Below are 144,179 nucleotides of genomic sequence, written 5' to 3' on the forward strand. Positions count from 1 at the left end.
GAGGCTACCCAGACAAAAATTAAGACGTTGCTCCTCTACCCTGAGGTTGGCCTCACCATGGACTGACATGTTGGAACAGGAATGGGAATCAGATTTAATATGTTTAGTATAGTATACTATATAAACAATGGGATCTTGTTAACTGAACCGTGCATGTATTTGAAAGCATTTTATATTCTACAGCTAGATCAAGTATCTTGGGAGAGAGGAAGAGCAAATAACACAGGGCTAGAAAGTATGAGTCTGAAAACAAGCATGCCAAGTTCATGATGAGAAGGAAATCTCACCACACAGATGTGAAAGGATTTACAATTATTCCCATGATAGATACTTATTGCTACTAATGATTGTGTAATTTGTACCATGATGTATGTAAGTTTAGCTTATTTGCAACTGCATTTTGAAGACAGAGTTGTTGTGTGTGGTTATCGAAGATGGTTTAATTTAAAGTTCTCAAGAACTGTCTTGAAGCTTTGTTGAGTAAGACAGTTCCATTTTTCAATAAGCACAACTGAACATGCATGAATATCGTGAGCCTAATTTTTAATGGGAGAGACACACTTCAGCATCTTTCCAACCCAGAGAGCCACAACAAACACTCCTACACCGGCGTCATGACAATGGTTTTCCCAAATGATTTTGCTGTTTTAATGAATCATTCTTGTCGACCTTGGCTTGCTTTACATATCCAATGGTATTCCGCATCGTGTTGGAAGATGGCGCAGTCACTAATGTAAGTGTTGTAAGAGTAGCTGGTCCCAGCTGTTAGGTAGTTGTTTGTAAGGTCATTAAGACTAATTATTGCTCTTCATTCCAGAGAAACAAACTGATAATCTCACCAATGACTTTAACAATGACTAAATGAAATCAGCAACAGGAGTACTTTATTCCATCAGGTTATCCACTATACACAGTCAAAAATCATTGAAGGAAAATCTAAATAATATTTATAGAATGAATGAATCAGAGTTAGAGTCAAGTTTATTATCATTGACATGTCATGAAATTTGATGTTTTGTGACAACAGTACAATAAATTACAATAATAAATAAATAAATAGTGCACATGAGAAATATGAAGGTAGTGTTCATGGTTCATTCAGAAATCTGATAGCAGTGGGTAAAAAGCTTTTACTAAAATGTCGAGTGTGGGTCCTGAGGCTCCTACATCTCCTCCCTGATGGTAGAAATGAGAAGAGGGCATATCCCAGTTGGTAAGAGTCCTAAATGACAGATGGCAACTTTTTGAAGCCTTGCCTTTTGAAGATGCCCACAGTGGTGGGGAAGGTTGTGCCTATTGTAGAGCTGGCCAAGTCTATAACTGTCTGCAGCACCTTTCAGCTGTGTGCATTGGAACTTCCATGCCAGATGGTGAGGCAACCAATTACAATACTCTTCATGGTATATCTGTAGAAATTTGTTAGAGTCTTTGGTGACATTCCAAATCTCCACAAATTCTTAATGAAGTATAGCCATTGTTACGCCTTCTTTGTGATTACATCATGTGTTGGGCCCCAGACAGTTCCTCTGAGATATTGATACCCAGGAACTTGAAGCTACTTATCCTTTCCAGTACTAACCTTGCCGTGAGGACTGGTGTGTGTTCTCCCAACTTCCCCTTCCTGAAGTCCACAATTAATTCCTTGGTCTTGTTGACGCCACTCAACCTCTATCTCGCTCCTGTATGCCTCCTCATCACTCTTTAGATTCTTCCATCAGCAATGGTCTTCAGAAAATTTAGAGATAGTATTTGAGCTGTACATAACTACACAGTCATGATTGTAGAGAGAGTAGAGCAGTGGGATAAGCACACATCCTTGAGATGTGCCTGTGATGACTGGAGATGTTATTATTAATGTGGCATTGGAATTAGTTTATTATTATTACATATATCAAGACACCATTGATTATAGAGAACTAGCTCTCAATGCAGTCGTTTGGGGTATTTGGATTCCCAGCAAAGGTGTTTAATGGTTGATCTGTTCTTGGAGTAGAGTCATGTTTCTGTTGTTAATATGTAATTATATGGAGCTATATGTCTACACACAGAATGGTGAAGTAAGCTGTAATTGTGACTATTCAAGCCTCATTTACTCACTTGTTATAAGACCACAAGACCATAAGATATAGGAGCAGAATTAGGCCATTTGGCCCATAGAGCTGCTCTACTATTTCATCGTGGCTGATCCAATTTTTCTCTCAGCCCCTATCTCCTGCCTTCCCCCCATATCACTTCATGCCCTGACCAATCAAGAATCTATCAAACTCTGCTTTAAGTATACTTAAAGACTTGGCCTCCACAGCTGCCTGTGACAAAGAATTCTTTAAACCTCTCTGGCTAAAGAAATTCCTCCTCAACTCCGTTCTAAAAGGATGCTCCTTTATTCTGAGGCTCTATCCTCTGGTCTTAGGCTCTCCCTCCATAGAAAAATTTCTCTCCACATCTGCTCTCTCAAGGTCTTTGACCATTTGATAGGTTTTAATGAGGTCACCCCTCAATCTTCAGAATTCTAGTGAATTCAGACCCAAAGCCATCAAAGCTCTTCATTTGACAATCCATTCAATCTTGGAATCATTTTCATGAACCTCCTATGAACCCTCTCCAGTTTCTAAGATAAGGGGCAGAAATCTTTGTCCCTGAAGAGTATAAAACCCCAGTATAATCTTGAGTTCAGGAAGTTTCTCCAAAGGGTGTTTCCAAGAGAAATACCCGCTTGTCATTCTGGATAAAGACCTTTTACATCCACAACTTCATTCTGCATTCCACAGTCTCAACAGGTACAATCCCACGTACTTGTGAAAGCTAATGACCCAGTTTTAAATAACTCTTCAGATATGGATGACTATGAATTCACCTTTGCCAATTTCACCTACATCAGAAAAAAGAAAAGTAGAATCTTCAGAAAAAGGTTAGACTTGATTGAAAGGATGGCAAAATCCCAACCTCTGATGCATCTGTGCAGAGTTTGCATCAGTGAGCTGCAAGGTTTTCCCTCAGGTGTTGCATTTCATGAATGCATTTAAGGTGCGAGAGGGTAAGTTCTAAGGAGATGTGAGTGGCGTTTTTTTTTAACACAGGGACTGGTGGGTGTCTGGAATGCACTGCTTGGGGTAGTTGTGGACATAGATAAATTAGGGACTCTTAAGAGTTGTTTAGAAAGGCCCAGGAATGTGAGGGAACTGGAAGGATAGGGACATTGCATAATCAGAAGAGATTTGTTTCATTGGCCATTTGATTGTGTTGGATTTGACTGCATAATTATTACTTTCCTTGTATTTTAACAATTCAGGCCTGCTTATCTTTTATATGCCTACCTGTATACATGTAATTGTTTGGTATATCCCCTAGTGCAGGTGTTCCCAACCTTTTTATGCCATGGACCAATACCATTAAGTCCATGGACTCCAGGTTGAGAAATCCTGCTCTAGAGGTTGCAGTGCTTTGTATCAATCTGGAAATATTTCTTGCATTGCATTTTTTGAATAGGGCCTATATAATTGGTTATCTCTTATCTACAGATTTGAAAGGTATGTCTCATATCTGTGGTATAAGAAGGGCCAAGCACATATACTTGCATCTTTCTTTGACTCTTTGCTTCCTCTTTCCCTTTTCCTGCTAGACTCCTGTTACTGTCCATTGTGAAGCTTTATGCCTCTTTCTTGTCTTCTGAAAGAACCTTGGATCAAAAAAATTACAACCCAGTAATTACTAATTTAATTGCTTCGGCACAATATCGTGGACTGAAAGGCCTGTTCCAGTGCTGTATGATTCCATTTTCTATGTTGCTCTTGCATCCCAGAGCCATAATGGTAGTTAAATGGTAGCTGTAAATGACCCCTCTGCGTGGGTAAATGGCAGCAATAATCCATGGAGTTGTTGATTACGTGTGAGAGAGTATAAGGTGCATGGACAGAGGGAAAAGGCAGGGAAATTGGATGAATGGGATTGATTCCCAAAGCTAAAATGGGAAACCATCAACTTCTGGTTTAAATATACCCACGGATTTGGCCTCCACTGTAGTCTGTGGCAGAGAATTCCTCAGATTCACTACTCTCTGGCTAAAAAAATTCCTCCTTTCCCTCTGTTCTAAAAGGATGTCCCTCAATTTTGAGGTTCTGTCCTCTAGTTCTGGATGCTCCACCAGAGGAAACATCCTCTCCACATCCACCTTATCTAGTCCTTTCAACATTTGGTAGGTTTCAATGAGATTCTCCCTCACATTCTTCTAAATTTCATTGAATACAGGCCCAAAGCTGCCAAACGCTCCTCATATGTTAATTCCTTCATTCCTGGAATCATCCTCGCGAACTTCCTCTGGGCCGTCTCCAATGACAACACATCCTTTTTGAGATGTGGGGCCCAAAACTGTTGACAATACTCCAAGTGCGGCCTGACCAGTGTCTTATAAAGGCTCAACATCATCTCCTTGTTATTAATATTGCATAAATCATTGCATTTGCCTTCTTTACCACAGACTCAACCTGTAAATTAACCTTCTGGGAGTCTTGCACAAGGATTCCTAAGTCCCTCTGTGCTTTTAATGTTTGAATTTTCTCCCCATTTTGATAATAGTCTGCATTATTGTTCGTTTTACCAAAATGCATTCCCAACAACGTATTCCACCTGCCACTATTTTGCCCATTCTTCAAATTTGTCTAAATCCTGCTGCAATTGCATTGCTTCCTCAGCACTACCAACCCCCTCCACCTATCTTCATATTATCTACAAACTTTGCCACAAAGCCACCAATTCAATTATCTAAATCATTCATAAACAATGTGAAAAGTAGTGGTCCCAATACTGAGCCCTGAGGAACATCACTTGTCACTGGCAGCCAACTAGTAAAGGCCCCCTTCATTCCCACTCACTACCTCCTGCCTGTCAGCCATTCCTCTATCCATGGCAGTATCTTTTCTGTAACACCATAGGATTTTATCTTGTTAAGCAGCCTCATGTGTGGCACCTTATCAAATGCCTTCTGAAAATCCAAGTAGATGACATCCACTGCCTTTCCTTTGACCACCCTGTATGCTACTTCTTCAAAAAACTCTAACAAGAAGGCTGCAAGTGAACTGCTGATTTTTCAGAGAGAATGCAGTTTTTTTACTGCTCAGGGTAAAGAGGGGCAAGACTGCGCAGGCGCAGCCAGTAGAGTGCAAAAGGTTTAAAAAGAAGGCAGTCATATCCAGCGGGTACCGTCGGAGTGGGCAGCGGAGAGAGGGGCAGCAGAGAGCTAGGGCTTTGGCTCTACAGACGTAGGCGGTAACGGGATGAGACGTGGTAGGAAGTATGTGTGTGAGGCCAGTTTTCTGCGCTCAGTGTCAGATGTGCGGTGTCCTGGAGTCTCCCAGCCTCCCAGACGGCCATACCTCCAGGTGTGTTGAGCTGCAGCTCCTGAGGAACCTAGTTAGGGAATTAGAGATGCAGGTCGATGACCTTCACCTAGTCAGGGAGAGCAAGGAGGTGATAGAGAGGAGTTACAGGCAGGTGGTCACACCAGGGCCACAGGAGACAGACAAGTGTGTCACAGTCAGGAGGGGGAAAGGGAAGAGTCAGGTACTAGAGAGTAACCCTTGACAATAAGTACTTCTGATTGAGTACTGTTGGGGGATTTTATATAGCAATATAAAACCACAAATAATTAAATAATAATGTTAATCATGCCAAGTGGAAATAAGTCCAGGACCAGCCTATTGGCTCAGGGTGTCTGACACTCCGAGGGAGGAAATGTAAAGTTTGATGGCCACAGGCAGAAATGACTTCCTATGACGCTCAGTGTTGCATCTCAGTGGAATGAGTCTCTGGCTGAATGTACTCCTGTGCCTAAACAGTACATTATGGAGTGGATGGGAGACATTGTCCAAGGTGGCATGCAACTTGGACAGCATCCTCTTTTCAGACACCACTGTCAGAGAGTCCAGTTCCACCCCCACAACATCACTGGCCTTACGAATGAGTTTGTTGATTCTGTTGGTGTCTGCTACCCCAGCACACAACAGCAAACATGATAGCACTGGCCACCACAGACTCGTAGAACATCCTCAGCATCGTCTGGCAGATGTTAAAGAACCTCAGTCTCCTCAGGAAGTAGAGACGGCTCTGACCCTTCTTGTAGACAGCCTCAGTGTTCTTTGACCAGTCCAGTTTATTGTCAATTCGTATCCCCAGGTATTTGTAATCCTCCACCATATCCGCACTGACCCCTTGGATGGAAACAGGGGTCACCGGTGCCTTAGCCCTTCTCAGCTCCTTAGTCTTTTTCACATTAAGCTGCAGATGATTCTGCTCGCACCATGTGACAAAGTTTCCCTCTGTAGCCCTGTACTCAGCCTCATCTCCCTTGCTGATGTATCCAACTATGGCAGAGTCATCAGAAAACTTCTGAAGATGGTAAGACTCTGTGCAGTAGTTGAAGTCCGAGGTGTAGATGGTGAAGAGAAAGGGAGACAGGACAGTCTCCTGTGGAGCCCCAGTGCTGCTGACCACTCTGTCTGACACACAATGTTGCAAGCGCACGTACTGTGGTCTGCCAGTCAGGTAATCAATAATCCATGACACCAGGGAAGCATCCACCTGCATCACTGTCAGCTTCTCACCCAGCAGAGCAGGGCGGATGGTGTTCAACGCACTGGAGAAGTCAAAAAACATGACCCTCACAGTGCTTGTCAGTTTGTCCAGGTGGGTGTAGACACGGTTCAGCAGGTAGACGATGGCATCCTCAACTCCTAGTTGGGGCTGGTAGGCGAACTAGAGGGGGTCTAAGTGTGGCCTAACCATAGGCCGGAGCTGCTCTAGAACAAATATCTCTAGGGTCTTCATGATGTGGAAAGGACAGGGAGGGAGGCAAAAGAGGTGGGGGTGTGGCACTGTTGATCAGAGATAGTGTCACACTGCAGAAAAGGTGGACACCATGGAGGGATTGTCTATGGAGTCTCTGCAGGTGGAAGTTAGGAACAGGAAGGGGTCAATAACTTTACTGGGTGTTTTTTTATAGGCCGACTAATAGTAACAGGGATATCGAGGAACAGATAGGGAAACAGATCCTGGAATGGTGTAATAATAACAGAGTTGTCATGATGGGAGATTTTAACTTCCCAAATATCGATTGGCATTTCCCTGGAGCGAGGGGCTTAGATGGGGTGGAATCTGTTAGGTGTGTTCAAGAAGGAGTCTTGACACAATATGTAAATAAGCCTACAAGAGGAGAGACAGTACTTGATTTGGTATTGGGAAATGAACCTGGTCAGGTGTCAGATCTCTCAGTGGGAGAGCATTTTGGAGATAGTGATCATAATTCTATCTCCTTTACAATAGCATTGAAGAGAGATTGGACCAGACAAGTTAGAAAAGCATTTAATTGGAGTAAGGGGAATTATGAGGCTATCAGGCAGGAAATTGGAGGCTTAAATTGGAAATAGATGTTCTCAGGGAAAAGTATGGAAGAGATGTAGCAAATATTCAGGGGATATTTGTGTAGAGTTCAGTATAGGTACGTTCCAATGAGACAGGGAAGTTAGGTAGGGTGCAGGAACTGTGATGTACAAAGGCTGTAATAAATCTAGTCAAGAAGAAAAGAAAAGTTTACAAAAAGGTTTAGAGAGCTAGGTAATGTTAGAGATCTAGAAGATTATAAGGCTACTAGGAAGGAGCTTAAGAAGAAAATTAGGAGAGCCAGAAGGGACCATAAGAAGGCCTTCACAGGCAGAATTAAGGAAAACCCCAAGGCATTCTGCAAGTATGTGAAGAACAAGAGGATAAGACGTGAAAGAATAGAACCTATCAAGTGTGACAGTGGGAAAGTGTGTCTGGAACCGGAGGAAATAGCAGAGAAACTTAATGAATACTTTACTTCAGTATTCACTATGGAAAAGGATCTTGGTGATTGTAGTGATGACTTGCAGTGGATTGAAAAGCTTGAGCATGTAGATATTAAGAAAGAGGATGTGCTGGAGCTTTTGGAAAGTATCAAGTTGGATAAGTTGCCGGTACCAGATGAGATGCACCCCAGGCTACTGTGGGAGGCGAAGAAGAATTTTAGGCCTGTTAGCCTGACTTCAGTCATTGGAAAGTTGTTGGAGTCTATTATTAAGGACAAAGTATTCGGGTACTTGGATGCACATGATAAAGTAGGCCAAAATCAACATGGTTTCCTTAAAGGGAAATCTTGCCTGATAAATTTGTTGAAATTCTTTGAAGAAATAACAGGGAGGAGAGACAAGGGTAAGTCAGTGGATGCTGTTTTTCTTGGATTTTCAGAAGGCCTTTAACGAGCTATCACACATGAGGCTGCTTAGCAAGATAAGCTGATATGGTATTACATGAAAGAAAGATACTAGCATGGATAGAAGATTGGCTTACTGGCAGGAGGTAAAGTGTGTGACTAAAGAGGCCATTATTGGTTGGCTGCCAGTAACTAGTGGGGTTTCACAGGTTTTAGTGTGGGGTCCGCTTCTTTTCATGTTATATGTGAATGTTACTGATGACAGAATTGATGGCGTTATGACCAGGTTTGCCGATAATAAGAATATAAGTGAAGGGGCAAGTAGCGTTGAGGAAGCTGGGTGTCTGCAAGACTTAGACAGATTGGGAGAATGAGCAAAGAAGTGGCGGGTGGAATAGATTGCAGGAAAGCCTGTTGTCTTGCACCTTGGTAGAAGGAGTAAAAGCAGAGTCTATTTTCTAAGAGGGGAGAACATTCAAAAATCAGTGGTGCAAAATGACTTGGGAATCCTTGTGCAGGATTCCATAAAGGTTAAGTTTAGGTTGAATTGGTGGTAAGGAACACAAATGTATGCTAGCATTCATTTTGAGAGGATTGGAATATAAGAGCAAGAATGTATTGTTGTGCTTTATAAGGCATTGGCCTGACCATATATGGAGAACTGTGAACCATTATGGCCCCACTTATCTAAGAAGATGTGCTGACATTGAAGTGACTCCAAGGGAGTACATGAGAAAGATTCTGGGAACGGTAGAGTTAATATATGAGAAGCTTCTGATAGCTTTGGGCCTATCCTGAATTTTAGAAGACTAAGTGGGGGTGGGGGGGGAGAATCTCAATGAAATCTACCAAATACCAAAAGGCCTGGATGGGGTGGATGTAGGAGGATGTTTCCTATAGTGGCTGAGTCTGGGACCAGAGGACACACCTTAGAATAGAAGGAAATCCATTTAGAACAGATATGAGGAGGAATTTCTTTAGCTAGAGGGTGGTATATCTGTAGAATTTATTGCCACAAGTGGCTGTGGAGGCCAAGTCATTGAATATATTTAAAGCAGAGGTTGATAGGCTCTTGATTAATGAGTACATCAAAAGTTACAGAAAGAAGACGGGAAAATGAGGTTGAGAGGGATAATAATTCAACTGTGATGGACTGGTGAATCGGACAAAATCAGCTGAATGGCCTAATTTTGGTCTTATAAAAAAACCCTGCAAAGGTTGGTAAATAACGAAATAGAAAAAAGTAACACTTCTGCATTTGACTCTTTAAAACATTTGCTCACCATTGTCTATTTCCTCTTTCAACATCACCTTTAGCATTTATGTCAAGTATTTTCTGAACATCAAGTTTCCAACGTATGCTATGCCTTTTATTGCTCTGGCATCTCTAAGGACTTTGAGGAATGTTCTCTATGGCATCCGATGTTAAAGAAAAACAACATTTCTTTATACAACTGCTCGAAGTGCTGATAGATTGACAAACCAAGGTGAAGTTGTGCAGTAGAAAATGAGCTGATATGATTGGTCGGAGGATCCTATCAACCTTCTCTGCTTTTGATTTGTTCATAACTCATTAGCCAAGTGGTTTCTAAAGCTCCGATTTCTTTCTGTCATCGCAATAAATTAAACTAACTGCAGAACTTCAGTGAGTCCTCCAAGCTTTATATTATGTCTCTTCTGATACTATTTGTTCTTTGAACAGCCCTTTATCATAAACACAAGACATTATGGAGAGGCTGGAGCAACACACACAAAATGCTGGAGGGTCAGCAGTTCAGGCAGAAATGAACAGTCAACTTTCTGAAGATGAGTCCTGATGAAGGACCTTGGTCCAAAGTGTTGCTGCTTATTACCGTCCAGGGATGCTGCCTCCAGCATTTTCTATTGCTTAAACCCTTTATCACATCCTTCATTCATCAGACTCCATCACTAGTTGGCGTTGTGTTCCTGCTTTACACTCTCAGAAGGAATCCTCAACCTTCACCCTCCCCTCCTCCCACCTCACTCCAACATTATTACATTATTCTCTTTGTCTGCCTCCAGCTATCATTCACCTGCCACTGTCGCCCCTCCTCCCCTCCCCTACTTGGCAAAACCTGCCAGTAATCATTCAGCCCTCCCCAGCCTCAGATTCCTCTCTCACTATTCCTTTCTCCTCATTGTACTAGTTATCTCGCCTCTCCATTCAGTGCTGATACAGGGTTTTGACCTGAAACATCAGCAATTCCTTTGTCCTCCACAGATGCCTCCCAACCCGCAGAGCTCTTCAGCAAATTGTTTGTTGTACAATGTATACACTGTCTGCACATCTGTGGATTGAGTACTTATGAGGACAGCCGTGCATTCCTGGGAATGTTGGGAAGCCCCTTCCTGTGTCTCTGGTGACTCCTCTTTAACATGAAATGGATTGCATTTCATGTCTTGAAATATCACTAGCTGGTGTCTGTGTGGGGGCTGTGAACATCAGGAGCCAGTAAGATGGGTAGGTTTCCATTTGGAGCTCGGGTCAAGAATGTGTGTTGGATGTATGGCTAAAGGTGGGGTCAGAATTTGAGTTCAAGTTCAAATTTTACTATTGTCCTAGGCCTTGTCTTGCATACTGTACATACAAGTTGAATTGTTACATGGTGCATTAAGCTAGAATAAGGTAAAACAATAAGAATGCAGAACAAAGTATAAAAACTACCAAAAGAGTGCAGTGCTAAAGTGCAAGCTCATAACAAGGTAGATTGTGAGGCCAAGAAAACTATTCAAGTCTGATAATAGTGAGATAGAAGCTACCCTGGAGATTGATGGTACGTACTTTCATGTTTTTGTATCTTCTCCCCAAGGAGAAAGGGAGAGGAGAGAAGGTCTAGGGTGTGTGGGGTCTTTGATTATACTGACTGCTTTACTGAGGCAGTGAGAAGTATAGACAGAATCCATTGAAGAGAGACTGGTTCTTGTGATATGCTGAGCTGTGTCCACTCTTTGCTTTGGCTATCTATAGGAAGCCCTTATCTCTATTCCTCAGAAGTTAAGAGGAATTAATGGACTACATATGGAATGTAAGGTCTCAACAATGTTCACCTGTGTTATGCTTTTGTGTGAATCCAGGCCCAGCAGTATTGTTAACTTCTATGCTCCTCTCAGTTCAGGGAGAACTATCCCGTGAGCAACCTATATTTTAAAAAAACAAAAATTTGAACTTTTGACCCACATTGTGGAAGTCACCCTACATTGCGGTTAAGAAATGAAGCTCATTGTGAAACCTGGAACAGCAGTGTGTTTCACTTCCACACTTGTGTATATTCTTAATTTGCTATCAACAGTTTTGAGATGATCAGGGACAGATGATGATTGGTGTCAAAACCATTAATGTCACTACACCCCAAGAAAATAGAGCATATGGGAGTTATGGTCCTCAGATGAGGGATGTGCTTTGGCACAGAGACTGGTGGGTGTCTGGAATACCTTTCAGAGGTGGTTCTAGAGACAAGTACAAGAGAGGCATTTAAGAGGCTCTTAGATAAGCATATAAATGTACACTGAATGGAGGGATGTGGAAAGGATTAGTTAAGTGTTTTATAACTAGTTTAATTAGCTTGGAGCAACTTCATGGGCCAAAGACCCTGTTCTTGTGCTGTACTGTTCTATATGCAAATAAGAAAACAAAATGAATCTCATTAAAACCATGAAACTCAACACTCAGTGGCCACTTCATCTTGTACATCTGTGCACCTGCTCATTAATGCAAATATCTAATCAGCCAATCATGGCATCAACTCAATGCATAAAAGCATGCAGACATTGTCAAGAAGTTCATTTGTCATTCGGATCAAACATCAGAATGGGTTAGAAATGTGATCAAAGTGACTTTGGCCGTAGAATAATTGTCAGCGCCAAACTACCAAATATTGTTAAGAGTATCACAGAAACTGCTGATTGCCTGAGGTTTTCACACATAATGTTTACCAAGAAATGTATGCAGAAAGTCTGAAGTTAACAACTCAACAGGGGCAATTGATAGGTTTGTGGCCTAAGGTAGAAGATGAGTTACTAACTTCAAACTTTCTGCATAATCACTCAAAGAGTTGTAACAAGCTGTAAAACTCATCTTCTACCTTAGGCCATGAACTTATCAACCCTAGTGTGGACACTTTATGGAGGTGCAAGATCCAGATGCTCCACGATTGCTGGACCAGGTGTGTAAATGTAGGAGGGGACTATGTTGAAAAATAAATGTGCTAGGTGTTCTAAAATTGACCTCTTCTACCTTTGGCCACAAACGTGTCAATCATCCCTTGCACATCAGGTTTTTAGAGAAATTAGGTTTGTAGAAGGTGTTTTCAGTAGGTGGCTTGCAGTTCCAGCCGAAGGCTACAAGGTTTGGAAGACTAAGGTAAGATAAACAGCTTGGTCCAAAGAATACTTTGTATGGATATCACACATCCACAGAGGACATCACTTAGGGTAATCATTAGGTGTTTGTTTTATACTGCTTAAGAGGCAGCAATTTGTTTTGTTTGAATAAAAGCAATTGTTCACTTGTAAATGTCAACATTGGAGCACTACAGGAGAGAAAACAATTTAATTTTAAATTGCAGGCTCCCACAGCCACTCTGAGCTCTGTCACTGACCCTCCGGTGTTCCAAGAGCCCACGTTAGGTTTGAAGAGCAACACCTCATCTTCCATCCAGTCACGTTGCAGCCTTTAAGACTCACTATTGAATTAATTTCACGTTTTCTAGTTGATTTAGCCCTGGAGGATTGTGTTGTAAGGCTACTAAAATGTAATAATAACTCAAGTTTTGCATTTTCCACTACTATTGTCTGATCTGCTGGTCATTAAAATTCTCCTATTGGTTTCACAGGATTATTTGTTCTTGTCTGCTTTCTCTTTGACTGTCCTCTTTATTACCTAGATAACTCTGTAAACTGGAAACCCTAGCCTTAATCCTACTGGAGATACTGCCTTTGTCCCACCGTAACGTTCCAAGTTGTACTTCCTCTTGCAAAAAGAAATTGCTGGAGGAGCTCAGGTCAGGCAGTCTCTGAGTAGGTAAAGGAATGGTTGGTGTATTCGGTAGAAACCATTTTCTACATTTATTTGCAATATCCAGCATCTGCATTTTTAATGGAGCTTTGAATTTGAAATGGGTACCTAAGATCAATGGAGACGACAGAATTCACAATGCCAACTCCCATTTCAATGTCTGTCTGGCAATATATTGTCCATTGGAGTATACATCAGGTGCACATCTTTTCAGTTGACCTGATCAACAAACCAATTTTGCTTTGTGATCTAATGGCAAAGTGTTTAGCTTGAGGCAGGCATTTGCAGAAAAAAAATCACAAGTAGTGTTGTCAATTAGTTGATGCCATCTTGACATTTAGGTCCATCTTCAAGCACACAACATGGAATGGAGATTCTGAGAGGTAGAATGCAATACATTTTCTCTTAATCGCATTTGCTCTTGCAGGATTCATCTTGCCCAAGAATAATCAACTCAAATCCACCACTAAAATTGGCAGGATATCTTATTTAACTGGTTGCTGAAATATCGCTAAGTACAGTATTCGATTCTCACTGTTCTTGAGATCCATGTGCTGAATAAATGGTTCTTGGCTCTGAAATCAGTGACCTTGAAATATATTATGACAAAAATAATGGGAAAATATACACATCTTTCAGAGTACTGTAGTCTAGTTTTCTTCATTGCGCATCTTCTCAATTATTGAGTAATCCAAACTTATTTAAAACTGCAGCTTCTAATAAAAATAACTGAAATTTATATTGAACTCAATTACTACATTTGTGCCAGTCCAGATTTGTTCAGAATTAATTGCAGCCATTAATAGATATCTCCATTATCACAAACCTGGAGACTAGGTTTCTGGCTAAGAATGCCTTAGTACATCCGTCATATAAGGATAAAACATCTGAACAAGATGACCAGCCCAAAAAGTAGAACCAAATTAAGAATATCCACGTTCACAATAAAAAAGCCACCTTTTTCAGTTTGGTGTATTTCAGCACAGTTGTACATTTGTACCAAGTAAAATACCTAACTCACTTATGTTTGCAAAAATCAAAGAAATAATTTCTAAAATAATTTATGCTAAAGTGTGGGAAGGTCTCCATAGATACTTGGCTCTAGTAAGACCAAGAAAGAGGTTGTAAAACCAAGAGATCAAGTTGAACTTTCAGAAACTTTCCTCTGAAGTTCAGCTTTCCAAGGGCTCTGTCTTGAGATAACAAGAGCAACATTAGAGTTTCAAAATTGTTTATTGACATTCCTCAGTACACAAGTGTAAAGGGGTGCTCGGGAAGCTCAACATGTATGAAGCAAGACCAACTACAATGGAGTTGTAGTTCCTCAGATGTTGGACATAAAAGCCCAACTTTTCTTTGTTTAGAATCAGATGAAATGATGTGGAAGATGAACCACTGAGGACATCACCATGATGTGATAGCCCCATTCCACTAATGTGAGGACAACGTGTGTCTTGAAATCACAGAGAGTTCAAAGTACTATTACGACTCCAGAACGTGAGCTTCAACTAAGAGGTGTAGTATTGAAACTACAACAATGAAGATCTTCTGCAGAATAATTACACTGATGCTCCAAAGACACCTCTACAAGTGGAAAGAACTCAAGAAACATTTATCTGTAAATGTCACCTTGGTTAGAATGGGGTCTGGTAAAGCAATTATTGAGCACAAAAGAGAGGGTGATTTATGCTGTAGATAGGTATCATGGCTCCTTAAGGTTGTTACAGCTGGAAGAGTGGAGATGAGCTTCAGTTACCTATTAAATGCTCCCAATGGCATGCCTCTCATGTCCAAGTCCAGCCCCTGGCCTTTACATATAGTTTAGCTACTAAGCCTGGCAGAGCCACTTCGACTGAAAGAAGGGGCAAAGAAGAGTTACCAGCGCCTTAAAATAAGCCGCTTCAAGCAGCTTGGGTCTCACCGGCCGTGGTTGACAGCTAAAATAGAAGGAAAACTTAAAATACTTGTGGCTATACCCACTTATGGGGAAGGCTTTGGAGTAACCTGGAATAAGTGGGGTGCTCCTATGACAATGCTGTTGAAAACCAGAAAACCTCCTATGACAATGCTGTTGCCAAACTGTACTGATCTCTGTTCCTTTGGATTCATCAGTTGCATGGGCAACAGCTTGCTTTCAGTATCATATTGCGTTGGCTTCCATCATCACATACACAGCTTGGAAACATCCACGGTGACACTGACCAGCAGAGACCTCAATGGATGTCAGAGGCAGTGCCATCTCTATCACTCACTGATTGCTCCATCTGCTGAGGAAGTTCAATTGAGGTAAATCTAGAAAAAATTAACCACTCATTTGTTTCCTCTGGGAACGGAGCATCAAGAAACCAGATAACCTCAAGAGTAAGAGGGCTCCAACTTTGAAAAACGCCACTGAATGTTGTTAATGTACAAGGAAAGTGCATTGAGTATGAAGTGCCCACACAAAATATAGGCCATAACAATTTCTTCTTTTGCATCAATATATTCAGCCAAAAACAAGAAATAGAGAATGCAGGAGTTATCTAAAGGAACCCAATTTGTTAAATTGCCGGCATATAGCAAGACTTAAGACAATCCAGTCATGAGAAGGTTGGTGTACTTGTTGTATGTAATTGGAGTCATCACAGAGAAGAAATGCAGATAGAGAAGTTCTTCATTCTGAAAGATGGTTTGAAATGCTTCTCATGTCTCTTAGAAATATTCTAATGTACACTTCTTGTTGGCTTCACATCTTCAGTGTCAGCCACAGCTGAGCTACCCAGTAAATACTGGGCAAATTAGAAGGCATGTCAGGAATTAACTAGATGACAGAGGACTGTATAACTGTAGGAAAGGCCAAATGGAATCTATGCCTTGGAGCAATGCAATACGTTTGGCCTAAATGTACATTACATTGTAACATGCTCAGAATTTCATTTTGTTGAATGTGATTTTTAGGATCTGCAGTAGTGGTTTATTATCATCACGTGCACTGAGATAGTGAAATGCATTTGCTTATGTGTTATTTAAATAAATCAAGCCATGAACAGCACATCTTTGGTCCAAATTCTTGCAGTTACACAGAACACAGCAATTTTATGGCAAATAAATCTTTATTGAAATCATCAGCTTCTGCTCTGCCTGCATCTCGTCCCATGGCCTTAGATCACAGACTGTAGTAGCATCACACTGAATGTGTCAAATATTTGAGCGGACAACCAGCAGTGCAGTGTTTGAGCATCTTAAAAGAAACAAAGAATCTGTTTCATCTGCTCCAAGTGACCAATTAAATTACTTGATAAAAAACAAAACAGGTGATGCTTTGGGCACTGCTTAAACTTCAATAAGACTAGAAGACCCATTTATTTATTAGTTGTGTGGGTGATCTTCCAAGATACCTACCTTAAAATCATAACTACATAAGTCATTCTATTCTTTGGTTTTCTTGTAGCTCAGCATCGTTCTCAAGAGCAGGAAAATTCTTTTGTATCAGTCTGTTGGGACTCCTGGAACTGCAGCCTACAATGCAGGGATCCACAAAGTATACCAAATACTTAAAACAAGACAGGTTGACTGTTGCCAAATCCCATGGCATACAGACAATGTACATTTGCAAGCATCTTTTCTGGAGTCATATTTAACATACTTCATTACAAATACATTCAAAAGAACGAGACAAATTTCAATAGTTTAAAATCTTTATACAAAAGTATATAATTCAAAGTAGTTTGTAACAATGGTCTTTCAGCCTACCATTCACATTTAAGCACACTATATCAACATCCTTAACTTACTAAGATATAAAAAGTAAGTTATTAAAAGTAGAAAACACCACAGTGTAACTATGCTACTTAATTGGTATCAATTCATCAAGTTATTAGTCTGTACAGCAGCAATAAAGAGATGAGCACATGCATCTCCATGAATAGGATGCATGCATAGTTTTCAACAGATGAAAGGGAGCCAAGTTTACTGCAAGAATAATGCTTGTCAATATACATTTGCTACTATTGATAAGTAGCTGATTGTGATTCCTGCAAGTAAAAAAGATGGTCTTAACATGACAAAATATTGAAATTGATATTTCTGTATCATTGGTTATTGAATTATATTCTACCAAAGACCAACACAGGCAGTACTGTTTATGCATTAAAGCACAACACACTTGTATGTTCAGAAGACAAAAGGTGGGGAGGGAGGTTAAAAAGGAGTTTACAAATGTTTCTGTACTATTGAACCTTAAATACAAATTTGTATTCCAGGCTGGTGAGCCAAACTACAAGAAACATGATACACACAAATGGTTTTCAATGCCCTGTTTGTACTACCCAGAAATTTAAAATCACATCTTTTACACTGTAAATTAGCCCAGTGATGCTGGGAAATATTGTTCAGGGACTATAATCTCCCTGAACATTTTCAGCCCAAAGAAACAGATGAAATGCATATTTGCTCAGGATTCTGGCTGCATGATCCTAGAGAAGAGAATTCACACCAAACACCAGAGACAAGGGGCACACATCAAGGGCTGTTTCTGCACTTTGTGCTTTTGAAAACAAGGAGAATCTAATGTACATGTAATTCTACTCATATAATTTGGTTCAGGAATTTGAACTTGAAACATGTATACCATATCATCCACATTTGACATTACATCTTATTTGCCCAGACTCACACCAACAGCTTTAGTTGTAACTAAAATCAAAGCACACATTACTTTGCCAGGAAGGAATGAATGGCTGTAGAGGTATCATTTTCTGCAGGTAAACTCAAAAGACTTGTTGTAGATCTCTTACAAAATGCAAAATTGCTATTCCTTTACAAGTTGTTTGTTTCAATTTCTATAGTGGTCACCCCAAATATTAAAAGACAATTCTTAATTTTACTTTTAAAAGAAGTCAGTCATCAACTCTCAGCCATCCTTTCTCATAATCCTGCAAGAGTTCAAGGTAGTACTGCCAATCAGGTTCAGTGTCATACTTGACTTCATACACAGTCTTTAGAGGATTCTGGTGCTTTTCATGCACTCGAAGTACTACACCTTTATACCAAGACTCAGTTTTATCATTTTCCTCATACAGATGTCTGATACGTTTGCCCACTAAATTGGGGTACTCTTTCTCCTGACGTTCTTTGAAGTGTAGAGGTTTCAAACTTTTCTTCTGATTCAACCGTTGAGAATTCCGAGTCACTAAAGGCTTTCTAGTGGTAAATGGTTTCAATACTATGTTTCTGGGTGGAGGGGCTTTCACAGATTTCTGAAATTTTAGCCGCACAATAGAGCCACGAAGGTGGAGCACTTTAGATGTGCTTCTAGTTGGCCTCAGTGCAGTGTTGTTTTTCTTTACTGGTGGTTGTAATTCTTTGATCTTTACAGAGCGGGGAATGTCTGGTCCCTTGTCATCATTTTTAATAACTACTCTATTCAACTTAACTACCAAAGTGCTGCCTTTTTTGTCAAAGTTACTTTTCACAATAGCCTTTTCGTCCAAAAGCTCTCTGGTAGTTTTGCGTAACTTTCGAGGAGCTGGCTGGGACTCCTTTGATAACTTTGCCGCAGAAGCATCTTGATCAGGTTCTGTGGAGCAAGGTTCTTCTGACTGGTCAACTGATGATGGGCTTACTTTGTGTCCAGACGATGTACCAATGCTAGAGTTAGTACATACAGGACTGGAATTTGTGCATGAAGAAATATTATCATTTCTTTGCCTTTTTCTTAGTTTTACACCAAGTTTGGCTACAGTAACGCCATCATTGGGCTTTTCTTTAATGGGAGGAGGGTTTTCTCCTGGTGTTTTGCTTACTACTTTTTTCTTTTTAGCAGAACCAGGATCTGACTTATTTTTTCTACCACCCATTTCAGCCGGACTTGGGGTGATGGCAGTCTTCTTCAGGGTGTTCTCATTTTCTCCACCTGTGAAAGGCAAGAATCACATCCAATCAGTATTTCAGAAAAGCGAATTAAATCATTATTGATTAAAGAAAGTAAACAAAAAGAAAACGCTACAGGATTCAAAACACTGGTTAAAATATACCTGCACTGGAGCATCTAGATCAACATGTGTAGGTAGATCTGCAAAATAAAAATTTATTTACATCGATCTTTAACTATTAATGCAAGATTTAAGCCTCATATACATTTTAAGATTGGTACAAAAATCAGTTTCTATTATGTTGCTGAGAATTTCAAGAGCTTCATATTGCAGATTACATCTACTATTTTTTGCACAGAAACTATTTAAAGTGCATCTCGTAGTGATAAGATTTGCCTCTTCTTCACCCACATTATCCCTGTTTGTAAATGTGCAGTGAACTACCCTCCTAGCTCTGCAAAGGGCTAAGTGATTTCCTCCATGGCAAAGGCAGTGGAGACCTAGGGTGCAATTTAGAACATCAGGGAGAGATTTATCTGAAAAGCAGAGTTTTAGTGACAACACACAACTTATCAAAACTTCCAAACTAAATTTGATTTCAAGCATGTTTAACAAGATAAAAGACAAAGTATGCAGGTCCTTTAAACCAAACATTGAATAAATATATGCATATTATTTTCCAAATCTTATATTTTGTATTCAGCATGAAGTTTGCTTCCTCTATCTCCAATCATGCATGCTTTATTTTTCTGCACGTTTTTAACATTACAAATCTTGTTATTGGCCTTACTTGAAGTCATCTTGCTCTCTGACTGTATTTTAATTCACAGTCTGCAAGTTTAATATTAAGAGTTGAGAATATAGTTTACAATGGATAGAAAGGCTGGCTGATGAAGAGCCACTTGTCATTTTTCAAATTAGACCAGGCGCTGAATGGAGAAAGAAAGCTGGGCAGATCAGGAAGAGAGTTTCTATAAGTTAGACTCAGCAATGAAAGTAGATGTAATACTAATGAGCAATTTACTTCATTTGACCATTTGCAGATGCTGCAAGGTCATGCATTCTAAGCTTGGCATTAAGAAAACTTTCAATATACCTCATGAAATGCAAGTGATACTTTTCATTAGAGTAAACCCAGGGGAAATCAGAAGCCAGGATTAATTCAGTATTCCACACAAGAGGTACAATTCAAGGACTAAACAAGAAATTCCTTCCCTGCAATCTGTTGCATATTTTTCCATGATGCTGTATTATGTGGTAGACTCACTACAGGAGAATAGAATACCAGGGAACACTTTCCCTAATGCAGAGTTTCCCAAGCTGGTGTCCGTAACCCCTTTCAGTTCATACGAAGGCTCCATGGCATTAAAAAAGGTTGGGAACCTCTGCCTAAAGGGTAAAATAAATTTTCATTGTACCTCAATGACTAAATAATTGAACAATACAAACCAGAAAGACTCCAGCTTCAATGGTAATAAATCTGGTTATGTCCAATGTACACAAAAGACATTAAGAAACAATGAATGCTAGAAATCAAACTTAGAAAGATGAAGGAACATGTTGAGCAATGATTAGCAAATGGAAATGTAATCACTAATCACATTGGGATGAGAAAAAGAGGAAGCAGAGGGTAATGCAAGAAATCAAAATGGTGAAATGTGCAATTTTAGCTCAAATTTGTTTCAGAGTACTTATGGTGAAATGGACTTCAGAATAAGGATGGTATTATTAAGCCAAATGACTCCCACCTGGAAGATGGAATAGGCTATTGTTGATGCCTTTGTTTGCCATCTTTAATACTTTTTGTAAATGAAATTGGGGAGTTTCAGCAATGCTTATAGATATCCAACAGAAAATAGCATCAAAATGGCAGAGCGAAGCCAAACAGATAACTAGTGTCAGGTGTGTTGATAGAAATGTTCATTCAAGTTTAGGGTTACAAGCAGCTTGGCAAGAAGTTTAAATTAAAAGCCACCTTTCCCAGAATACCCAACCATGACCACCAATTCATTTAAATCCTACACCTTCTTGCTTTAAGTTTGTCCTTTTTAACCCCCAAACATTAAAGTATTTATTATGCTATGTTCTTCTGAAGCCTGTATTCTTGGCTATCGTGCTTATTTCCAGGTATTTTTGAACATAAATCAGGAATGTTTTTCTTTGAATGTTGACTCTAGTTGTAGCAGATTCCTGAGAATTGAAGATGAACATAAGAACAACAAATATCAGCTTATAACATGGAGTTATTCCCGTTTGGAGTTGACACTCAGCCACTTTAAACATACCACAACTTGGTTAACACAAGGGAGGTCCAGCTAAGAGTGAATCCATTAAACAGCAGTGAGCTGGTTCAATCTGGACCTCCTCTGCTGTGTGGAGTTTGTAATGTTCTCCCTACAATTGTGAAACTTTCCCCGGCTGCTCTGCTTTATTCCAACATCCCAAGCATGTGTAGATTTGAAGAATTACAGGCACTGTATATTGTTTCTAGTGCGTGGGAGAGTGGTCAAATCAAGGGGACAGGAGAAAGTGGAAAATAAAATGGGTTAGGATAGGATACGGTCAAATAGGTGCTTGATGGTCAGACTGGCGCTGATGTGGGGTCTTGGCCTGAAACGTGGACTGTTTATTCCTCTCCAGAGATGCTGCCTGCCCTGCTGAATTCTTCCAGTATTGTGTATGTGTGTGTTGCACTGTGATACATTGTCCTTATTGAATAAACTGATCAACTCAAATTTCTTTCTTGGAGAATATTCACCTAATAGTTAAATGGTATTTTAATTTTTTTTTACACCGACTAGGGATGGTGACAAAATTAGGAGTTGGTAGAGGCTAGGGGAGGGCGAGCAACAGCAAGGGTGGAATTTCACCTCTTCAAGACTACATGCATTCTTTGGTGATTATTAACCCCTCCTGGTTGTATGTGGACAGGAAACAGTAAGGTAAACCAAACCACTGGAGAATGGCAATCACTGATTTTAAAAAAAGTCTAGAAAAGCTAACGGAGTCAACAAATTCAAACACTCAATTTTGTACTTTCTTAATTATTACTCATTGAAATAGAATTTCAGTTTGGTAACATCAACAGATCTGGCATACATTTTCTTATTATACCCCTTCCCATTGCCCAAGTAAAAGCTGTTAATCACTTAAGTCATACCACAACCAATTCTGTTGTCTTCAGTCTTATGGGATTGTCCAAAGTCAACTGTAAAAACCAGGGTTAACTTAATACTGTCTTTTCAGAAATAACCTGTATAAAAAGCATGAATCAAGCTTTCAAGCTACAAGGTGGGATATTTGTGGAAAACTTCTATAATGGGATGTTTTCAGAAAGGATGAACAGTTCCAGATTCCATACAGTCAACTGTTTGACAACTGTTACAGAACTATGCATCAAAACTAAAAAGTTGAGTTTATTTCATTTAGAGATTTTGGGGTTCAATATACTTATTCTACAAGACTGAACCATTAGTATTTAATACAAAGAACAGAAGGCATGTATATTTTGAAAGTAGCAATTATTTAGCAAGTAGGTCAAATTGTTAATTCATTTCAATCATAGCAGTTAAGGCTAACTGGGAGATGAAAATGTGAGAAAAGGGAGGGAAAAAAGTGAAGCTTTCCAAGTGACACATTGACTAATAATAGCTCATTTATGAAATTACAGTAGGACCCTGTGATTTGGACTTCTCCGGCTAACAAGTTTTAAATGGTTTGAAGCTAAAAAGCTTGACAATATTAAGTTGTTGTTGGACTTGCCAGAGAAACAGCTCTCACCTAAGGTATGTAAGTTACTTACCGAGGCGGACTTTTGCACAAGAATGCCACAGAACATTCAACAAATCTGGATAGATTTCGGGCAGCTGCTTCAGGGAGAGCAGCTTGATTAATCTGGAGGAACATCTCTGAAGATGCAACTCACTCTGCAGTATCTTCTCCTCCGAGAGAGTTGTTGGCCGCAGTTCTATTTTGTGCTCCTGAAAAACTTGATCAATCATTGCACCTTTGACGCTGGAAAACAGTTTCTCCTTCACTAAATATATTGGAATGAAAATTGTGCCAGCTCTTATTACATGGGGGAACGGGCACCTTCTGGTAAAATGGTAGGCTCTCAGATGGGAGAGCAGCTTTTGCATAGTTGGTTGAATTTGTCCATAATTGAGCCAAATGTCCTGTGACTTTGACATCTTTAATACCTCAACGTTTCTAGTAGTATTCTTCGATTTTAGTGAAGGTCTCATCTTTGGATTTTCCTTGCCATGGTTCTGTATCTCAATGTCCTGCAAGCATCCACGCAAAACTTCTTCAGACGTTTCGGCCACAGACCGCACAATCATGTTACACAGGGACTGATGAAGATGCAGAAAGGAGAAGTAAGTGTTACTCTCACTCTGCACTAATTCGTTATTACTGGGAATGCCAACTTCAGTTTCACAGGGGGACATTTTGGATTGTGTAACAGGACTCACTGGCAATTTTAGCTCATCAGGAATGACTAACTTCAGTGGTCTCAGAACTAATCGCAATGGATTAACTGATCCAAGCAAACTTAACTTTTTGGCATCAGAGTCTCCAGCTGCCTGAATAGGATTGGATCCATCCACTCGAGCCGGGGCTGGTCTCAGTATTTTATATTTACTCAGTTCCATTGTGAGGGCAGTATTGTTTACCACATTGCTGGTCTCAGAGGTTTTCAATGCTCCTTTCCCATTACTCTCAGATGGTGCTCCGGGGCTTTGTCTTCTCTTATTACTCTGAGATTCTGCTGTAGTATTCTCCTCCTTTTCACTTGGTACTTCTTTGTCGTTCAATTCTTCCCTGAAATCACAGGGAACTGAAGATGGAGCCCGCTGAGTGGCATCTGCTGTACTTTCTCGTCCCTCTGCATTGCTTGTGGACACCACTCTCTCTTCTTTCTCTTTTATGGTTCCTCCAGGACTTTCTCGATCTTCCCCCAATCCAGAAGCAGATGAGATCTTGGGCCGAGTGACAGCCACAGGCTGATTCTTGTTCTTAATACTGAGGTCTAACACTGACTCAGAGTGCATTTTAGTCACCTCGGTTTTTCTAGCGTTATGATCAGGCTCGTCACCCGCTGCAGAGTTGCTACTTGGCTGATGTGGAACATTGTGAATCCTGAGGTTAGGAGACAAATTAATGTCTTGATGCTGAGTATCAGGATTCTTCTCACTTTCTGCTTTCTTCAGTTCCGTTCCTGACGAGCCCTCTTTCTGACTGGCTCCCGTGCAGAGAGGAGAGCTGCTTTGCATCAACTCAGCATCCTTGTATTGTAATTCAGTGATGCCCTTTGAAAGCTTCGCAGGGCTTTGCTTGTGCAGATCTGGATCGATGACTCCAGCATTGCGATTATGTTTAGTTTTACTTTCTGAAGAACATGAACAGTTCACAGATTTATTGCAATCTGACTGACATTTCTGACATCTGGAGAAAAACAGACCCGTGGCTTCCAGGTAAGATCTATAAGGAGCCAAACTGAATACGTTATTAATAACCGGCATAGGTGGGGAAGGAGCAGAGAGTCTCCTGCCTTCCCGAGAGGAAGAGGCAGATAGGAAATTAATCTCTGATGCTTTCCTATTTGGACTATTATTATAACACTTTGATGGGCTACCCAGGCCAGAGTCGACCAGTTTGGCTTTGATGCCTTCGTTCTCCTTACTGAATGTTGATATACCGTGATTGCTATTGGACAAAATATCTATGCTTGGTATATGTTCGTGTACATAAATATCATTTGGTCTTTGATCTGCAGGGGAGATGGTTGGTCTGTCATATGTCCCCTTCAAGTGCTTCCCAGAGATAACTGGCTGGAAGGCACTATGTTTACTTATCAACTGCTGATGACTGGAAAGCGAGTTCAATGAGTTGTAACATCGCTTCTCTGTTTGTGTGTCAACAGTAGCCTGTGACCTGAGGTGCAAGGTCTCAGATGGAGGCAGCTTTCCACTTGCTGGGTCTTGGCGAGATATGGATGAGCTTTTCCTGGAGGGACTCTGCAATTCCAGCTGCCCTCCGGATTCTACCCCGGGATGAATCAAAGGACCTGGTATGGGGATACCTTTCTGCAATGGAGGGTGAGGAACAGGATATCCGAGAGATTCGGAGTAGTGGGGGTAAGGAGTCCCTGGGCTTAGCTGCCCTACGAACGTGGAACTGGAATCAGGCAACCGGCCTCCTGTGCCCTGAACTGGGTACGGACACCTGCTCACCTGTGCTCGGAGGCCACGAGAGTGCAACAGCGAGTAGGGACCTGCAGTCTGCTGATTTAAGATAGTGTTTTGTGAGTGTACAGCTTTTGGCTGAATGGGAATGGGGAACTTTGGGGGTGACGACTTGTCACAATAAAAAGGCGGCTGTACCTGTGGTCCTTCACTCGCCGAATACAGCTGCAAAGGATGCTTCTGGAGGTTTTGGAGGCCGTGCATGGATGCATGATTTGGCACATTTCCGTTGGAGTTTTCGTATGGCAGCATGGAATACCTGAGGTCTTGCAGAACATTACTATTGTAAGAACCATACCCTTGGCACAGGGGTGATGGCACTCCAGGCAGTCTTCTAGTTTCCTTGGGCATTCTGGGCATGGAGCTAATCGGTGTATGACTAGATCCATGGTGCAGTGATTTATTTTTCAAAAGAGGATTACAATACTGCTGAGTTCTCATCAAGTGATCGCTGTTTGCAATTGGACAAGCTGAAGTAACCGGAGCTGCCATTCTCCATTCAGTGTCCTGTCCCCTTCTATGAAGATGATCCGCTGAATTCTCCAAGGAGCAGCCAGCCCCGGAACAACAAATGCTACTTCTATACACAGGTTGTGGAAATGCTACATTTCCGCAGTTGTGGACTGCAGGTGGAAGCAAGTTAAGTTTCCCAGCTGCAGAAGAAATATTCTGACCGTTTCTCAGGCTCTTCTGTCGTTCCACAAAAGTGACCCACTTTGACCGAACGTTTATCAGATCTTTGACCAAATCAAGCTTATCTTTCTCATTTACAGTTCGTTGAAGTGTTGAAGAAGGAGTTTCACTTTCTGTCTGATACAAATGGCTGCTGAGGCGACCGTCTTCAATAGGTTGTGACTGGACAGATGGACTACTTGTGGTTTGCATATAGGGATGTGACTGGTTCCAGAATCCTGAGGGGTCAGTTCCGTCTCGATTTCTAAGATGATATGCTAAATAAGATCCGGTGTATTTAAGGGAATTTGCTTGCATGTAACTCGGCTGGGTGCTGGATTTACAAATCGCTGTTGATAACTCATTGTGTTCATTCTCCAGTCGAGGCATCTTGCTACAAGTCAGGGAATCTATGCAATCAAGATTTCTTTTACTGGCCATCATGATGCTTCAGGTCTTTTATTTGCTCCAGAAAGAGGAAAAGGGCCTTAACCAGAGGGGGAAAAAAAGAGAAAAGAACATTTTTTTTAAAAATCAAGCAATATTGTATCATGGTTAACAATGCAGAATACATGCAAATGTGCACAGATAAAATTAAATCAATGTTTAATTTACAACAATGTCAATATGAACACATTTCAACAAATGCATACATCTTATTGTAATGTACACAATTGATGAAGTTCACATTTGCTATTGTGCAAGAATCAATTAAAGAATCAATTACAAGAATGCCTGCTTAATGAAATTATAGGCATATTATTCTCTTTATTATTGTGACTTTCCTGTCATTAAGAATCAACAGAAAACAGATAAAATAGAACTCTGTCCAGACGATAGGACAATTCTTCACCTATTACCACTGAATATGACAGGCATCTACAAAAGTATAGAATTTGGTCATTTTTCAACATGGTAAATTATGAATCAAATATTAGGTTTGCCTCTGATCTCCTTAAGTATTTTCAAACCTCCTTCCAAATGATGTGATATACCCATTTTCTATATTTAAATGACTATATTTAAATTAGATTATAATGACTATATTTAAATTAGATTATCACAATTAAAGACAGGCGTTTTTACTGGGGAAAGTTGTCAGTTTATATTGAGAATTACATACCAAGGTCAGTCTTTGATAAAATGCTTTAAACTGTTTGCAGATTCTGAACAAAGATCCTAATAATTAACACCGGAGCATACCAACAGGTGCAAGGGTAGAGCAATCGCCCTCTCAAGATGCTCCATCATTCACAAAGATTGTGGCTGATCCAATCTAAGCTTCAACACCATGTTTGTTTTCCTTTCCCACATCCTTCAAGGTTTATATCCGTCGATCTCTGCCTTCAATACACCCAATGACTCCTCCTCCTTTGCTCTCCAGTGCAGAGAGCTCCAAAGATTCACAGTTCAGAAAACATTCCCTGGAAAGCCTCATTCTGGAACTGCATCCCATAATGCCAGATGCCTACACTAGGAACAATATCTGCTCTGAACCTCGTATGTTTCTATAAGACCACCTCTGCTTTTTCAACACATATAACCTTTTTTCTGTCCAACTCTTCTTTCCAGAAATTAACCTAATTAACAGTTTTGTACAAGAGGCTGTTAGTAGATCATCCCTTAAGTATGGAGACTCTAACAATATGCAGAACTCCAGGTGCAGGCTCTCCTGTACCCTATAAAGCAGCTATCAAAACTTTCCTATGCTTGTAATCCATATGCTTTCCATACTCAGAAATGTCACCATTCATTAAAGACCTGGGTACAAAGGTTTTCACAACCTGAAGGCTTTGTCAGCCCACAGCTCAAACAATTCTCTCTGTAACACTTGCCCAGAGATTACAATTCCTCTGGGCTTCCCCTCCCTTCCTATTACATGAACCTTTCAACGCAAAAGCTGTTGAGAAATATCTGCCTAATGGCAACTCCAGTTCTTCTCTTGTTTTTTCCCTTCCAAAGCAAACTTCAGCTTGCTACAAGCTGTTAAATACTATTAGCTTCCTAATTACTTGCTAGGCCCCTGTACCATCTTTTCACCCATTATCATGCTCTCATAAATCACCTTGTATGACATTTTGTGTAGTCTCACTGAGGAAAATAAATCACTTTTTCACTCCTTCCTCTGAAGTGGGCAACTCCACATATTCCCCACATTACTTTTCATCCGCCACTCACATATCCTTTAGAGGCTCTTTGACCTCTTCGCATTACCTGTAGCCCACCTGTTATGTGTGTAATCAGCAAATTTGTTCTCAGTAAGCACTGTTCCTCTGTATACACAAGGCCTTCAGACCAACTGCTCCCTGCTGATCAACATGCCCACCCAATTCAATAGTTTTGTTATAAACCTCAGTACTAATTCAGATTATACTCTATTTGTTATTGATGGCCAATTTGAATTCAGAGTTATCGCAACTATTTCCTGTTAGTTAGCCATTGACCTCTCTTCACCAATGTTAGCCTATACCCGATGTAACAATCTTTCCTTGCACCTCACTGAATGCCTTCTGGAAATACAAATGCACATCTACTGGTTTTCCTTAATCAATTTGGTATTGTCATGTCTACCAAGATAAATTCTGTCAACGGTCTCAAATTCAATTTCCCTTACAGATAACCATATTGGCTGAGTATATGATCAAATGCCCTCCTAATTCCTCTTCAATAATAAATTATTAAACATCCACTCCAAAAGTGAAAATATTTTCTCACTTTTGAGTTTCTTTTCATCTTCAGAAAAGTTACTTACAGAGTGAGTTCTAGTTGGGCTTCATCTGATCAAGTGGGATGGAATTAAGGCTGCTCACATTAAGGATAGAGCTGGGGTGGAAATTAAGTATTTCTTCCTGTAGCTAATTGATAGGCCCCTGGATTCTGGATCAAAGATGACCTTGAAATGCTGAAGAACATCATGGCTGATGTTGTTGAGCGTTTTGCACTCTTTCCATCTACTGTCCATTCTTTTAAGGACTGGGTTTTCTGTCTTCGTCCCTTTCAGAACAGCCTGACTTCTAATTCTAGAACATCTCAGATTTGTAGGTCTCCTAGTCATTCTAGTAAAACTAGTTTTACTCCGAGTCATTCTAGTAAACCTACTGCTGAAACTTCTTGGTAGAGAAACCAAATGTCTCTTTGCAGGTGTCAATTATGATGAACTGCAGACCATGATCATCTTCAACACAAGAGACAAATCCAAAGGTAATAAGAGGGGTATTCTGACTAACTGTAAAGGACAACTGCAAGTTTTCCTTTACCATCTCCTCTCAGTGGACAAAGAACAACCTCTTGGATTCCAGCATGACTTCTGTCTATCCTAGGTACAACAGACATGATCTTCACCATGTGCTATCTCCAGAAGGACCAAGGAGTACACTCAAATTTGGATGCAATTACTTCATGACAGCATCCCAAGATGTGATTCTTATCTAGGTCTCCACAAGAGCGAATCTCAGTGAAGACCATCAAGAAAGAAGGTTGCGTCATTGGCAACACCTTAGCTAAAACTCTCTTGCTGGAATGCTCTACATCATTCCCAAACAAACTTCTCACAGGAGCGAAGCCGGTGGGGGGGGGGGGGGGGGCGGAATGCAACTTCCCCACTGATGCTTAGGAATCCCTACATCATTACTGCCACGGAGAAGGAACGTTTGCGATGGCTTTGGAGCCTTTGAGTCAGTGTACTATGAGCACCAGACAACCTGAAATAAGTGACAGAAGGAACATGATGGCTCAGAGTTGGGCGCATGTCCCTTCTGCATTAAGAGTTTGTGGTTCTCACCTTTATCCACTTTGTTTTGTTAGATCAATTCAGTTGACGAAGGGTCCAGTAACTGCCGGCCCTTTAATATCACACTGTGTTTATGTCAGGACCAAAGAACTGAAAACACGTATACAGAATTGCTGGAAATATTTCATGGAGCAAGGCCATTGCAAGTGCCCCTTCTTCACTTGGCAGTAACAATCTAGGGATTCCCAAGTCTTGAGGAGAGGAAGAAACAAATATTGCTCCAAGCTGAAGGCCTTTCTTCACAACTGCCAGAAGTTAGTAATAAAGCAAAGAACAGAGGAAATACCAGATGCATGAGACGGGTGGTGGTGCCAGCTGAAAAGATAAAGGGGAGCAAATAGCAGAGAGCACTATCTTTGTAGGAAACTTAAACGGTGAGGTGATTGAAAAGTGAAATCAGAACAATAAATAACACTGAAAACATGCCGATCTCTGAAATTAATGAGTTCAATGCTCTGAAAGACCAGATAATTACAGTCAGTGTAGAGATCAAACCAAACTGCAACTTTGCCAATTTCACTTATCCATTTAGGGAAAGTCAGAAGCTCGACTTTATACTTGCACCATCAAAATTCCCATGATTAGGGGTGCCTATATTTGCTTAAATGAAGATTTGATATAAACTCTAGTATCTTGTAATACAGGAACCAGGAACATGAAAGCAACAGGTACACTCAGAGGCCACTTCATTAGGTACCTCCTGCTCGTGGTCTTCTGCTGTTGTAGCTCATCCACTTCCAGGTTTGACATGCCGTGCATTAAAAGACGCTCTTCTGCACACTACTGTTATAATGTGTGGTTATTCCAGTTACTATCGCCTTCTTTTCAGCTTGAACCAGTCTGGCAATTCTCCTCGGTCCTCTCTCAGTCACAAGGCATTTTCACACATAGAACTGCCACTCACTGTATTTTTTTTTGCACCTGTTTCTGTAAACTCTAAACACTGTTGTGCATGAAAATTCCAGGAAATCAGTGGTTTCTGAAAAACTCAAGCCACCCCGTCTGGCACCAACAATCATTCCACTGTGTGAGTCACTTACATCACATTTCCTCCACATTCTGATGTTTGGCTGAACAACGACTGAACTTCTTGACTATGTCTGCATACTTTTATGCATTGAGCTGCTGCCGCCTCATGATTAGGTGATGAGATATTTACATTAAGGAGCAGGTGTACCTAATAAAGAGGTCATTGAGTGCATGTTTCAACCTGAATACACACCAGTGAACAAAACCTGCTCAGATGATATCTCAGGAATGTGTTATTATGAGTCACACTTAACTGCCTCTGAACCTGGATTATTAGCACTATACAGACAATTGACATTAATGACATTCAAGTTTAATTAAAGCCAAAAGGAATGGAATTATCAGTATGTTTCAGGCATGTCAAAAACTTTTTATGGAGGCAATATCCAAACTTCCCGTCATTAATTTAAATCAGAAATATACTACTGATGCAGAGAAACAAGGACTCCCAAAAAAGAATTACTTAAGCTGAAAATTGAAAACCATATTGTAAAAATCTTGTACTAGTTAGGCTATTTGCAAATCAAAAATTGTACAGAAACCAGAACTTTAACAAGTTACAGGAACTATTATTTTTGTCAGTCATTTTTATTCTATTTGATATGTGTACCTTTGGGTTACAGAGCCCCATTAAGGAAGGGGTTTTACTAAGGTTCACTCAATCTCCGCTTGCAGTCTGATATTGAAATTCTGGTTCACTACCTTGAATAAATTATTTGCCTTTTGCATACTTACATCTACATGACAAATATAATTGATAAAAAAGTAATGGCAGAAAGATAGTTAATGGCATAAAAAAAGCTAGTCAACAGATGTACCACTGTTGACTGTAGTGATCTTTTTGCTACTTAATTGTACGCTTAAGCGTGCTTAAGGCTGTTGTAAACTCAAGCATTCTCGATGATTATGCTGTAATGTATATAGAATGTTTTTAACTATCACTAGGTGGCAGATTTGTACCCCAGGATATTTGCTAATCACAATATAACGCCCTCTCACAATAGAAGCAATTCACCAAGTGACTTGTCAGCTTAGTACAATCGGTGGTTTTAAGTTGCACTATCAATAGAAAATGTGGAATTTATCTATTAAGCATACTTATCCACAAGTATATACAAAATTTACAATATTTATTACAACCAGCAGCATTGGCATTGATTTGCAGCTACAGAAGCACTACATCACAACAGGTATATTTATGTTCATATATTCATATATCATGGCATAAATCATGTGCAAAAGTTTCTCCTCTCTTGCAATGGATTCAGAACAAATAACAAACCCATTTAAGGCAAAAATACAAATAAAAAGATTGAAGCTATACTGAAAAAATGCTAAGCCACTTAAGATTTGGAAATATTTAAGAATTGCTTATGTTTAGACACATTTTGCATTCTTTGATCTTCCTTGTTTACAACAATCTTTGATAAATATGTTGCAATGAGAATTACAAAATGACTAACTACTAGTACAAATCCTTAAAATATACTACCACGTACCATTATAGTTCTTGACTGACACGGTCCATCATTAATTCCCCAAATGAAAGTTACACACAAGACATCAGTTCATTAGAAACTTTACGGGACTTGACCTACATCCTGTGTACACTGCAGCTGAAGCAATAACGAACGGAAAGTCTCGGGTGCTGTGTGTTGCTGTTTGACAAAGGAAACAGGCTTGTGACAATCACTGCGGCGACAGCCAATAACCAGCTGCCAGGTACACGCTTTGAAGAACAGCAATCAGAGATTGCAAATAGTTTTTATCTACATATCCCTATTAATCTAACTACAGTGTTTCAATCATGTACCAACAAGCATTTATGGATTTATGATAATACAATCTAGATATATAATGGCTGATGAAATCAGCTTTGACTTTAAGCTGTCACAAAGCAGAGAATATTATTCTGATCACTTCGAGCTAACTTTCACTTTTAGCTGATAGATGTTATCCTGCAGCGCTGAAAAAAACATGCTTAATTTTCTATGCTTGCCAGGTGTACAACTCAAAACTTGATTGCTCTCTCTTGTACACACCAAATTCCGCAAATACCTCAAATCCACATAAAGAATGTAGTCCACTCACTGGGTTTTAAAAAGTAGTCATTGTTGAAATGATTTCAAAGTTATTTTCGTTTGTAAGACGTCTAAATTCAACAATCATTGATGCCAATACTCATAAGGACTGTTTTCACAGAAATGGATAAACAGTTGACTTAACACAAATATTAACTTGGATAAAAACTCCCAAGGGTAAATGTCAAGATTCCCTAATTCACCACACTAATTATTGGGATTATATCAACTCCGCAATGTAGAAACTAATAAAGCCAGAACAATGACAAAAGCAAAAGACAAAAGCAAAAAACAAAAGAGTTTAGAAACATAATTCCCTATGCATCTTCAGTCCAACTTACTCAAATTATTAAAGCGTTAAGCCGCCAATCTGTGCAGGGGAGGTGACAGGCTCATAGAAAGAAATGAATTAATTACCACTAATTAAAGTATTTTCACAATTTCTTAAAGCATTTTTAAACTTCATGAGTTTTGTTTTTCCCAAGTCATATTAAAGGACACAAAACGCTGGAGGAACTCATCAGGAAAAGAGTAAACAGTCGACATTTTGGACTGAGAGTACTGATGAAGGGTCTCGGCCCGACACTCGACAAAACTCTTTCCATAGATGCTACCTGGCCTGCCGAGTTCTTCCAGCATTTTGTAGGTGTTACTTTGATTTCCAGCATTTGCAGATTTTCTCTTGCTCACATTAAAGGACACCCCTTTCAAAAAGAGATGAGGAATCTCTTTGCCCTGAGTATGGTGAATGTGTGGAATTCATTGCCACATATGTCTGTGGAGGCCATGTTATCCGGCATATTTAAAGCAGGGTGCGATAGGTTCTTGATTAGTCAGGGCATCAAAGGTTGCAGGGAGAAGACAGGACAATGGGGTTTTGAGGAATAATGAATGCAATGATGCAACAGCAGAGCACATTAAATGGGCTGAATGGCCAGATTACACTGTGTCTCATGTTCCAAATGTTATTATCCACCTCCCCCCAAGAGTTCCAGGTCCAAACCATCAACTGTTTATTCCTCTACAGATGCTGCCTAGCCTACCGGGTCCTCCAGTGTTTTGCATATGTTTCTATCTAACCAAGTTCCCAATCTCTGAAACACCCTCCCTGAACCCTCCTATCTACATCAAGAGAGTCCAAAAGCTTTCATCTACCTCACAATGCACTTGTTTCAACCTCTAATAATATTGTCTCAAGTACATGGGGGTCTTTTGCTATCTGAAAAGACAGCTCTACCAATAGTTCCTGTTGTACCTTTCAAAGTAGTACATACAAGTCAGTTCAACTAAATGCTAAAACTAATTTATGGTTATGTATAGAAACATAGAAAATAGGTGCAGGAGTAGGCTATTCAGCCCTTCGAGCCTGCACCGCCATTCAGTATGATCATGGTTGTGCATGATAGATAAGTGTATGGTGTATGGGTAGGCGTGTGGGTATGAAAATTGGCACGGCAGGGAAATGGGTTTACAATTAGGAACTTGGGGGCCTGTTATGTTGTTGGGCAGATTGACCCTTGATACTAGATAAGGGGAGAACAATATGTGACTCTGGTCTACAGGATAACATGCCTGAGAGCAAGCTAAAAGTGAGGATTTGTGTAAAAGTAATCAATTACCTTGTCTCTAAAAATGTTTTTTTTTACATTGTTTGGTTGTAAGCTTAATAGGATTTAATGTTCCTGGGGAGGCAGAGGCCAATTGTTGAAGGTCACATCGACCTTGGTACTTGCAGGTATGGAGAATGTATGTTGACTTAATACATGACCAGGACTTGGATTGGCTAAGTTGGGGTCGTATAAATGTTGGATTGAATGCCTACTCTCTTCCAGCTGGACTGGGAGGTGGCAATAGTGCTATAAAGGTGGGCAAGTCCCTTCTTGGACAGACCACTCGCCTGACTCCCACCTTCGGGCCGAGCAGCTGAACCGGTGCCAAGGATCTCCACCCTAGCCAGTTCACGGTCGATCGCCTGCTTCAGGGACCACGCAGACGTAGACAACTAGGGGTTGCCCTACCTATTAGTGGTGAAGGTAGTGTACAATATAAAGCATTTCCCACAACTCTCTATTTTCTTCTCTGTATTAACAATAAAGTGGGTTTAGAAGGAATTACTGAGTTTGGGTCCATTTGTTCAAGCGAAACCAAACAGTTGTAGCAACCACCCGTTATGATTATTCTACTCGGATCTTAGATTTGCAGAACAGGTTAATAATTCCCAAGTACTTGAACTGCAATTTTAAGTCAACAATTGCAACAAATCTTGAAGCCTTGTAGAAGAAAGGCAAGATATCAAAATACCAATGGAAATCCTTTTGATGTGTACCCTTGAATAAAAGTATAATCCACAGGATAATCTGTGAACCATTTTACCACCTACTCCACACAATTCTGAATTAATTTTGGTAACCTCAAAATTGTTAACAAAGTTTAAAAAAGAATTGATTTTGCCTCAGTTTATATAATCAGAACTCAGCCAATGCACAACTACTAGCACATGTTCCCATCAGAATTCATCTCTGATTGTACTTAAAGTCAACCAGATAACTTCCGTATTCATCTTACAACAGAGACACTGTTTTTTCCCTTATCAGGGAGAGAGAGAGAGCCTGTGGTATGTCGAATTACCGGGTGAACGAGTAGTCTTTGTGGTACTGCAGGTCTGTGGCTTTATTGATGCTTTGTTGCATGCTTGAGTGCTTGGTGGAGGGTGCAGATTTTTATTTTGCGTTGGGGGGCATTACTGCTTTGCTGCTACTTATGTACGGCTGTGCGGTTCTGACATTTAACTGTCATTCATTCGTTGGGGCACTCCTCTGTTTTTGTGGATGTTTATGAAGAAAATGAATTTCAGGGAGTATATTGTATACATTTCTCTGACATTAAACATACCTGTTGAACCCATTAATCTTTTGTGTGGCCAGAGGCAAGATCACAGTACGGTTCAATGCTTTCTCACAGTATTTTGTACATATTTGGAGGAATATAAAATTCCAAAGTGGATGTTCAGTTATCTCTTAACCAATGTGAAAACACATGTTCACTTTCAGCCACATTTGACATATTTCCCCTTAACGACCCTCCTGTACAGTGAAGATGCTGCTCCGGTTAATATCTAACTATAACATTCCTTCCATTCGCCCAATCCTGACATATTTTAATTGTATTTAAAGACACAGCACTGTAACAGGTCCCTCTGACCCAATGGGTCCACAGCCCAATTACACTCCATGTGGCCAATCAGAAGAATCCAAACACACCTGTGGAATATGGGAGGGAAACTGGACCACTCAGGAAAAAAAAGCCACGTAATCACGGGGAGAACACACAGACAGCAGTGGAATTGAAGCGATGTCGCTGACATTGTAATACCACCAAGCAAACGCAAAGATGACCCTGTCGTGTGCGCTTGTGTCCTTCAGACAGTCAGACAGAATCCTGAGAAAGTGAATACTTCAGGTCAATGACCTTGGTTCCTTTCTCATTCTATGGCCATCATTTAATCCACGAGCAATTCCACCAATATAAACATTTTAAATCCGGAAATCCAACATAAATTTACTTTTATTTTCATAACCTCACTTACCATATTTTTCCCTAAATATTTGCCTTCGCTCCAGAATGGTTTCCCTTATTTGTACATTATTTCTGTTGGACCAACATCAATCTTCTCTCCAGTGTAATCTGTGGTGCCTTCTAATTATAGTGCACTTATTGACATCGTTCTGGTTGTTCTTGATGTTGACCACTTGAATTTTTCACTCAAAAAAGAAATCTTTTCCTATATCACTTATGTGTTTCTTAGTAGACAGCAAACCATTCATCCCACTGAATCTATGCCAGCATGCTTACTCTCAACCAAATGCACGTCAATTCTTCTGTTCCCAGTTCTCCTCTAACTGCTACAGTTAGGGCAACTTATGCCCTGTAACGCGCACACAAAATGCTGGAGCTCAGCAGTTCAGGCATCATCTATGGAAGTGAATAAATGACATTCTGGATAGCTGCATTATGTACAGTATTAACTAAAATGAACCAGTCGTCAGGAAATAAAACCTGTACAACTGATTTTGTGGCTAGTGAAATGCATCACTGACTTTTAAGACATTGTCTTCCTCTAAGTAGGGCCAGAATCACAATGGATTCTGGCCCTAATTCGAGAATGAATGCTATGCAACACACACAAAATGCTAGAGGAATTTAGCAGACCAGACAGCATCTATGAAAAAGAGATGTTTTGAGCTGAGACCTTTCAGCAGGACTGTCAAAATGTGGACTTTAAATGCCGCCTGGCCTGCTGAGTTCCTACAGCATTTTGTGTGTCGCCGGGAATTCCGGCATTTGCAGATTTTCCCTTGTTCGGGATGAATGCTACAGGTATTTGAACATTATTAAAGGTGTTTTCCCTGCCAGTTAATGCACAGTTCAGGACAGATCTGTTTTGTCACTGAACCTTCTGGCTAGTTGTATATTCATGACGGCCTCCTTCAACATGAACAAAAGGGGCTTAACTTGAATATTCAAAGAGGTTCTATTAGTCATGATGTATGTATGTAGGCCTCCAGTTAGTCTTGTTAGTCTCGACAGACCATGCATTTGCATCTTGGAAAGTTTCCAGGGCGCAAGCCTGGGCAAGGTTTTTTTTAAATATGGAAGACCGGCAGTTGCCCAAGCTGCAAGTCTCCCTTCTCCACGCCACCAATGTTGTCCAAGGGAAGGGCATTAGAATCATGATGTGCCACCATTGCAAATATGTACAGTCGGCCCTCCTTATCCGTGAGGGATTGGTTCCGGGACCCCTCGCGGATGCTCAAGTCTCTTATCCAGCCAGTCTCAATGTGGTGGACCTTAGGACCTGGCGCCGGAGCTCTGAATCCGCAGTGTTTCTGTTCACACAAATAATCACGATTGAAAATAAATAAAGCGATCGGAAACAGGTAAAATGCTATCGGTCATTGGAAAAGCTTTAGGCTATGGTCAACGATCAGAACAATTTTAAAGGATAAAGTGAAAATGGCTCTGACCTGATGAAAGCTACAATTATTACCAAGCAACACAGTGGTTTAATTATTGGGTTTTGGGTTTTTGATCCTCCGCATCAACCCAGCACGGTGGAGAGCACACTCGATAGCTGTCTGTCACTGGATCGAACCCGGCGCTGAAACATACGTTCCTAAGTGTTTTGTATGCATAGAAAGGTAAAATATATAACGTTTGACTGACGCTAAATAATACCGGATGTACCTATTCCAACTTACTTAGTGAAAGAACTTCTGATTTTTTTCGATCCCGATCCACGATAACCCACGCACATCCTCCCGTATACTTTAAATCATCTCTAGATTACTTATAGTACCTAATACAATGTAACTGCTATGTAAAATAGTTGTTATACTACACTGTTTAGGGAACAATGACAAGAAAGAAAGTCTGTACATGCTCGAACAACGAGTGCTAGAAGAGCATTTCCAGGTTTTCGTGATTTGCGGTTGGTTGAATTCGCGCATGCGGAATTCGCGGATAAGGAGGGCCGACTGTAATTCTCTACATTTATCTGACTTTAAAGTAGATGATTATACTGTTGTTCTTTGCTTATTGTCACCTTTGTGTTGAAGTATAATACTGTACCAGAAGAGTGAGATTCCCTTGGATTCTCCTGCAGGCTCACTGCACGAATAAAGACCAATATATTTCCCAGTCATAACAAAGTCTAAGGTAACAGGTAACACACACAAATGTTGGATAAACTCAGCAGGTCAGGCAGTATACAGGGGTACACAACCTTCTTAATGCCATGAAGCAAAGGGTGTGTGCATCCCAGGTTGAGACACCCTGATCTATGGAGAGGAATAAAGAGTCAACTTTTTGAGCCAAGCACCTTCACCTGGACCCTCTTTATTCCTCTCCGTAGATACTGCCAGACCTGCTGAGTTCATCCCTCATTCTGTGTGTTACTCTGAATTTCCAGCATTTGCAGAATCTCTTGTGCTTAGATCATAAATTGATCAAACAAATTAGTCAACACTGGACTAATATGAAATCACGGGCATTAATTATTCAAAAAGTTTATTTTTTTTTAAAAAAAGATTTACCCTTAATTTCAGGAGTTGGGAGGGGGCTGCTGGGAGGCAAAGAAAGAAAGATGGATCAGACACCATTCATGACATCTGGTGCCTAAGCCCCCTTTTTCACAATAGCCCCCACTGCAAAATCTACTAAGAACAGAAAATGCTTTTATTTACACTAAATCGTTCAGTTAAAGATTTAAAGAAAGTAAGGACAACAGAAAGTGGCTGGTGGAGAATAAGTGACTGAATAAACAGAGAACAAAAGGCGTTAGGGAACAAATGGAGAAAGGACAGACAAACCACAATGGCTTGAGTGAAAAATTGACAAGGCAGCAAATCATTAATCAGCTCAGAAACTCTGTGTTCCAAGTGAAGATTTCCACCCCACAGCTCCCTTTTCACTTTGCGGCCGGTAAGTGCTAGCACCCATCTCATGTTGCCAGCTGCTTGACAGACAGAAAACTGGAGCTATACTTCCACTGAATCCATGGCACAAATGGAAACCCCCCCCCCCCACCGTTTGTCAAAATTGTCACCAACCTGTCCTCCATGTACAATGCAATTTCCAGTGAAGTTTTGTCTTTGTGTAGGACACACATTCATGCTTGCAAGTGGAATTTCTACCCATTGCTGCCATCCTGAGAGAAGTGTACTTCCAATGGTCATGTGGTGGTTAGCAGACTGCTTTATAGTACCAGCAACCCAAATTAAATTCCCACTGTGGTCTATAAGCAGTTTGTTCTCCCTGTGAATGCATTGATTTCCTCCTGGAGCTCCAGTTTTCTTCCACAGTCCAAAGTTTGGGATTAATTCATCATTGTGAATTGTCCTGTGATTAGGCTGGGGATAAAACCGCAGGACAATGGAGCAGAATCCTCCTGCCTTCTCCCCATTCACACCCTGACTTAATCAAGAATCAATCAACTTCCATGATAAATGCTCAATGACCAGGCCACCATAGCCACCTGTGGCAATTAGTTTCACAGATTCACTACCCTCAGGCTAAAGAAATTCCTCCTCATCTCCATTCTAGATAGACGTCCCTCTACTCTGAGGTGGTGCACTGGTCCTAGATTCCCCTACTATAGGGAATCCATATCCACTCTGTGGAGGCCTTTCAACATCCCCCCCTTTTAATCTTCTATATTGAAGTACAGGCCCAGGGCCATCAAACACTCCTCATATGATAAGCCTTTCAATCCAGGAATCATTTCCCTGAAACTCCTTTGAACACAATGTCAGAACAACCTTTCTCAGATAAAGGGCCCAAAGCTGTTCACAATACTCTAAGTGGAGCCTCACCAGTGCCTTATAAAGACTCAGCATCACTTCCATGATTTTTATACTCTAGTCCTCTCGATATGAATGCTAACTTTGCATTTGCCTTCCTCATCTACTCAACCTGCAAGTTAACCTTTAGGAAACCCTGCACAAGGACTCCAGAGTCCCTTTGTACCTCAGGTTTTTGAATTTTCTCCCCATTTAGAAAATAGACTATGCATTTATTCCTTCTACCAGTTTATGACCATACACTTCCCTACACTGTATTCCATCCACCACTTCTTTGCCCATTCTCCTAATCTAAATCCTTCTGCAGCCTCTCTGCTTCCTTAACACTATCTATTTTCGTATTGTCCACAAATGATGTCATCAAAATCATCGGCATACAGTCAATTTATTTGACATTGCTGGGAGGTGCGGCTCAAAGGGCCTATTCTGCGTTAAACTGCAATAACTAAATAAGTAGGACATGATTATTAATAAAATATTTGCCCCTTTCATTATCTCAGGGTACTCTAAAGCAAATAGGTAAATAATTTACTTATTATTATTTAATTTATGGTTTTTATATTGCTATATTTCTACACCATTCTTGGTTGGTGCGACTGTAACGAAACCCAGTTTCCCTCGGGATCAATAAAGCATGTCTGTGTTCATGATATTTTAAATGTAGTACTTCACAAAACGTAGGAATTGAGGCAGTCAACTTATGCAAAGCAAGCTCCCACAAACTGCAACACAAGGAAGGCACATGAAAGGGATTACCGGTGTCTAAACTAAATTAGACAAGCTGCCTGTTCTAGTTACAGGCTTCTGAAGAACATCGAGCACTGTATTTTCTTTTAAGTTTTATTTCAAAAATAACACTGAAACCTATTCTTTAAAATAATTAACTACCTTATCTGCTGTTAAACAGTTATTTTTAAATCACTTGTTGGTCAATCTTGAAAATGCAGATTAAAATAAATCCCTTCTCAATCAAAGTTCTTTTCCTTAAATCATCAAGACAATGATGCAATTCTGAGGACAATCAGGACTTGAAACATTTTCAAAGCGGCAAAGATCCCAATTGTTCTCTCGATTTTGCAGTTAATTATCTCCTGAAAAGCACCCAATAATTGTTTTTCAGTGTACTGCCAGCTCTCCATTCAGTGAAAGCATGAACAGCTCATCACAACATCCTGCTCCATTGTCCTGCTGGATGAGGTTGCCTTTACCCATTTCCACTCATGTGCCAACTGCAGGTAAGAACCTCATTGTGACTGCTTTCCATTCCGGCCTAACATTAGCTCCAAAATTTGTCAAAGGTTAACCCTTGACTGACTTCCATTTCTCACCAAGGCGATGTTCCTTGCAGATCACATATACTTTGGACACTTATTCCCTACGTCACCGCCACCTCACTCATCGTCGTTGGATTTTCTTGACACGAATCCCAGAAGGTCCAGGTGAACATTGGGAAGAGTGAATACACAAGCCATAACTCTCATCTGATCACAGTTTTGGATTGAACTAGACTGTCTGAAACTTTATTATGAAACAGACCCAAGTTTCCAATCTCATTTCCATGTATCACCTAACATCTCTAACTCTACCCTCCGGCTGCCCGTCCACACTCAAGACTTCTAGAAATTAACTGGAATCAACTCAGTTTAAGACTGAGGAATGATAACCACACTGTAACAAATGACTGATGTGATGTGGCAAAAAAGTTAGGGTGAAGATCCCATCCCCACAAGAGAAACAGAAGGAAGTCCACACAACCTTACTAGTCTACAAATCTTTCCACCTTATGTCCAATTTTCCACAACGTCCTCCCTGCTATTCTCTAAATCAGGGGGTTCCCAACCTTTTTTATGCCATAGACCCTTACAATTAACTCAGGGGTTTATGGACACCAAGGTTGTGAACCCCTGTCTAAATGTTTATACCATCTCTAAATGTCCTTAGTCTTGGTGTCCTTTTATCTTTACCATTTGTTGTTTAATTACACCTGTCTTCCCCATTGCTGCACCATTTCTCCTTTTTTTTAGGGCCTAATCACTCTGTTGTTACTTGAAACTAAACACATCCATCTTAAGTCATTGATCAGCAATGTAGACACAAATGTAGATTGCAAATTCTATAAATGGGGATCAACACATGCAAAATGCTGTAGGAAGTGGGTCAGGCAGCATCTATGGAGGAACTTCCACCATCTTATCTCTTTTCACCTCTCACTGGCTGCCCTCCTCTTTCCTTTTCTCGTATGGCCCAGTATTCTCTTCTATTAGATTCTCCTCCAGTCCTCTATCTTTCTTACTCACCTGGCTTCACCCATCGTCATCTAGCTATCCTCCTTCCCCTCCCCCACCTTTTTATTCCACGAAAAGACAACTGTTTATTCATTTCCATGGAAGTCGCCTGACCTGCTGAGTTCCTCCCGCACTTTGTGTGCTGCTTTAGATTTAAAGCAGCTGCAGAACTTCTTGTTTATGATTTGTTCTTCTAAGGTTGCTGCCTGCCCTGCTGAGCTCCTCCAGCGTTTCAGTGTTTTAATCTGAGATGCTAACTATTTCTCTCTCCACAGACATGCCTGACCTATGAAGCACTTCTGACATTCCAAGCACTTGCAATGTTCTACTTTGGAGCCCCATTAAAGTTCGGGTTTTACTCTATAACCAGAGAATGATGGTAAAAGACCTGATACTATACTCCAAAGGGGAATTTAAGAGATAGTGAAAGAGAAATATTTATGAAATTACTGAGAGGTAGCCCTGAGGAACTGTACAACCTGTTCAAAGTTCTGCCACAGACAATGGGCTGAAAGACGTAATTTCTGCTGAGCTTTTCTATTAGAGTGTATAAATTATTGTTCAAGTGGAAATTGTGTATACGGTTCTTGCATACAAATACGCCACTGCAATTTCAGGTGTTGGGCACCTGAAATTATAAATTCCATAAACACAACAGCAGGGAGGTAAGATGTTTGTGCAGTGTTCTGGGCTTGGTAGGTGTGTCTGTGGGTGAGGGTGTCTCTGACTCCAATGCTGGTTAAATGGTTAACTTGTTGGGCTGGGCGTCAACAAACACCATATGTAGTATCATGGGACCATGACATCAGATGGTTGCTGCTTGACTGCATTCAATCATTGCAGAGATCTTGTGATCTCTCTGAAAAAATATTAGTGCTAAATACACAGTCTGTGCACTGCATCCTGCCCGTACAAAGGATAAAGTTAAAAATACTTACCTGTTACGTTAATTTTGTAGGCAGAAGATGGAATATCTAAAATTTCTTTAGAAATTACTTCTTCCAAACTTCCAAGTGCAATTCGACTGTTAATGTCCCTCCATAGATGCTGCCTGCTGAATTTTTCCACCATAAGACATAGGAGTAGAATGGGACCAATTGGCCCATTGAGTCTTCTACATCATTCGATCATGCCTGACTCATTAATCAAGAACCTATCACCTTCCGCTTAAATATACCCAATGATTTGACCTCCACAATCATCTGTGCCAATCAATCCACTCGCTGGCTAAAGAAATTCCTTCTCCTCACATTACCATTACAGCTTATCATGTTGGTGCCCATTTGGAAGACAATTCGTCAAAGACAAGATTTAACAACATTCCTGAGAAAAACACTTGTGTTGACGAGGTGACATCTACCCCCCAGACTCAGAAAGCATTACTGCCACTTGCTCGGTGGGCCAACGAGTCTTCAGGTCATTTTGGGGTACAAGGTACCATGGGGTGGTCTCGGTACAGTGGATTGCTCCTTCCCATTGAGGGCTAGTACAGCAGTAGGGAAATGTTTACCAATTAAGGTCCGACAGCTTCCTAAACTTCCAAGTCCCATGTTACCCTCAGGCCAGAATGAATGAATGGCCTAATAAAACAGGAACTTCACTTACTTACACCTGTCTGCACCTTATCTGGGTGATGATCTTCTCTTGCTCATGCTTTGTATAATGCAGACACTCCCTTTTTATTAAGGACAGAACAATCTATTCCTTTTGTTCCTGATAGCATGAATGAACGCACTGATAAAGATTCAGTCGTGCAAAGGGGGAAAAGTATGTCTACCCCTCCAGTGGAGGGTGAGATTTTAGCTGAAGGACAAGGAACTACATACTGGGTAATGGTACACCCATCGTGTGTGTGTGTGTGTGTGTGTGTGTGTGTGTGTGTGAAAATGTGTGTGTAGGGATAAGGATAAACTAAGAGAAAATGAACACGCTTCTAACTATCTCTTCCCTTTCATTTTTTTTTAAAAAGGTTTCTACAGCAACGATGCTTTGTCCTGTTTTAATATTGGTCTTGTGTTTTGTTGGACTTCTGTTGAGGCCTGTCAAGCCACTGATAATCTTGTGATCTGTGGAAACATTATTGTTCCAGGAAAAGATGCACATAATGTGATAGGCTAATTAGGAGTATGGTGGGCCACACCTAGGGTGACTTGCACCATATGACTTCTGTTTGTGTGATCAGTTGATTGTAATTTGATTCTTGCATTCCCAACCACAAAGTAGTGCTTCGTTTGTAAATCTTACTTGCCCAATTTGAATTGGCGATGAGCTGTTGTTCCCACAAGCATGAGGACATACATTTTAATGTGAATGTTGAGGTTAATCACTGGATCTGTATTAATTTCACATTATTTTAATATTAAATTTTAATCATTCAAAGGACATTGATATCTATTCTTTGACAGCATATTAAATGCTTTAGGCAGAAGAGAAAGTTCTATGTGTCTCTAACCTGACCAGATATTGAGGGGTGCAATGTAGCACGTTTGCCTTGTAGAATTAAAGTTGGATTCTTTTGGAATTTAGGACTATTGCCTATCTGTGAACATTAATGTACTGTGAAACCCCAAGGAATGTTATGTGTCATGGGCACCGAGATTAAGGAATGAGGTCACAAGGAGTGACTGTTAAAAAGTCTAACTGATTTATGAGACTGTATTGATGGAAACAATGTGTTTATTTGAACGAAAGACACCAGACTGCTAATGACAGAGAACAAAGGATTTGTCTGTGTTTTGATGACTCTGTGCTTGTTAAACTTCGATTTATGAGGATGCCTTCCTGGGTTTGCCAGGGTGGTTGGTGGTAGAAGCAGTTATACAGGAAAATTTAACAGACTCTTAGATAGACAGACGGAAGTTGGGAGAGAAAGGTTATATTGATCCTGGAGTAGGGTGAAATGTCAGCACAACATTGTGGGCAGAAGGGTCTGTACCATGTGATACTGTTCTATTTTCTTTATTTTTGCTGGATGCTATTCTGGAATTTCATGGATTCCAGTTGCCAGAACACATTTCCTATGAAGTGTAAGACTTGCATCTTCTCACACCACACCGATACTTTCTAACATTGCATTACCTTTTAATAGGCTAGGTTATCAGACCCAAAATACCCAGGAGAGTACAAGTGTACAAGCACAACAAAGTAATCTATCGTAAAATATAAAGCACAAATAAACCGTGGCGCGTGGCCAAGTGGTTAAGGCGTTGGACTAGTGATCTGAAAGTCGTGAGTTTGAGCCCCAGCCGAGGCACTGTGTTGTGTCCTTGAGCAAGTCACTCAACCACACACTGCTCCAGTCCACCCAGCTGAAAATGGGTACTGGCAAAATGCTGGGGGTTATCCTCGTGACAGACTGGTGTCCTATATGGGGGGGGGGGGGGGGGAGGGAGGGAGTCTCGTACTCTCAGTCACTTCATGCCACAGAAACCAGCATAAGCACCGGGCTGATGAGCCTATAAGGTTCGGGGCAGACTTTAACCGTAACTTTCACAAATAAACCACGTAGTAAGTTACAAAGATTTCCAGGCTCACAATTCTTTGACGTCATTTGATTGTAGCTGCGTCGCGGGATTCCGACTCCTAAAGCGACTCCAGGTCCTTGGCACCTATGTTGATTTCTTCGGTCTACGTGAAATCTCAAGGACCAAGGGAAGGATGCCCCAATAAATAGCTGTTCCCCAAGCATGGAAAGCAAAACACACAGAGCCAAACTTTGATCTTCTGTGCTCATGCCAGTAACCCAGCGTGCTGTGATAGGAGTTCCACAAGCCTTGAGAGACACGCAGAGACAGTCAAGCTCGTAGGTCTTCTGTGCTCATGCTGTTAACTCAGCATGGTTTCTCCCATTCAAATAACTTGTGTTCATTAACAGAAATCCTCATGCCGCTGGTGTCTGAGGCCAAGAAAGAATCCAGTCACAATCAGCAAACATTACACATAACAAACCTATAGCGTTTAACTTGTACAGACATCATACATGCTGCAAGCTCTCAAGAATTAAAGCATCACTTGGAACTGTTTAGACTTTCATCCTGTATTTTACAAAATTTAATACAACAATTATCTGAGTTATCAACAATTATTTCAGTGTTCAAAATTGCTATGCCTAACAGTATTACTGCTTTTTTTGAAAGGACCATTCTCTCATTGATGCTGTGATTAACTCATGTCCGATTACTGTAGCAACTAAAACATTCAGAGGGTCCCACGTATTTAAAGTTGTCAAAATAGCACAATTATCAACAGTTGCCTTCCTTACTGCATTGAAGCAGCCATAATTACTGATATCCATACATCTAAAGATAAACAATCAAGAAGCCCAATCAACAGTAAACTTTCACCACCATGATTGCTGCTGCAGTCTTTAAATATGCATTCAACCCATAGGCATGCACAGCCTTGTATTTTTTTAAAATCTGCTGTTGAAAAAAACTATCAACCCTTGTTGAATCAGAGGTTTAACACTTGACGTTTAAAGTAGCTCACAAGGTCACAACTACAGAACAACCTCTCTGGCTTTGAGAAGTTAATGGTCAGTGGATACCGGTCTCTGTAGGATAACCAATTTTGTATTTTATCTTTTTATTCATGTATTTGCTTTCTACATTGACCCAAAACACTACATGGCCTCCTCCTCCTATGCCATAACTACTTTGTGTAATAACACTTATTTTAAATGAGGGCTCATTTTGACTCCTGCTCAAAAATAAACTATCTCCACTTGCACATGTAATGGGCTGGGTTGATCAGACCAAACTATTCAAGTATTCAAGAGAAACAAGCACAAACAAAGTAAGTGAAGTTTAATTTGTCATTAAAAAGCACAAATAACCACAAGATACTACGTAGCAAGTCACAAAGATTTCTGGGAAGTCTCATTCATTCCGACTCATGAAGTCACTCCTGGGTCCCAAACACCGATTTTGATCTCGCTCTATGGTGAAATTCCAAAGAAAGCCCAAAAAGCTCATTATATACACAAATTTCAATGCACAGAGTAGCCACAAGACAAACTTTTTCATCTTGTAATAACATAACCAGGCTGATTTTTTTTTAGTCAAACACACATTGTGTCCTTTAACATTCAGCATTGCCTCAGATGAATTAGATATTTTAATGGCCATTCCTCAGTCATTCGTCCCTCAATGTCCAGACATACAACATTCTTTGAGCTTACAGAGTACATTACTGCTTAACATATAAGCAACAAGGCAGAGTTCTGAAAGGATTCACTAATCAAACCACTTAAGTTAGTCATAACACAGCTATGGTGTTTACAGACCTCACATGATACGAGATCAGAAAGACTTAAGTTTTCATTCGAACTGACAAGACAATCATTGTTTACAAATCACAAATATTACAGCACAACATTTTATACTGCTGCTTCCCAAAACCTTTAGTTACTGGAGTATATTTTAAAGAAGCTTCATCCATCACAAAAGGGGAGAAGCACAACTCTTTGCTTCATTTCCTCCGTGCTGACCATGTTGCCCAACTGTGCTGATCCCATGAGTTTGGCCCATATTCACCTCAATCTTTTCTATCCATTTGTGTTCCCAGGTCTTTAGTAATTGTACCACCTCTACCACTTTCCTTTCTGTTCATTCCCTTCACCAAAGACTGGAAAACCCTGCCCTCAGGTCCCCCCTTTTTACAACTTTCCCCCTTTACGTTATGACTTTTGACTTTAGACTCCACTCTCCTGGGATTATATGAGTTGTGGGGTGGTGATACATCTCTACCAAAGGATGTGTAGGTGCTCCTTCCCTCCAATAGACTGCAGGTCATCTTTTGGCAAGGTGAAGCACCTGCTCAGCCACTCCTCTACCCCTCAGTCTACAACCCCCACCAACTGGGGTCACGTGAAGTCCAGGGAGCAGGTGGTGGATGGTCATATGAGCAGCTGGTACATTTTGCAAGTACCAGTTATGCAACCACTGACGTCACGCAGACAATCTCTGAATGGTCTGGGTCACCCATCATGTAAAGACACTGCCCAGAAGACGGCAACGGCAAGTCGCTTCTGTAGAAAAATTTACCAAGAATAATCACGGTCAAGATCACGATCGCCCACATCATATGATGCAGCACATGATAATGATGATCCTACCATAAAGACTGGCTATTCAGCTCATCTATTCCCCTCATGATTTCATAAACCTCTAGGTCATCTCTCAGTATTCTGGAGGTAAACAGTCCCAGACTCGCCTTACAATGATGTCCCAGTAACATCATTGAGAATCACTTCTGCACGCATTCCAGATCAGTGACATTTATCCTGTAACAGGGTAACCAGAAATGCCCACAATATGCCAGGCATTGTCTCGCTCTCTTGAACAGTTGTAACGGCATCACAATTCTTGTAGTCAGTGCTCTGATCAATGAAAGTAACCCTGTCTACCCACTTCATATCACATAGCATTTGCCAGAGTTCCACATACACAGAAGTGCTACCCCATTTCCCCACATTACAGGATCCTGTAGCACTTTAACACAATCCGATTACTTACATAGGGATGATCAGGTGGTAAACATTATTCAGCAGAATCTTGCTTTAAAATACAAGCTCAATAGCATTAAACAATTAGGGCTACACAACAATATCTATGTAAATCGTCAGAAGACCACAATACTAGGCACCACTAGGAGAGTCTGAAAGATCCCAGCAATTGACATAAACCTCTAGGTCATCTCTCAGTATTCTGGAGGTAAACAGTCCCTGCCTCGCCTTACAGTGATGTCCCAGTAACATCATTGAGAATAATTTCTGCACCCATTCCAGCTCAGTGACATTTATCCCATAACTCAGATTTTTTCCAGCTTGAGCTGAGAAAAAATAAACAACAATCACATAAAGTAATGAAGTAGAAGGAAGAACACGAATCTTTGACAGTGAGTCCATAGGTTGTGTACAGTGATCAGTTCTGTGTTGAGGTGGGTGAAGTTAGCCTCTCTGATTCAGGGGCCTGATGGCTGAAGCATATCTGTTCCTGAATGTGGTAGTGTGGAACCCAAGGCTCCTGTTCATCCTCTCACCCACAGCTACTTCCTGACTTGCTCATTGTTTCGAAGTTTGTTTCCATTCGTCTCATTTGCAGGATAGCACTTTATTCACACTGTTCACGTCCTCTATTTGATATTACTACCCTGGGAAAAAAGACTCTGTTGTCTATGATATCTATGCCTTTCACAATTTGATGAACTCCCCTCAGTTTCTGACACTCTAGAGCATAGGTGTCCAACTTTTAGATAGATCTATTATTTTAATTATTAATGGCCCAGCGATATGAAGCCTACGATTGTAAGTTAATACCAATCATAAAAATAATGCTTGCTCAGCAGTCTTCTTCATAAGAAACGGAATTTGTTAAGTGAAACACTTTGTAGTTATAGCAGAGACTGAGATACATGAGAACAGGCTGAAAAAACGGAGGCAATGAAAGCTGTGTTCGCACGCGCCCGACTGATCCGGCCCGCATGAAGCTGCATTTTGCCTAATCCGGCCCGTGACCTAAAATGAGTTTGACACCCCTGCTCTAGAGATTAAATCACCCAAGTTTGCCCAACCATTCATTATAGCTCATTCCCTCGAACACAGACAGCAGTCTGTTAAAACTTTTTTGCACCCTTTCAATAGACTAGTGGTTCCCAAACTGAGCAATATTGCCCCACGCCTAGGGGTGGTGGGAGTTTCTAAGGGGATGATAAAGATAAAGGGGGTACTAAATAGCAAGAGGCAGCTGAGGGATTACAAGCTTAATTTAAGAAATGAAATAATATTACAAGCATTTGATCCTCAGTAGCTCATAATTGATTACAATGATCACATAATCACCTGATCCCTTGGTAACCCACTGTTCTCAGAATTTGCTCCAAGTACATTATAGTTGGTTGAAAAGCAATACAAGTCTTCTATATCTGGCATATCATGAGATAACTGGACTGAAAAAATTGTGTTATTTCTGGGTCAGGCTCACGTTATTTATTACTGTCCACTACTGTAGTACAGTGTTAGGACAATTCCCATTCTCTAATCATACAATGACGGAATTCCTGTGAATTAGGCAGTCAATGGAAGTAAAGTTCAGAATCTACCGATCAGAAAGTACTTGACCAAATTTCTCTAGCCCACGGCTTAACTGATATAATGCTACCCAATTTTATGTACCTTCAGTCAGAGCCAAGTTTTGCCTGAGCTATGCTGACATCAGAACTTTCCCCTTTATTGGTTGCAGCGCTTGAGGTTGGACTTAAACAATAGGCAATTGTGGTCATAAAAATGGCAGAAGGTGATCGAATGAAAAAATGTACAGGGTATAGTGTGGAGCATCTGAAATAAGGATTTATTCCAGCATTAAGCAACTAACAACAGCCAATGTGCCGGTTGTGAAAAAGTTTTTTTTAAATGAGGCAATAACACTGTCCGGACTACTTGAACATTTGAATACACTGATAAAAACAACAAGAACTTGGCTTATTTTCAGTCACTTTGTGAAAACTTCCAGCAATGAGAAAGTCTCCAAAACACGTTTACCAGTACTTCACAACAAGTGATGGTTTGCATGGTTCATAGAACATTTCATTGCTACCACACCATTAGAAAACTGATTCTGCCAGCAGTAAGGGAGGCTCTGAGTACCGTTTTGCACAAGTCAGCAGACTAAATAATTAACAAACAAGAAAAAAATCTGCAGATGCTGGATATCCCAGCAACACACACAAAGAGCTGGAGGAACTCAGCAGGCCAGGCAGCATCTATGGCAAAGGGTATAATCGACGTTTTGGGCCAAGACTCTTCGGCAGGACTGAAGAAAAAAAGATGAGGAGCAGATTTAAAAGGTGGGGAGGGGAGAGAGAAATACAAGGTGATAGGTGAAACGGGGAAGGGGGGGAATGAAGTTAACAGTTGGGAAATTGATTGGTGAAAGAAATACAGGGCTGGAGAAGGAGCAGTCCAATAGGCCCACAGAAGAGAGAAAAGGGGAGAGGAGCACCAGAGGGAGGTGACAGGCAGGCAAGGAGATAAGGTGAGAGAGGGAAAAGGAGATAGGAATGGTGAACAGTGGGGGGGGGGGGGAAGGGACAGCACATTACTGGAAGTTCAAGACCAAATAATTAAAGTGATTCTGATCAGTGAGAACTCTGCTCAAAGATGAATAGATGAAATGTCTAAGAACGTGCAACCTTCTTAGGACAACAGAATTTGCATTGCAGTTGGATGTGTCAACTTTGCCAAGCAATGAATCTTTGCTTCTTGGTTACGTACGCTTCATAAACAAGAAAGCATGGTTCAAGAGTTGGTATTTACAAAGGGACTAGAAACAGATACAAAGGGGTAAGTCAATATTTTGGGTTGTTGAGCAAGTTTTCAAAGAGAAAGACATTCCGCTCACCAAATTTCTTGCTTGTGCAAGAGATGAGTCACCATTAATGCAAAGATGCGACTGTGGGCTCATTACCTTCTTGAAAAAAGCTATATCTAACATACTTACCACTTACTGTGTAATTATGATAATATCTCGTCCTCATACGAGAGGTTGGTCGCACAAATTAAATACCGTAATTACACTGTTAAGTAAAATCAAGTTCACTGAAAGGGGAGAACAGTTGGACTACTAGTGCACGCCGTAAACTTGATGATGAAAAATAGTTTCCACTCCAAATAATTTTTACAATAATCTGTCACTGCTTTGAATCTGCAATTATTCTTATTTTCCTTCACTGTATATTGTAAATCAAGCTTCTTTATAATTTGTATGTAATGGCTGAAATGGCTGGGGATGTGGTCTGGGAGCCAAGGGGGGAAGAAACCAAAAACGTTTGGGAACTGCTGCTCTACATCCTTTCTGCAAAGCAGAACATTATACAATGGGTACTTTCCTTACATTTTGCCTATTAAGTCTTCCTTTACATGGATATATTCTCAAATGCCCTTGCCTCTCTTAGCTAATGCATCTGGTTTTACTTAAAACATATCCTAACAGTTTCTGGTTACGATGAAACAGTTGCTGACCTGACATCAACTCTTACCAACAGATGCTTCCTGACCTGCTCAATGTTATGATTCATCTCATTTGCAGGGTAGCAGGGTGTCCACACTGTTCATGCATAACATCAGCCAGACAATGACTTCACTTCAAAACTTCAAAAAAATACTTACAGATGTAACTGCTCAGGGCCATCCTGATAACACAATAAAACACCGTATGCAGGAAAATTCTTTTATCTGGAAAACATGGTCTGCGAAATGCCTCCAGAGCCAGTGGAAAAGACGGGGAATTATTAAGAGTTAACTATAGTCTCTTTAAAACTAAAACTTTAAAATGGCAGCAGCACTGACCTGTAACAAGTCATATCTCAACAGTAATGATATCTGCACAATGTCAGTGCAAGTTAACTTCCTTTTCTGCGGTTAAAACGCCTTTTTTTTTCTCGAAAACCTAAAATTGGCCGTGTTGCCACATAGGCCTCCAACCTCCCACCCTAACCTCTAAAGATTACGTAAAGCTGAAACGGCGATAAACGAGCACTGGGTGTCTGTCTGGGTTATTAGTCTGGAAATGTAGAGAGGGACAAGCGACCAGATGAAAACTCTCAAACCTGGCGGTGATGCCCAGAAATGGGGGGGGGGATTGAGGTTTTTAAGCAACTGCGAGAATTTCATTTATTATGCATCTTCAGAAGAGGGGGAAGGGAACTTCCCAATGATGCGTTTATCAGACGTTATTAACCGAGAACAAATTTGAAGGCATTCCGTGTATCGGGTTGATATTTTGCTCCTGCACTGACGTGTCTCCCGAGGGGTGTGTTCCTGTTTAAGCTGAGGCGCGAAGAGCAACAAGTCGGCTCGGTAGAAAGGTGATTTACGGAGCAAATCCCAGGGCTGGAACTTACAGTACACTCAGTGACTGTTTCACTTACCACAGACACCCTTTCAAACAACCGAGAATTTCCAGCGATTTCTGCATTTGCACGCATAGCATTCTGTTTTATTTCAATGTAATTATTAACTTTAGTACAGAGCTAAAACTACCAAATACCAAATATAAAACTACCAAATACCAACTCGAAATGCGGAACCAATTAGTTGAACTTATTTAGTTAAAGAAAACCTTCAGAGAAACTATCAGGAAAAAGGAAATCCCAGGGAGAAACGATACAATACTTAAAATCAAGGCGGGAAAAGGGGAACAAAACGATTAAAATACAATGTGGGGGAAAAAAAACTCAGGTTAGGCAGCATTTGTGGAACGAGGAACGGATCAGGTCGAAGACACAGAAAGGGGACCGATGCAAAATCTAGACACGAAATGTCGGCTGTCCAATTCCGCCACCCCCCCCCCCCCCCAACCACATGCTGATCGCTGGGTTTCTGCAGTAGATTGTTACTATTCCAGATGCACGTATCTGCAGTGTTGTCTACAAGGAACCCCTTTATGAGCCTTGTAAAGTGACAGGTACCCTATAACAACTGGGGAAAAGAGAATAGATACAAGGTGGTGGGTCAGGAGACGGACTTTTAAAGGGAACGGCAGACGTTGAAACTAGATTAATTTATAACAAGGGGCGAGGGTTTAGATGGAAGCCAGTATCATAAAATTCTATAAAGGCTTATAATTCTATAACAGCATGAAATGCACGTATCAGCATGACAAGCAGTCACCCAATACCACCTCCCCACATCAGTTCGAAAAGCAAGTCCTACACCATTACACCCCCTCCTTCCTTAGTGCACCTGTAGCCCCCCCTATTCCTCTCCACTCCCCCCCCCCATCTCATCACAGTAGCGCATCCCACCGGCACCAAGAACCACCACACCCCTCACCCACCTACCGCAAAAATAGGACCCTGACCACATCGAATGACCACCCTGTCCCATCGCAGCATAACACCCCACCCATCAACACACACACACACACTTTTGGGGCACCAGGAGTACATATCTTCAGCACAGCAATGCAGGCAGCCACCATCCACCATATCAGACAATCCAGCTGGTCATAGCCTCCACCAGTAGTTCCCCACCCCACCCCACCCCACCCCACCCCCGTGACACGCGGCTATGCGAAGGTGAGAGCAGCGCCCCTAATCTATAGCCATGGAAGGAAGCAGGCTCACATGCAAACGTTCCGGCAAAGTTGGAGCAAAGTTGCGGCTGGGGATTCAGCAATACTACACGGATGCTGGAAGGGCTTCCTGCCCAGGTTCCACCCTACCCCTGAGGAAGGAACTCACCTCAGTGCCGTTCCCCAACTCCATCCAGTCCAGGGACACACCGCTGATGGTCAGCGAACGCAGTCGCGCTCCGCTATTTTTTTGTGAATGGCAGCGCTACAGGGCTGGGCGGGAACCCACGCTGCCACCGCCTCCTCCCCCTCGCCTCCTCGGAGGTCACGTGCGCCGACTACGTGGCGGGAGGGCTGGGTGACTGGAGGGAAAACAGGCGCGAGGAGAGAAGAGGGAGTGGCGAAGTGGGCGGGGCGACGCGCGGGGTGGGCGGGGCAGGCGGAGGGGTGTGGCTCCACGCTCTCTATAAATAGCCGACCAGCAGCGAGGCGCTCAGTCGAGAGCGGTGAGCACGGTTGCAGGAGGTAGAGATTGTGGTAATAAAGCCGCGCGGGAGCGGTGGTTCCTGTCAGAGCTAACTGCGAGGTCGACAGTGCGCTCGAGTGGAACAGACACAATCACTATCTTCTTCGCGGCCGGGAGGAGCTTCCTGCAGGGTAACGCTGCCGAGGGTATCTATCCGCTCTGCCTGCGGGGAGACAGCTCGGTGTTTTCTAACTTTCGTACCCACCCACTCCCGGAGGGAGCTGCCTACCCGAGGACATCACAAGAAATAGACGTAGAATCCTTAAATGAAGGGATTTAAGATTCTACATAGATCTGAGACACATCATCAGAGATGTAACCTAGGGTCATCACGCTGTCATAGGGAGAACGTACAAGCTTCTTACAGACAGCAGTGGGAACTAAACCCAGTATGCTGTTGCTGTAATAACTGCTATGCTGGCCTAAAACTGATGATGGTCTCATGCTTGCAAGTTCTTTAAGGCATAATCTGAGGACCATGAAGACTGATGTTACAAGTGGCATCAGATTGTCCTTTATCTCCGCACAGATAATGAAATGCACTTTGAAGCATAATCACTATAGTTATTTAAGAAAGTCCAAAACTATCACTAACATAATAGAATTTAATATGTAACTAAATGTAATTGTTAATTGTTTGCTTTATGGAGATGTCTAAAGAAGATTCAATGGGCTATTGGCAAAGGTATGTAAGAACCACTTCTGTAATCTTGCAAAATTTGTGGATTTCTCTTTCACAATGCAAGTTGCAATGGACCTTGTCCTCTACTATGCAGCTTTGAATACTATGCTCAGAGTGTGCTGATGTCCTTGAAGATAATGTGACTTTTTGGATTAACAATTACCTATCTGTAATTGTGTGATATAGTATCTGTCCATTAGTCTATCAAACTCTGGTTAAAATGTTTATGTTGTTAAGGAACTGCTGTATTTATTGACAGACACATTGAATAAAAATGAAATAGATTTGCCAGTTTCTGAAGGCATGGAGTGCCACACTTCTGCATGGCAGAAGTTGTTGGCTAAATATAATTTCTTCAGAGATACTGACTATTTAATGTTCCTTTAAACATTCCTCTAAAGCAGTGATTTCCAAACTGACTTGCTGTCAGGTAGAGAGAATAATGATTGCAGTGGTCTAGATTTCAGGAGTTCATGGGGTTTTATTGATATTGAGATAATTTAGTTAGAAAGTTCACAACACAAGTAAAAAAGATAACCATTGTGCTAACTTCCCAGAGAAGGAAATCCTTGTGACAGTCCCAGATCAATACAAAAGTAATCATGGCATTGGACATTTAAAGAAAGTGGAAATTGGAGAGATGCATGTCAATTATAAAGAATAAGTAAACAGATGGGAAGCATGGCTCTAAATCGACTGCATGATTGTGCCAATCAAACAGCTTGATGATTGGAAAAAGAATCATGAAAACCTGACAGAACAGCAGGTGTCCATGTGTACCACCTTATGCCAAATCACCCTGCAATAAGATCATATCTGATGTGATTTTTGTCCATGTTCCCTACCTACCTTTCCTCTTTCTTGCTAATGCTTTCCAAGAATGATCACAATGAGACAAAAATAATAACACACAAGGTTCATTGTGGTGCAAAATGGTCATTGTGTTGCTTGCTAACCAGTGGTAGTGATTAAGTTTGTGCAGGTTGGTTCAAGAATGGAAAATTTGAAGGGAAGCAGCTATTCTTGAACTTGCTGGTTTGGGACTTCAGGCTTCTGGATCTCCTGCCTGATGGTAACTGTGAAAAGAAGGCATAACCCAGATGGAAGGGATTTTAGATGGTAAGAGTTGCCCCTCCAGTAGATACTGCCAATCATGTGAGGGATGTGCCTGCCTTTTATACTATGTATGTGTGGTTAAAAACCAAAGCTTTCAAAGCTCATTTCAACTCTTTAATAGAATTATATGAAATCCTGAAAAGGTCAACACCTTATGGAATAGACAATTTATATCTATGGCTGTACAGATGTTACTAACTTGCAACTAACAAACATTGGTTTTGTTATTGGTATTACAAGAAGCAGAATACATTGATTTGTGATTGATTATTTACAAGACCTTGAACTGATGTTTATCCATATATGCAGAAGCTAACACTTCAAACCTTTCTCAATGAAATAGTTCAAAGAACTGTGTTGTCAATGGTTATCAGTTTAGAGTTGGGTATTTTTTAAATGTAAACTAACTTGTTTGCCAATTACAACACAGCCAAAATGTAGGCATTGTAAACCTCAAAACATACTTGCTTTTCAATCATCAATCTTGGGAACACCATGCAAAATATTAACATACCTCTGGAAACTGTGTATTTCTTTGACTGAATGACGTCAGTTAAACAAAAATGCCACCGAGTCAATAACATCTTTGACTAGAATGAAGCAATAGTATATTGTTCCTTAAATAGAGAATGTAATTACATAAGAACCAAAATCAACTCTCCTCACTGACCATTAGGAATCTAATATTGACGTTTGAATGGAATTAAACAAAATATCCAATTTAGGGAAAAGGATCTAGTCCTTTCCCGGTGATGAATAAACTTTTCTCGGGCTTCTAGTTGGGTACAGGTATCAATTATAACTGATGTTTCAATGACAAACTCTGCCATCTTTATTGGGCATGTTTAGTCTGATTGTATTTATACCCCCATCATCCATCCCTCCTGGTTAGTTGGTCCTTGTCCAATCAGGTTTCCACTCTCCCACCTTGTTCACAATCAAATTCCAGTTCTTTCTTAGAGTGAGACCTTCATTTTTGTTAAAATTCTTTTCCTCTAGCTTTAGCCCAATGGCTTCCTTTACCAGGCTTCCTTTGTCTAATTTAGAGTTATCATGAAGTTGCTTTCAAAAATGATTTTGCATGAAACTGAGGATAACTAATAGTTTCCAATTCATGCATGCAAATCAACACCAATGTTACTAGTTTAGGAGCATTTAACCTTATTAATCAATTCATTAACCTGAGTTATTAATTATAGTCACAGAGAAGAGAAAATCTGCAGATGCTGGAAATTCAAGCAACAAGCACAAAATGCTGGAGGAACTCAGCAGGTAAGGCAGCATCTATAGAAAAAGAGTACAGTCAGCGTTTTGGGCCTTTTAATTAAAGTAATTTCTTTCTGCTTGAAGGATAAGTCTTGGAAAGTCAGCTTCTTACTAAGTACTATCCATGTTCATCATTTTAAGATACTAATATGAAAAGCCCTTTTTTTTTGTAAAGTAAACTTACTTTTACATTTAGCAGATTAAAACCCATGAAAGTCATTCCAGGCAGCATTTCTCCAAACAATGGGTAGACAAAAGTCTATTGGAAACAAACAATGTGGAGCACATTAAAACACTTTGTGAATCTCATTTACTTTTAGCAGTTGGTATATAGGTTTCACCACCTCTCTGCTGGCTAGGCTAGGAATGCAAATACTGATGAAGGGTCTCAGTCCAAATCGTTGGCTGGTTAATCTTTTCCATAGGCACTCCGTGGCTCACTGAGTTCCTCCAGCATTTTTTGAGTGTTGCTTGGATTTCCAGCATCTGCAGCTTTTCATGTGTTTGTAAGGAATGCAAGGATGGCATCATTATGACTCGTGCTCTCCTCTCATAAATTATATGCAGAGATGTAACACATTGTCACATTGAACTCAGACTTGATGAAGGTGATATCTTTGAATGTCAAGGACAAGTTGTTGTTGGAGATGATCACCGTCTGTCCATTATGGGCCACACATCTAGTAATTGCACTCCAATATAGAGATCCTTTCCTGTTTGCTGTGTACAATTAGCTGTCATGTTTGTTTATTAACAACAATAATGTTTACTATTTAAAAAGACAATTCACTTTAAAGAACTTTGAGATGTACAGACTGAGGATGATGCTAAATGATGCAAATCCTTTCTCTAATGCAACTAGCTATGCTTAGTCTTAAAGCATACAGTATCATCATTAAGTTTCATGTACTGTATGCATTGATATATTGACATAGGCATAGTATTTCATACCTGGCATGGATGTTTCATTTGTCTTATAAATTTCAGAAGGAATTATCATCTTTCAGTTTGTTTACCTGCATTAGATATTTGCTTAATGCTAACCAAAATTAGAAGTGGCACAATAATGTAAACTGGTGGTGTAGTGGCATCTGCACCGGACTTCGAGGTAAGTGGTCCTAGGGTTCGAATCCGGCTAGCTGCTCTCACGCTTTCTGTCTGTGCTGGGTTGAGAGTCAAGCTAACAACTCAGCCTTGTAAAACTGATAAAGAAACAACAAAGTCGCTGCCTGATTCAGTGACCCAGGTTCAATTCTCACGGCTGTCTGTAAGGAATTGGTGCATTCTCCCCATGACTGCCTGGGTTTCTTCTGGGTGCTCTGATTTCCTCCCACACTCCAAATATGTATTTGGTTAATTGGTCACATAGAGTGATGTGGGCTTGTTGGTCCTGAAGGACCTGTTACATTGCTGTATCTCTCAATCAATAAATAATTACATTGTTAATATGGTCATAAACTGAAATAAAAATTAAATATGAATTGTGATTATATTGCTTCCAATTAGACTTTAACAAGGACCTCACTATTCAGTTCTCGAAGCAGCACAACCCTGATCATCGTTACAGTTTTACAACGGTATAACCATGTTGATCACTTTGCACTAAAATGGACTTCGTGCTTTTTTGGTTCTAAATTCATTCTTTCTTGTAAAAATTGTTAACACTTTCTATTTCTGTTTTTCTTGTGAATGTTGCTTATCCACCTATGATGCTGCTAAAGTTTTACATTTCACATGTGCATTGTGTACTTGTGCAGATGACTTTGACTTACAGAAAGGCAAAATATTAACCCACTGAAAGATGAAAATTAGAAGTGCCACAATAACGTAAAGCCGGATGGTGGTGTAGTGGCATCAAGATATCTATTATCTTGGATGCAAAACTTTCTATTGTGGCAAATTACCACAGGATAAGGAAGAAAGTGATGTGAAAAAGGCTTCAAACAAGTAGATATTGATACTTAAACATGAGAAAGTCTGCAGACGCTGAAAATACAAAGCAATACATACAAAATGCTTGAGGTCAGGCAGAGCAGCGTCTGTGGACATGAATAAGCAGTTGATGTTTCGGGCCGATATCCATCTTCAGCACTGGAAAGGAAGGAGGAAGTTGTCAGAATAACAGGATGGGGGGAGGAGGAGGGGAGCTAGAAGTTGATAGGTGAAGCCAGGTAGGTAGGAAAGGTAAAGGTCTGGAGAGGATGAATCTGATAGGAGATGTGAGTGGACTGTAGGTGAAAGGGAAGGAGGAGGTGGCCCAGGGGGAGATGATAGGCAGATGAAAAGAGGTAAGAGGCGAATGCTGGGAATAAAAGAAGAGGGGAGGGGAATATTTTGTTTACCGGAAGGAGAAATTGATGAGCTCAGTGAAACAAGATGGCAGTGAAGACGAGCTCCCAGGAAGGATACATGGATGTGATAATGGTTTTGAGTGAGTACATGGTTGAAGAGTCAGAGCGCAGCAGAGATCATAGACGGGGATCAGTGAGAGGGGGTCACACCAAACTCCCGTTAAAGAGATTTAAACTTCTTCAGGGTAGGTATCCTTTGAAGAGACTTTGCAGCAGCAAATCACAAACATGAGGAAGCAACACGCTGGAGGAACTCAGCAGGTCGGGCAGCATCCGTGGAGATGAACGGTCAATGTTTTGGGCCAAGACCCTTCATAAAGACTGAAGAGGGAGGGGCAGGGACCCTATAATGAGGGTTGAGGGATCGTTATCTCCGCAACTCCCTGGTCCACACATCCCTCCCCACGGATCTCCCACCTGGCACTTATCCCTGCAAGAGTAAGTGCTACACCTGTCCCTACACCTCCTCTCTTACCACCATTCAGGGCCCCAAACAGTCCTTCCAGGTGAGGCAACACTTCACTTGTGAGTCTGTTGGGGTCATCTATTGCATCTGGTGCTCCCGGTGCGGCTTCCTCTACATCAGTGAGACCCGTCTCAGATTGGGGGACCGCTTTGTTGAGCACCTCCACTCCGTCTGCCACAACAGACAGGATCTCCTGGTTGTCACCCACTTCAACTCTGCTTCACATTCCCATTCGGATATGCCCATACATGGCCTCCTCTACTGCCATGATGAGGCCAAACTCAGGTTGGAGGAGCAACACCTCACATACCGTCTGGGTAGTCTCCAGCCCCTTGGCATGAACATTGAATTCTCCAACTTCCGGTAATTCCCTCCCTCCCCCCATCCCACTTTCACCCTGCCTCCTCCTCCAGCTGCCTATCACCTCCCTCATGGTTCTGCCTCCTTCTACTGCCCATAGTGTTTTCCCCTTACATTCCTTCACCTTTCCTGCCTATCCCCTCCATGCTTCCCCTCCCCCCACCCCTTGATCTTTCCTTTGATTGGATTTTCACCTGGCACCTACCAGTCTCCTTCCCACCCTCCGCCCACCTTCTTTATGGGGCCCCTGCCCCCTCCCTCTTCAGTCCTGATGAAGGGTCTAGGCTCAAAACGTTGACTGTTTGTTTCCACGGATGCTGCCCGATCTGCTGAGTTCCTCCAGCGTGTTGTGTGTGTTGCTTTGACCCCAGCATCTGCAGAGTGTTTTGTGTTTACTCTAAACACGAGGAAGCCTGCAAAATCCAAGATTAGCTTTTGAGAACAATGCACTATTGGAAAGCAGATGGGTCTTGAGGATGTTTAGAAAAAGGTAAGTTTAAGGCAAAACAATCATCTATAAACTAGTTGAACTGTTGCAATGACATACTGTAAAAGCCTGAAGACAAGGGAAGCAAACTATAGGCAGATTGCAGTTAGTTATCCAAAAGAGCTGTTGTTATCCTTTATATTCAAAGTTACATGTAATCATAAGCACAGAGCCATTAGGATTAACTAGCAGCCACTCACATAATCAGAAAAATATTAAAAATTAATCAAAATCAGTGATGCCATCTGTTCTTCTGTTCAGACATGGGAAATTGGAGATTTACAAGTTTGGCACTTCCTGATTTAAAGACTGGGTTACATCAGAGATCACATGGATCAGATATAATTTCAATAATGTACCCATTTTAGAGTCTTAAACGTGTCCTGAGTCATGTCTACTAGTACCCTCACTTAAATGAGATTATACAGTATCGAGTTATATTCAAAAGACTGATTTACTTAACTATATTAGTTTATTTTCTGAAATGGTTTACCTATCAATAACAAAAAAATGTGAATTAAAAGTTTGTTGGAGCATCAACACAATAAGATCTGGTTATCTGGAAAATCTACAAGTCCAACACAACCAATATCACAAGTATGCTCAATTAACAGAGCTTCCTGAACACCTCCCTCTGCAACTGGATCCTAGACTTCCTGACTGGGAGACCTCAGTTAGTCCGCATCGGGAGCAGCATCTTCAACACCATCACACCGAGTACGGGGGTCCCCCCAGGGCTGTGTGCTCAGTCCACTGCTGTTCACTCTGCTGACCCACGACTGCAGCAACACACAGCTCAAACCACATCATCAAGTTCGACAATGACATGACCGTGGTGGGTCTCATCTGCAAGAACAATGAGTCAGCATACAGAGAGGAGGTGCAGCAGCCAATGGACTGGTGCAGAGCCAACAACCTGTCTCTGATTGTGAACAAAACGAAAGAGATGGTTGTTGACTTCAGGGGAGCAGGGAGTGACCACTCTCCGCTGAACATTGACGGTTCCTCCATTGAGATCGTTAAGAGCACTAAATTTCTTGCTGTTCACCTGGCGGAGAATCTCACCTGGTCCCTCAACACCAGCTCCATAGCCAAGAAAGCCCAGTAGCGTCTTTACTTTCTGCAAAGGCTGAGGACAGTCCATCTCCCACTTCCCATCCTCACCATGTTCTACAGAGGATGTATCGAGAGTATCATGAGCAGCTACATCGCTGCCTGGTTTGAGAATTCCACCATCTCGGATCGCAAGATTCTGCAGCGGATAGTGAGGTCAGCTGAAAAGATCATCTGGGTCCCTCTTCCCACCATACAGACATTTACACCACACGCTGCACCTGCAAAGCTAACAGCATTGTGAAGGACCCCATGCACCCGTCATACAAACTCTTCTCCCTCCTGCCATCTAACAAAAGGTACCAAAGCATCCGGGCTCTCACAACCAGACTGTGCAACAGTTTCTTCCCCCAAGCCATCAGACTCGACTCCTCAATACCCAGAGTTTAGACTGACATCTACATAACTCATTATATCGATTTGTCCTCTACTTGTGCCTATTGTCCTGTTTATTCAGTATTTATTTATTAATTAATTATTGTACTGCCCTGCTCTGTTTTGTGCACTTTATGTAGTCCTGTGTAGGTCTGTATTCTAGTGTAGTTTTTGTGTTGTTTTACGTAGTCTAGTGTAGCCTTGAGTTGTCTCACAGAGTTGAGTGTAGTTTTGTGTTGTTTCATGTAGCACCAGGGTCCTGGAGGAACGTTGTTTCATTTTTACTGTGTACTGTACCAGCAGTTTATGGTCGAAATGACAATAAAAAGCAACTTGACTTGACTTTTCCTGCCTTTGTAACTTAAATAAAGGATATAATTTAAGTTGTTGCATAGTTATGCTGATGTACTTTCACCATAAACTAATGAAGTCAGACTTCTATTATGTTGGGGTAGAAATAAGTTCAAGTTTAAATTGAGCCATACATGAATATAGCCAAATAAAATAGCATTCCTCTGGGCCAAGGTGCAAAACACCTTACCAACAGCACACAGCACGGAGCACAAAGAGCACATACAGTTATGATTTCGGAAAAGCAACCAGTCACAAAGAAAATAAACAGTATAGTCCACGTCCCTGAGTGGCAGGACTGTGAATTGATGATGAGTTCTCCTGGTCCAACTTGATCTTTCACCGAGCGAACACTGGGTGATTGGGGGGGTGGGGGAAGGTGGTGGATGCTCCCAACCCAGCAGGGATACCAGAGCACCCACAGAGGCTGCTTCTCTCCCACATACTGCCTCTGGCTTCTCCACCCCTGGATGACTGCAACCGGAGACCCCATGGCAGGGACCTACCTAATCCTGGCCGCAATTGAGGCAAAGCAGCTCCCCCGTCATTAGACTCACTAATGAACCAGTGAAAGGGACTTGTACTATTCTATCCTGATGAAGGGTCTCGGCCCGAAACGTCGAATGCACTTCTTCCTATAGATGCTGCCTGGCCTGCTGCTTTCCAGCAGTATTTTGTGTGTGTTGCTTGAAATTCCAGCATCTGCAGATTTCCTCGTGTTTGAACTATTATATGTTCCCAATGTCCAACAGGGTCTTGCAATCACAATAAAAATGTCCAAGACAATTGGACTATGCACCATCTCATCACAACAGTATTCAACATGTCCAGGTGACAACACCAAAATGGTACACAATAAGTCCTGCTCCATTGTTATTGAGCAATTTGTTGATGGGATAGTCATGCAGTGCATGATGTTCTTAGTATCCAGCACCGCCTTATGATCATAAAAAAGATGTACAGGATGAACAAACGCACCTGGGATTAAACCCAAAGTGGCCACTGCGTCCAAGCCCCAGTTACTTGGCTCCAATCCAAGCCTTCACTGCTGTCTGTTTGACTGAGTGGGGTTTTTTCCACCTCTCCAGTTTCCTCCCACATCCCAAGACATTGTTAACTGGATATTCTAAATCACCTCTGGTATCAGCAGGCCATAGAGATGTTGATGGATTATGAGAGAGAACAGATTGTTGGAAATTGACTGGAGACTGGGATGATTTGGATTGCTCTGACAAGAGTACAGATTTGATTTACCAAAAGGCTGCATTCAGCAATGCCAGAAAAATATGAAATATCATAAATCATCATTGCCTGGAACATGATGATGGGGATACAAGACATACTGTCAACAAATCAAAATCTAAATTCTGCTCAGCGCTTGCCTGTGACTCTAAGGGTTCAATCAATACTGAAATGTATTCGATTGTATTAAACTACCATTAGGAACACTTCCAAGATACACTGCTGCAAGATCTCACTCAAGAAGGTGGCATCTATCACTAATGGTCCTCATCACCTGGAACATGCTCTCTTCTCATTATTAGCAACAAGGAGGTGGTACAGGGGTCTGAAGACCCACACTCAACATTGCATGAAAAGCTTCTTTCCCCTGCCATCAGATTTTTGGATGGTCCATGAACCCCAAACCACTACCTCCTTATTCCTTACACTACTTCATTATACTTCTTTGTATTATTTATTTCTTTATACTGGAACTAATTTGTTATGTCTTGCATTGTACTGCTGTCACAAAACAACACAATTCATACATATGTCAGTTATAATAGAATAAATTTCTGAAAAATAGATATATTGTTTCTTCAATGTCAAGCCTTTTAATTTTGCCAATATGTTATGGAAGTCAACACAGATAAAATGCTGGAGGATCTTAGGGAGTCAGACAGCACCTATGGAAGGAAATGAACAGGTTGAGACCCTGCAATGTTGACAGTTTATTTGGCTCTATAGATGCTGCCTGACTTGCTGAACATTTGTGTGTGTTGCTTGAGATTTCCAGCATCTGCATAATCTCTTGAGCCTCCAGTACACAAGTCAATGTCTGTTTCCCAGCGAACCGTTGTTAATCCATCAGTATTAGAAAAAACATTTTTAACAATGTTTTCCTGAATGAAATTTTGATTTATGCCATTCCTTGGGTTCAAGGTTTTAAACCAGCAACATTTCCAAGAATGAAACCTTAAAATGTTATATAAAATTTTACAAAATATTCTAGTGAACTGCTGAAGTAGAACAGCAGATGTGTGTGTAATGTGGAAGCAAATCAAAGCCCAGCTATTGCTTTAAGGATCTTTACTCCAAAGATCCGAACAGAAATCTGCACTGATACCCAGCACTGTAAGAGATGCAATAATCTGGACAATCCAAGGCCCCTTAGATAGTCCTGAAGCCTGAAACATTGACTGTTTATTCCTTTTCGCAGATGTTGCCTGACTTGCTGAGTTCTTCCAGCATTTTGTGTGTTGTTCAGAATATTTGCCCTATTAGATGTGTTGGTTGTTAATGCAAGTGGCACATTGCACTGTATGTGCTGATGTACAGTACATGTGATAAATATGTACATGCTCAGGTGGATGAGAAATGTCCTGCCATACCTATTTCAAAGCGTGTCCTGACCAAACCTTATCCCAGAATCAACAATTATCCAGTAATTGTCACACTGCCTTTTGTGGGACATTGCTTCCAAACTGGCTGGCTCATTTCCTGCAGTATTTGCATTGAGAAATCCTGAAGGTACCAATGAGCTGCGAATGCAGTTTCCCAGAGGCAAGAAGGATGAATTCCCATGTATCCAAGAGAAAAGGTAGAGGTCACTGCAGCTTGGAGAGAGACCCAGTCAATACCTACCACGCGGAAACCAAATAAACAGAAATTATTGTTAAATAAATGACACATCTACATTTGCAGCAATATGCATTGTGTAGGTTGCTGCATAGAAATTATTTTAGAGCTACTGAAAGCAATTATTAGAATGAGGGTTATTATTAGAACTGGATTATGAAAAGCAGTTATAAAAGTTGGTTATAGTCACACAGAAAGACTGTAAAAAGGGCTACAGAAGCTGGTGAATACAGCAGAGTCCATCACAGGCAAAAGCCTCCCCAGCATTGACTTTTATTTACATGGAGTACCACCACTAGAAAGTAGCATCTATCATCAAAGACCCCCACCATCCAGGCCATGTCCTCTTCTCATTACTTCAATTGATCCCGCCCACCAAGGTCAGGAACAGTTATCATCAACCTGCAACCATCAAGCTCCCAATCTACTGAGGACACTCCGGATTTCCAGAATCTCCAGAACTCATGTTCTCAGCATTATTTTTATCTTCCCAGTTTGTCTTCTTTAGTACATTGGCTGTTTGTCAGTCTTTGTCTGCTTGCAAGGAAATGAACCTCAGTACAAGATGGCAGCTGAAGGGGTGGGTGGGTGGGTGGGGGAGGCAGGATGATGTCAGAAGCTGGGAAGAGATAGGTAGAAGAGGTAATGTGTTGAAGAAGGGATTTGATAGGATAGCACGTAGATGATTCTGATTCCCCTTTTGTCCATGCTCCACGATCCTCTCCCATTAGAATCAATCTTCTCCAACCTGTTACCTCTTCCACCCATCCCTTTCCAGTGCTATACTTCACCCCCCTTCCCATTCACCTGCTCTCACCTATCACCTGCCAGCTTGTACTCTTTGCCCTCCCATCCCCACCTTCCCCATTCCCTTCCAGTCTTGATGAAGGGTCTTGGCCTGAGACATTCCCTTCCATAGATGTTGCCTGGTCTTCTGAATTTCTCCAGCATTGTGTGTGTATTGTAGGGAAACAGATCTAATACTTTATGTCAAAGATCCTTTTTTAGAATTGCAGGAAGGGTGTGGTGTGGGAAAGAAGTGTCTATGATAGGGTGAAAATGGGTAACCATGCTGTAACATGCTGATCTGGCCTAGGTGTGAATAGAAGCTGTCAGAGGGCAGGAACATAGACAAAAGGACATCAACAAAAGAATTTGGGAGTAGTGAAATGTATAACAACACACAAAATGCTGGAGTACCTCAGAAGGTCAGACAGCATCTATGGAGGGGAATAAAGAGTCATCGCTTTGGGCTGTAAGCCAAGCTACGCAGTTCAATCTCAAATGTAAGAAACAGAACAAGCTGAGCCAATATCAGAGATGGACAACCGCTACATACTGAGAAATCAAGTTACCTGCAGTTACACACAAAATGCTGGAGGAACTCAGCAGGTCAGGCAAAATCTATAGAGGGGAATATACAGTCAATGTTTCGGGCCAAGATCATGCAAGAGGAGTGGGAAGGAAGGGGAAAGAAGACAGAATATGGTGGAGGGGGATGGGGGAAGGAGTACAAGGTGATATAGGTGAAGCAGGTGTGGGGGAAGGTGAGTGTGTGGGGGTGGGGAGGTGGCAAGTGAAAGAGGTAAAGGGCTGAAGCACAGAAGAATCTTAAAGCAGAGCAGAATGGACCATGGGAGAAAAAGAAGGAAGTGGGGCACGGAGGGCGGTGATAGGCAGGGGAGGATAAGGGAAATGGTAAGAGGGCAAACTGTGGTTATAAAAAAGGGAGAAGGAGAAGGGAGAAATTACTTGAAGTTAGAGAAGTCATTGTTCATGCCATCAGGGTGGAGACTACCCAGACGAGTATGAGGTGCTGCTCCTCCAAGCTGAGAGTGGCTACATTGTGTCAATAGAGGAAGCCGTGAACCAAAATGTTAATGTGGGAATGGAAAGTGGTATTAAGATGGGTGGGCAGTGGGAAATCCGACCAGGGGTGGTGGATGGAGCAAAGATGCTCAAAAGCAGCCCTCCAAACAATGCCAGGTCTCAAGAATGTAGAGGAGGCCACGCCAGGAGAGCTGGATACAGTAACTGACCCCAACAGTTCTGCAGGTGAAGTGTTGCCTCATCTGAATCTATAGGATTGAATATTGAGTCCAGAAGGCTGCACTGTGCTCAGACAGAAAGATAAGTTACCGTTCATCAAGTTTGCATTGGGCCTTACAATGACAGTGTAGTAGGCCACAGACTGCTAGGACAGAGTTGGAGTGAGTTGAGGAGTTGAATGGGATTGCCCTTGTGGACTGGATGCTGGTTTCTTCCACCTAATTGGCCAGCCAGTCCTTGGTTTCTGCACTGTAGAGGAAAGCACAGTGACTGCAGTGCATGAGCATGAGTTGCTGCTACACCTCTTTGTGTTGCTGGATGCTGGGAAGTAAAGAGGTGAAGATTCAAGGTTTAGTTTGATTCATCTGTTGTTATGTTGTTCCTAACATGTTTAATAGAATCACACTCTCTCTTCTCCAAAGACCACCTTGTCAACTCATCTCCACCTTCCTCCTTAACCCTGGCAGCAGATCTGTTTGGGTCACCACATTCAAACTGTTGATTGGGGTCACCCAACACAATAAGATAAAGACAGATGCTCTTAAATCAATGCTGTAAATAGTTGAGAATATTGGGATGCAGGGCAGGGTAGCCTCATGAGCAAAAACTGCAGACGCACATTTCAGGTTGACAACTCTTCATTAAAATGTGGCTCCTTTCTCCACAGTTGCTGCCTGGCCTCTTGTGCATCTCTGGCACTTTCTATCTGGAATCTGATTTTGTTTGTCAACTGATTATGAGATATATAATGCTTTTATTTTTCTGCATTCTAACATCATGACCATGCCAACTCGTTGGGCAAAAAAAAAATTAGTTCTACTCCCTGGCACTGCTTTCAAAAGCAGGGGCGTTATTTCAATGTATGGGCCAGTTAGCTACCTCTCAGTGACATAGAGAGAACACCAGTAGTGCTGAAGTTTGCAGAGGAAAATTGGCCCTTGTTTTTTGTGTTATAGAAGTGCGTACAAATCAAAAGAATTCATTGGTTCTGTCCACCATCAGAATAAAACCATGCAATATTTTACAACTACTTGAGAGAGGTAGTTCTGCAGTTCTGTCTGGTATAAAGTTGGCTCTTAACTTCCAGAATTGAGAGACACCAGACACTGTAGATGCTGGAATCTGGAATGGGGAACAATCTGCTGTAATAACTCTGGGTCAATCCACTTTCTGTGGAGGCAAAGAAATAGTCGATGCTTTAGCTTGAGACACTGCATCACAACCTGAAACATCAAATGTCGTTTTCCCTCTACAGGTGTTGCTTGATCCACTGAGCTCCTCTAGCAGATTGTTATTGGGTAACATGTCCAGAAGAGTGCCAACTGCTTGGGTACTCAAGCAGAAAACTTTGTACGGTGTTTATCGTTGTAGATGGAAAGGAAAGTATTGAAGTGGTTAACTGAATATCTGAAAACCCTGCTGTAATTTCAGGTCAAAACCCCCGGAAGGTGGGCGGATGGAGAACATGAATCAAATTCTCAAAAGTTCAGCTACTCACGATGTGAGACTGCACCCTTAAACAACTCGGTTACTTCTTTGTCCTGGTGTCTCTAGTATATGCAAGTGTGGTGGTTAGCACAACACTTTATTGAACCAGCCACCCGGGATCAACCCCCACCGCTGCATGTAATGAGTTTGTACATTCTCCCTGTGACCGTGTGGATTTCCTCTGGGTGCTCCAGCTTCCTCCCACAGTCCAAAGACATACTACTTGATAGGTTAGTTGGCCATTGTAAATTGTCCTGTGATTAGACTAGGATTAAATCAGGGCAGCACAGCTCGTAGGGCCTAATCTGCACTGTATCTCAATAAATACAAAGAGACTCTCAAACTAAACTTTAGTACAACTTAGCCTTATTGATGCTCAAGTTACCCTAGTACGTCCACGTAGATAGTTTTCAATAATTCCACTGTTTTCATTGTCTTAATTTTTTATCACTTGTTACATTAAAATCACAAGAATCATGGCTCAGATATTCCGCGGCATGATAAACTAGGTGCATTTGTATTGTTATCAGTCTATAGAGTTCTTTCATCATTAGGGTGCTTGGACAATGCAATCTGACTGCTCCTTCTGCAGAATGACAGTTCTCAAACCATTCCTATTTATTTGACCTGTTCTCTGGATCGTTCAGAGGGGAGTAATTCACAGTGGTTTAGTCCACAAGACGGTCAGCTCAACTCAGCCTCCTCATGCTGAGACGGAATGACTGGTTATATGACATTCCTCTTTTGTGCTTCTTTGTTCATGGTTTCCTGCATCTCAGGATGTCCTCCCTAAGCCCGACAGGATACTCGACATTTTGTCCCCGCTACATCCTTTCACTCCCACGTATGGCTTCATGTCATGAGCCCTGTGGGCCTGTCCATCTGTATTTGTTAACTGTTGTCTTATATTGAGTTGTTAAGACCTTGCGCTTTTTGTTTAATCTTGCCAAGTTTATTTTGACTGGCACAGGTATTCAGCCTACTATATTTATTTAAAGTGGACTCCCAATTAGAGCTTATTGTGGGGTCCTTGTATATGTTTTGAGAATGATTCGTCTTGTGGTGTTACTCAGTTAAAAATAAGCACTCACTTCAATAATAAACAAATGCTTTGAGAGGCTGGTCAAGGATTACACCTGCAGCTTGCTACCACCTACACTGGATCCCCTACAATTCGCCTATCGACACAGCCGATTGATAGATGATGCAATAGCCACAGCTCTACATACCATCCTCGCACAGCTGGAGAAGTGGGATCCTTATGTGAGAAGGCTGTTCTTGGACTACAGTTCAGCATTCAACACCATAATTCCATCCAGGCTCGACAAGAAGCTTAGAGACCTTGGCCTTCACCCTGTCTTGTGCAGCTGGATTCTGGACTTCCTGTCAGATCGCTAGCAGGTGGTAAGAGAGGGCTCCCTCAATTCTGCACCTCTAACCCTCAACACAGGTGCCCCTCGGGGCTGTGTATTAAGCCCCCTCCTTTACTCTCTATATACCCATGACTGTGTCTTCACCACAGCTCCAATCTGCTAATTAAATTTGCTGATGGCACTACACTGATTGGCCTAATCTGAAATAATAATTAGGCAGCCTACAGAGAAGAAGTCATCACTCTGACGCGGTGGTGTCAAGAAAACAACCTCTCCCTCAATGTCACAAAAACAAAGGAGCTGGTTGTGGATTACAGGAGGAATGGAGACAGGCCAGTCCCTATTGACATCAATGGGTCTGGGGTTGAGAGGGTGAAAAGCTTTCAGTTCCTTGGCACAGACGTCTCCGAGGATCTCACCAGATCCGTATATGCCGGCTGTGTGGTGAAAAAGGCAGAAATGGCACCTCTATCACTTCAGACGGTTGAGGAAGTTTGGTATGGGCCCCCAATCCTAAGACCTTTCTATAGGTGCGCAATTGAGAGAATCCTGACTGGCTGCATCACAGCCTGGTATGGGACCTGTACTTTCTTCAACTGTAGGACTCTGCAGAGAGTGGTGCAGACAGCCCAGCACATTTGTAGATGTAAACGTCCCACTATTCAGGACATTTACAGAGACAGGTGTGTAAATGGGCCACGGGGGACCCGAGTCACCCCAACCACAAACTGTTCCAGCTGCTGTTATCCAGGAAACGGTACCACAGCATAAAAGCCAGGACCAACAGGTTCCAGGACAGCTTCTTCCACCAGGCCATCAGACTGATTAATTCATGCTGATACAACTGTATTTCTATGCTATATTGACTGTCCTGTTGTGCATACTATTTATTATGAATTACTATAAATTGCACATTGCACATTTAGACAGAGACGCAACATAAAGATTTTTATTCCTGGTATATGAAGGATGCAAGTAATAAAGTCAATTCAATTCAATTCAATTCAGTGAAGTTCGGTTGGAATTCCGATAAATAAACTCTTGTTTCTGGCTCTACAAGGGAGCTTGTTGCTTCTCGGCATCTGGGTTCAGTCATTTGTCAATGCACACCGTGACAGAAGGACCCGGCAGAGGTTCAATCGACTGGAGGTGAGGCTACCTTCTATTCTCAGTGCTTGTCCCGAGGCCATGTTCCGAGCTTCCTGAGGCTACGTTCCAAGCTTCTCTAGCCAACATTCAAGATTCTCAAGGATTCTTGAGTTTCCCATGGCCCTCTAGGTTTCCAAGGACTACACCACATTTTTGAGTTTGATACTATGTTCCCAAGCTTGATACTATGTTCCCGAGTTTGATGCAATGTTCCTGACTTTTCCAGCCCTGTCCTGAGAACATGTCTTTTTTGAATTTACCAACCATGTCTCAAGTTCCCCAGGACTCTCTGGGCCATCAGGTGTTGGCCTTAGGGAGGGAGGTACCGTCATGAGCCGTGCTGGCTTTGCCATCGCTCATATCTAGAGCCATTAGGCCTTTGTGCTTTTTGTTTAATCTTGCCAAGTTTATTTTGACTGGCACGGGTTCTCAGCCTGCAGTGATAATTTAAAGTGAACTCCCAATTAGCACTTATCGCTGGGTCTCTGTGTGTGTTTTGAGAATGATTTGTCTCACAGTATTGTTTGGTCAAGCCATCAAAGTTCAATTGTAGTTCTGATGAATAATTCCTTGTTCCTCGCTCAGCATGGGAGTTTATTCTTCTTCTGCAACTGGGCTCAGTCGCTTGTCAGCATTCTCCGTGACAGTTTCATCTCTGTGTGCCTTGAAGTATGAAGCCAATACTTTGAGCCAATGTGGTGTGATGTGTTTTGTATCTAAGAGTGGGTTAACACGACAAAGGTTGAGCAGGCAACATGCATGACAAAAGAAACCAGAACTCTGTTGTAATTTAGGAATCCGTTTATCTTGAGTAAAGATAGGAGAAGGACGAAAGTATCTCCAGAGAGCTGGGTAGCTTGTGGAACCAGCACGCGATGAGTTAAACAGCTTCCTCATCAACGAGGAATGTAGTATTTGTCTGTGTGTGTGGAAAATTCCTTTAGGGAAAGGAAGTAGTATCAAACAATTGAACAAGTCCAATTGTTCCCTCATAATCCTGTTTTGCCCCTCCCCTTCTGCTCTCTGTACTGGCCATCTCACCTCTCTACTCTTAGACACGATGCAGGGTTTCAACCCATACGTTGAGTTTCTTTCCTCCCATGGATGCTGCTCAATACACTGACTTCCCCCAGTATATCTGTGTGTTGCTTCAGATTTCAGCATCTGCACTCTGGTGTGTCACAGCTGAACAAGCTTAACAGGGAAATGGACCAAAGCAATAAAACAATTGGAAAGGGGCAATAAAGATTTTAAAAGGCAATAATGTTATGGTTATAAAGCAATTACATTTGTGGAGTTATCGCCTTTTAATGGTTCATTGTTTGTTACTTCTATGTAACTTTAGTTTTACAATGATTTGTTGACACGGTCCCGTACTGTTTAGTATTCAAAGAGAAAATAAAAGCTTGAGTGACTCTCTGCTGGTACTCTCTGGGAGGTTGGAACAGGCTTGGTTGGAAATGGTACATGTGTCACTTGAGTTGGAAAAACTATTTAAATATGAAGACACTTCAACATCATCCAGCTACATGCAGTGGAAATGAGCACAAGTAAAATCCCAGCTAGTTGATTCAATTGAAAGTATTCTTTTGTGTTCCCTTCTTCAAAACAATACCTTGTAGATTATCACTTCATTATTTAAGATTCTTGTTTTAAGCCTTCACAACTGCCACCACTAACAACCCCCCCCCCCCACCCCCGACCCAACCCAATCTCTTCTCCCAACCTGGAATGTCTTCTTCATTCAGATGACCTGGGGCTTAATTTACATGAAGATCATGGCTCCTTTCCTTTGGCACAATGCTCAATTACTGTGCTGGGCACCAAAGGACCATAAGACACAGGAGCAGAATTAGATCATTTGAGTCTGCTTCGCTATTCCGTCAAGGCTGATGTATTTTCCCTTTCAACCCTATTCTCTTGTCTTCTCCTTATAACCTCTGACATCCTTATTGATCAGGAGCCTTCAACCTCCTGTTTCTATATATCCAAGAATTTGGCCTCCACAGACATCTGTGACAATGAATTTGATAGATTCTCCACCCTCTGGCTAAAGTAATTCCTCCTTATCTCTTTTCTGAGACTGCGCCCTCCGCTCATGGACTCACTCACTAGTGGAAACATTCTCTCCACGTCCACTCTGTCTAGGTAGTTCAATATTCAGCAGGCTTCATTTAGATCCCTCCTCATTCTTCTAAACTTCACCAAATTCAGGCCCAGAGCTATCAAACTTTCCTCATACATTAACCCTTTCATTCCAAGAATGATTCTCTGGACCCTCGTCAATGGCAGTACATTTTATTAGATTAGATTAAATTCAACTTTATTGTCATTGTGCCGAGTACAGATACAAAGCCAATGAAATGCAGTTAGCATCTAACCAGAAAAGCAAAGAATAGTGTAATTTACAAAATAACTGCGAAGTGGTTTATCTTAGAAGTGGGCCAATATTTCAAATGCAGTCTGAACAATGTCATGTAAAGCTTTAGCATCACATCCTTACTTTTATAGTCTAATGGGTGCTAACATTGGATCTGACCATGAGAACAGACCTGGTCCATGGCAGCACCCCAATGGTGCATGGCATGCTCGGTTTGCCCATCTCTTATGCAACACAAACTTGAAGGTCACTTAAGATAATTTCAGTGGAAGTATGCAAGACCAGTCAAACCAAATAGAGTAATCATAATCAAGAGAAGATATGCTGATGCTGGAAATCATACAGTAGCCAAGAGGTTTCCACAGTACTTACATATAATTGTACTTAAATGTGGACGTTATGACAAGGCAAGCATTAACTACCTAGGCAAGGATAGTTTACAGTTAACCCAGACAAGAAAGGTCCATGAAGAACATAGCTCCCCAGAATGGGTCAGAGTCATCTGGCATATCAAGATAAGAAAGAGGTGCAAAGAAGGCTTCAAGGGCAACACTTCCTATTAGTAAGTTACTTTACTAATTCTTAAGTATTTACATGTAAACTCTAATTGATACTGATACCTGTATTGTTGTAGTGTGATTGATGATTGATTCTGCAAATAAGGAAGTTGTACATCTACAAGTTTACCAACTGGTCAGTTTCTGTATCCAATTAATGAATTTCTATATAAAAGTAGTATTTCTTTTTTCAAATTTAGAACAGTTTGGTGACAGTGGCTATGCTGTTCTGCTTGTGCACAATTAAGTGCGATTGAACAATGAACGCAAGCAGTCCATGCAGCTTCCAGTCAAAGTAGCACTGAGCAGTGCTGTCCATCGAGGTCGTGGCTTTTTAAGTTCATAGGGCTAGTTTTAGGGTGGTGAGTTAGGCACCAGGTTAGGGCTTGGGGGCAGCGATGAGGAGGCGTTAGAGGTCAGGCCGGAGTCTAGACTTCCTCTCTGTGGTCTGCTTTGGAAGGCCAATTACGTGGATGTGTGAAGAAGGACATCCGTAGTCTAGGCTTTTGCTCCATGCTTGATGTGGACATGGGGTCGAAGGACATCTGGAGTCTAGCATTTTGGATTGCACTTGAAGGCTAACATCATGGATGTCTGATGAAAGACCTCTGGCAGGTGCCGTGGATAAGGATTGGTGGCCTACCCAGTCAGAAATTCCCCTAGGTTTGGTGGGTCCCAGGATTGGAGGTCTATGCAAGCAGAGGACATGAGGGCCGGTGACACCTAGTTACACAAGATGGCAAAACCAAGTCCTTCCGTGTGGAGTCCTATCGTCAGCTGCTCCTAAAGGTTGAATACAAGTCCGCAGGTCAAAGCCCAACAGCTGAAGTTCTGGCTCTACAAGTCTGGTGTCCACCAGGGAATTCAGAGGCCCGTTGTCCAAAAGTCCACTGGACGCTCAGCAGTCTGTCCTGGGACTGCTTCAGATTCAAATATGTCTTGTCTCCTGCTTATCTGGTATCCTGCTATCTAAAGGATTGACTCAACTATCTGATCACTCTTGTAACAAGTCCCACAAAGGTAGTTCAAAGTAGGAAAATGGCATTGTGCCCAACGTGCCTGCTAATACCTGTCAGTCAATCAACATGACTAGTTAAGTTCTTATTAGTGCAAAGAAGTGTTCTGATATCATCACTTTGACCTCCACTTCCAAAGATCAAATGAACTGTAAACTACTTCGAGATTCCCAGCAATGAACTTACAAGGAATAAGCAGGTGTAAGTCCAGAGTAATGCACACAAATGCTGGAGGAACTCAAAAGGTCAGGGCTTGAAGGGTCTCTGCTTAAAATGTCGACTGTTTATTCCACTAGATGCTGCCTGACCTGCTGAGTTCCTCCAGCATTTTAAAGATGATGATTTATAGGTGGAAGGATCCCGGCCTTGAACATCGACTGCTTATTCATTTCATAGTGAAAGGTCTTGGCCTAAAACGTAGACTGAAAATTCATTTCCATTGGGAAGAGTCTGGGTCTGAAACATTAATGGTTTATTCAGAATCAGATTTATTAACACGGGCATGTGCTTTGAAATTTGTTAACTGAGCAGCAGCAGTACAATTCAATACCTGATAACATAGAAGGAAAAATAAGTAGATCAATATAAGTATATATATGTATATTGAAGTTAGATTTTAAATAGTGCAAAACAGGAATTATATATATGAAAAAAAGAGAGGTTGGGTTCATGGGTTCAATGTCCATTTAGGAATCATATGGCAGAGGGGAAAAATCTGTTCCTGAATCATTGAATGTATGCCTTCAGGGTTCTGTACCTCTTTCCTGATGGTAACAATGAGAAGATGGCATGTCTTGTGTGATGGAGGTCCTTAATAAAGGATGCAGCCTTTCTGAAGCACCGCTCCTTCAAGATGTCTTAGATACTATGGAGGCGAGTACTCAAGATAGAGCTGAATAATTTTACAACTTTTGGTCCTATGCAGAAGCCCCCCCCCCCCACCTCCCCACCATACCAGACAGTGATGCAGCCTGTCAGAATGCTCTCCATGGTACATCTATAGAGGTTTTTGGGTGTTTTAGGTGACAAACCAAATCTCTTCAAACTCCTAATGAAATATAGACAGCGGCATCAATATTTTGGGACCAGATTAGATCCTCAGAGATATTGACACCCCGGAACCTGAAATTGCTCACTCTCTCCACTTCTGATCCCTCTATGAGGATTGGTTTGATTTCCCTCCTTACCCTTCCTGATGTCCACAATCAGCTCTTCCATCTTACTGACACTGAGTGCGAGGTTGTTGCTGTGACCACTCAACTAGCTGGTATATCTCACTCATGTACACCCTCTCATCTCCATCTGAAATTCTACCCACAATAGTTGCATCGTCAGCAAATTTATAAGTAGCATTTGAGCTGCACCTTGCCCCACAGCCATGAGTAGGGAGAGAATAGAACAGTGGGCTAAGCACACATTCTGTGATGTGCAAGTGTTGATTGTCAGTGTAGAGGAGATGTTAGTACCAACCTACAGAGATTGTGGACTTCTGGTTGGGAAGCCAAGGATCCAGTTGCAGAGGGAGGTACAGAGGCTTCGGTTCTGTAGCTTCTCAATCAGGACTGTGGGAATGATCGTGTTAAATGCTGAGCTATAGTTGGTGAACAGCATCCTGACCTAGGTGTTTGTGTTGTCCAGGTGATCTGAGCCCTTGAAGAGCCATTGAGATTGCATCTGCCATTGACCTATTGTGGCGAGAGGCAAATTGCAATAGGTCCAGGTCCTTTCTGAGGCAGGAATTCATTTGACCCATGACCAACCTCATTTCAATAGAGAAGGGTCTCAGCCTGAAACATCGACTGTTCATTCCTTTCCATGGATGCTACCTGACCTGCTGAGTTCTTTCAGCATTTTGTGTGATTGCCATTTTCACCCTGAGGGCAGACATACAGAATGCACTTTCAGTAGTGGTTGAGACAGGTACATTAACAACAAGTAAAAACCACTTGGACTAGCACCTGATAGGAAAGGTGTATTAGGACATGGAGCCAAACGCAGCTTAGATGGGAACCTGTTCAGCATGGACAATTTGGGCTGTAAGGCCTGTTTTCATGCTGTTTGACTCTATGACTGTAATCCACTATTTTTGTGGTTACCATCACTGATACTAGCTGCTGATTATAAGTTTAATTACGCATTTAAGTTCCCGAACCCAAATGAAGAATTCAACACTGTGTCTTCAGTCAACAGCCCTGGAATTACAGCAGTTACCTTGTAATAAATATACTTGCCTGTCTGAGAGGTGCTCTCATGTTGCCTACAAGCAGGTCTCCATGTTGGGGCACTCAGAATAAACAACACTGGTTGTGCTGTGACTCATCTTCCATGACATAGTAATGATCGTAAATGTACATTTGTATTTAAAACCTTAAATAGCAACGAGTGAACTGAAAAATGAAATACTGTAGGCAGTCTCTAGAAATAATTCACTTGATCAACTTTGTTCTTATACTTCTGCAACATTGTTCCATTACTTTTTTTTTCTCATTTTTCTCAAGCTCCCCGCTTGCAAGCTTGCGAATGCATGGAAGATATTCCAGGGAACAGAACAACGCACCAAAGGTTAGGAGGTTTGGTAAGAAGGATGAGTTTAGAAGTAGAAAAGACAAAGATGGCTTTAGAAACTATAATGAGGAACTGATGTGATGAAATGATTTGTTCTGATGCATGCAGATGAAAATATTTTTGTTGTGTGTCAGCACATGATTGATTTAGCTACTCTATCTTAAGGAGAGATTCTCGGTATTTGTTGCTGGAGGCTATTCCGGTTTAAAATGGTGCTGATGAAACATAACGGTGTCTTGGTGGTAGCAAATAAAACTACTAAATTCTCTGTTAATCACACTTTTTCTGGAAAAATATTACTACAGCCAGCTGCCCGTAACTTTTCTTTCAGAGCTTTGCCGTTGAACTGCCTAAATGATCTGGCATTTTTTGCGGTTTGAACGAAAGCCTCAAAGGTGCAGAATGGTTGTGGCATGGCATGCACAGGCTGAATCGAGGAGGTGGGGCCAGGCCCGAGAGTAAGGAATGGACCAATGTTTGGCCATTGCTGGGGTATACAGTATTTGGAGCAGGTTCGAAGCAGCAGAACCGAGGCAAGGTAGAGTCGAGGCAGTAGGACCTGGACTCGAGAGCGAGGAACAAGTCAATGTTTGAATGATTAAAATGCTGGGCCAGTTTGGAAAGGTTGGGTACAGGCTGCATTGAGGCAGCTGGGCCTGGGCATGAGAGTGTATCACAGCATCAGGCCCCGGGTTTGAGAATGAGGAACAACCTGATGTTTGGCCAATTTAAGTGCTGGGCCAGATTGAAAAGATCAGGGTGTCAAGGCCAGAAGTGAAGGTTGAGATGGTGCTAGGCTCTCTGCTTGTTGAGGCTTACTCATTTCCGCACTGAACTGAGGCTGTGGTCTGCGACTAATAGGACCCTGGAACAGCTGCAGTGTTGACTGGTTTTGTGGCTGTGGGCTCACCTTTGTAAACTTTAGTTCTGAATGTTACTTGCTTACTTCTTATTATTTTCACAATTTGTTCTTTTTTTTGCACATTGGGGGTTTGATGGTCTTTTTTTAATGCATTCTATTGTGTTTCTTTGTTTTGCAGCTGCCTGTAAGGAGACAAAGCTCAAAGCTGTATATAGTATACATACTTCGATAATAAATGTACTTTGAACTTAACTTTTTATTGGAAGCATTAACCTTGGTTCATCAGACTGATGAAGGGATTCAGCCCAAAACTATTGACTTGTTGTATTCTCCTTCATGCTGCCTAACCTGCTGAGTTCCTCTAGCATTTTGTTAATTCGCCTTAGATAATTTTCCCTTTCCTAACCAGTGGGGAACAAATCATAGTGCTTAAGCCGCTCTTGATATAAGTATTGGGCTAGGTTTTCTGGCTGGGAAAAAGATATGCCTCTTATCTGACATCTGAAACACCTGCGCAGAGAGACACAGTGAGGTTTGGAGAATTTTTTTGTACTACTAACTTCCTTATACTATGACTAAAAGCTGTGGCACCCAGATACAGTGATGACATCAAGTTGGCTGAGCAGCCAATCAAAGTAAAGAATCATCAGAGAGCAAAGAAAGAAGCCAAATTTTAAATAATTATTTAAACACTTTTCTCGATTGCAAGATTATACATGGAGCAAGGTACTGTAGAAGCTGAAAAAGTTCAAAGTTCAGAGTAATTTTTTTAATCTAAGTACATATATGTCACTATGTACAACCCTGAGATTCATTTTCTTGCAGGCATACACAGTAAATCTTTAGGATAATAACCATAACAGAATCAGTGAAGGTAGTCCAACTTGGGCGTTTCACCAGAGTATGGAAAACAACAAACTGTGCATACACAAAATGAAAGAGATCATAATTATAAATAAGTCAGAAATAAATATTGAGAATATGAGAAGACAAGTTTTTGAAAGTAAATCCATTGGTTGTGGGAACATTTCAATGACTGGGCAAGTGAAGTTGAGTATAGTTATCCCCCTTGATTCAGGAGCCTAATGGTCTAGAGGTAGTAACAGTTCCTGAATCTGGTGGTGTGAGTCCTGAGGCTCCTCTATCTTTTTCCTGTTGGCAGCAACGACAAGAGAGCATGTTCTGGGTAGTGAGGGTCCCCAATGATGAGTGCTGCTTTCCTGTGACAGCGTTTCATGTAGATGTGCTCAAAGGTTGGGAGGTTTTTACCTGTGATGGACTGGCCATATCCACTATATTTTATAAGATCTTCCATTTAAGGGCATTGGTGTTTCCATACCAGGCTGTATTGCAGCCAGTCAATATACTCTCCACCACACACCTAAGGAAGTTCGTCAAAACTTTAGATGTCATTCCGAATCTCTACAAACTCCTAAGGAGGTAGAGGCGCTGCCGTGCTTTCTTCATAATTTCATTTACGCGCTGGGCCCAGGAAGTCTTCCGAAATAATAACACCGATGAATTTAAAGTTGGTGACCCTCTCCATCTCTGATGATGAAAACACCAAAGCTTAAATAAACTGAATTATTAACCGGTTTTAATGGGTTTTCTTAGGAAATCAGATGCAAAATTTAAAAAGTTAGATGTTTAGAGATGGTGATGTTCAACAGTAACCAAAGGGTATTATTCAAAATTGTATAAACCATTATTCAATAAGGCTCATCATTTCAGATCACTTATCTTGAGTGGGACTAATTTGCATAAAGTTAATATTCATAAGTTATCAGGTAATTCAGCATTGATTGCATCAGTAAATTCCCAACAATAGTGCTCACTTGAGGAGCATGGATTTCCACATGTATGTTTGCATGCTGCATTGCTCACAACATAATGAAGATAGGTGCTGCATCAGTGCGGTGCTGATTCCCAACAAAGTGAGATTATCAGGAGTAGGAACTTTCTTTTCCCATCACCATAACACAATCTAATTTTAACCATGTTTTAATTCATTTTCTGAAATCCTCAACAATGCCCTCTTTGTACTTCATTGCAAGACGTTTTTGTCAAACATCATTTGTTTTGCCCTCCATAAGTTTGAAATTGTCTAAGATTTTGTTTCTTTGCCGTATCTAATGTAATCCAATTCACCCATTAACCCCAGCTGAATAAAGACCCAAGGTAAAAATTCTCATACTGGTCTTCGATTTTTCTTGAGCCCCTCCCTTCTACATAACTGCTTCCTTTGTTACTCCTAATCTTAATTTGCCACTTTCCCCTTCTCTTCATTCAGAACTCTTGTTAAAGAAGGAGTGCCTTAGCTGTTAATTATTTACCTTCCTATCACCTTATGTGATCTGGTATCAAATTTTGTTGGCTACACTGACTGGTTTAACTTCAGATAAAGAAAGATCGGACGACGATAAGGGGAAAAAAAGTGAGGAATTCTTCACTTCAAGTGTCTTTAGGAAGAATTTCATGATCAGGATGTTTCTAGCACAATAGGGAAGGCGACATTGTTGAAATTCATTCTGGATAATTAGCTAGAAGTAAATGGAGCAAGATTCAGCGGGGAAGCATCCAGGAAGCAGTGATCATATTATCATACAATTTAGAATAGCTACATTTCAAGGGAAGAATTGTACATTGGAGTATGACCAATATCAATAGAATAAAAACAAGTATGGTACAAGGAAGAGAACAAGCAAACACTCAACAGTTAGAAGCTTTAAAGGGGGTTCAGCTATAATCTAACAATTCAGCTATATGCTGGGTGCATTCCATGTGGGAGAAGAGTTGGGAAATTAAAGCCAGTGTTACATGGAAAAGCACCAAGGAAAACAGAAATCAGCAGCAAATGCAGACATGCTAGAAGGAACTTTGAAATGAGAAACCAGTTGGGTCAATGATCTTTTCTCGAATTAGGGAAGTGCGGAAAGGTGTCAGTTTTCATAGTAGGGCTGAGGAAGAAGTGAGGTATAAAACAAAAGACTACAGAAAGATACCACCTTTCGAAATTACACCTCACTATATCTGCCACCCCCAGCCCACTCTGCTTTGAACATTGACACCCCACGACTCTTCTTTCAGTTCGGGGAAGGGTCCCCAACCCAGAATATTAACTGGTTTTCCCTTGTACAGAGTCTGCTTGACTGATTAAGTTCTTCGAACAGATCTGCTTTTGTTTCCATTTCCAGCATCTGCTGTCCTGAATAAAGGGCACGTGACAGATGCCAGCCTGCTATCATTAGTGAGGGCAAAGCCCCTTAGAGAGCAGCAAAGAGAGACCATTAGTAAATTCTGAGAACAAGCGTAATAAGAAGTCTAAAAATATCTACTTCAATGTGAACAGGAAAAGGTATGTAAGAGAAGAGCAAGCCAATGAGGTTGATGTGGTGTATATGGATTTCAAAGTTTGATAAGGCACCATATGGTAGACTTGTCATTAAAACCTAACCTCATAAAATAACTGGGACTGTAGTGCCACAAGGGAGTAGCAGAATGTTGTTTTTCAGAATAGAGAGAAGTGGACAGTGCAGCTCCCCGGGCATGGTTACTCAATCTACTGCTTTTCTTAATATGTAAATATGAATCATTTGGATCTGGGTGTACCGGATGAAAGTTCTGAATATGCAGATCGCACAAAACTTGGTGAGGTGAACTCCTGAGCAGCAGTACTTCCTAGTGGAATGAATGAAGGGGTGACAGATGTAATATGAAACTTTGAAATAATAAAGAATTATATTTTGGTAGGAAGAGTGAGAAGAGGCAATTTATTTATTTATTGATGTAGAGCACAGAATAGGTCCTTATGGCCCTTTGAACCATGCTACCCAACAATCCCCCGATTCTTCCCTAGACTAAGCACAGGACAATTTACAATGACCAACCGGTATCTAACAAGAATCTATCAACCGGCATGTCTTTGGAATGTGGGAAAAAACTGGAGGACCTGGAGAAAACCCATGCGGTCACAGGGAGAACCTACAAGCTCCTTACAGGCAGAGGGTGGAAATGAACCTGGGTCGCTGCTACTGAAAAGTGTTGTGCCAAACACTACATCACCATGCAGTCACAGCTAGAAAAGGGGTGCACACGGAGAGGGATCCGATAGTTTATGTGGATAGTGGAAAGGCTGGTTGAGTATTAATTCAAAAAGCAAATGGGAAACTGGACAGAATACAACAAAGAAAGAGAATCATTGAAAAATAACAGTTCAGTCCAACTTGAGTATAATGTGCAGTTTGGGATTCTACTCTTTAGTAAAGATATGAGTGCTTTGGAAGGAGATTTAACAAAACAAGTCCAGGGATGAGGATCTTTAGTTAATATGGATAGAATAGAGAAGCTGGAAATTTTTTCCCTGGAGTAGAAAGAGATTTTATATACTTGGATTAGACAGAGCTGATGTACCAAATGGACATTCTCTGTTCTATGACCATTCTGTGTTAGGAGGATCTATTCAGGGATAAAGGCTCAGATGAACTAAGGCGGCCAAATAGCCTGTTACTGTGCTGTATATCATTTCTAGTGTTCCCATGGCGATTTGAGATGGTTTCCATGAAGGTAAGGTATAAATACTTAACATCGCTGAGGGCAAAAACACAAGTAAAAGTAACAAAGATTTTGTCTATGGTAGTGATCATCCTGTAGGTGACACTATTGTCATTGAATGCAATGTCAGATTAGTGCACTCTGCCTTTACAAATTTAAGTTTGTTAGCCTTTTATCCTGTGATTGTTCCATTGTAATCGTTTTTAATGCTATTACGTTAACTGTTAATTATTTTCATAGGTATTTCTACCAGCATGCAACAGAATTGCTAACACTGCGTAACTTTGAAATATAAAGTCAGACTTACCACGGATTGTCAATGTTCTGCTATTTCTTGCCTGACTCGGAATCTGAAGAGGAAGCAAAGTCACTTAGTAGGAACAATTAACACCAGCAAGATTTCCTCTTTTGCATTTTTTTTTGCATTTAAGTATATTTAAGTCAGATTCTTTGATAATCAGCATGTTTATCTTTTGACACCATTGCAATGGGTTTTCTATAGGCAGATGACAAAAGAATGAAAAGGCTGTTTGATTTGTTTCAGGAGTACTCCTGTCCAACAAGTTACATTAGTGTGTATTTTGAAGGTGATGGCCTACAGCAGCAGAAGATCACAATATTACACTCAGTGGCCACTTTATTAGATACAGGAAGTACCTAATAAAGTGGCCAGTGAGCCTAGTTGAAAAGTAATGTAAAACCAATTTCAGATGTTATAAGAAGTGTAAGCAAAGGTGTCTTGTGTAAAGAGATACGTTAACACTTTAATTTTTTCAATGAATTAATTTAAGTATCTCCAGCAGAATTCATATATGAAGAAATTTGACTGTCAGTTTCAGTGTTAGGGTTGGGCAATACTTAAACAGAAATCATATCTTTTAAACAGTTAATGTAATTTTTTGTGATGTTTAATTTGCTTCAACTTAGCTAACATGTCCACTATGCCTTTTAGTGGTGCAGCAGATAGCAGTGAGGAACATGAACACCAACTACATGCAGTGTCATCAGCCTTTGGTCTTAAGTTGTTCAATCTCAGAGTTTAAAAATCAGCAAACACTGAGCAATCTAGGGCATCATTCTCTTCTGGACAGTCCTAATCTCCACGCCTACTCAAATTGTAATCAGATAATGACTGTGTTTTTATTGGATCAGTCCATTACTGATCATCTTCTTGACCCGCTTCAGTTTGCTTACAGAGCAGGTTGCTCAGAGGAGGATGTAGTTAACTTGTGCCTCCATTAGATTCTTCAACATTTCGACTCCCACAACACTGACGTGAGGATCTTGTTTTGTGGATTTTAGCTCAGCTTTCTACACTATTGCTCTGGAGTTGCTCCACAGCAAGCCAACCTATACCCTACAGGATCTACCAGTGGATTATGAATTTGCTGACAGAAAGGAAGCAGTATATGAAGCTGGGCCCCTATTTGTCCAATCCAATGTCTATAAACACAGGCTCTCCTCAGGGCTGTGTTATTGCACCCCTCCTGCTCTCACTTTATACGAATGACTCTACCTCCACAGACACATCCATCAGTGTCCTAAAGTTCATGGATCTCTAATAACGATGTGACGTGCTGTCAAAGAGAGCTAGACCATCTAGCAGCATGGTGTGCTCATAGCAACTTGGAGCTACCATTACCAATACATTAAAGTGGGACAAACATGTTACGTTCATCACCAAGAAAGCCCAACACAGGTCCTATGCCAGTGGAGACAATTTAACATCTCAGTGCGTATCCTGATGAACTTTTGCTCAGCCATTATTGAGAGAGTGGTGACCACCTTCATCACCGTTTGGATTCACACTACCTCCTCCTTCGTCAAGTCCGGGTTGCAGTGAGTGGTCTACTCAGATGAGTTCATTGAATGTTAGCTTTCAACATTAAAAGGCCAGTTCATCGCGAGAGCCAAGTAAAGAGCTGAAAATAACAACCTGGCATCACCTTTTCACCAAATTACCAAGGAAAAGCTACAAGTCCAGCACCATCAGGACTACACATCATCTCTTTCCTGTAGCTATCCAGCTTCTCAATAAAACTCACTCAGGTGTAATACCCTCACTGTTCCTGCACGACATTCGTTGTCTTTCCTGCTCTCCTTGTCCTGTTTTTAATTATTTAGTTTGTTCATACATTCATATTTTTAAAGTTTGCACACACAACTGTGCATTACTCATGGTTGTTTGCATTATTGTCTTGTTAAATATGGGTTTCAATTGTGTTGTCACTTATGGTAATGTCCTGGGTTTTATGCTTGGCACCAAACCACAATCAATTCTGGTACGTTTCACATACTGGCAATAAAATGATTCTAATTTATGTATTCTTGTTCTATGATTAATTTCACAATGCTGTATAATTTTGTGTTTTGGAAGGTGATTAAAAGCTTTCGAAATTATGCTAGAAATGCTTTGTTTATGATCAAAGTCCTACTTACAATAATGAGATTTCATTGGAGACATACAATGCTGCAGAGACTGAAGTCTGGAGTGAAGAAGAACTGCTGGAGTTACTCAGTGGACCAGGCAGCATCTGTGGAGGTAGCGTCTGTGCAGATATAGCTGCTTCATTCCCTTGTAGCACTAACTGTTTGAATTGGTGCCCACCAGTCATAGAAAGTTTACACTTGATTCAACACACAAAGGAACGGACTAATTCTTGATTCCGCGGGGTATACAAGACATGGACTCGGCAGAATATCACTTACTGTTTTATGTTCGTTCACCAAATCAGTCCTCAATGACCGTGGGTGCCGTGGGAGTGTAGCGGTTAGTGCAACACAATTGCAGCTCGGGCTGTCAGAGTTTGGAGTTCAATTCCAACGTCATCCCTAAGGAGTTTGCGTGTTCTCCCTGTGACCGCCTGGGTTTCTCCGAGTGCTCAGGTTTCCTCCCACAGTCCAAAGTCATACCAGTTGGTAGGTTAACTGGTCTTTGCAAATTGTCCTGTGATTAGGCTCGGGTTAAATCAGGGGTTGCTGAGCAGCACAGCTTGAAGGGCTGAAAGAGCCTATTGCATGCTGTTTCTCAATAAATAAATATGTATTTATAAATAAATAAATTGGTTTATTATTGCCACATGCACCATGATAAGGTGAACAATCTCACAGACTGTTCATACAGATCAATACATTACACAATGCATTAGGACACAAGATGAAACAATAACGGAATGCAAAATAAATGGTAACAGCCACAGAGAAAGTGCAGTGCAGGTGGACAATAAGGTGCAAGATCAAAACGAGTTAGACTGAAGGCAACAGTCCCCCTGCCCTACTAGAGAACCATTCAGTATAACAATTGGACAAAAACCGTCCTTGAACTTGGCGGTACCCGCTTTCAGGGTTTTGTATCTTCTGCCCGATGTCTGGGATATGTCGTCATTTAGAGCTACACTAATTTATCTTACCACCATTGAGGTCATTTTTGCTTCAGAACCGAGAAATAATATGATTAACGACTTCTCCCTTCTTCATTACGTACCTCAAATCACATTGTAGCAACTTTACAACTGATTCAGCAGATAATTTATAGTCGAGGCAATTAAAAGAGCAGGGTAGGAAAGTGCGGGCTAGCTTTATCTTATATATACCCGTGTTTGATTCGCTTGAAGTTGGGCAGAGTAAACAATCCCAAATGCACTCCGAAGGCGACAAGAAAAAAAGTGCTCACTATAGGTGCAATCCAACTTGTACCCACCTTTCCAAAGGCAAATCCAGCAAACAAGTTAGCAGGTTCATTTTTTAAGAATCGTGCTGTGATCCGCTCCACATGAGAGAAACTAAAGAAATGATTCTAGTAGGTCTTGCGCTTTGCTGAGGAATGTGAGCGTCCGGAAGAAACAAAAGTTCACGCTGCAGACTACAAGAGTCAGAACTAGCTGTGACCACAGAGAGAGATGCTTCCCGAAGTAACAATTCACGATTGAACTTCACCCGTACTGTGGGAAAACAAGGCATTGGTTCCTTCTTTTAATGCTATTGTGAGCTGGGTCCTACAGGCTGAGTCACTGCGCTGAGAAACTTATTTCCCTTGCAAATCTGGTTTAACTTCTGGCTTCTGCGGTGCGTTTTATACTGGCAAACAAACGCAATATGATGAAATAGCCAATGATATCACCGAGTCTGGGCGGTCGGCCAAGCTAACACACGGAACCAATCCCGCAAAGACTGCAGAGCCCAAGGGCACGTAGAGGAATCTGATACAGATAAAGCGCTCCCTCAAAATGGCTACGAAGTTTCTGACTTTTAAATGAAGAAGGCTAATGAACCGAGATATCACAAATAATGAGGATGTTTCTTAAAAACACGGGAAGTGCTGGAGGATCCCAGCGGGTCGAAGTGCAAACCGTAGAGGGAAACTGACTCCGAGTCTTGACCGTCGGCTGTCCATTTCCCTCCATAGTTTCGACTCGAACCGCTGAGTTCCTCCAGCCGATTGCGTGTTTCTTCAGATTCCAGCTTTTACGGTCTCCCGTTTCTTCGCCAAATAGTCCAGTCTTTGCTTCACGTGCTTATATTTGCCTTTTGGCTTCCTGAAATCTACATCTTAAAGCGGGGAGTTTTACTCCCTGTGTACATATTGGAACTGGAGCCACACAGCACGCCAGGCACGTTCGTGTTCGGACACACCGCCCAATGTACCGACCTATCCTCGGCCCTTCAGACACTGGAATCTGCAGCAACAAACTGCTGGAGGAATTGAGAAGGGCAGACAGCATCTGGACGGGAAAAAATGAAGGAAATTAATATTTTGGGTCAGACCTTTCTGGAGTGATAGGTTTGTCTGCCGTATCCGACGTCGACGGATTTATGCAGTTCTTCCATAGCACGAAGAACCTACGCGGGAAGTGGAAAAGTCGATGCACTGGGGCATTTCCACTCTCTCTAACTCTGAAGTCCAGGTCCAGTGGTGCGAATTGTTGACACCGCTTTGGTCCTCTTTGGTTGCAGGTGATGATCATGGCTTCTGTGTCTTGTCCTGTCCTTAGCTCTCCAGGAAGCACTGCAGAATCGCCTTTCTGGTTGTTGGTTCTCACTGTTGATCGCATGCATCTAGTGCATCGGAGGTGCCTTCGCATGCCCCGGGCTCACCGGGGCATGAGGGCAGCCGGCTACCCTCACCAGGTTTGACCCGACAGTCGAAGCGTGCACCTGGGTGCGGCCACTGTCGCATGCATGTGAGCATCTACTTGGAGCCTCATACGAGACCTGAGAGTCTGGTGGGAACTGCTGAACCAGCACTGCTACCGCTCCCTGGAAACCACATACACCTATATATATATATATAAATTAGCAAAAAAAAAGCGGCACACCTGAGGACTGGGAGAAATTCAGAGACCAGCAGAGGAGGTCAAAGGGCTTAATTAGGAAAGGGAAAAAAGATTATGAGAGAAAGCTGGCAGGGAACATAAAAACTGACTGTAAAAGCTTTTATAGATATGTGAAAAGAAAAAGATTGGTCAATACAATGAAACAGGTGAATTGATCACAGGGAACAAAGACATGGCAGACCAATTGAATAACTACTTTGGTTCTGTCTTCACTAAGGAGGACATAAATAATTTTTCGGAAATAGTAAGGGACTGAGGGTCTAGTGAGATGGAGGAATTGAGGGAAATACATGTTACTAGGGAAGTGGTATTAGGTAAATTGAAGGGATTAAAGTCAGATAAATCACCAGGGCCAGATGGTCTGCATCCCAGAGTGCTTAAGGAAGTAGCCCAAGAAATAGTGGATGCATTAGTGATCATTTTTCAAAACTCCTTAGATTCTGGATTAGTTCCTGAGGATTGGAGGGTGGGTAATGTAACCCCACTTTTTAAAAAAGGAGGGAGAGAGAAACTGGGAAATTATAGACCGGTTAGTCTGACATCGGTGGAGGGGAAAATGCTGGAGTCAGTTATCAAAGATGTGATAACAGCACATTTGGAAAGAGGTGAAATCATCGGACAAAGTCAGCATGGATTTGTGAAAGGAAAATCATGTCTGACGAATCTTACAGAAGTTTTTGAAGATGTAACTAGTAGAGTGGATAGGGGAGAGCCAGTGGATGTGGTATATTTAGATTTTCAAAAGGCTTTTGACAAGGTCCCACACAGGAGATTAGTGTGCAAACTTAAAGCACACGGTATTGGGGGTATGGTATTGATGTGGATAGAGAATTGGTTGGCAGACAGGAAGCAAAGAGTGGGAGTAAATGGGACCTTTTCAGAATGGCCGGCAGTGACTAGTGGGGTACCGCTAGGCTCAGTGCTGGGACCCCAGTTGTTTACAATATATATTAATGATTTAGTTGAGGGAATTAAATGCAGCATCTCCAAGTTTGCGGATGACACGAAGCTGGGTGGCGGTGTTAGCTGTGAGGAGGATGCTAAGAGGATGCAGGGTGACTCGGATAGGTTAGGTGAGTGGGCAAATTCATGGCAGATGCAATTTAATGTGGATAAATGTGAGGTTATCCACTTTGGTTGCAAGAACAGGAAAACAGATTATTATCTGAACGGTGGCCGATTAGGAAAAGGGGAGATGCAACGAGACCTGGGTGTCATTGTACACCAGTCATTGAAGGTGGGCATGCAGGTACATCAGGCGGTGAAAAAGGCAAATGGTATGTTGGCATTCACAGCAAAAGGATTTACGTACAGGAGCAGGGAGGTTTTACTGCAGTTGTACAAGGCCTTGGTGAGACCGCACCTAGAGTATTGTGTGCAGTTTTGGTCCCCTAATCTGAGGAAAGACATTCTTGCCATACAGGGAGTACAAAGAAGGTTCACCAGATTGATTCGTGGGATGGCAGGACTTTCATATGAAGAAAGACTGGATTGACTAGGCTTATACTCACTGGAATTTAGAAGATTGAGGGGGGATCTTATTGAAACGTATAAAATTCTAAAGGGATTGGACAGGCTAGATGCAGGAAGATTGTTTCCGATGTTGGGGAAGTCCAGAACGAGGGGTCACAGTTTAAGGATAAAGGGGAAGTCTTTTAGGACTGAGATGAGGAAAAACTTCTTCACACAGAGAGTGGTGAATCTGTGGAATTCTCTGCCACAGGAAACAGTTGAGGTCGGTTCATTGGCTATATTTAAGAGGAAGTCAGATATGCCCCTTGTGGCTAAAGGGATCAGGGGGTATGGAGAGAAAGCAGGTACAGGGTTCTGAGTTGGATGGTCAGCCATGATCATACTGAATGGCGGTGCAGGCTCGAAGGGCCGAATGGCCTACTCCTGCACCTATCTTCTATGTTTCTATATATTTACACAGCACTTTAGTTTCTTTGACTGATTCAAGTGTATGTATGTATATACACTTAGAGCACTGAGAGTAGCAAAAGTTATCTGCCTAAAATTGAGCAGGAACTTCCAGCCCTCCCATGGTCGCAGAGTCCAAAGACTTGCCACAGTTAGGCAAAGGAAAAGAAATGCAAATACACACAGGAATTTATTTCAAGTCAAAGGGGGGTTATTAGCAAGTTCTAAAATGCTGCGAGCTACACGGTTAGTGGAAAAACTTGTTTGCAGCAGCACCACTGGCAGGGAGAGACAGATAACAAACAGAACATAAATTATCGATAACAACATAGAGCATAGTGCAGTGCGGCACACCACGGGCTCTTTGACCCGTGATGGTTGTGCCGAGCTTTCACCATCAATCTAACTCTTCGCTCCTACATAACCCATAATCCTCCACTTTTCTTTCACCCATGTTGCCATCAAAGTCCCCAACGTACCCGCCTCTACTCCCAGTGCATTCCAGACACTTACTACTCTCAGTGTAATAAGCCTACCCCTGACATCTCACTAAACCTTCCTCCACTCACCTTAAAAGGATATCCTCTCATATTAGCTATAACTACCATGTTGAAAATGACATTGACTGACAACTCTATCTCAGCCTAATCTAACCTTATACACCTCTATCAAGTTGCCTCTCATCCAAAAGGAAAAACCCTAGATTACTCAACCTTCCTTCATAAAACATACTCTCTAACCCAGGCAGCATACTAGTAAATCTTCTCTGCACCCTCTCTAATGCATCCTTTAATGAGGGAATCAAATCCGAATGCAATGATCAAAGTGGAGTCTAATCAGAGTTTTATAGAGCTGCAACATTACCTCACAGCTCTTGAAGTGTAGCTCTACATAACGAAGGCCACCACAATATATGCCTTTTTAACTACCCTATCAACTTGCATGACAACCTTTAGGGATTTATGGACCTGGACCCCAAGATCACTCTATTCCTCCACAGTGCTAAACATCCTGCTATTAACCTTGTATTCTGCCTTTAAGTTTGATCTTCCAAAGTGTATCACCATATTACTGGGTTGAACTCCAGCTGCCATTTCTCAGCCCAGTTCTGTATTCTCTCTACGTCCCATAAATCACTAAGAGAGTTGTCCCAGAACAGATCCCTGCAGAATGCCACTTGTCACTGACATCCATGTGTGTTCCATTTACTACCATCATCCACCTTCTGTGGGCTAGCCAGTCTGGATCCACTCTGTTAAGTTTCCATGGACCTCATGCCTCCTGACTTTCTGGATGACTCTGCCATGGGGAGGCTTGTCAATTCTTAAATTATAACACATTGAAAAGAGATACAAAAGAAAACTGTGCAAAAACAAGATATTACAGCATAAAGACTAAATCAGAAACAAGTCTGTGCTAGTGCAAGGGGTGGTCTGTGGTGTTCTATTGCTGAGGCAGAATTTGAATTGTGCGGATTGGTTCAAGAACTGAATGTTGAAAGGAAGTAGCTGTTCCTGAAGTTTGGGACTTCAGGCTTCTGTACCTTCTGCCTGTGGCAACAGTGAGAAGAGGGTGTGTCCCAATGATGGTTTTAAATGCCATTGTTCACTGGTTATATGCTCCATAACTGAGGTGCAGTTCCCAAGACTCCAATGGCTTTCTGCCAAGTACAAATGCAGGTCCAGGCATGGCCTCTACCCTAGCTCACAAACATGGTTTTTACAATAGGTGTGGCTGAACAGAACAGTGGAATTATAAATCCAAGGAGTGTCCACTGGGAAGGTTCAGGCAATTTATAGAGAAAGTTAACCACATGTCATCACTCTCTCTCTCTACATATATATTATATACTTCGATACACACCACAGAAAGTTTCTAATACATGTAACAGTAAACTCAGTGGCTATTTTATTAGATATCTCCTCTACCTAATAAGGTGGCCACTGAATATATTTTTGTGGTCTTTTTGCTGCTGTAGGCCATTCACTTCAAGGTCTGATGTGTCGTGCATTCAGAAATGCTCTTCTGCATGCCACTGTTAGTGTCGTCTTCCTATCAGCTTGAACTAGTCTGGCCTTTGCCCTCTGACCTCTCTCACTAACAAGGCATTTTTTGCCTACAGAACTGCCACACACGCTGATATTTTTTGTTTGTTTTTGCACTATTCTATGTAAACTATAGACACTGTTGTGTGTGAAAATCCCAGGAGATCAAGAGTTTCTAAGATACTCGAACCACCCCATCTGCAACCAACAATTGTTCAATGGTCAAAGTCATCTAGAGTACATTTCTTCCCCATTCTGACATCTAGTCTGAACAACAACTGAACCTTCTTACCATGTCTGCATACTTTTACGCATTTAGTTGCTGCCACATGATTGGCTGATTAGATATTTGTATTAATGAGCAGGTATACAGGTGTACCTAATAAAGTAGCCACTGAGAGTATTTTCATTTCTATATATCTCTTCATCTTTGTTCAAGCTTCTTTCTCAATCCGTTTTGTTACAGACTTCCCTCTAATTCCAGATTTCCAGCTTCCCTTTATGCACTCTAATCAGATTGCACTGCGCAATTTGAGACACAAAAAGTTTATGAAGTGTAATTAACTTAGAATGAAGAAGACCAGTGGACAGAGCAGGTGTACTTGACAAAGCAGCCACAGAGTGAATAGAGTAGTGAATAAAGTTCATCCTTGAAGAGGTAGAAACAACAAAAGTGCTGGAAGAATTCAACCAGTCAATTAACATTTATGGAAAGAGAAAGCTGTTAACTTTTCAGGTCAGGGAACACAGACCTGAAATTTTAAGTGGTGAGAAGACAGACTGCAGATGCTGAGATCTGAAGCCAAAAAATACTGCAATGGTTCTGGCAACAGGGCAAAATCTCTGGAAGCAAGGGGTTAGTCAATGTTATGGGCCGAGATCCTGCTTCAAGACTGAGAGTGTAGTGTGGAGGCTGCCAGTCTATTTCCCTTGACTATCACCCTCTTAATTGTGATACAGAAATGTCTTGATCTGAAACGGTGACTGTCTCTCTGCCTTGGCAGATACTGCCTGAGTTGCTGAATTTTTTCAGCAGTTTATTTGAAGCAGTAACAATTTCATCTTTCCATGGGAGCTGCCTGACCAGCTGAGTTCTTCCATCACTCCTGTTTCTACCTCACATTCCAGTATTTGTAGTTTTATTTGTTTTCCAACAAAGCTGCACTTCTTCAGATCAATACTAAAGCACCTATTTGTCTTTCTTCATCTTTAAAGTTCTGGAGTTGGTGTAGGGAGAGAAAGGATGAAATAGTTGGAAAGCTTTGAAATAGAGTATAGAAAATATTGGAGTATGGAGCTATTACACCTCACTGCTCCACTGCCTTAAACTAGAATAACACATGATACTGGTGTGTTACCAGTAAAATAGACATTGTCAAGACCTTACTACCTTAGCAAGCTGTATACAGTAAAATGCTGGAGGAACTCAGCAGCTCAGCCAGCATCTATGGAGGAGACCTGCTGAGTTCCTCCAGCAATTTACTGTATATGCGTTGCTCTGTATTTCCAACATCTGCAGAATAAATTGATTTTTATTCACATCATTTCCCAGGCCAATGAACTGGGAAATACTACAAATTCTCAACAGTTTAGGTAGCGTCTTTGAGAAGAGAGAGGTGACATTCCATGCAATGCACACAAAATGCTGAAGAGCATCAATGGGAAAGAGTAAACAGTTTACGTTTCAGCTCGAGACCCTTTCATGTTTGCAACATTCCATGTTTGTCAGACTACTGCGGATGAGATGTAGGTGATGAAATCTGGTGCAATAAGCAACGTGCTGGAGGAAGCCAGTGGTCAGTTTCTTTCTCCCGACACAAGCTGATCAACCCACTGAGATGATCCAGAAGAAAGTTTGCTAATCTATTATCACCTTTCACCTGAAACATCGTCAGTTCCTCTCCATCCCATAGATGGTACTCAACCTGCTGAGTTCCTATAGCAGATTGTTTGTGCAAAGAATCCTGTCTGGGCAGTTCTGATTATTGCTATAAGAATATTTTGGTAACATACAAAATGCTGGAGAAATACAGCAGGTCAGGCAGCATCTATGGAGAGGAGAACACAGTTAATGCTTATGGCTGATGCGCTTCCACAGGACTGGAAAGGAAGGGGAAAGAAGCCAGGATAATAATGTGTGGGAACACAGGCTGGCATTTGATAGGTGAAGCCAGGTCAGGGGAAGGTGGGTTGCTGGGGGAGCAGGGAATGAAGTGAGAAGCTGAGAGGTGATAGGTGAAAAAGGTAAAGGGTGGAAGGAATCCAATAAGAGAGGAGAGTATACCACGGGAGAAAGGGAAGGAGGAGGGGCATAGATGGAGGTGATGGGCAGGTGAGGAGATGGGAGGAGGTAAGAGGGGAGCCAGAATAGGGAATAGAAAAAGAGATGGGGGGTAAAGATAAATTACTGGAAGTTAGGAAAATCAATATCTATTCTGTCAGGTTGGAAGCTACCTAGACAGAGAATGAGATGTTGCTCCTCCAGTCTGAGAGTGGCCTTGTCCAAGTTACAGATGTTCAAGTTGAAGTTCAGTGTATGGTCATTCATCCTTACCATGTATATGGCCAAATAAAGCAATGCTCTTCCAGATCTAGGCACACAAAACAGTACATATAATACACATATATAAGACATAAAGTACATTAACAAATAATAATGTATATTTATGACACAAGTTAAAGAGTAAACAGTATCATGCTACTGGTGCTTCAGGCTGATGAGAACTGGGTGGTGGCAGGGAGTTCAGTAGTCTTACGGGTTGGGGGAAGAAGTTGTTTCCATCCTAATGATTCTTGTCCTAATGCTACAGTACTTCCTTTCTGATGGTAGGGGGTCAAAGAGATTGTTGGACGGATGGGAGGGATCATTGGCAATGCTAAGGGCCCTGCCTACACAGTGCTCCTGATAATATAGGCGGAAACAGCATGATAAATGAAGACATCAACAGAGAAAGTAATTGCTAACACGAGGAAATCTGCAGGTGCTGGAAATTCAAACAACACACACAAAATGCTGGTGGAACACAGCAGGCCAGGCAGCATCTATAGGGAGAAGCACTGTCGACGTTTCATGCCTGACGAAGGGCCTCGGCCCGAAACGTCGACAATGCTTCCCCTTATAGATGCTGCCTGGCTTGCTGTGTTCCACCAGCATTTTGTGTGTGTGTTCTAATTGCTAAAATAGATTATGCTGTAAAAGTCCATGCAACACAGGCAAACTGATTATTCTAATTTGTTCAAGTTTAGAAGACCTCTAATGGGAAAACTTGCATCCTGTTCCTAGAGCTTACAGATTTGCGTGTGATGTATTGGAATGTGCTAGACTAAAAAGCTCTTTTGTAGCTGGCACGGATGCGACGGGCCGAATAGATTCCTTCTGCACAGATGGAAGAGTAATGGTGGTGGTGGTGGGGGGTTACTGACATCGGACGCCGTGGGATTATCTGGGTTGTTCTTTCAAAAGTGCTCAGTAGAATGGATGAAAGAGCTGAAAATGGGTTGTAATCTAACGGGAGCATGGGGAGGAGAAAGAGAGAGAGAAAAAGAACAGCTGAGGACTGTAGAAAGAGATTGTGATCTGCCATGTTAAGGTTGTGCTACTGATTGCAGTTCTAGGGAGGAAGGGGTGGGGGTGTACAGAGTAAAGTGAGGATTCACATGGAAGTGTAGTAAACTGACAGCAATCAGCCAAACAGATACTGATGTTGCTGAAGAGATTGCAATAGATAACTGAAAAAGTACTTTCCACCTTTATAAGTACTTTGTTCAGTAAGTCTTTTGTAAGAGGTATTGGTGCAATGTAAGAGCTCATACTCTTCATGCAAACACAATCTGCCTATGTAAAGTTGGAGGCCACGAGTGAATTAATGGTCAGCCCTGATCCTAAAATTGGAATTATCTGCTTTATAACGGCCAACAAGGGAAAAGAAATCGTGAATGCACCAGGTCAAAGGAAGGGAAGTATGTGAGAGGGGGTTTTACCTTGAACAATGTACAAAGCACTGGAGGAACTCAACGGGCCAGGCAACATCTCTGGAGGGAAATAGACAGAGTTGAGATATTATACCTGATTGTGGATATTAATCCCCACGAGGGATAATGATAGCGATATGGTGAGATTATAAGATTTTTGTGACACGTGTCCTTCTGCTCCAAGGTGTGTTTCCACAACAAATTACATGCAATGTGTTTGACTGATTAGGGACCACCACTTGCATTACGTGGGCAGAATTGGTTACAACCCGATTCTGACTGGGAACTAGAGAACCACTTAGAGTTACTCTGGAAATTGACAAGTAGAAAAAAAAGTAATGTTGGTGCTTTCTCGGGGGAGGGACAAAATCTATTTATCTTTAACCTCTCCTCAATGACGCAATGGGTTTTCAAGAACACAAGCAGTCCTAATGAAAGGTCTTGGCCCAAAACGTCAACTGTTTATAACTCTCCATAGATGCAGCCTGACCTGCTGAGTTATTCATACATTTTTCTCGTGTGTTACTCTGGTAGCCCCATTATGGAAAGGTGTGAAAGGAAGGTTTGTAAGGGTGTCTGTGAGGAGTCGGCTCATTCTCCCCAAGGTTGCCTGGGTTTCCTCTGGCTGCTCCAGTTTCCTCCCGCACTCCACAGACATGATGTTAAGTTGCAGACAACTGCAGACAAACCTGCAGACAAAGGTGGTGCCGTAGTAGTCTGGCAGACAGACCTCTACCTCACTGAGGCCAAATGGCAGCTCTCCAACACCTCCTCCTACTTACCCCTGCCACAGGACCCCAGCAAAAAACATCAATCCACTGTCTCCCGCACCATCTCCACCCTCATCAACTCTGGACACCTTCCTCCCTCAGCCAAAAAACTCATAATTCCCACACCCTGCACAGCTCGGTTTTACCTCCTCCCTAAGATCCACAAGCCTGACTGTCCCAGCAGACCCATAGTTTCAGCCTGCTCCTGCCCCACCGAACTTGTGTCTGCCTACTTGGACTCCATTTTATCCCCCATAGTTCAGACTCTCCCCACCTACATCCAGGATACATCCCATGCCCTTCACCTCTTCAATACCCTCCAATTCCCCGGCCCCGACAGCTTCATTTTTACCATGGGTGTTCAATCCTTATACACCTCCATCCCCCATCAAGAAGGCCTCAAAGCCCTCCACTACTTTTTGGATAACAGACCCCACCAGTTCCCCAGTACCACCACTCTTCTCCAGTTGGCGGAGCTTGTTCTAACTCTCAATAACTTCTCCTTTGGTTCTTCCCACTTTCTCCGGATCAAGGGTGTAGCCATGGGCACTCGCTTGGGCCCCAGCTATGCCTGCCTCTTCGTGGGTTATGTGGAACAATCTATCCTCCAAATCTATACTGGCACCACTCCCCAACTTTTCCTCTGCTACATCGACAACTACATTGGTGCTGCTTCCTGCACCCATGCTGAGCTCGTCAATTTCATCAACTTTGCTTCTAACTTTCACCCAGCCCTCAAATTCACTTAGTCCATCTCGGACACTTCTCTCCCCTTTCTCGATCTCACGGTCTCCATCTCTGGAGACAGACTATCCACTGACATCTTCTACAAACCCACTGACTCCCATAACTATCTTGACTATACCTCTTCCCACCCTACCCAATGCAAAAATGCCATTCCCTATTCCCAGTTCCTCCGTCTCCACCGCATCTGCTCCCAGGATGAGGCTTTCTATTCCAGGACTTCTCAAATGTCCTCTTTCTTTCAGGATCGTAGTTTCCCTTCCGCCGTCATCAAAGAAGTCCTCACCCGCATCTCCTCCACCACCTGCACTTCAGCCGTTAACCCATCCTCCCATCACCACAACAGGGACAGAGTTCTCCTTGTCCTCACCTACCACCCCACCAGCCTCCGGATCCAACACATTATCCTCCGCAACTTCCGCCACCTTCAACAGGACCCCACCACCCGCACTTCAGCCCTTAACCCATCCTCCCATCACCACAACAGGGACAGGGTTCCCCTTATCCTCACCTACCACCCCACCAGCCTCCGGATCCAACACATTATCCTCCGCAACTTCCGCCACCTTCAACAGGACCCCACCACCCAGCACATCTTTCCCTCCCTACCCCGTTCAGCTTTTCACAGGGATCGTTCCCTCTGCAACTACCTGGTCCACACGTCCCTCCCCACAGAACTCCCAGCCGGCACTTATCCCTGTAAGCGCAAGTGCTACACCTGTCCCCACACCCTTACCACCATTCCGGGCCCCAGACAGTCCTTCCAGGTGAGGCAACACTTCACCTGCGAGTCTGCTGGAGTTGTCTATTGCATCCGGTGCTCCCGGTGCAGCCTCCTCTGCATTGGCGAGACCTGACGCAGATTGGGGGACCGCTTCGTCGAGCACCTCTGCTCTGTCCGTCACAATAGACAGGACCTCCCGGTTGCCACTCACTTCAATTTTGCCTCTCATTCCCATCTAGATATGTCCATACATGGCCTCCTCTACTGCCATGATGAGGCCAAACTCAGGTTGGAGGAGCAACACCTCATCTACCGTCTGGGTAGCCTCCAGCCTGGTGGTATGAACATTGAATTCTCCAATTTCCGGTAAATTCCCTCCCCCTCCCCCTTTCCCTATCCCAGGTCCCTCTCTGCCTCTCTCCCCTTTCAACTTTCTGCTCCATTACCTCTACATTTCTTTCATGCTTATCCCCTCCCCCCTTTATCCTTCCTCTGATTGGTTTTCCACCTGGCGCCTCTAGCCCTTCCCCCTCCCCTATCTCTATTACTGGGCTTCGTCCCTCTCTTCCCTCCCTTTCCTGGTGAAGGGTCTCGGCCTGAAACGCTGGCTACTCTTTTCTCACGGATGCTGCCTGACCTGCTGAGTTCTTCCAGCGCTGTGTACGTATTCTTTGATCCACAGCATCTGCAGTTGTATTTTTGTGTTATGATGTTAAGTTTGTTGGCAGCTCTGAATTATTCCTTGATTTCAATAAATGGCAAAGGAGTTAAAGGGGGATTGGTGGACGTATAAAAGAGAATAAATTGGACTTAAAGGGGAATGACAGATCCAGCCCCATTTACTCACTTTTGGTTTTATAGCCTTCCATGCCTCGGTGAGTCAATCACTGTCTACCAGCTTCTTAAATGCCACGACTCTCTCTGACTCCATTGAGCAGGTGAGGAGAAGAGAAGGGTAGCCTCTCAACTGATGACATGAATATTGATTTCTACCACTTCTGATCACTTTTCCACCCCCCTCCTCTTTTTTCCATTCCCCATTCTGTTCACCCTCTCCCTACTTCTCTTCATGCTGCCCATCTCCTTCCCTTTCTTGTATGGCCCACTGTCCTCTCCTGTTAGATTCTTCCTTCTTCCATCCTATACCTCTTCCACTTATTATCTCCCACCTTCTTATATCGTCACCCCCCCCCCACAAACCTGCCCACCTTTGCTTCAACTGGTCTCACCCATCACCTACCAGCTTGTACTCCTTCCCCCCCCCCCCACCACACCGCCACTTTCTTAAATAGATAACACATTTTTTAAAATAGTGATCCCTATTTCTAGAATCTGTCAATATTTAGTTTAAGCTGGTTTCATCCTCACTGAGACTTGGAGCCAATAACAACTACATGTTTTTTCATCCACAATGACGAATTCTCACCGGTCACTGCAATACAATAACAGTGCAAACCTCTTGCATTTTACCTTCCCCCTCACCCAGTCTTGGCTATCACATCCCAGTTTACACTCCGTCCCCTCCCCTCATCTTCTTATGCTGGCTTCTGCCCCCTTCCTATCCAGTTCTGATGAAGGGTCTCAGCCTGAAACTTTAACTACTTATTCCCCTCCATAGATGCTGCCTGACTTGCTGAGCTCCTACAGCATTTTGTGTGTCTGCTTCTTGCTCTGTGGTTCATCTTATCTGGAGCTGAATGCAGGCTTCCTTCAACCACATCCCAGCCACTTCCTCTCCATTGATGCTGAGTTCCTCCAGGTTTTGAAAGAGTCTTCCAGTTTCTGTGGGACAGGGCACGTATGCAAATGGTGCGTGGAAATGCTGTGGATGCGTGCACCACCCTTACACTGAACTGCACCACAGCTCCTGTGTCATCACTGGTCAAAGGAATTAGAATTTCCATTAGATTATTATAGGCAGATGTAACATGGTACAGTGTAGTGAAAAGCTTGTCTTGCCTACTGTTCATACAGATCAATTTATTAAAAAGTGCATTGAGGTAATACCAGGTAAAACAGTAACACTAGAACAGAACAAAATGTTATGCTAACACAAGTACAGTGCAGGTAAACAATAAGGTGTATGATTATAGCAAGGTATATGAGAACTGCAAACATAATAGCATACTTAGAGTACCTTAGCTACATGGACTGCAGTGATCCAAGATGGCTGCTTACTATCGCCTGATGGAAACAGGTTTTTAGAAGGACTTAGACAAATTAGTTGAACGGGCAAAGAAGTGACAGATGGGAAGCAGTGCAGAGAAGTATATGGTCATGTACTTTGGCAGAAGGAATAAAGGTGCAGACTGTTTTCTAAATGGGGAGAAAATTCAAAAATTCGAGGTGCAAAGAGACTTGGGTGTCCTTGTGCAGGATTCCATAAAGGTCTTCTTGCAGTTTGAGTCAATGGTGAGGAAGGGAAATGTAATGTTAGCATTCATTTGGAGAGGGCTGGAGTATCAGAGGAAGGATGTAACGCTAAGGCTTTATAAGGGATTGGTCAGGCTGCACTTGGAGTATTGTGAACAGATTTGGGCCCTTTATCTAAGAAAATATGCGCTGACATTGGAGAGAGTAAAGTTGGTTTACAACAATAATTCTGGGAATGAAACAGTTAACGTACGAGAAGCATTTGATGGCTCTGGGCCACTGGCATAGTCGACTGTGGAAACTAGTCATCAGGTACATTAAAATGGAAGTTGAACACTTTTGTTTAGTCAGGAAGTGAAAGATTATGGGAAGAAGGCAGGAGAATGGAGCACATAAATCAGTTATGATGGAAAGGTGGAACAGACTCGACGGGATGAATGAACTAATTCTGCTGCTATGTCTTATGGTCTTCATAATGGCCATTAGGATTAGCGAAGGCCAATTAAAACAGCATTGCCCGTGTTCTGTGAATGAATGAATAACAACAAAGAAAGTCATTTCATGGCCTTTCTCCATATCATTGTACTTTGAGCCTTGGAGCACTCTGATGCCTCAGTCTGGAGCATTTGGCAACTGTAGTCCTTCTGAGTGAAAAGTCAAGGTACATCCGGGGACTTGAGCAGCCATCTTGACTACAGTGCAGTGCTGTAATAGTCAAAGTCGAGTTATTGGCATGTGCACCACTACAGTATGTACATACACAGGTGCAATGTAAAATTTACTTGTAGCAGCATCAGTAACATCATATAAGCTGCATTTGCAAGAAAAAAAACATAAAAATTAAATGTAAATGCAACTTTTACATGAAAGGCCATGATTAGAACAAAAAAATGTTCATTTTACTACAAAGTGATCAAAGGGATCATGGTGTTGTTGAATTCACCTGCTTCAAAAAGCCATTAATCATGCCAGTTTCCCAGAAGTGCAGGGTGAGCTACCTCAACAGCTATTTGGTTTTTGCCAGTAACATTCACATCTACTTTGTTATGGCTAGAGCAAAGACCTGGACTATTTGTAATTTGCCTATCATCACCACAGGTCTACAGAGGACACAATCTCACTGGCACTGTACTCAGCCTGTTGTTTATCAACTACTGTTCAGTGTTTAACACCATCAACCTCTCAGTACTAAACAACAAGCTACCAAACCTGGGCCTCCATGCTCCCCTCTTCAAATAGATCCTCGACTTCCTTATCCGGCGACCACAAACTGTGCAGATCAGTGATAACATTTCCTCCTCTGATAATCACCAGGCTCACTGCACTACTCTCTCTATACTCACAACTGTGTAGCTAGTCACAGCTCAAATGGTATGCACATGTTTGCTGATAACACCAATGTTGTGATGAAGGCACAGTAATGTAAATGTACAGGAGTGAGATAGATTGACTGGTCGCTGCAATGAATTCACGCTCATAGTGTACAGCATGGAGACTGTTGTGTGATTGCTTTTATTAATTCACTTCCAGTTTGCTCTATTGCAGGGGAAGTAACATGCAAATGGTGACTGGATCTCCAATCAAGTTGTAATTGTCTCAGCCACTAACAACCCACAAGAATACTGATTTCTCAAACTTCCGGTAATGCTTCCACCCCCAACCCCCAACCATTCCCCATTCCTATTTCCTTCTCTCACCTTATCTCCTTATCACCTCCCTCAGGTGCTCCTCCCCCTTTTCTTGCTTCCATGGCCTTTTGTCCTCTCTCATCAGATTTCACCTTTTCCAGCCCCGTATCTCTTTCACCAATCAAGTTCCCAGTTCTTTACTTCATCCTTCTCAGTTTCACCTATCACCTTGTGTTTCCTCCTCCCCTCCTCCCACCTTCTAACTCTGTCTCCACATCTTTTTTTCTCCGGTCCCGATGGAGGGTCTTGGCCTGAAACATCAGCTGTACTCTTTTCCATAGATGCTGCCTGCTGAGTTCCTTGAGCACTTTGTCTACATTGCTTGGATTTCAAGCATCTGCAGATTTTCCCTTGTTTATTAATTGTGGGTATCTGGGATCCCTGTCCTAAGAAACTTTTAGAAAGTTTGTGTTAAGAAGTATCTGAAGAAGTATCACATATGTGTATAGTCACCCAAGTGGCAGAGAAGCAATATGAAAGTAAAGAAGTTCAGGTCACAGAATATCAAGAAGAATGACAGAAACACGGGGTGAATTAGAATCCATTCTTCTGACTTCAATTTCTGTGACAGGTGACTTCTTCATCTGCAGCTTATAGGAATTTTACCTGTGTTTTGGAAATCCTTTATGTACTTTGGTAAATCTTTCATAAGATAGAAATTCTCTGTGAATTTTGACCTTTTTTAAGAATGTTGTTTGAATTTAAACGTGTATCACTAAGTATAAATGAACTCTGTTTAAACTACTTTGTTAGCTGGAAGCATCTTTTCATGGGTGGGGGGTGGAGGATACAATACTCAAATAGTGAGTATTGGCAGGTAAACTTGTTGTGGAGGATTAACAGGGAAGTAGACTAGTAATTGAAAATTGATTAATTACGGTATAACTTCTCTTTAGTGACGGTATCTGTAGCTATTCATGTCAGATAGGGCTTAAGGTCTTTGTTTGAGTTTAGAACTTTGTGCTCAGCAAACTCAATACCATCACAACATGTAATTATTCAGGAAGATTTCTAGTGGTTACAGTTGCCTCTGTATTTTTCTGGAGGACTGCTTGGTTTCAGCGTTGGATGTCAGATCATTTGAACCTGGCTATTTAATTGGTTAACTGTTATCAATGGAAGTTATGTTGGAATTTCTGTTATCAGTCGTCTGGTATGAGAAGTCCACATTACTTTTAAGTTGCTCTCTTTTCCTGTGTCTCTTGCCAAGCTTCCCTTTCCCTCTCCTTGCTCTTGTAACACTTCACTAAAACTAACATAAAGAACAAGTTTTTTGCCTCATTCTTGACTTCTGAAGCGCCTTTGTATCGCAAAAGCATCAGGATTCAACAGTGGCCCCATCACACTCAGGTGAGATCTGTCCATGTGAAACGAAACAACCACATTTCCTTCAATATAGCTGTGAATTTGATGTGAAGGTATTTGGAAGTCCGTGAAATGTGCTGTATCAATATAACTCACTCACTGTGCTCTTCCGATTTATGCATCCAGTATCTCCTTGATCTTAATCACTCTACCAATGACACTTGTGACTTGACTGCCCATCTCTGAATTGGAATCAGAATCAGAATCAGGGTTATTATCACTGACATATGTTATGAAATGAATCCTGGTGAAGTGTTTGCCTCAAAGTGTTGACTGTTTTCCACAGATCCAGCCAGCTCCACTGAGTTCCGCCAGCATTTTACGTGTGTTGTTATGAAATCTGTTGTTTTGTAACGGCAGTAAGTGAAATACATAAATAATTACTGTAGGTTACAATAATATATATAAATAATGTACAAAGAGGGCAAAAGAGTGAACTAGTTCATGGTGCATGGAACATTCAGAAATCTCTTGGCAAATGTGGAGAAGATGCCCGTAAAATGTGGAATATGCATCTAGAGTACAATTAATAAATCTCTTTATCTATCTCTTTGACTTGTCTCTTGACTCAAAGTCAAGTTCTTTTTCTCAGAGCGCTGCAGTAGAATGCATTGTTTTATTTTTGATTCTATGCTGTATTAAATTCAAGATGTTAGTATGGGCCAATTTGGAGAGAAACACAGCTTGTACAACACAAAATTTTATTGACCCTGTTAAATTCTACTTATTTAGCTTTTCAATTGCCAATATTCCAAGATCAACAGTAAACTGCAATTATAGTCATGAGTCTTGTTTGAATTGGCTTCCAATTTCAATAAAATGTTTTGTGGCTTTTAAACTTGTTATGCAACTATGTGCAAAGTAACCAACAGAGCACCCGAGGCTGTCTGAATTTTTCTTAATTCATTTTCCCTAAGGATGTCAAGCTTGCTGGCCAGTCCAGCATTTTGAAGCTTATCTTTAGCTTCCTTTGAACTGAATCACTCTATTAAGATTCAGCAACACTGTTGTCCTGTGTATGTCAGACTGAACAATGAAGGCAGGTTCCACGAATGAATATGGTGGATTTTAAATGACTATATGATAATTTCCCAGTTCCCATCACGGCTAACTAGCATTGTTTTAATGAACCATAATCTATATAATTAAGGATCCATCCTCTGTCGTGGAGGGATCTGAACCCATATCATTAGATACCTTTGGATTGCCAGACCAGTAACTGAATCATATGGAATCATAACATTATTACTCTCTAAGCTGGATTCTGTCCCAGGTGCTCTGGTTCAGTTTGTGTTTTAATCCTCTCATGAACATAAAAATCAATATGAAACTGCAGATGCTGGACAGGTGAAATAAAAATGGAGAAAACTCATCCCACAGGAGCTGCAGACACTTTGCTTTCTGCAGTGTTCATGCTGCCTCTCTCTAACTAGCCTCATTAACAGCAGTGGGGGACTTCACCATTCCCTTTCACCATGATGGTCCAGGCATCAGCTGATTGTAATGGTTTATTGTTATCATATGTACTGAGATACAGGAAAAATCTTTTATTTGCATGCCACCTTGTCTGATCATGCCATACAAAGAAACATTGAGGTAGTAAAGTGGGGTGGGGGGTGGGTGGTGAAATCTAGAAATCTAGGGTTGTGGCTACGGAGAAAGTGTAGTGCAGGTACACAAATGAGGTGCAAGGCCAACGACAAGGTAGATTGTGAGATCCAGAGTTAATCTTTTGGCAAATGAGAGGTCTGTTTGGGAGTCTGTTAACTGTGGGATAGAGACTGTCTTTGATATTGGAAATATTCCCTTTGTTCTCTGCAGCCCTCACTATCTTCTCTGCAATTTAAAACTAACATGCTTTCATTTTGACCTCAAATGTTTTTCCTCACACAGATGCTGCGTGATCTGCAGAGTGCTTCCAACAGTTCTTATCACAGTCAGGTGAAGTTTGTTATGCAATAACAGGAAGAATGAACAGACATTTTTCTAAGGTCATCAACCTGTTTTTGAACCCAGTGATACTCTCAGAGCTGCTTTTTGCTTCTGGCATTTTCTGTTTGTGTAGACCGATAACATTCAGTTTGCATGAACAAAGTCCTGCAAGTGGTGGAAACGTGAAATAAGCTCTTGGAAATTAGCAACAGATAAAGCGCAGAAGAAACTCAGTGGGTCAGGCAGCTCCTATAGAGGAAAATGGGCAGTCAATGTTTTGGGTTAGGACCCTTCATTAGGACTGGAAATTAGCAGAAGCTCAGGTGATAGAAGTCTGAAATTTCCACAAGAAGCTGGTCAGCCAGCAGCTGCAGAGAGTGAGAAGGAGAGTTAATGTTTCGAATCAATGACCTTTCATCGGCCCAACGCCAGAGAACAGAAGAGCTGAATAAATCAAAAGATGGAGAACTGATGGCTGATAATGAGCCACAAAGAAACAATTTGACATTTGAGAATACATGAGCATCTGAGAGCAAATAAGCAGAGGTCTGTGAACAAGGGAGACCCAATTAAAAGTCTTGACCTGAAATGTCGACTGTCCATTTTCCTCCATAGATGCAGTCTAACCTGCTGAGTTCCTGCAACATTTGGTATGTTGCTATAAACAAGAAACTTCTCTTTGTCAGTTTCTATACAACCAGAAGTACAAACTCTGCTTCCCTTTCCATGGAATGAACTAGCATTTTCTGTTCCCATTTGCAGCTGTCAGCATGTTAATGCTGTAACATGCCTGCTGAAGATGCATATTCTGGATGCTTACCTTGGCCTTTACAAAGTCTGCATGTGTATAATAAACTCAAACCCTTTACTGTTATTATTACACACATAGCCTTGATCTACAATGCAGAGTAATTGCAAGTGATAATTCAACATCCATGATTTAAAAAAAATAACTTATCCAACATCTTGCCATGTCAAAAGTAATATAGGTCAATCTTAAATATGACATCTTTCAACAAAGTTTGTCTATAAGTCAAAAATCATCCAATGTGCTAAACACACCACCAGGTTCAGGAGCAGTTATTACCCCTCAACCATCAAGCTCTTGAACCAGAGGGGATGAATTCACTCAACTTCACTTGCTGCATCATTGAAATGCTCCCACAACTCTTCCTCTCATGTCCTCAATATTTATTGCTTATTTATTTATTATTATTCTTTCTTTCTTTTGGTATTTGCACAGTCTGTTGCCTTTTGCACACTGGTTGAACACCCATTGACTTTCATTGATTCTATTATGGATTTACTGAGTATGCCCACAAGAAAGTGAATCTCAGGGTTGTACATAGTGACATATATGTACTTTGATAATAAATTTACTTTGACCTTGCATCAAAAGCATATATAACTGATAAGAAAGAACAAATGCAAAAAAGTGAACAGTGTGGGGAATCTGGTTCTGCAGTTCGTCGGAACGAATGCTATGTTGGACTTTTGAATTCAGTAATAGAGTGGGAGCTCGTTTGTATGTATGGGTGTTCATGGGTTGGAGATTAAAACCCAGGGACGGCTTGTAAATTGACTTCTGGAAATTATCCCGGAGTAGAATGTGAGTACATGATCCTTGGACTCACAGGGTAGAATGCTACAAGTCGACCTACTGGTGGGAAAGTGAAAAGAACAGGTCACCTAGCAGATCTGATGTCACATCTGGATGTGAATCTGGATCCCTGGTGCCACCCGTGTGAAGTTTGCACATTCTCCCCGTGACCATGTGTAGTTCCTCCAGGTGCTCCAGTTCCCTCCCACCTCCCAAAGGCATGTGGTCTGGCAGATTCACTGGCCATTGTAAATAACCCCGAGTGTGTAGTTGAATGATTGACTCTGGGGGGAGTTGAAGAGAATGTGAGGAGAATGAAAGATGAGATTGATGTAGGATTAGTGTAAATGGGTGGTTGATGGAAGCAGGCTCAGTGAGCTGTAGTAGGCTATGTTGTTACCAATTAATTTTCCGACTTCCATTCTAAATCTTCTGTGTCTGTCTGATCTCCATTGAAGTATTCCAAGACACAAAATGCAGCAAGTCAGGCATCATCTATGGAGGGGAATAAACCATCAACATTTCTGGCCAGCAATGTTGGAACGGAAGATAACTCTTCCCCCCACCAGAGAAAGGGAAGATTGTGGCCCACATTGCAACAGATAAACTTCACTATAAGCCACTTGGGTATCAGTGGTAAGGCCAACATTTATTGCCCTTCCCTAACAGCCCTTGGGGAGATGTGGTGTGCCACTTTCATGAATCATTGGTTTGATGCCACACTACTGATTTTCCTTTTGACTACCTCCATGTATTGATGTGAGCACCATGATAGCATTGTGGTTTGCATAATGCTGTTACAGCTCTGAATTCAGAGTTCAACTCAGGTACTCTTCTGTAAGGTGCCTCTGAACATCCTTCCCATAGAATGATGGATTTTCCCTCAGTGCACCAATTGCCTCCCGCAGTCCAAATATGTACCAGGTAGGTGAATTGGTCATTGTAAATTGTCCCATGATTTGGTTAGGGTTAATTGAGGTTGTGGGGTCATGGAGGTGGTGTGGCTAGAAGGGACTGTATCACTAAATGAATAAATAAATAAATACTAGCTGTTTGGATTCCTGCGAATGATGGAGAGGGACATGGCAATTGGTAATTAGTTCATTCTTGTCTCATGTACCAAGGTACCGGGAAGAGCTTTATTTTGCATACCAACCAGACAAATCATTCCAAGTATAAGAAAATCGAGGCAGTACTAAAGGAAAAACGAGCAGAAGGCAGAATATAGTTTTAAAATTACAAGACATCATGGTTGTTTCCCAAATAATGACAAATTGAAAATTACAGTATAATGCAATATTTTTATGCATGAAGTATCAACACCTTTAAAGTACTTCCAACCTATTTATCAAGTATTTAAGTATTGACAAATGTTTCTCTTTCACTATAGCTGCAGTCATTTATTGATGTAAATGTAGCCACAGACATGACTTCATTCCAGAACTGAAATTGTCTGTTTTTGGATAGATACCTATGAAAGTTTGAAACCAAACGTGGTCTAACCATTTGCAGAAGTTCCCGTTCCTCATTATTATGGAGCAAGCAGTTGGAAGAGGAAGCAGAAACAGCTGAGAAACTAGCAGACCTTGAAAAAGGATAATCAGTCAGCATGGACAATGCACCCAGTGGGAAAATCAGGAGAATAACTTTTCAATATGATTTGGTACATTCTTTGTTGGATAAATAGTTATGAATCAAAATGCAATACTTCAGAAGCTGCATATAGAAACAATTAATAAAATTGCTTTCAAGAGGGAATTTGATTCAAATGATTGAAAACAATACTGCTTAAGTCAGGGGAAGGAACCAGGATAGGAGGCAAGCTGAATATCTTATGGTTCTTGGAGATGGGCATTATAGGCAAAATTAGAAAAGAACAGAAGGTTATGATAACAATAGATTAAATGTTTGAAAGGAGTTCATGGGCTGTCTTATCTCTGGACATTCAGTGGTTGAATCAACAGGCTCCTATTGGTTGTCCTGAGTCCTCTGGTGCTCTCCTGGTTGGCCACTGCCTTTTATGCTCTACAACACAGGACTCTGCTCTCTGTATCCTAACCCAAACCATATCCTGCTGACCGATCCCTCTGTCCTCGCTGATGAACAGGGTAACCAATGCATAGCAAGAAGCAAACTGCTGAAGTAAGTTTAATGTCATGGAAGGGTAAAGTCAGGTGGAGTAATAGTTATAGGAGACTCAATAGTTAGGGGATGGATAGGAGATTCTGTGGCCAAGAAAGGGATGCCAGGATGGTATGTTGCTAGGGTCCAGGGTGTCTCGGAGCAGCTGTAGAATATTCTCAAGGGGAAGAGGTCAAGGTCAAGCCAGAGGTCAAGGTGCACTAATGACATGGATAGAAAGTGTGAAGATGTCCTGTGCAGAGAGTATAGGGTATTAGGAAAGGCTGAAGAGCAGGACATGCAAGATAGTCATCTTTGAATTATTCAAAGCGTCACGTGCCAGTCAAGACAGGAATAGGATGATAGTATAGATGAATGAGTTGCTGAGCAACTGATGCAGGAGGTCCTTAGATCACTGGAACTTCTTCTGGACAAGTGTGACCTCAACAAGAGGGACAGGTTGCACCTAAACTGGAAAGAAGCCAGCGTCATGGCCAGGAGGTCTACCAGTGCTATTCAGAAGGGTTTAAACTAGTTTGACAGAGCGATGCAAGCCCGAGCAATAGGTCAGAAAGTGGAGGGATAGTGAGGAAGGTCGATATCAGGGCCAGTAAAAACAGGGAAGAGCGATAGGAAAGACAGTGTATTTTAATGCTAGTATTATTGGTAAATGTAGAGCATGGACCAGTATTGGAACTATAATTTTATTTATTTATTTATTGAGATACAGCATGGAGTAGGCCCTTCTGACCCTTTAAGATGAGCTGCCCAGCAATCCCCCAATTTAATCCTAGTCTAGTCATGGGACCATTTTCAAAGACCAATTAACCTACCAACCAGTATGTCTTTGGACTGTGGGTGGAAAATGGAGCATCCAGAGGAAACCCACGCAGTCACGGGGAGAGCATACAAATATCTTACAGGTAGCGGTGAACTGAACCCGGGTCGATGGTACTGTAAAGCTTTGTGCTAATTTTGTCGCCATTACAACAACTTGGTTGAAAGAGGGACAGGAATGGATGCTTAATGCTTCAGGATATAGACGTTTTAGAAAAGATATAGAGGGAGGTACACGAGGGGAAGGGGAGAGTTGCGCCACTAATTAGGAACAATATCATGGCTGCACTCAGAGGGGGCATAATGGAGGGCTCATTCACTGAGTCTATATGGGTAGAACTAAAAAATAGGAAGGGTTCAATCACTCAGATGGGATTGTACTACAGTTCACCCCCCCCCCCAATAGCCACTAGGATATTAAGGAACGGATATGCAGCCAGATTAAGGAAAAGTGTAAAAATAATAGGGTTGTGTCATAAGGGACTTCAACTTTCCTAATATCAGCTGGGATCTTCTGAGCACAAATGGTTTAAGGAGGACAGAATTTGTTGGGTGTATTCAGGAGAGTTTCTTAAATCAATATGTAGATAGTCCAATAAGATTAGGGGCTGTACTGGATCTGGTATTGGTTAATGAATCTGGCCAGGTGACCAACCTTTCATTAGGTGAGCAGTTAGGGAACAGTGACAACATCTCCTTAAGTTATAGATAAGGATAAATATGGACCTTGTGGTAGAGCAGCAAACTGGAGCAGAGCAAATTAAGAGAGCAATAGGCAGGAGCTAGGGAGATTAATTGGGAGCAGTTGCGCTTGGGAAGTCCACGTGTGCCATGTCTAAAGACCAAATGCACAGAGTACAGGACAGGTATGTTCTGGTCAGAAGGAAGGAAAAGGATGTCAAGGTAAGAGAACCTCAGTTGTTGGGCAAGGTGTTGAATTTAGCCAAGAAGAAAAAGGAAAAATATGTAATGGTGAGGAAGCTAGAATCAAAAAGAGGTCTAGAGGATTATAAACAAGCCAAAAAATGAACTCAAGAAGGGATTTAAGAAAGCAAGGAGGTGCCATGGCAAGTAGGGTTAACTGGAATCCCAAGACATTCTACACACACAATAGGAGGAAGGGATAACTAGGGAGAGGGTAGGTACACACACAATAGGAGGAAGGGATAACTAGGGAGAGGGTAGGTACACACACAATAGGAGGAAGGGATAACTAGGGAGAGAGTAGGTACACACACAATAGGAGGAAGGGGATAACTAGGGAGAAGGTGGAACCACTGAAGGATGAAGGGGGAAACATTTGCTGGGATGTAAAGGATATACGTAAGCTCCTTAATGAGTACTTTACATCAATATTTACCAAGCAGAAGGGAGATCAGACTCAAGAGTATTAATAAGCAAGATATTTTGAAATAAAGGAGGTAGTGTTGGGTCTCTTAAAGAGCATTAAGATGGCTAAGTCCTCAGGGCTTGGTGGGATAAACCCCATATTATTGTGAGAGAAGTGAAGAGATTGTTATGGCCTTGACCATTATCTTAAGTCCTCTCTAGCCTCAGGCAAGATTCCAGAGGACTGGTGAGTACTAATGTTGTTCCAATATTCAAGAAGGGAGCCAAGGATAGACATGGAAACTACAGACCAGTGTGTCTCACGTCAGTGACAGGGAAGTTACTGGAGATGCATCTTAGAGATAGGATTTATAGGCATTTGGAAAACCATACCATGATTATAGAGAGCTGCCATGGCTGTGTATAGGGCAAGTCATGTCTTACTAACTTGATTGAATTTTTGACAAGTTGTCGAGGGTGATAGTAGAGCTGTCAATGTTGTCTATATAGATTTTAGTAAGGCATTTGAGAAGGTCCCTTGTGGATTGCTCTTCCAACAGATTTACATGCGTGGGATCAATGGGGAATTGGTTGTTTGGATTCAGAACTGGTTTACCCATAGAAGACAGAGGATGGTGACCAAAAGGACTAATCCTGGCTGGTGGTCTGTGATTAGTGATGTTCTGCAAGGATCTGTACTGGGACTCCTGCTGTTTCTGATGTATATAGATGATCTGGATGAAAATGTAGATTGGTGGGTTAGTAAGTTTGCAGCTGATGTGAAGATTGGTGGTGGTGTGGATAGTGTTGCTGACTGCCCAGAATTCTCTAAACAGAGGAATAGCAGATGGAGTCTAACCTAGCCACCCTTAGTTGGCTCAAGTCGGAGTGACTCCACTTCAGTAGAGACATAAGAGATAATCACTTTACTGAGAACATATCATCACATATGGACCATAGGGCAGATGATTTCCTTCTGTCGAATGCTTGTATAGGTTCTCCCTGAGATACATGTCAACTTATGGACATTCTGCATACAATTGAACCACAGCAATTGGGGGCTGGGTTGGACAGAGCAGAGCTGGGAGCACTGGGCAGACTCACTCGCTCCTTCACTGAGGAAATAAGACTGGATAGCGACCTTCAATGCCTGCTCCGTCTCCTGTCACTGCTGTTCCTGTGACCCTCTCCCACACACACAGTTGTTAATTTCTGATGGATTATGAACAATTCCCAGGAATGGACACGTTCTGAGAATTCTGCAGACCGTGGAAATCTAGAGCAACACGTACAAAATGCTTGAGGAAGTCAGCAAATCAGGCAGCATCTATGGAGAGGAACAAAATGTTAATGTTTTGGGCTTAGACCCTTCATCAGGACTCAGTTAATCTACCAGACTGCATGCTATGGTAGGAAAATGGACCACCCTTGAGGAAAGCTAAGGGTCGCTGGGAGAGCGTGCAAACTCCACATGGACTGCACTGGAAGCAGAGAGGTGGAGCAGATCAAGTAGATCCGATAAGATAGGATACGGAATGACAGAGCAACTCAACCGGTTTAATGCATTTTTCTTCCTTCTATTTCTCCTGTGCATATTCTATATATACAGTAGTTTTCAGTTAATTAGTTTCTAATTAGTTTCAGATGTGTGCACTTGTGTGGCCATTAGACACTTAGAGCTTAGAGCGAACATTTTTATAAATTCCATCAGTTGCATGTGCTCGTTTTGAAGAATAAATGAGTTTTGTCTCTGATAATTGGAAAGAAATAAGCAGTAAGACAATTCAAAACTGTTTTGCTCAATGTGGTTTCAATAACTTAGACTTGGAGATGTGAGAAACAGCCAGGAGTAAAAATGAAACAATTTCACTACATGAACAAGTTAGGAACTGTGAAGGATCTGAAGGCATCCACAATCATTTTGAATGTTATAATGAAAACTAAGATTTGAAGATTACAATCATCAATAGCATTGTATGAAGACAGTCTACTATCTACAGTAGGAGTCTGCACTTATTACATTCTTTTACAGTCAATCAAAAGAAAGCATCAGTGTACAATTAATTTCTCAATCAATAACTATTAGGAACTAATACATAGTTTTAGTACTGTAGTAGTATTAATTCCAATCTAATTTGTTCTGTATTTCATTTAAATACATAACTGGTTACTCAGTTAAACAGTAATTTGTTATTTTTGTATACCTTTGCTAATTGGGGCATCCACTTAATTGGGCCAAAATGTACTGGTCCCACTGTGTCCCAATTAACCGGAATTCACTGGAATTTGCTGTATTTATCATATTATATATTAGAATACATGTTATATTTCTATATTCTTTCCCTCTATAAAAGAAATTCAAAATTCAAGATTCAAGTTTATTTACACATGTACATCAAAACATATAGTGGTGCCAAAAAATTTGTGAATCCTTTAGAACTTTCTCTATCTCTGCATTAATATATGACCTAAAATGTTATCAGATCTTCACACAAGTCCTAGAACCAGATAAAGAGCCCAATTAAATAAATAATGCAAAAAATTATACTTATTCATTTATTTATTGAGATAAGTGATCTGATAATACATGTATTTGTTGGAAAAAGTTTGTGAACATTTGCTTTTAGTAACTGTTGTGATCTCCTTGCACAGAAATAATTTCAGCCAAATGTTTCCAGTAACTGTTGATCAGTCCCATACATCAGATTGGAGGAATTTTAGACCATTCCTCCACTCAGTTTCAGTTCATCAACATTTCTGGAATACCTTGCATGAAAAACCCTCTTCAGGTCATGCCACAGCATGTCATTTGGGTTAAGATCTGGACTCTGACTTGGCCATTTCAAAACACAACATTTTTAAAAAACTATTCTGTTGTTGATATGTTCTTGTGTTTCAGATCATTGTCTTGTTGCATCATTCAGCTTCAAGTGATGGACTGCGACTATGACAGTATCCTGTAAAATGCCTTGATGCAATTCTGAATTCATTGCTCCCTCAATGATTGCAAGCTGTCTAGACCCCGATGCAGCAAAGCAGCCCCAAACCACGATGCTCCTTCCACCATGCTTCACAGTGGTTACAAGGTTTTGGTGTTGGTCTGCAGTGGCCTTTTTCCTCCAAAGATAGCAGTGTGTATTTCTGCCAGGAAGTTCCACTTCTGTCTCAGCCGTCCACAGAATATTGTCCCAGCTGCATTATGGAACATCTAGGTGGTCTTTGCAAACATGAGATGTGCAGTAATGTTTTTATTTGGAGAGCAGTGGTTTCCTCTGTGAGATCCATTATTAAGGACCTGCAGCACCCAGAGCATGCCCTTTTCTCACTGTTACCTCATCAGGTAGGAGGTACAGAAGCCTGAAGGCACACACTCAGCAATTCAGGAACAGCTTATTCCCCTCTGCCATCCTATTCCTAAATAGACATTGAATCTTCGGATACTACCTCACTTTATTGTATATACAGTATTTCTGTTTTTGCATGTTTTTTAAAAATCTATTCAAAATATGTAATTGATTTACTTGTTTATTATTATTATACTGTTTTATTTTATTTATTATTTTTTTCTCTGCTAGGTTATGTATTGCATTGAACTGCTGCTGCTAAGTTAACGAATTTCACGTCACATGCCAATGATAATAAACCTGATTCTGATTCGGAACACTATTCTTGTTCAGTGCTTTTCTTATAATAGACACATGAACAGAGACTTTAGCAAGTTCTGGACATTTCTGCAGGTCTTTTCCTCTTACCCTTGGGTTCTTTTTCACCTCTTTTTGGCATTATACGTTGTGTTCTTGGTGTGATATTTGCAGGATACCTACTAGGGAGTACTGAATTCCCTCCACCGGGAGAGAACTTCTCTCACTGTGGACTAATGAACATTCAGGTCTTTAGAAATGCTTTTGTAGTCTTTTCCAGCTTCATGCAGCTCTACAATTGTTCTTCTAAAGTCCTCTGAAAGTTGTTTTGATCAAGACATGGAGCACATAAAAAGATCTTTCTTGAGAAGGGCAGGCTGTGTTAATAACTTTACTTTGTGTATCTTTTATAAAAGGCGGGGCACTTCAACCGCTCACATCTCCAGTCTCATCTCATTGATTGGAGCACCTGACTCCAAATAGCTTTTATAGAAGACATTACCCCAGAGGTTCACATACTTTTTTGAGCCTGGACTGTGATTGTTTCAATGGTGTACTCAGTAATGACGAGAAGAAGTACAACTGTTTGTGTGTTATTAATTTAGGCAGATTGTGTTTGTCTTTTATTGTGACTTAGATGAAGATCAGACCACATTCTAAGAGCAATTCATGCAGAAAACCAGGTAATTGCAAAGGGTTCACAGACTTTTTCTAGAAACTGTATAGTGAAGTGCAACCTTTGTGTTAATGACTTGGGTGCACTGGGTGAAGCCAGCACGTGTCACCGCACACTCCAGCATCAACATAGCATACCCACTATTATGTTTTGTAACTCCAAAACTAATTGAAAGAACACACGGGGAGTCGGGGTATAAACGTTCGCACTCACTTTCATTCCTGATCTGTTTCTCTGGCAGTGGTTTCCATTGATACAGTGATTTCACCTGCTCTTTTAAATGTGTTTCAGTTAGAAGCCACTTTGAGTGCTTTCTCGTAATGTTGTGACTGTGATCCAAGTCATTGGGAGGCACTAAAGCTGGTGATTTAGAAGTCTTTTATTCTGGACAACAAGCAGGCGTCATATTAGAGACGCTCTTGGAGAAGAGGCCTTGTGACCCAATATTGCATCACCTTTTTTTTATAAACTTGACTGTCTCACTGCACATTTTTTTTAAACCTTGAACATCTTGCTGCACTTTAACATGTAGGTAGCCATTTAAAACTTCCTCGTCACCACAGTTATATTTTGTAACTCCAAAACTAATCGAAAGAAAAACACAAGGAACCTAGAGATAACTGTGTGTATTTAGTTTTAATTTCTAGTGAGGCATTGTACTTGTCGTGGTGGCATCTGTTGTGATGGAAAATAACTGGTTCTTTGAGTCTCAACAGTAGAGGCCTGGACACACACAGTTTTAATAATAAGGAATTTATTTACAAGGGGAAGTTGTGTCAACACAAGCAACTACAATACACAGGAAGCGGTGTGGGGACAGGGTACGGTTACACAAACAAAGACCAAGGGAAAAGCACTACGACAGCTATCCCCCTTGACCTTGGATAGCTGCGGCTCCCTTACCAGGACAAACGATAGACCTTCCCAAACATAAATCAATGCACTTACCTTCAATGAGGTGGTCTGTAAGAGAGACCGAGCCAGGCACAAGTCTATCCTTTTATAGCATGGGGCTGTGCGAGATGATCCAATTAAGGTGACCAAAATTTAGGTGTGCATTGATTAGTTGTGAGGGACCAAATGTTGATTGGCATGTGGTGTGTCCTCCGACCAGCCAGGTGGCAGTGCGTCTGTCACGTGGCCGGTATCTCTGGATACAACATCTTCACATATGCCATTCACACAATTTTACCCTTAAGGAATTACTTAAACAACAAAGAATACTTAATCAAACAATATATTTATAAAATATTACTGAAATGTTCAATACACGCTACCCACGATGCTCGGTAGCACCACACAGAACACTACAAAGTGAGAATGGCAAAATGAGCTCTGTTCATCCCTCCCAAATTATGCATTAAACTTCAAATTTGAATTTAATTTGTCTAATCGTTCCCCTTAAGCAAATTTTTGCTCAATTTGTTATTGAAAGCTTATATTGAATTTGTCCCAGATAGTTGAATCAGAGAAGCTGAAGGACACCGGGGGGGGGGGGGGGGGTGCCAATTTCAGTGGCATGGTAAACACAACAGTAGGGCATCTTCTGGTTGCAAACATAGGATAGGGAGAATGGACTTGTCCCACTGACCAGTGTGGTTCAATGTGATTGTGATCAGTCAGGTTCAGTAACAGCTACTTTTTGACAGTCATCAGGTTTTTGAATTGTCTCGAACAACCCTAATGCTACCTCATCAACAGAACATTTCAGATCACTTCAGTGCCCAAGAAGAGCAGGAAGAGCTGCTTCAACCACAACTGGCTTGTGGCCCTTGTATCTACTGTAATGAAATGCGTCAAGAGGTTAGTTATGGCTAGATTTAACTCATGCTTGAGTAAGGACCTGAACCCACTACAATATGCATGCTGCCACAACAGACCTACAGCACAAGCGAGAGAAAATCTGCAGATGTTGGAAATCCACAAAATGCTGGAGGATCTCAGGCAGCATCCATGGAAAAAAGTACAGTCGACGTTTTGGGCCGAGACCCTTCATCAAGAATGGAGAAAAGTCCAAATAAGAAGGTTGGGGGAAGGGAGGAAAAAACACAAGGTGATAGGTAAAACTGGGAGGTGGGGGAGGGGTGAAGTAAAGAGCTGGGAAGTTGATTGGTGAAAGAGATGCAGGGCTGGAGAAAGGGGAATCTGTTAGGAGAGGATAGAAGGCCATGGAAGAAAGAAATTCAGGAGGAGCACCAGAGGGAGGTGATAGGCAGGTAAGGAGATAAGGTGAAAGAGAGAAATGGGAATGGGGAACAGTGAGGGTGGGACATCACAGTGTTACGTACCCGTGACACGTGACTGGTGTTGAAGCTCTACTGGACTTGAGGTAGTGGTCTTGTGATGGTGGAGTGACGTCATTTTCCCGCCAGTAGAGGTCATGTGACAGGTTTCTTTTACCGGGTATAAAAGGAGGACCCCTCCCTGTGAGGAGGGGAAGTTCGTGGCTAGATTTGCCATTTTGACTTAATGCTACTGCGTGGTCTAATATTATGACGCAGTTTGGTTGAAAGATGGAGTTTTATTTAATGCCTAAAGTTTAAAAGGTCATTGCCGGCAGTTTCTTTGTAATACTGTCAGTTAAAAATCAGTGAAGATCCGAATTCAGGAGCTAAAAGATCGAGGAAAGTTGATTTCGACGGAGAAACAGGTTCGACCTTGTTTGATCCTCATTCGGAAGGAATTTGTTGGCTGTGTCTGTGTTAACCCCTGCAAATAATAGCAGAAAGGGTTTCGGTACAGTTTTGTAAAGGAAAGGTCAGTGCCTTTAAGCCGTTTCATTTCCATCTTCGTAAATTCTCCGTGGGAAAAGTATAGTTCGACTGGGAACCGCAACAACACGACGTGAAAGAGAATTTAAATCGTCTAAAAAGTCTCTCCTTTAAAGGACTAAGCATTTTGAACTTTTGCAGTACTACTTTGAAGAACTGTTTTTGCAACATTGCTTTAAGCTGCCGCACAGCAGCTGACTTCCAGTTATGTTAGTGATTTGTTTACTTTTGGGGGTTTGTTTTTCAGTGTTTAATAAATGTTTTATTTGTTATAAAAACCCCTGCCTCACTTATATATTTATTGTTGCTGAATCCGTAACAACAGGTAGTTCGAGAAATCGATGTTAGTGCCATCGGGTTGAAGGCTACCCAGACGGAGTATCAGGTGTTGCTTCTCTAACCTAAGTGCAGCCTCATCGCGACAGGAGAGAAGGCCATGAAGAGACATGTTGGAATAGGAATGGGAAGTGGAATTAAAATGGGTGGCCACTGGGAGATCCCACTTTTTCTGGCTAATGGAGCGTAGGTACTTGGTTAAGTGGTTTTCCAATCTATATCAGGTCTCACCGATATACAGGAGGCCATACCAGGTGCACCAGGTACAGTAGATGACCCTGACAGAAGTATCATCTCACCTGGAAGGACTGTTTAGGGCCCTGAATGGTAGTGAGGAAGGAGGTGTAGGGGCAGGTGTAGCACTTATACCACTTGCAAGGATAAGTGCCAGGAGTGAGATCAGAGGGGAGGGATGAATGGATAGGGAAGTCACGTTGGGAGCGATTCCTGCAAAAGCAGAAAGTGAGGTGGGGGGTGGGGAGGGAAGATGTCCTTGGTGGTGACATCCCATTGGAGATGGCGGAAATTTCAAAGAATTGTCTATTGGACACAGAGGCTGGTGCGGTGGTCGGTGAAGACAGCAGGCACCCTATCCCTAGTGGGGAGGCAGGAGGATGGGGTGAGAACAGAAGTGAACAAAATGGAAGAGATGCAGGTGGCAGCAGTGTTGATGGTGGAGGAAGGAAAGCCCCTTTCTTTGAAGAAGAAGGATAGCTCCTAAACTCTGGAATGAAAAGCCTCATCCTGAGAGCAGGTGTGGGGGGGGACAGAGGAATTGAAAGAAGGGGATGGCATTTTCACAAGTAACAGGATGGGAAGAGGCATAGTCCAGGTAGCTATGAGAGTAAGTGGGTTTATAATAGACATCAGTAGATAAGCTGTTTCCAGAGATAGAGACAGAGAGATCAAGAAAGGGCAGGAATGTGTCGGAAATGGACCAGGTAAATTTGAGGGCAGGGTGAAAGTTGGTGGCAAAGTTGTTGAAGTCAATGAGCTCTGCTTGGGTGCAGAAAGCAGCACCAATGTAGTCATAGATATACCACAGGAAAAGTTGGGGAGTGATACCAGTGTAGGCTTGGAACATAGACTATTCTACATAACCAATAGAAAGGCAGGCAGAGCTGAGACCCATGTGAATACCCATGGCTACCCCTTTGTTTGAAGGAAGTGGGAGGAGCCAAAGGAGAAATTATTGAGAGTGAGGACATTCCACTAGATGGAGGAGAGTGGTGTTGGAGGGGAACTGGTGGGTCTGGTGTCCAGAAAGAAACAGAACTTTGAGGCCTTCCTGGTGGGGGATGGAGGTGTATAGGGACTGGACATCCACAGTGAAAGTAAGATGATTTGGGCCAGGGAGCTTGAAATCATTGTAAAGATCAGAAATGTGGGAAGTATCACAGATGGAGGTAGGAAAGCACTAAACCAGGGCGGATAAAACTGAATCAAGGTATGCAGATATACGTTCGGAGGGGCAGGAACAAGATGAAACAATGGGTCTGCCTGGGCAGGCAGGTTTGTAGATCTTGGCTAGGAGGTAGAAACGGGAGGTGCGGGCAAGGGAAAGTGGATGGAAGATCCCCAGAGTTAATAATGTCTGTAATGGTGTGGGAGACAATGACTTGATGGTCCTTAGTGGGGTCCTGTTCGAGGGGTAAGTAAGTGGAGGTGTTCAACAGTTGTCGCCAGGCTCAGCAAGGTAAAGATCGTTCTGTTAGCAGATTGTATTTACAGCAGATACAATCTCAATCACTCTCCACTCTGCTCTGGAGCACCTAAACAACCGCAAAACAGACATTAGGTTGCTGTTTACCAATTACAGCTCAGTGTTCAACACCATCATTTCCTCAGTACTAATCATCAAGCTTCAAAACATGCCCTGTGTACCTCCCACTGCAACTGTATCCTTGACGTATTATCGGGAGACCTTAGTCAGTGTGGATTGGTGGTACCATCTCCTTCTTGCTGACAATCAAGACTTGGTTAAGGGAAGCTCTACTCATTCTATGGTCAAGATCGTATGGCTAAGCACAGCTAAGATGCCATCTGTAAATTTACTGATGACACCATTGTTGAATTCCAGATGGCAAAGAGGGGGAGTTCAAGAGTGAGATAGATCACTCAACATCAGCAAGACCAAGGAATTGATTGTGGACTTCAGGAAGGGGAATTTGGGAGAACGTGTATGAGTCCTCATTAAGACATCAGTGGTGGAAAGGGCAAGCAGCTTCAAGCTCCTGGAGGTCAACATCTCAGAGGATCTATCCCAGGCCTAACACATTGATGTAATTACAAAGAAGGTATGCCAGGAAATCTACTTCATTAGGAGTTTGTGTAGATTTGGTATGTCTCCAAAGACTCTTACAAATTTCTACAGATGTACAGTGGTTTAAGAGCCTGATGGCTGAGTGGTAATAACTGTTCCTGAGCCTGGATTCTGAGGTTCTGAGGCTCGTATACCTTCTTATGGATGGCAGCAGCAAGAAGAAAGCATGGCATGGATAGTGTGAGACCTTCATGATGGATGCTACTTTCCTGCAACAGAGTTCCATGTAACATAGATACACCCAATGATGCAGCAGGCTTTACCTGTGATGGACTGGACTGTATCCAGTACTTTTTGTCCGCTTTTCCATTCAAAGGCATTCGTGTTTCCATGCCATGTCATGATGCAATGAGTCAATATTCTCTCCACCACACATCTATAAGTATTTGTCAAAGTTTTAGATAACGTCGAATTTTGCAAACTTCTGAGAAAGCAGAGGCGATGGTGTCCTTTCTTCATATTGGCACTTTTGAGCTGGACTCAAAACAGATCCTCTAAAAAGATAACAATCCGTGCTCTTGTTAGCAGTGAAGGATGAAGATAATGATACACGCTCTCTGCTTGATAAAGCTGCAGCAGCTGTGAGAATGAGAAAGATCTTGTCCTATATGGGATTAATTCCAGTTGTCTCTTCCCCTCCTGGTGCTTCTAAGTCGATGCATTTCTTCAACCTGTAATCTAAAACTTTAGCAACCTTCCAGAGATGCACAGTGGCGAGTGTCCAAAGTAGCTGAATCACAGCACGGTATGAAAACACTAATGCTCAAGAATGGAGAAGTCTGCAGATAGTGGTGAATACAGCCTAGTCTAGCACAGGCAAAGCCCTCTTCACCACTGAGCACATTTGTAAAGAGCGCTGATGCAAGAAAGAAGCATCCATCTTCAATGATCCAGGTTACGCTCTCTTCTCGCTACTATCATGCGACTGGAGGTTCAGGAGCTTTGGGTCCCACGCCACCAGTTATCAAACTAAAATGATCAGGTTCTTGAACCGGCATGGATAACTCAACTCTGGACTGATTCCACAACCTACAAGTCTTAAGGATTTTGCAACTTGTTCTCAGAATTGTTTCTTTATAATTGCACAATTGCACAATTTGTCTTCTTTTGCACATTGATTATTTATCAGTCTTTGTTTATGTGTAGCTTTTCATGAAAGCTATTGTATTTCTTTATTTTCCTGTAAATGCCTGCAAGAAAATGTATCTCAAACTAGTATGTGGTGACATAAATTTACTTTGGCTTTCCTCAGCTGGGAACTGTGTCCTCCATTTGCTGCAATGTCAGCTGCTCTGCTCTCCTCCCCCTTTCAGTTCTCTAACGTTCAGCTTCCACACCGCAATCTCAGAATCTCAGCTGGTGATCAGAGGGCCTCCAGAGCAAGATACACCAGATATTAAACCTGATTCTGATTCTGCAAAGCTAGCAAAGTGAAGGAAAAAAAAGATACAGGCACTTCTGTCCACTACCTTTTCAAAGCCAAAGTTCCCTGGATCCAGTTCCACTACTGTTGGTAAGGAGTTAGTATGTTCTCCCCATCATCATGTATGTTTCCTCTGGTGCTCACAAGACACATGGGTTAGTAACTCAATTGATTACATACATGGGTGTAATTGGATGAAGTGGGCTCGTTGGCTGTTATTGTGCTGTAATAAATAATTAAAATAAATAATTTATCAAATGAAAAAGTTGAGTTTATTGGCATATGCACAAGTAAACTATTGAATACATGGCCTATATGATGGAGCTGGGTGCTGGTTTCCTGTGACAATACCTCATGTAGGTACCATCGATTGTGAGGAAGGCTGTGGCTGTGATGCATTGGAATGAACCTCTCTGCAGATGGTGTACAATAGGATGGTTGGAGGCTCTTAGCGTGTCCTATTATTTAGTTGGCCAATTATTGGCTTGCAGCATGAAAAAGAGCCGTTTCTCCATCCTGTCTTGTTTTATGCATCTCTAGACAGGAGTCAGCAATTTTGACACTGTTATCTTTCATTCTCATGTGTATTGCTAAACTATTAACCTTGAGGCCCATTGCCATGATAAGATTGACCTCTGCCAGTTAAATAATTATCTTATCTTGTGGTTGCAACTGTCTAAGCTTGTCAGAGCAAATACGGCTGCTGTCAAAGAAAAGATTAAAGATTAACTTTATTTGTCACATGCACATCGAAGCATAAGGGAAACGTGTCATTTGCTTTAATGACCAATATAATTCAAGGATATACTGGGGTGGGGGGACAGTCTGTAAGTGTCACCATGCTTCTGGCACCAAATTAGCATGACCACATATTACTAACTCTAATCCTAACCCACATGTCTTTGGTATATAAGAGGGAACTGGAGCTCCTGGAGGAAAGTCGCATAGTCACAGGGAGAACGTAGCAGGAATTGAACCCCAATTGCTGATTGCTGGTGATGTATAGTATTGTACTAACTGCTATGCTACCATGTCAGTACGCTCGGAGGAAACTAACCATACTCATGCTGGGAACATACGAACTTACAGAGGTGGGAACTGAAATCCTGATCGGCGATCGCTGGTGCTGTAAAGTTAGTGTCAAATGACAACCCTATCAGTCACGTGACTTCTCTAAGATGCTCTTAATGGTTTGTAAAACTGTTCCTGAATCATGTGGAATGGCAGCAGCATATTAAAATTAACTGTTTTTGCCTGAAGATTTGATTACAACTGTTATTTGATCTGTGTGGATTCCTGAGAAAGTATCGTAGCCAGCTTCTGTCAAGCTTTTCTTTCGGGAGACCCAGAGGATCTCCAGCTCTCTTTGAGACATGGGACCGTTCTCCTAGTACATAGCTTATTGAACGGGATTTGCAGGTCACTTTGAAAGCTGGAGCTCCTTCCATCTTCCCTGCAGTCTCTGCCTCTTCCTCTGAACTCTGTGTTGTTTTCATGTGGAAGCCTTAAAAGCTGTGTCATAAAGAACCAAACAGTAATATACTGGCCCTTTGTCCCAACTTGTCCATGTTGACCAAAGTACCCACCTAAGGTAGTCCCATTTACTGACCATTGGCACATACCCCTCAGAACATTTCCTGTCGGTATTCTTACCCAAGTGCTATTGTACCTGCCTGAATTGCTTTCTCTGTCAGATCGTTCTGTATACCCAAGTCCTCTGCAAGCCCCTCAGGTTGATTTTTCCAATATTAACTTAAATCTATGCCCTCTGGTTGCTAATGTAACCCCCTGGGTCGCCTCAGGCTCGCTCAGCTCGTTCCCGTCTAGGGAGAGCAGCCTTCAGCCCCGCCAAACTGGGTAATCAGCTGGTGTGGATGCTGTGTGATGTCCCCACCTCACCCAAAAACAGACAGTACACCATACGCGATTAAATGAGTACAATTTATAACGGTTACTATAAGTAAGTGATTAATAATGATACAGTATATATGAAGAAAAAAATAAAGAAAAGGCGCCAAACTTAACAAAGTCCAAACCACTTCGCGCACAACCGTTGGAGCTCAATTACTGAAGTCTTCTGGCCACCATTCGATCCCCTCCGAACTTCTCGACTCACAGCTCAGGACCCTCCGAATGGTCAACCAAGCACATCTAACTTCATCCGCCCTCCTCGGAGTACCTCCTGGCCTCGGACCCCCGCTTGGGGTCCGTTCCTCGCCCAGCTTACAGCATTGCGTCCTCTCTCTCAACGCCCTCGCGCCGTTCTGCCCAAAAGCCCGTCAACAATCGCTTACAGACTCAGAAGAAAGAACAACATTAATCCCCATTTGGTTTACAAAGGAATACAATTCTCGTTATCAGTAAATTTTAACCCAAACAAGCTTCCAGCACTCTCTCGCAACAAAGAAGCATTCCTGCTAGTTAACAAAACAAAGAAGCCCTTTTGATTACATACACAGTAACAAAGAAAAAAGAAGAAACCCCCTTTACACTGGTTTTCTTTCTTGGGGAAGATGATTATGTACATCGATGCTACGTTCTTCATGATTGTATACAACTTTATCAGTTCCCCTTCCCTGAGATTTGTTTGGTCCCTGTGGGAACTGTGGACGTCCCACTCTGGCACCTCTTTCTGGACCACGAAAGCATCCTTTCAGTGGCAACTTCAGCCAGTTTAGCATTTTACTTTTGCGCACTAAATGCAGGAGAGAGCCCCCCACCTTCAGGTAATGGGATATGAAAGTCCAGGCCAATGTATGTCAGAGGGATCCAGAGACCTTCTAGGACACCATAGGAAAAGCTTGACGGGAAGTTGCTACTGCAGCTTCCTTCAAGTATCCCTGCACTGTGGGACAATGGTGATAATCATTTTAGTTCCTCATCAGAGGTGAAAGGATGTCCTGCGCATCAGTGTCTCTCAGGTGCAGGTTTGAGATCCTCCCTGTAATTGTTTAAATGTGGTTTACATTCTTTAAGTGAATTATCACTCTTCAGGAAGTACAGAGATGCTATTAAAATAATTGTGGCAGGGATTCGTTCATCAATGTGCTATATTCAGTTCAGAACGAGGTATGAAAGGACCTTGTCTTTGTCTGTCCTCTGCTGTCAGATTATTGGCAAACTTGGTTTAAATTGGAGAGCTTTATTCTGTAGCCTCCTTACATAAATCATCTCTTAAAGAGAGAACCTTATTCATGCCTGCCTGCACCAGTAAAATTTGGAAGATGACACCGCATCTTTTGAACTGGGACTTTCCCTGTCAGTCTCAGTATTCCTCCTGCTGCTGCTATTACCAGGTGTGCCTCAAGGCCTTCAGACCCTAAGAATCTGCCTTCTGGTATTCTTCTGGTATTGGCCGCAGTTCAAGTTTTTCAAAGCTGAGAAAAGAACATGCCCTAACTGAAGACTGCCTTGTTTTGTTCCAACATGCAGTAAAGAGCCAGCCAAAAACAAGGGACAAAATCACATCCTTAAGAGGCTTGAGATGTTTTCCACTACTGTCGGGTGGAACATTGAATATAAGAGCTAAAATAGCATGTTATAGGGTGTTAGTGAGACTGCACTGCGAATACAATATGCAGTTCTGGTCACCTGGGTATTGTTATGCTGAGTGTCATATGTGTACATTTTATTCCAAATCCATACTTTAGCACAGCACCTAACTTTATTGTTTATGTAATTCTTTATCCTTCGTCATTGTGGAATGTTGTCTCTGTTGCATATCGTGCCCTGACCAACACACCAGGGAAAATTCCCTGTCAAATTTAAATATATAGGCAAACAAAGTGAGCAATTTCAAGTTCCTTGGCGTCAACATCTCTGAGGATCTCACCTGGACAGAACATATTGACGCAGCTACAAAGAAGGCATGGCAGTAGCTACGTTACATTTGGAGTTTGAAAAAATCTGGGATGTCACCTGAAACAATCATAAATTTCTACAGTTGTACCGTGGTGAGAATTCTCTCTGGCTGCATCACCATCTGGTATCAGGAGGGGGTACTGCACAAGACCAAAATAAGCTGCAGAGCTGTAAACTTAGTCAGCTCCATCATGGGAACTAGCCTCCATAGTATCCAGGATATCTTCAAGGAGTTATGTCTCAAAAAGACAGTGTCCATCATTAAAGACCGCCATCACCCAGGTCATGCCTTGTTCTCATTGCTACCATTGTGAGGGAAAGCACTCACTCAATCATTCAGGAACAGCTTGTTCCCCTCGGCCGTCTGACTTCTGTCTGAATAGATATTGAACCCATGAACACTACCTCACAGTTTTTTAATATCTATTTTTACACTACTTATTTAATCTAAATATTATTATCTATTGCATTGTATTGCTGCTGCAAAGTCAACAAATTTCACGACAGGTGCCTGTGATATTAAATCTGATTCTGATTCCTTGATTCTTGATCCTTGGAAGAGGGCAGAAAAGATTCACAAGTATGTTGCTGGGAATGAGAGGCTTTAGTAATAAAGAAAGTTGGTATGCTGGGGCTGTTTTCTCTAGATTGCAGGAGACAGAGGGATGATCTTAAAAGGTTAGAAGAATTGTGAGTGGCGTAGATAAAGAAGATGGCCGTAGACTTTTTCCCAGGCTAAGCTGTTCTAAAACTGGTGGGCATAGGTTTAAGATGAGAGGGGAAAGGGATCGGAGGGGTGTGTTGTATCTTTTGAGGGTGGTGGGGATATGGAAATGGGCTGCCAGAGGAGGTGGTAGATGCAGGTACAATTTCAATGTTTAAAGGGCATCTGGGCAGGTAATGGGAAAGGAAGAGCAGAAAAATGGGATTCATGTAGATGGGTGTGACTGTCAGCAGGCGGGCTGTAAGGACTCATTTCTGTGGTGTTTGGTTCCTTGATAATGTGGAACCATGGGAACATAGTGTTTAGCATAATGCTACTACTGCATCAGCAACCACGGTTTCAATTCCCGCTGCTGCCCATAAGCAGTTTGTACGTTCTCTCCATGACCATGTGGGTTTCCTCCGGATGCTTCCGTTTCCTCCCGCATTCCGGAGACGTATGGGTTAGTAGCTTCATCGGTCACATGGGTACAATTGGGCAGCACAGGCTTGTTGGGCCAGAAGGGCCTGTTATCGTGCTGTCTCTTAAAAAGAAGGCGTTAGAGATCTGCTGCATCTGCTTGGAAAGATCCTGTGGCAAGTAAAATGAGCAGCAATATCACCTTGATCTCCATGGAGTCAAGTTCAACAACAGCAACCTGGTTTTGATTCTGACCTCCGGGACTGGTTGTGTGCGATTTCTGTGCTCCCCCAGGTATCTGAGTAATACACACAAAGTGCTGGAGGAACTCAGCAGGTCAGGCAGCATCTATGGAGGTGAATAAACAGTTGATGCTTTGGGCTGAGACCCTTCATTGGACTGAAAACAAGGGGGCAGAAGGCAGAATCAGGCGTCAAAGTACATTTATTTAAACCTACTACTCTGTGACCTTACAGTTTTGAATCAAACAATGGGGCAGGAAGTCCTTGATAGAAGCCTCTTGTCTTTATCTTATTTCCTGGCCAATATTCTCTTCCCCCTCCCCAAGGGACAGAAGATACAAAAACCGGAAGGCACATAACACCAGGCTGAAGGACAGCTTCTGCCCCTTTGTTATCAGACTCTTGTGCGGTAAGAAGGACTGTTGACCTCAGATTCTACCTCTCTATGATCCTGTAGTTTACTGTTTGCCTACTCTGCACTCTTTTTGTAGCTTTTACACTGAGGTGAGGGGCAACTTTTTCCACATTGGTGGTGGAAGTAGTTGAGCCAGTTACAATACTAGAATTTAAAAGTTATTTGGATAACTGCATAGATTGCAAAGTCAGAGGGTTGCTTGCCAGACATGGGCAAATGGGACCAGTTTAAGAGGTCACCTTGCTTGGCATGGGCGAGTTGGGCTGAAGGACACGCTTCTCTGCTGCATTGCTCTGTAAGTTATTCCTGTTGTAGGTGTGAGAACCAAGGGAGAGTTTCATGGATGAGTGATAGAAAATAGATAACAGGCAAATAAGTGGAGGAATGGGACGCATGGGAATGACCTGAGAGCCAGTATTGGCTTAAAGGGCTGAATGGTCTCTTCAAGAACGGCATCAGATATTTAAATTGTGATCAGTCATGGCTTAATTAAGTCAAACGCAAGGGGTGTCCAACCTGTTGCTGTTCCAATGTCCCTAAATGCTTGAGACATTGATGCAAAATCCAGGACATTCTGTTGCTGTCCTGCAGAATAATGGGCTTTGTGTGTGAAGTTATATCTGTGAAATCTGAGATAGCAGCTCTGTGGACCATGTGATGCAGATGGGCATGTAAACGCCTATTCTCACGCTGCAACGCGATGTGGTTACTATGTCTTAGGCAGACACTAGAATCGGCTGTGTGTTGAGTGATAAAGCCTCAAGGTCTTCAGCAGATAAGAACATGTGTGAATATTGGAGGTTAGTTGGAAAAAAAGAGACAGGAAACAAAAGAATAAACCAGACAGTTCATTGGTTTCTGTCTAATCTTTTTATCATCTGAGTTGAGTTGACTTTACTTTTTATTATCTATCTTTCTATATGTATCTGTATATCTTTAGTTTACTCACCTGTATGCCTACTTTTCCACCAGCAAGCAATAGCCATAGAACATAGTACAGCAAAGGAAGAGACCTTTCTGTTCTGACCATAATGCCAATATGAACTAATGCTATCTGCCTGCACATGGTCTGTTTACTTGCATTCCCTGCCTGTGCCTAAATGCCTCTTAACTGTTGCAGTCATATCCGCTTCTACCACCTCCTGTAGTAACTCTTTCCAGGCACCTACCAGTCTATATGTGAAATTTACAAAAAACTTGCCTTGTAAATCTCTTTAAACTTTTCCCCTTTGAATTAAACTCAAAGCCTCTAGTACTTGACATTTCCAACCTGGGAAAAAAGACTCTGACTATCTACCCTACACCTCTCAATTATGATATTTGACAGCTGGTTGCATCAACTACTGTTGTTAGCTGGGTAACACATGCAATCAATAAGTTAAGCTTTTTTGATATTCTGCCCATCTTAGGGTAGAATACTCTGATGTCTCTTATTAAAGCAGAATATCTACCCTATTAGGTTATGTTGGTTGCAAACGACACATTTCACTCAGTGCTTAGATATGCTTGTGATAAATAAACAAATCTGAATTTGGGTCTGAGTCTTATTACTTGCTTAACTAAGAAGCAATAAAGAGAGAACTCTAAGGATACAATGCCAGCTATCATATCCCTTGCCTCTAACCAATTTTAAAAACAGAACATTGAAGTAAAATACTAAACAAAATTTTAGGAACTTTTGTTACAGAAACTGAGCATTCTCACTGGGTTGATCTCCAGACTGAAAAGTTTTACTCATAACTATACAGAAAGTGGATTCAGGAGGAGGAGTTTGTTTAGCCAGAGGATGGTGAATTACTAGAATCTGCTGCCACAGAAGGCTGCGGAGGCCAAGTCATCAGCTGTATTTAAAGCAGAGCTTGATAGGTTCTTGATTAGTAAGGGTGTCCAAGGTTACGGGGAGAAGGGAGGAGAATGGGGTTGAGAAGGATAATAAATCAGTCATGATTGAATGGTGTAGCAGCCTTGATGGGCTGAATGGTGTGGTCCTATGTCTGATGGCAACCAGGTTAGTGAATTAATTGATCAGGAAACAGTTAAAGGCACGAGAGACCCAGCCACAAAGTCAGTATCAGAAGAAAGCAATGATTACAAATTAAGCTATCATAAATAGTTCAAAACTGGATGGACTGACAAGTCAATGAAGACATCGATGTTATTTGAAGTAAAAGAGAAACGTCTTTACCTAGTGAACCAAAGGACTGGGGATGGTGCAGGCAGTGACATCAAGGTAGAATGGTGGAGCCAGCTCAGAGGGTTCCTAGGTCCTATAGTTTTAAGTTCTTGCTTTTTGCAGAAACTGGTCCACTCAAATGAATGAAGCAGCATGAGAGGGACCAGCAGTGGCTGAAAAGGGGCCAGACATAGGATATCCAGGTCCTCCATCTGGTGGTGAGTCCAGAGGACCTCTATGCTGCCTGGAGACAGAAGATCCTGCTGATGTTGAGTAACACCCACAAAATGCTGGAGAAACTCAGCTGGTCAGGTTTCTATAGGAAAGAACAAGTGTTTCTGTCCAAGAACCTTCATCATGCCATTTTATTATTACTGTATTTTAATTCTGTGCTGCCGTGTGTGGGAGCAGTAAGCCAGAATGCATTGATGCTCAGATTGTAGCAGGCTGCTAGTCATGTAAAGCAACCATCACATAATCAGTCCTCCTCTGCCTTCTCCATTAGTGCAAGAGATCCCTTGGCACCAGTCTAAAGAAGAACATGTGACTTTTCTGGAAGCCTGATCAATACTTATTCTTGATGCAAAACCACCCAAACATATACAATCCATTGACAACGCCGTGGCAGTTGGTCAAAACGCCGGTGGTGATCAATCAGCGTACAGGGGCAATATACCTGGTTGAATGATACCACAGCTACAACCTCTCATTCAATGTCTGAAAACTAAATAACTGATTATGTTCTTCAGGAAGGGGAAGGAGGCATTGAACTTGACATCTGCGGAGTTTGCTTTTTCTTCAATGATCACATGGGTGTCCTTGGATACTCCAGCTCTCCTCCACGTTCCCAGCACATCTGGGTTGGTAGGTTGATTAGCCACTACAAATTACACTTGAGTATATGGTTGGAAGGAGAATGAGGGGGAGGTTTTTGGGCATGTATGAGAGAACATGAACAGGGGAACTGGAAATGGGAAATGGGATTATAATCTCAATAGGTTCTGCAGATGTTGGAAATCTTGTGCAACACACACACACACACACACACACACACACACACACACATAAAATGCTGAAGGAACTCAGCAAGTTAACCAGCATCTACGGAGAGGAACTTACAGTCAATGTTTCGGGTCAAGACCCTTCATCAGGACTAATAAAGCTATTTCTTCACCTACCCCTCAATAATACAATACTACATAAAATTCTAAGCTCATCAGTATGCTGATGCACATGGTTCACTCTTCACCAGCATGAAACTTAAACTGCTTAATCTCCTCTCCAGATGCTGCCTGATTTGTTGATATCCTCCAGCATTTTGTGTATGTTACTAGGGGAATGAGATTGATTGGATTGTTCTGATGAAGACTCACTGGACAAATAACCTTCTTCTATGATAAAGGCAAACGTGTGAAAACCTGGACGACATGTCTCATCCCAAAATATCAACTGACCACTTCCCTGCGCAGATACTGCCTGATTAAATAAGTTCCTCCAGCAGTTTGCTTGTGACTCCAGGTTCCAGCCTCCTTAGTCACTTGTGCTTCCCCAAGGAAGTCTTTTTTTTAAATTTAGCCTCTAAGGGATGATTTTGTCATTGTTTCACTATGCATTCTATTTGAAAAACAAAAGGCAAACACCTGGCTCTTCAACATTTCCAAAGTCATGACACAGTATTAAATAACTCAGCAAGTGACAATGAAATTGTCTTGCAATCCACAGAACCTGCCGAATTACCACAGTGTAGTCTTAAAGAGGGAGTGTTCCTCAGAAATGAGGATACCCGTTGGATTGATTGCCTATTATGGCCAACACCACAATCTACTGAAAGGAACTTTGGCAAATGTTTGTATTGGATTAGGAAGGTCAGTGATCTGCACTTTCAAACTAAATGTCTGAATGTTTGTATCAAAACAACCAAATTGTTTTTACATTTATTTGAAATAAAGCTTTTCACTTTTGATTGCAAGTCTCCTAGGATAATTGGAAATGTATTGTTTTGAAAATGAGATGCGCGCTCTGCTAGGTTCTGGAAAATGACAGCTATAATTAACATGAGAGTACGAAGGCTCCAGATTTACACATTCTATAGGTCCTGTTGTGCAACACCACCACAAGGAAGCTAGATGGGACTAGTCCAGAGAGCTAACTAATAATTCTCAGTCTAATCATGATGAGCTGGTATTCAATAGATAACTATGCCATTTATCAAACAAAGTATCAGGATCGTAATCAGAATCAGATTTATTATCACTGACATAATTTGTGAACTTTATTGTTTTGTTTTCTCTTTGTTGCTAAGAGTTTGATTTCATCGGCTGTGCAATTGATATCTATTAACTTCAACTGATGTCAGAGATAAAGTTGTGAGTTTATTATTGAGCTTCCTCTTGGCTCAAACTTCCTCAAGAATGTTGACCACTCTGGAGACCTTGTTGTCTTTCAGTTGTGGTAAGACCATAAGACATAGGAGCAGAATTAGGCTAGATGGCCCATCAAGTCTGATCCTCTATTCCATCACGGCTGAGTTATTATCCCTCTCAACCCTATTTTTCTGCCTTCTCCCTGTAACCCTGAAGAAACTATCAATCGCCATTTTAAATATACCCAAGCAACGTGCACAAAATGCTGGAGGAATTCAGCAGGCCAGCAGCATCTATGGGAAAGAGTACATTTGGCATTTCAGGCTGAGACCCTTCATTAGGCTTGCTTTTAAATATATCCAATTTGGCTTCCACAGCCATCTGTGGCAATGAATTCCACAGCTTCACCACTCTTTGGTTAAGCAAATTCCTCATCACCTCAGTTCTAAGTGGATGTCCCCCTATTCTGAGGCTTTCCCCTCAGGTCCTAGACTCCCTTACTATAGGAACCATCTTATTATCCACTCTATCTAGGTCTTTATGAATATTTGAGCCTTAATGCAATTAAAAGTTCATGGAGGTGGAGGGAATGGTCCAGTTAGAGGTGGTAGCAAGACTGGACCAGATATTTGTTGTGGAATGGAATCAAGTAATGTTTGAGGAGTTCTTCCAAGCGTCCGTTCCAAAGGTTGGTCCCTTCATCCTGATCAAAATAAGTTACGTCTGTTCCTCAGCCACAGGTGACATTAACAATGCTGAGGAATCTGTGCACTTCATAATCATCAGTCAGTTTCTTGCCCTCTGGTGCATTTTCCACTCACAGTCCGGCTCTACCAAACCTATTGATAAAGTTTTAAGGGAATTGGAGAGTCTCAGATTCTTGTAAATAATGATTAAGATTGAGTTTGTGTATTCTGGTATGAGAATGGCTGCAGTTGGTGCAGCTGTTGTCTCCTGACTTTTCACACCTTTTGATTTCGTCTTTAAATTTCAACTTTGGGTTCAGTACCAACTATGGCTAGGTCCACACTACACCAGATAAATCTGTAATCAAAGCTTTTTCTCCTTTTTTTAATCCTCTGTCCACACTAAAACGGTGTTTTCATCCCCCGAAACCGGAAAATTTCAGATATGTTCTCCAGGGTGTGTAAATTTGAAAACGCCGGATTGGCTGAAGCAGTGTGGATGGGGTAACCAGAGGAATTTAAAAACGCTGTCATGACATGGTGGAACAGATGGCACCATTTCATTGTTATCTTGAACGCACCCTAACAATTTCAGAACAGACAGCAACAAGACTGAAGCCAGAAGAGTTAGAAATGTACTCACCAAATACTTTCACCCATAACTTACTGAATAAATAAGTATACTCACTTTGCCCTGTTTTCTGTCCTTGCTCGTATGAAGGTGGTTTACCTATTTATGCATGTACTTCTCTGGCAATAGATGTGTAACAGCCTAATGTAACATTGTATGGAAATACAAGATAATACTGATGCAGACATGTTTTATACATTTAACAAGGGGCTTTATTAATGCAACAGAGATCGTCAGTTTTTCAATCTTCGTCGTCAGCCGGGTCATATTGTCTGTGAACTCCCTGTCGGTTGCCTCCATACGCTCCAGTATTTGTTTTTTTACTTTAAAGTCCTCCTGTGTGAGAGCCAACAGTTGACCATCATTTTAAGTTTTTCTAGTTTGTAACTGCACAAACGGCGCAGCAAGTCTTTCATGGCAAGATTCAGCACCAAACATGTCGCTTGTTTTTGGTAGATGCGTCCTGTGCATGTGCAGTAGGAGGAGATTCACCAAAATATCCATTTTAACGTGGATGGAGATATTTTTTAAAATGCATAGTGTGGATGCCTAACATTTTTATGCAAAACTGGCGTTTTTAAAATTATCCGGTCTAGTGTGGATGTAGCCTATGTCTGTAACTGCAGTATGTTCGAATAATGTCTCACAACTGCTTCTTTGAGTGAAAAGAAGGATTATAAATTTACAAAACCCACAAGAAGATGTCTCCTAGCTTTTCACACCTTTTGGTTTCGACAAAAGGTGGAGATAAGGCAGGACATTCTTTGCATTTCTTTCTTAATTTTGGTGAAGTCTCTTATTTAGGCTATGTCCACACTACACTGGATAAATCTGTAACCAAAGCTTTTTCTCTTCGTTTTTACCCTCCATCCACATTAAAACGGCATTTTCGTCCCCCGAAACCGGAGCTTTTCAGAAATGCTCTCCAGGGTGTGTATTTTTGAAAACGCCATTTGGGCAGATCAGTGTGGACAGGGTAACCAAAGAAATCCGAAAACACTGTTTGATGGCAGCGTGCCATTTTATTGTTTTCTTGAACATAGCCTAACAATTTCAGAACAGATGGCAATGAGACTGAAGCCAGAAGAGCTAGAAATGTGCTCACCAAATACTTTGACCCATAACTTACTGAGTAAATAAGTATACTCACTGCCCCGTTTTCTGTCCTTGAAGGTGGTTTACCTATTTATGCAAGTACTTCTCTGACAATAGATGTGTAACAGCCTAATATAACATTGTATGGAAATACAAGATAATACTGATGCAGACATGTTTTATACATTTAACAAGGGGCTTTATAAATGCAACAGAGATTGTCAGTTTTTCAATGATTGTCGTCAGCCGGGTCATACTTCCCGTAAACTCCCTGTCAGTTGCCTCCATACGCTTCAGTATTTTTTTTTGTTTTAAGTCCTCCTGCGTGAGAGCTAACAGCTGCCCGTTGTTTAAGTTTTTCTAATCTGTAACTAAACTGTTTTTCATGGCGAGATTTGACACCAAACATATCGCTTGTTTTTGGTAGATGCGTCCTGCACATGCGCAGTAGGAGGAGATTCGCCAAAATCTCCGTTTCAGTGTGGACAGAGATATTTTTTAAAACACATAGTGTGGATACCTACCGTTTTTACGCAAAACCGGCGGTTACAAAATTATCCGGTCTAGTGTGGACGTAGCCTAAATTTTAAAGTTCTACTCTAATTGAGTAGCTCAGAATGTCTATGGATCTGACTGTTCTTTTGTATTGAGATGTTAAAAGGATCAATTTGTCCTGCTGACTCCTTGTCTCACTTGCAGGATGTAACAAAAGGATTAACAATCTATACCCTGTTTTCTTACCTCTGCCTGATGTGATTAAATATTCTTTGTCAAGTATGTTTATCTCTGTTTTAGGTGATTAAGTGGCCTTTGTCTCAGACTATCACTGTTAATGGCATTCGTGACAAAGATGGTATAAAAATCTCTGTATCTCTGTCCTTAGACAGAGAGACTTTGAGTGTCTGATTCTCTGTGGGTGCAGGTGGAATGCTCTCTCTCGTAGCTTGCTACTAATAAAGGTGGAAAAGAATCAACTGTGTTACTTGTTTCATTACATCAGGTTGATCACCGTTGGCAGTATGATTTGTGTTTTCAAGATGGCACGTGCAAATACTTTGTTGGCACACATGCATGCAAAGTCACCCCTTGATTCTTTAAACTCAATCCATGATTAAAAAAAAGATAGATAATGATTATCTTTACCTCCCACATGAGGCAGCAATTGATTGTACACAACTTGAGAGCAGTGAAATGTTTTCACAGGAAATGTCTCATAGCTGTTTGGCGTCAGCTAGATTGTTGTGACAACACATGATGTTAGATGTTACGCTTTGAAATTCTTGCAGACTTGGTGTACGCATCAGTATTTAAATAGTAAATGGTTGCATTTAGAATTTGTTATTTTTCAATTGTCTTTTAAAAAGATCAATATTTATACATTTTGGACAGGTTTTCTAAAGCACTTAATCTATTTTAATCTATTTTATAATTATTGATACTGTTATTAGGCAATGATAGTCTCTGTTCAAAATCACCGTGACACATGTGAATTTTTTAGAAGATTAACATCAGTTTGGGCCCATACTCTCAAAAAAGGTTCACCACCTCTGATTTAGATCAACATTTTCAGTTGTATTTCAGCCTTCAGGTGCCTGCAGGGCTGTGGCTTTGCCTTTTCTCAGAACTGAAGATACCTATTGCATTGCCTTTTATGGCTAGCACTGCAGTCTCCTGAAATGAGCATTGATGTATGCATGTATTGAGTTAAGAAGGTCAGAGATCTACCATTTTAGACTAAACGTTTCAATGTTTGCATCAAAACAACCAAATAGTCTTTACATTTATTATCTCTTATTTCATGACCAGTCTTTTCATTGAATTTTGGATGGCTTCCCAATTCTAAAACAAAATTGCCCTTGCAATAACTAGATCTTGGTCATTCTCAACAGACCATTTGTTGTACTTCCTGGCAGGGAATCAAAGAACTTCAGAGGTTGAAATCGTGTTGGATGTTAGAGCAGTCCAGACACTTTGGACACTCAGCAGATCCTGTCGGCTGGAAGACATCAAGTCGAAAAGAGCTATGTAGCTGGACCCTGAGATTGATTTAGTTTGGAGCAACATTCCATTGCAGTTGCAGTTGCTGTTTTAGGGCCAGGCTACAGAATGGATTGGGATGTGATCAATACAACAATCATTGGTACTTGCCTTAGCCTGGTTGATGCCACATCAGTGTGGTTCCTTGTTCAGATAGTAATGTTATCTAACAGATGTTAGTTATTGGGCTTGTGGTACTGAGGTCTTATGCATGCCCCACTGATAAAACGATGTGTTGGCTATGACACGACAATACTCTGAGCATTTCATTTGGAGAAGAATGTTGTATTTAATTCTTGCTGTATCCTCTTTACTGATCATACCTTGACTGGATGTGGTCTAGTTTCTAACCCTTGTGTAAAGATATTGAGTGGATTGGTTTCCTCGTCTGAGATGTGGAGAAGGACTTTCAAGGCCAGAGTTGACGATGTATACAGCTCCTAGCATTGGGTGTTATGTACCAAATAACTACAATATGCAAGTTCTGTGTTAGAATGAGCTAGAGGGTTATAATATCTTTGCTTATAATAATACAATATCAGAAGAAATTCTTAGCCAACCAATATGCTGGTGTGTACACGGTTGTTAAAGCATGAGTCAACAGTTTCCAACAATGAATATCTGTGTGTCTGTCTCATGATAGATTGGCTCTCATCTGCTGATGTTGTACAAATGATAGCTCCTTAAACAATTTGTCTTTGTCTGAAAGGAGGTTCTATGAATGTGTTCCTCAAATGTTCTTGCAGCTGATTATCTGTCAGTTGCAGCCCTGTAAATGATGTAATTTTCATGAATACAAGAATATTCCTGTTTCTCTAAGGCTTGCTTTTGTGTTCTTGTTCTGAAAAATTGCTTTGATGAATCTCAGTGCAAGGAGCTAAGGATTCTGTTCATGTCTTGAAGGTCATCCCACAACCCTATCACCTTTCTTTAGAAGGTAAGGAGGAATTTCTTTAGCCCAAGGATGGTGAATCTGTGGAAATCATTGCCGCAGATAGCTGTGGAGGTTAGCTGTTTGGGTATATTTAAAGTGGAGGCTGGTTAGTTAGGGTGTCAAAGGTTATGGGGAGAAGGTAGGAGACTGGAGTAGAGAGGGATAATAAATTGGCCATGATGGAATGGTGGAGCAGACACAATGGATCAAATGGCCCAATTCTGCTATGTCTTATGGTTTTATGATCTTCACACTAGTCTATGCTTATATCAAAATTTGAATCATCACTGTTATTATTGTACAGGATGCATTCCGTTCCTGTTCTCCATCTGAAGTTGCACCTTCCAGGTGATAATCTTCATAACTCCATCCAAACATTCTTTTTGTAATCCATTGTTTTATTACATCTAGTTAGATACAGTATAAAGCTTGTTTTGCATATTGTTCATACTGATTAAATCATGACACAGTACATTGAGCTAGAATAGGTAAAACAATAACAATGCAGAATAAAGTGACCCCTGGAGTTTTCTAAATACTTAGGTCCTGGCTGCTTTGCCCGAACTTAAGTCATTGCTGAATAGTAACCTTCTGACTGATTCTAACACAGAACTAGCATACCATTGTCATTTCAATGTATATACCCAAAATTGGAAACTATGGATGTGATCAAGAAGGACTTCTGCTCTGATTGGCCCACATCCCAGAGGGTGTCAAGTTGATCCAATGGGTAATTTCAATGGAAAGATCAGAAAATAGGCTGCACTCTGTACTTTGATAATAAATTTACTTCAAAAACTCTGAGAGATGGTGGTGAAAAATTGTTAGAAGCACAATGGACATAATCTTTACTGTGCTTTAACCCTGGGAAGGTACATAATCAACCACAATACCCCATTTACTTTACACCATCCTTTTACTCTGTCTTTCGAGAAATACAGTCGAGCTTCCTCTTTATTACCCAGGAAAATACATCTCCATCTTGTGTCTGTTGCATAATAGCATGCGAGATGTGACTTAACCACTGGCTCAATAATAGACAGAAGCTGTAGTCAAGAACAGGAGTGGTGTCAAGAACAGCTATGTCATCATCCCATCAGCACTCTCAATCTTTTTTTCCACATGTGGAGTGGGTCAAATTGGAAACAATTTAAGCTTTGTCATCTTCATTGCAAAACCAAGTTGACCAGAACATCAGTCATCGTGCAATAATTGATAATGTTTGTGTCTGGGCAGGTTTGTAGGCCAGACTGCAGATTATTGTTAACCAGAACTTAGCAGGTCGGGTAGATCTGGAGGAAGAGAAACAGAATTAATGTTTTAGGTTGAAGACCTCTTGTTAGAACCAGGACAGCAATAAAAGAAACTTGGGAAGAGAGGGAATAAGGCTTTGATGGGGTAAGACTGGGATGGTCATAGGGTTAAGTGCTTAAGAGGGGATCTGGCCAATCAGTGAATGGGAGAGTTAGAGAGATAGAATACATTGAAAGGAGTGTAGGAATTGTGAAAGTAAGAGAGAAATGACATGCCTGGCAGACCAGCCTGGGCACGTCTTCCAGCCCCAGTGGAAAGAAAAGGAGAAAGAACAACAAACTAAAGAAATATCAAAGATGGATGACAGATACAGACAGAAATCAAGCTATCTGAAGTTGGAGTGTTCATCAGTTACCTGAGTTATCTTTGTTTGCAAGTTATCTGAAGTTAGAATGAGTACAGAAACTATACTACAGTGGACAGTATATAAAATTAAATACATATATTTTCTATTGTAGTTTATAGCTTTGTTGTAATTCAATTAAATAAGTAATGTAAAAGAGAGCCAAAAATATTGAATTAGTGTTCATGAGCTGGTTCATTGTCCATTCAGAAATCTGATGGCAGAGGGAAGGGCTGTTCCTAAAACATTGAGGGTGCACCTTCAGGCTCCTGTATCTCCTCTCTGATGGTAGCAACGGGAAGAGTGAATGTCCTGGGTGAAGGAAGTCCTTCATGATGGATGCCACCTTTTTGAGGTACCACTTTTACACTCATGCACTGAAGAATGACAGTAAACAATCTTGAATCATTATCAGATTCAGAAAGATGCAACGTGCCCAGAGGGACGATGAGGTGTTTTTCCTCAATCTTATGCTGGGTCACATTGTTACAGTCCGGGAGGGTACATTTTTTTTTGATTAGCTTTATCTGACACACGTACGTCGAAACATCGAAACAAATGGGAATGCGTCAACGACCAACACAGTCCGATGATGAGCTGGGGGCAGCCCACGCATGTCACCACACTTCCAGTGCCAGCAATTTACTAACCGTAAGCCATTTGTCGTTGAAATGTGGGTGGAAACTGGAGCACCCAGAGGAAACCCAAGCACAGTGCGGGGTTGTAAACTCCTCACAGGCAGTGGTATGAATTGAACCCCGATCATGATAGCTGTCACTGTAAAGCTTTATACCAACCACTATGCTACCATGTTATCACTTCAGCTGGAGAGCCTTTATCAGGACTGGAAAGAAAGGTGGAAAAATTCAGAATAAGAGGGTGGGGAAGGTGGGATGAGCAGCATCTGCTGGAGGGGGGAGGAGTGGGTGTGTTTGGAGGGAATTGTCAATGATTCTTGTTAAAACTCACTATCAGACTGACAGTCCTTTCTCCCCCACAGATGCTGCTGGACGTGATGCATTTCTCCAGCAGATTGTCTGACGCTTTAGATTCTAGCACCTGCCATCTCTTGAGTGTTAAAAATACATGAATTTTCAATTATAAAGTCATTTGATAGAGGTGTACAAGATGATAAGAGGCATAAATCGAGTAGACGGTCAGAGACATTTTCCCGGGGCAGAAATGGCTACTACCAGGATGGATAATTTTAGGTGATTGGAGGAAAGTATAAGGGATGTCAGAGGTAAAGTTTTGCATAGAGAATGGTTAGAGAGGGATGGCGGTAAAGGCAGATATATAGATATGTATTTATAATAATTGAGTTGATTAGGTTACAGCAATAATGCAAGCAAAGGAGTTTCCTGGTTCAGAATACTTCAAAAGTGTGTGTTTGTAATTTGCTTTAACTTCAATGTCTTTTCTGTCCTGTCAATGCACAGATAAGCTTTAGTTTGAAAATTAATACTTTATTGTGTCTTTCTCTCATCCTTACTTTGGGGTCAACATTGATGCCCCTCTGCCAGATACCAGTGAATGCTACTTTCAGGCCATGGGTTAAGAAAGAAATTCAATCACACATATCTGAAGGATCTATGATACATCAACTGTTTCTCTTTCCACAGATTATGCCTGACCTGCTGAGCTTTTCCAGCACTTTCTAATTCTGTTACCATTCTGTAAGGGGTCTTTATACATCCTCCCTGTGAAATGCATGCATTTTCTCCAAGCCCTGCGGTTTCCTCCCACAATGTTCAAAAAGTTCGAAGTACATTTAATATCAAAGTATGTATAGTATATGCAACCTTGAGATTAATCTCCTTACAGCCAGTCATAAAACGAAGAAAACCAACTGAACCCATTAAAAAAAGACAATTAAACACCCAATGTGCAGAAGGAAAGAAAGAAATCATGCAAACTATAAAAGTAAGCAAATAACATTCAGAACTGAAGTTCATGAAAGTGAGTCCACAGCCACGAAGCCAGATCTCAATGCAGTCAATTCAAGATGCTAATAGTTACAGGCCCCAGCAGGTCAGGCAGCATTTGAGGAGGGGAATAAACAGTTGACATTTTAGCTGAAGTCCCTTCATCTAGACTCTAGCAGGACCCTGTATCAGGAAAGAGTTAGATTTGAATTCTCTTTGGTATGTGTGCTAGGATGTGTAACTCAGAATTGGAACTTGTAACACAAAATAGTGTTAATCTGGAATGTATGAATGTTCTGAGAAAGTACAAGGGAACAAGTCCACAGCAAACGATTTGAGAACTAACACTGGCAGTCTATAGCTCTGGGAGTAGGTAATGGTGAAAAACACACTTGTCTTGGAAAGGGAAGAGAATTCTGCAGGTGCAGTTATCACCCAGTACTGTCTCATGGGGAAGTATTGGAACAAACTGTTCTGAAATGTGTGAAAAGGAACAATTTCTTGGTGCAATTTGGAAAATTCTCTGAGGCTGG

At 41.7% G+C, this 144,179-nt stretch overlaps 1 protein-coding gene across 7 annotated transcripts; it reads right to left on the reverse strand.

Annotated features, from left to right (window-relative positions):
• Nucleotides 1–16,338: 16,338 nt before the first annotated feature.
• c21h15orf39 (chromosome 21 C15orf39 homolog) lies at nt 16,339–88,820 on the reverse strand. Of its 7 annotated transcripts, XM_059946172.1 has the most exons (5): nt 88,282–88,820; nt 84,889–84,931; nt 22,911–26,512; nt 19,271–19,308; nt 18,988–19,149 (listed from the first exon to the last, which is right to left on the reverse strand). In XM_059946172.1, the coding sequence occupies exons 3-5, from the start codon at nt 26,467–26,469 to the stop codon at nt 19,126–19,128; spliced, it is 3,621 nt and encodes a 1,206-aa protein (XP_059802155.1). In that variant the 5' UTR covers nt 26,470–26,512; nt 84,889–84,931; nt 88,282–88,820; the 3' UTR covers nt 18,988–19,125. The 7 variants fall into 7 exon arrangements, with proteins under 7 accessions (XP_059802148.1, XP_059802149.1, XP_059802151.1 ...); XM_059946165.1 differs by lacking the exon at nt 19,271–19,308 and having other exon boundaries at nt 16,339–19,149; nt 88,282–88,693; XM_059946166.1 differs by lacking the exons at nt 19,271–19,308; nt 84,889–84,931; nt 88,282–88,820 and adding an exon at nt 54,809–54,935 and having other exon boundaries at nt 16,339–19,149.
• Between the last annotated feature and the right edge of the window lie 55,359 nt (nt 88,821–144,179).

The sequence above is a fragment of the Hypanus sabinus genome, chromosome 21, assembly GCF_030144855.1.
Source record: "Hypanus sabinus isolate sHypSab1 chromosome 21, sHypSab1.hap1, whole genome shotgun sequence".
Taxonomy (NCBI): domain Eukaryota; kingdom Metazoa; phylum Chordata; class Chondrichthyes; order Myliobatiformes; family Dasyatidae; genus Hypanus; species Hypanus sabinus.

Bases quoted from the DNA above. Each gene is read 5' to 3' on its own strand.
- c21h15orf39 (XM_059946165.1), bottom strand. From the start codon at position 26,469: ATGATGGCCAGTAAAAGAAATCTTGATTGCATAGATTCCCTGACTTGT. The intron at 19,150-22,910 runs GTAAGTAACTTA...TGCCTTTCACAG, and splicing joins TTGTGCAAAAGTCCGCCTCG to GTGGAGAAAATGAGAACACC.